Consider the following 125923-nt stretch of genomic DNA (forward strand, 5'->3'; position numbering starts at 1 on the left):
TATTATACTTTAATAAAACTTTATTACACAAAATCTCTGAGTGATCAAGCCTCGTCTCTGGCCCGGGATTGAATTCTTCTCCTCTGGGGGCCAAGAATCCCAGCATCTTTTCGTTCAACAACAACCTTTCTCTACATACGTATGTGTATATTCTTATGTGACTTGCTTTTCTTTGAACAATGCTGTTTATTTGAAATAAAGTCATGTTGAGGAGCCAAATTGTCCTTCATTCATTTTCACAACTGTACACAACATAATAGTTAAATTAAACATCTTTGAATCTCCTTTTCCAGGAAAAGAAAAAAGAAAATTAAAAAATAATTATATAGCCAAATATTTCTTGAATATGATGTCAAAACCATAGGTAACAAATGAAAAACACAAACTGGACTCCATCAAAATTAAACTTTTCCAAGTCAAAGAGTACTATCAACAGAGTGAAAAGCCAAGGCATGCAGTGGGAGAAAATATCTGTAAATCACATATTAAATAAGGGGTTAATATTCAGAACAGATACAGAGTTTCTACAACCCAACAACAATGACAAAAAAAATCACCCCAATTCAAAAAGTGGGCCAAGGACTTGAATAGACATTTTTTCCAAAGAGGATATACAAATGTCAATAAGCACAAAGAAACAGGCTTAACATCACTAATCATTAGGGAAATGCAAATCAAACCCACAAGGAGATATCACTTCACACTCATTAGGATGGCCATGATTAAAAACAAACAAACAAACAAACAAAATAACAAGTGTTGGTCAGGATGTGAAGATATTAGAACCCTTGGGAACAGCTGATGGAAATATAAAATAATTTTTTCAATCACTATGGAAAATAGTTACTCAAAACATTAAATATAGAGTTACAACATGATTCAACAATTCAATTTCTGGGTATACCCCAAAGAACTGAAATCAGGGACTCACAAAGATATTTGAACATGCATATTCACAGCAGCATTATTTCAGCCAAAGATGAAATCAACCTAAGTGTCCATTCACTGATGAGTGGGAAGCTATCACGTGGTAAATATATACAATGGGATATTTTTCAGCCTTAAAAAGTAAGGAGATTCTAGGACCTCTCTGCTGGTCCACTGGTTAAAAATCTGCCTTACAATGCAGGGGACACAGATTCAGTCCCTGGTGGGGGAACTAAGATCCCACATGCCTCAAGTCAACTTAGTCAGCACACTACAACTACTGAGTCCATGTGCTCTAGGGCTGGTGTGCCACCACAAGAGAAACCCACATACCACATACTACAGCTAGAGAAAGCCCGCATGCTGCAACAAAGTTCTGGGGTGGTCAAAATGAAAAAAAAAATTTTTTTTTAATTTTTTTAAAGTAAGACAATTCTGACACATGCTATGACACACAGATGAACCACAAAGATACTATGCTAACTGAAATACGCCCGTCACAAAAGGATAAAAAGCTCCCACACACAAGTGTGCACATGCACACTCCCTAGTGCATCATTCGGGTCCACATCAGGGTTACCCTCGGCTCCCCCTCCCCACCCCGCCCCACCCGGGACCAACAGCCAGCCTCGACACCTGCACTTTGTTCCCACCCTCGGCCCCCTGCCTGCGCCTCAGCAGCAGAGGGGCCCTGTCCCTGCAGATGCTGAAGTGATGGAGCCTCTTGTCTCTGGAGCCAAGGGCATGAACACACCGTTGGTCATCCTTTGGGGACACCTATGCTTCCACCTTCTGGCCTTTCCATTGTAACCATCCGTTTCTCTTAACAGAATGTCCGTGTGATGACACGGGCCCCCATTACCAGCTCTGATCTGTTCTCATTGAGAGTACAGCTTACCCTCAGCACTCTTTATTGGCCCTGGGAAATTTTGCTTCAGTACTTTATTGAAGGAAAGCAATAAATAATCCTCTGATAAAAATAGTTCAGAAGTAGACTGTACATACTTTGTCACATATTCAGGAAGTTCACAAAAGATTAATAGGAAAATAGAATGGTAACAATGAATTGTACAAGTAAATTAAAGGCGGAACCCACATGTAAAGAGACATGCTGTCTCTGTCTACCGAGATACCAGCTGCATAATAAATATCACACCATGACCTGAACGCATCTTTTGCTGGCTTTTTTAATGGCCGCTGAAAAAGTAAAAGTTGCATTTGCTACTTATACAATCCAGTATGGCTATGTCATCACAATCTAAAAATGTATGCTTAGGTCCATTCTTTAAACATGTTTACAAACAGATGTAAAAAGATGATTTACATAAAAATAAGGCCTTTGTCAGAGCTGCACTATACTGTCTGGGAAGTGGCTCGTTCACTGTCCAGCTCCATGGCTCCACAGTGGGTGCAGGGCATTGTGATTGGTCCCCGAAGAGTCTCACCAGAGAGGAGGGATCCAGGTCCACAGAGACTAGGTTATGGGAGAGATTTTCATAGTCATCTTCTAGTCATCCTTTCAGCCCAAATTTCATTAGAAGCTCACATTTAACACTCAGTACTTTTAAATCACCTCACGCTGCAGACAAAAAGCATTTCTTGCTAGAAAAAGTACAGTTTAGGCCAGTCAAAATCCAACAACAATTGGTTGAAATTAAGTTTGCTTATTTCAGAGTGATTGTTGGAGAGCTTGGTTACATTCTGGAAGGATAATGCACACCATGTCATAATGATTTTACAATTGCAGGAAAACCCCTTCTCTCGTGGTTTAACATTTAAAAATTAAACAATAATTACAATAAATGCATCATTTACAAAAGCCTATATTTGTTCATAGGATTTATACAGACAAGCACTACAGTACATTCATTTGAAAGACTAAAAGCAGGTATCAGAACATGAATTGATCTGAAAGGATATTTATAGCCTGAATATACAAGAAAAAGTAAGTAATAATATAAATGAAGTCATAAGTTTACATAAATATAAGAAACATTAAATTCTAAAATATTTTCTCTATGGTATTCATGAATTTTTCACTAATTAAAAACTAAAAATCTTCGGGTCCATGTAACAAGTATTAACAGAGTAAAGATCGCATCGAGTTCAAAATGTAGTGTTTGTCCTATACTGGACACTGTATAATTATCTGGAGAATTAGTGTGGGTAAACTGGAAACAAACACACAGACGAGTTAGTCCTGGGATGGCAGCTGGTGCCTGAGCCCCTGCCCCCTCCAGACACCCCCCACCCCATTCTGGGCTTCAGCTGCTTTGAGAATTCAGAGAAACATGGAGGACCAAGCAGATCAAGGAGAGAACTCTGTGGCTGACTTTATTCTCACATATAGCTAAAAGCTTCTGGTAAAAAAACCTCAAAAGACCAATCCAGCTTTCTAGCTGAGACGTGGACAGGACAGAACAGACAGCATCCTGCCCTCAGAGTGGCTCGAGCAGGGCTGGGCCCCCGGGCCGGACCCACCAGAGGACCACCCAGAGCAGCACCTGCAAGAGAGGGCGGCCCCTCAGTGGCAGCCGAGTCCCAGATGCCGGTGCACCTCCGTGTGAAACGCTTGCCTCTGCACAGAGAGGCCCAGGGCAGGGCAGCCTCGTGAACCCTGATGCTCTGGGCCCTGTTCCCTCCCGAGAACGTGCACGCAGGGCATGGCCGGCAGCACTGCCGCTGTGGGAGGGACACCCATGTGCGTGGACGCGAGGGAGCCTCGGCAGTGCTCTGAGACCACTCCAGGGGCAGCGGGGCCCCAGGGTCATGTTCTTTGCTGCTGGGGCTCTCCCGGGCCGACCTCTGGAGACCTGCTGACCCTCCACTCCCGGGAAGTGGGCTCCATGCCCCTGCGAGACCAGGCCGGCCTGTACTCAGCCCAAAGCTCAGCAGGAGCAAGTCCTGACTGTAGCAGAATCCAGCCTCTGCGTTCCCGCCATGCTGCCCGGTCCCACAAGTGCGGGAAGAAGAGTGCAAACAGAGTGTGGTTAGTCGTGCAACATCACATGGGGCACGAGGACACACACTCACACCCGCAGCAGCACCCACTCGTACTGAGGGTCTGGGGAAACTTCTAGAGGGTGAATGAGCCGGAGAGAGCGAGCCTGGGGGCTGCCACGTGGGGGTCCCTGCCACCCAGGGGGGAGGGCGGTAACACTAGAGCAGCAAGGGCACATTCGATGACAGAAACGCCGGCAAGAGGACAGGTACTCCCGGTGAGCACCTGCCAGTCTCTCCTTAGACCTATGGATTCACAGAGCACCACATTCACAGATTGGACAGAGTATTGTTACTCAATTTTACACTTACCTCATTCCCTCAGCTGTCAGCTTTACGGGAAGAGCTACCAGATGACAAGACCACCATCAAATATGAAGCCTCGAGATCTGGTGCGCTGGGTGGTATGGCGGTAGACGGAGGCGGCTGCCGCCGGGTGCCCTAAAAGCCCTGCGCTGCGCCTCCCTTTCGCTCTGACATGTCTGACATGCCAGTCGGGCCAGCCGGCCGCACCTCACCACGGGGGCGCATGCTGTACTTGAGCCACATGACCCCTCGGCCTGCCGAAGCCGCCAAGCCCCTGAACACCACCAACCCGCGGCCAGCAACCGCTTGGTCGGGCCCGGGGGCCAGAGGGCTTCTGGGACCCCCAGTGGCTGGCCGGGCGTGCGTGTGTGCGGGCCCTGGGCAGTGGGGTGAGGAGCGCGGAGGTCTCGGCGCCCTCCCACCCTGGGTCTCTCCAGGCCCGGCCCCGCTCGGCGGGCCTCCCCCCATCCCATTCGCTGCTCAGGGCCAACGTGGCCCGGGAGGTGTCTGGCTTCGGGGCCCGCGGGCCTCAGAGCCTCCTGCGGGCCTAGGAGCAGCCCAGCCGGGGCCCTGAGCACCCATCCTGCCTGGCCCGTGCCCGGTGCCCAACCCACCGGGAGCGACCGGCGCGGTTGACTGGAGAGCCTCAGCCCTGCCCCTTCTCCCTACCAAGGCCCCCTTGCCCCTACACCGCCCACCAAGCACACGACCTTCCTGAGAGAGCAGATGAGCCAAAGGCAGGCACACGGACAGACACACAGACACTCGCATGCACCCACGCGAAGGGAGACAGCCGCTGGCGCAAGCTCCTCAGCCAGAGCCATAGCACCTGTGAGAGGCCAGGGCCAGAGGAACGAACGGATGGGCGGCTGGCTGTCGGGAGAGACAGAGGCAGAAAGAGATGAAGGTTCTGAGACACACTCGAAGACGGTGAGAGGGAGATACAGACAGACAGACAGAGACACGTGCACACAATCGCACACACACACACACACACACACATACACACACACACAGGGAGGCAGAGACAGAGAGAGGGAGACAGAGCGAGTGACAGAGAGACGGCAAACGGGAGACAGACAGGGGAGAGAGGATGGCATCTGACCCAAGATAGACACACTGGCACAGACTGTGAACCACCTCAGAGGGAGGCCGCACGGAAGAAGCAGCTCCCCCAAGGGAGGGGGCGTCAGCCTTGGGTGGACCCCGGCTGGATGGCTAGACGCGGTGCCCTGGGGCTGGCGGTCACCGTGGGGACCCCAAGACTTCCTCTCAGCCGAGGTCTCAAAGGTCCCCTTCAGCTTGGCTACCTAAGGCGGGAACCAGCCCCCGCCCCTAGGCCAGAGGGTGAGAGTGTGTGTGTGTGTGTGTGTGAGTGTGTCAGTGGGCGAGGGTGGGGTCGGGTCGACTTGGGGCCGGGTGGATACCCAGAGTGGAGGGGGGAGGGTGTGGAGGCCATGGGTTGGGAAGCTTGCATGGTCCTCTTGCTGTCTCTCTCTCCCTCTTTCTCCATCTCCCTTACCTGTGGTTTCCAGCTCTTGACCTGGAGGGTCAAGAGGGGCGATGCATGTTTTGTGTGTGTGTGTGTGTGTGTGTGTGTACCTCCAAACCCAAAGCAATATTCTATGGAGACGTAGTGAAGGGTAAATGCACTCTTACTCATCTGATATATCCTAAAACACTGGACATGTCTGGACTCAGACATTAAGGGCAGCCTTCCTGCCAACTCTGGCAGTCACTGATGGTGCTACAACTGTAATCCTCTAAAGGACCAAAAGTCCGGTACAAGTCCAGACGTCTGCTCTGTACAGTCTCTTCCTATAGTACAGGAACGTATAGAACAGAATGACACATTCTTTTTTAATTGTACAGAGGAATCAGCTGCTATCTGCTGCCTAGTCAACATGGTCAACATGAGGGAGTCAAGCAAGAGTTCCAAATCCCTTGTTGTGGTCCTTGGAAAGACTTCTGTTCTGAGTTGCTCAGTTGTGCCCAACTTTGATGCGACCCATGGCCTGCGGCCAGTCAGGCACCTCTGTCCGTGGCTTTTCCCAGGCAAGAATACTGGTGTGGGTCACCATTTCCTTCTCCAGGGGATCTTTCCGACCCAGGGATCAAACCCGAGTCTCCTGCAGGCAGATTCCTTCCCATCTGAGCCACAATACTGCTAATTCCCTAGTCAAAATACAAAGAAAAGAGCAAGTGTTCTACTAAGTGCAAAGATTATTTAAGAAATGGAAGGTTTCCTTTGTTGGTATATTTGAATCTTTATTTAGTTTTATTTTTACTATTAAGGCTACTTGAACAAGGCAATGGAGAAAACCCAGAATTGAAAAGCAATCGATTTTAAAGAAACATGTGGCAGGTGAAACATTCTTTGTTTTTTAGAATTGGTTAAATACAAAAACTTTATTCAACCAATATGACTATTGTGAAATTTATTTCAAATCTCCATTATGAATCACTGAGGCATCCATCAGGGAAGAAAGGAGTAGAGGTGGAGAAAAAAAGAGCAACCTTTCCCTTGGCCCCATCTCAACCAGCTGCTTAGTTCCTTCATCTCATGGACTACAATGTGGGATTATCTTGTTTGTCTGATTTTTGTTTGGGGACCGTTTCTAGTCAGGAGGCTATAAACAGTGGTGGGGAAGTCCTTCTTTCCATTCCACATCAGACCCAGTGGACAGTCCAGGACCTGCCCCCTGCATTGAGTCTGTAGCAACAGAATCACCAGTGATGCTGCTGAAAAATGCATATTCCTGGCATCCACTCCATTCGCTACTGACTGTTTGAGGTGGTGGTCTGGAACCTATAGCTGGAAACTTTCTTGGTGATTCCAAATCACACAAAAGTCTGAGGACTATGGAAGATCTTCACATTTCTGGAAGAGCCACACACCTACAGAGGGAACCACAAGCGTTGCCTGAAATGGTAAAGGTATAAGTATTGGTCTCCACCTTTGATATGTAAGTAAAATGATCTTTCTTTGAAATGAAATGGATGATACTAAAAGTTCACATTGTTTTAGAGCATTTTAAAAACCCTAAATGATAGAAATTGGATGTATGAGTTCCTTGAAAGTAAGAACCTATGTTTATTGATATGTCTTCATGCCTTAGGTTGTGCCTTGAATATAGTGTGCACATCACCAGAAAAAAGAAAAGAATTGAAATGACAAAGATACAAAGAGATCAAAAGTGCTGAACCAAGGGAAAAGTTGAGGCTTAAAAGAACTTTTCTGTCTTTCACACACTGAATAAATATTGAGCACCTACTATGAGCTCATAGGCATGTAATAAGTTTCTGGAAATAGAATGCTGAAGAAAACACACAGTTCCTGCTTTCACTGAGACTAATCTAATGATAAATAAGAGGCAGATACTTTGAGAAATTATATAGGGGACTCTTCCCTCACCAAAACCTGGGTGTCAGAGAAGGCTTTTCAGAGTCATAATTGAGTTGAGATCCATAGGTTGAACCAACATAAACTAGGGTAAGATGCAGGAAGAATTTCAGGCAGGTAAAATAATATCTTGGAAGGCTATGTGACAAGGGAGACATAGTACATTCAAGAAATGAAAAATGCCCTATGGGATGTAACCAAAAGAGTGAAAAGGGCATTCCAGTGAAAAGAAATCAGAGAAGAAAGTGCGGACCAAGCAATGAAGGGATTTGGTCAGATATTAAGTATGATGGGAAAATACAAGAGCAGTTTTAGCAGGGAGGTGATAGAATTGGATCTGAATTTTTAAAAGGTCATCTTGCTCTACATCACTAATGATTGGAGAAACTCAACTCCAAACTACAACGAGGTACCACTTCACATTAGTCAGAATGGTCTGCATGGCAAAGTCTGTCAATAACAAAGGCTGGAGAGGCTGTGGAGAAAGGGGAACTCTCCTCTACTGTTAGTAGGAATGTGAGTTGGTACAGCCACTATGGAAAAGAGTATGGAGGTTCCTCAAAAAACTAAAACTAGAAAGAAGTACCACTCCCAGGCAAACTGTAACTCAACAAAATACATGCACCATCTGTGCACATTTATCTATGTGTGCGCGCGTTTGCGCGGGAGCACGCGCGACGGCCTGCGAGGCTGGGGGTGGGGCTGGAGCTGGGGCTGGTGCTGGAGCTGGTGCAGACCCCGGGATTGCGGAGGCCTGCCAAGGGAGCCCCAGATGGAGACCCCCAGGTCGTCTGGTTTCCTGAAAGCTCAATGTGGAGGGGCTTGCGGGCAGCGCGGAGGCAACCCAGGTCTGCAGCGGGAGTCGGGGCACCGGCCACCCACCCCGGGAGGGGCTGGGGGTGCGGGGGCCCAAGAGTCGGGTCGCCGCTGCCTTCAAGGGCGCCTGCGGCTCTGAGTGCGGTGGGGTGAGAGCGGTTAGGGGCTGGTGGGGCTTGCGGCGCCAGTAACGCCGCGGAGGGCTGGGGGTGGGGGGGGGTGGGGGTAGGGGGGGTGGGGGTGCCGGGGGCTCAAGGAGAGGGGAGGCAAAAAGCCTACAGCACCCGGTATTCCCAGGCGGCGAGGCCGGGCCTCCCCCCATCCGGTTCTCTGCTCAGGGCCACGCGGCCCTCGAGGTGTCTGGCTTCGGGGCCCGCCGCGGCGCGCTCCCAGCGGCCCGCGGGCCTCAGAGCCTCCTGCGGGCCTAGGCGCAGCCCAGCCGGGGCCCTGAGCGCCAATCCTGCCCGGCACCTGCCCGGTGCCCAAACCCACCGGAAGCCACCTGAGCGGTCGACCAGAGCGCCTCAGCCCCGCCCCTTCGCCCTACCGAGGGCCCCCTTGCCCCCACGCCACCGCCAAGCACACGATCTTCCTGAGACAGCAGATGAGCCACAGGCAGGCACACGGACAGACACACAGACACTCGCATGCACCCACGCGAAGGGAGACAGCTGCCGGCGCAAGCTCCTCAACCAGAGCCATAGCACCTGTGAGAGGCCGGGGCCAGAGGAAAGGACGGGCGGCCGGCTGTCGGGAGAGACAGAGGCAGAAAGAGATGAAGGTTCCGAGACAGACTGGAAGACAGCGAGAGGGAGCTACAGACAGACAGACGCGCGCGGGTGCACGCGCGAAAGCACAGGCACAGGGAGGCAGAGACAGAGAGAGGGAGACACAGAGCGATTGACAGAGTCGGCAAAGAGAGACAGACAGGGGAGAGAAGATGGCATCCGACCTGGGACAGACATACTGGCACAGACCGTGACGCACCTCAGAGGGAGGCCCTGCGGAAGAAGCAGTTTCCCCAAGGGAGGGGGCGTCAGCCTTGGGCCGGCCCCGGCTGGACGCAGTGCCCTGGGGCTGGCAGTCACCCGTGGGGACCCCAAGACTTCCTCGCAGCCGTGATCTCAAAGGTCCCCTTTGGCTTGGCTACCTAAGGCGAGACCCCGCCCCAAGGCCAGAGGGTGAGTGTGTGAGAGTGTGTGTGTCAGTGTGTCGGTGGGCGAGGGTCGGGTCAAGTCGACTTGGGGCCGGGCGGATACCCAGAGCGGAGGGGGGAGGCCGGGGGTTGGGAAGCCTGTGGGTCCTCTTGCTGTCTCTCTCTCCCTCTTTCTCTGTCTCCCTTACCTGTGGTTTCCAGCTCTTGACCAGTCTTGGCGGTGGGGTGTGTGTGTCTGTGTGTGTGTCTGTGTGTGTCTGTGTGTTTGTATCTGTGTGTGTGTGTGTGTGTACTTCCAAACCTAAAGCAACATTTTATGGAGACGTAGTGAAGGGTAAATGCACTCTTACTCATCTGATATATCCTAAAACACTGGACATGTCTGGACTCAGACATTAAGGGCAGCCTTCCTGCCAACTCTGGCAGTCACTGATGGTGCTACAACTGTAATCCTCTAAAGGACCAAAAGTCCGGTACAAGTCCAGACATCTGCTCTGTACAGTCTCTTCCTACAGTACAGGAAAGTACAGAACAGAATGACACATTCTTTTTTAATTGTACAGAGGAATCAGCTGCTATCTGCTGCCTAGTCAACATGGTCAACATGAGGGAGTCAAGCAAGAGTTCCAAATCCCTTGTTGTGGTCCTTGGAAAGACTTCTGTTCTGAGTTGCTCAGTTGTGCCCAACTTTGATGCGACCCATGGCCTGCGGCCAGTCAGGCACCTCTGTCCGTGGCTTTTCTCAGGCAAGAATACTGGTGGGGGTCACCATTTCCTTCTCCAGGGGATCTTCCCGACCCAGGGATCAAACCCGAGTCTCCTGCAGGCAGATTCCTTCCTATCTGAGCCATGATACTGCTAATTGCCTAGTTGAAATACAAAGAAAAGTGCTCGTGTTCTACTAAGTGGAAAGATGATTTAAGAAACAGAAGGTTTCCTTTGTTGGTATATTTGAATCTTTATTTAGTTTTATTTTACTTTTACTATTAAGGCTACTTGAACAAGGCAATGGAGAAAACCCAGAATTGAAAAGCAATGGACTGTTTTAAAGAAACATGTGGCAGGTGAAACTTTCTTCATTTTTTTAGAGTTGGTTAAATGCAAAATCTTTATTCAACAACTATGAATATTGTCAACTTCATTTCAGATCTCCATTATGAATCACTAAGGCATCAAGGAAGAAAGGAGTAGAGATGGAGAAAAAAGAGCAACCTTTCCCCTTGGCTCTATCTCAACCTGTTGCTTAGTTCCTTCATCTCATTGACTACAGTCTGCGATTATCTTGTTTGTCTGATTCTTGTTTGGGGACCGTTTATAGTCACAGGGCTATAAACAGTGGTGGGGAAGCCCTTCTTTCCATTCCACATCAGACCCAGTGGACAGTCCAGGACCTGCCCCCTGCATTAAGTCTGTAGCAACAGAATCACCAGTGATGCTGCTGAAAAATGCATATTCCTGGAATGCACTCCATTAGCTACTGACTGTTTGAGGTGGTGGTCTGGAACCTATAACTGGAAACTTTCTTGATGATTCCAAATCACACAAAAGTCTGAGGACTATGGAAGATCTTCACATTTCTGGAAGAGCCACACACCTACAGAGGGAACCACAAACGTTGCCTGAAATGATAAAGGTATAAGTATTGGACTAAAAGTTTGAAGGTTTCAACCTTTGCTATGTAAGTAAAATGATCTTTCTTTGAAATCAAAGTGGCAAATACCAGAAGTTCACATGGTTTTAGAGCATTTTAAAAACCCTAAATGATAGAAATCTGATGTATGGGTTCCTTGAAAGCAAGAACCTATGTTTATTGATATGTCTTCATGCCTTAGGTTGTGCCTTGAATATAGGGTGCACCTCAACGGAATAAAGAAAAGAATTGAATTGACAAAGATACAAAGAGATCAAAAGTGCTGAGCCAAGGGAAAAGTTGAGACTTAAAAGAACTTTTCTGTCTTTCACACACTGAATAAATATTGAGCACCTACGATGAGCTCGTAGGCATGTAATAGGTTTCTGGAAATAGAATGCTGAGATAAGACGACACACAGTTCCTGCTTTCACTGAGACTAATCTAATGATAAATAAGAGGCAGATACTTTGAGAACATATATAGAGGACTCTTCCCTGACCAAACCTGGGTGTCAGAGAAGGGTTTTCAGAGTCATAATTGAGTTGAGATCCATAGGTTGAACCAACTAGGGTAAGATGCAAGAAGAATTTCAGGCAGGTACAACAGTATCTTGGAAGGCTATGTGACAAGGGAAACTTAGTACATTCAAGAAATGAAAAATGCCCTATGGGATGTAACCAAAAGAGTGCAAAGGGCATTACAGCGAAAAGAAATCAGAGAAGAAAGGGGACCAAGCAATGAAGGGATTTGGTCGTATGTTAAATATGACGGGAAAATACAAGAGCAGTTTTTCGCAGGGAGGTGATAGAATTGGATCTGCATTTTAAACAGGTCCTCTTGCTCAACATCACTAATTATGGGAGAAACCAACTCAAAACTACAAGGAGGTACCACTTCACATTAGTTCAGAATGGTCCTCATTAAAAAGTCTGTAAATAACAAATGCTGGAGAGGATGTGGAGAACAGGGAAGTCTCCTCTACTGTTAGTAGGTATGTGAGTTGGTTACAGCGACTATGGAAAAGAGTATGGAGGTTCCTCAAAAAACTAAAAATAGAACTGCCATATTATTCAGCAGTCCCACTCCCAGGCTTATGTCCACCAAAACTATAATTCAACAAGATACATGCACCATCTGTGCACAAGTATCTGTGTGTGTGTGCGGGCGCGCGCGAGCACGCGCGATCGCCTGTGAGGCTGGGACTGGGGCTGGGGCTGGTGCAGCCCCGGGGATTGCCTGCGGTATGCCAAGGGAGCCCCAGACGGAGACCCGCAGGTCGTCTGGTTTCCTAGAAACAGAATGTGGAGGGGCTCGCGGGCCGCGCTGAGGCAACCCAGGTCTGCAGCGGGAGTCGGGCCCCGGCCACCCATCCTGGGAGGGACTGGGGCTGCGGGCGCCCAAGATTTGGGACGCCAGTGCCTTTGAGTGACGCCGGCTCTGAGCGCGGTGGCGTGCGAGGGGAGCCAGGGGCAGGTGGGGCTTGCAGAGACAGCCATGCCGGGGGTATGGGGGCTAAAGAACAGGGGAGGCCAAAAGCCTACAGCACCCGGTATTCCCAGGAGGTCTCCCATCCAAGTACTAACTAGGCCCGACCCTGCTTAGCTTCCGAGATCAGAGGAGATCGGGCGCGTTCACGGTGGTATGGTCGTAGACGGAGGCGGCTGCCGCCGGGCCCCCTGAAAGCCCTGCGCTGCGCCTCCCTTTCGCTCTGTCCTCCCGGTCAGGCCAGACGGCCGCACCTTCCACGGGGTGCGCGCTGTACTCGAGCCGCACGACCGGCGACCGGACTCCTGCCTGCAGATGCCGCCACGCCCCCAAACACCGCCACCCACCACGGCCAGCAACCGCCTGGCTGGGCCCGGGGGCCCGGAGGGTTTCCGGGACCACTAGCGGCCTGCCGTGCGTGCCTGCGGGTCCTGGGGGTTGGGGTGAAGGGCGCGGAGGTCTCGCCCCCTTCCCACCCTGGATGTCTCCAGGCCCGGCCCCGCTCGGTGGGCCTCCCCCCATCCAGTTCGCTGCTCAGTGCCACGCGGCTCCGGAGGTGTCTGGCTTCGGGGCCCGCCGGGGCCCCCCGCGGCCCGCCCCCCCGCTGCCCTTGGGCCACTGAGCCTCCTGCGGGCCTAGGCGTAGCCCAGGGGTGGCCTGAGCGCCCATCCTGCCGGGCACCTGCACAGTGCCCAAACCCACCGGTAGCCACCAGCGCGGTCGACCTGAGCGCCTCAGCCCCGCCCCTTCGCCCTGTGGACCCCTCCCCTACCCCGGCTCTTCCCTCCGATGTCACTGGCCAAGCACAGATTTAATTCACATGTTTGTTTATGTGATCTCTGTGTTTGGTTCGGGTATCACTTTGTTTAGCTGGTTTTCACTAACTGGAAAGCTTTCAGTTTCCTATAACTGCAACTTGCTTGTTTGCTTAAGGTTTTTCAGAACTCATTCGGCAAAACATTTTGGCTGTGGTCTTTTCTTTTTTTCTCTGTAAATAATGGTTTTAGCTTTTTCAAAAATTGTATTTTAAAAAGTAACTCATTGGTGCGTTTTTATTATAGAAAATTCAAAAAATGTAGAACTATGTTTCCATCAGGCACTCCCAGAATTCTTTTTTTTTCCTGGGAGGAAACCACTGTCAATGATTTGCTGACAGAGAATGGAGAGTTATTATTTAGTGTGCTCAGACTTTCAGTTTTGCAAAATGAGAAAAGTTCTGGAGATAGATTGTCATAATATGTCTTACCCCATCCCCTGGCAGAAGCCATCCTACTTTCTGTCTCTATGAACTTAACATACCTCATATAAATGGAATTGTTGCAGGAAAAGGGACCCCTTCCAGGGCCCAAAACTGGGCTCTTGTCTAATGTTCGGAAATGAATTGTCCAAGGAGACACATGTGATGACAAAGCAAGAGATTTTATTGGGAAAGGGCACCCGGGTGGAGAGCAGTAGGGTAAGGGAACCCAGGAGAACTGCTCTGCTGCGTGGCTCTCGGTCTCGGGTTTTATGGTGATGGGATTAGTTTCCAGGTGGCCTTTGGCCAATCGTTCTAATTCAGTCTTGCCTGGTGGTGCACACATTGCTCAGCCAAGATGGATGCTAGCGAGAGGGATTCTGGAAAGTGGATGGATTCTGGAAAGTGTCTCCTTTAGACCTTTCCCAGACTCTTCCGGTTGGTGGTGGCTTATTAGTTCCGTATTCCTTATCAGGATCTCCTGTTATAAAACAACTCATGCAAATGGTTACTATGGTGCCTGGCCAGGGTGGGCAGTTTCAATCAGTGTGCTTCCCCTAACAACTCCCCCACTTAGAGACTCCATACTCAAGATACTTCTTGGGAATTGGGGCGGAGGTCTCTTTCTTCTGTAACTTCTTCCTGCTGTGCATGGGCATAGGCCTGCCTAGCAGAGCAGAAGTCTCTCTGTACCAGATCTAAGTCAAGGTATTTTTTTGCCTGAAACCAGCATTCACTCTTGTAATAACAGCAATTTAGTTTGAAACTGTTGGCCCCTCTCAGAGATGAAATAGACAGGGGGCAAACAGGAGACCTAACAGGATGGTCATCTCTGGTCCCCGGAAACAGAAGGCAACATTTGGGGTGAGGGTTGCAGGATTTGTGACCCTTTTTGATTCGTTGGTGGTGAGGGAACAGAGCTGTGCTCCAGGAATCTTGTGTTCAGTCTGAGGTTACCATCCTCCACCTGGGTGGGGGCTCCAGTTCTGTAGAAGAACTCAAAGACATTGGTATTCATATTTCTTTGAGTAGGAACCAGGACTCTGTCTGGAGGCTGTACCAAACTTTGTTTCTCCTGTTTCTGTATCCCCTCCCTTCCTTGATTAGCAATTGTTTGAATCCACCCTTTGGAACTCAGGGAAGGTCAAGGAGGCTGAATGAAGCCTATATCCTACAAACAAGAAATGGAGAACACAGAACAGATCTCTACTCCAGAGCCCCACAGAGTTCTGTTCAGTTTTAATTTAGGGAATGAGGCAACTATGATTATGATAATTTCCTGTCAAAATGGAGCATAGGACTGCCTCAGCTTGGAGAATAGACACTGACTTGGAAGTATTCCTGAGTTCCAAGTCCTAGATCTGAGCCTTGTATGATTAAAATCTCAATCCCTTGGTCTGCCATTTTGGTGTAACAGACCCAATTAGAAGTAGTTGGAGGAGTGATAACTGGAATTTAGTAGACAAAATAAATCTCATTTCTTTTTAGAATAGGCCTGAAAAACTAGGCAACTAGCCAAGTAGCCAGTTGCCAGTTTTATAAAAAGTAAGGTTGCAGTTACTAGCTTCCAGAAGACATTGTTTTGAGAATGGTGGCATCCAAGCCTGCCAGGACTCAGAAAACTCAAGTGTTTAGCAATACAAGGTCTATAGTACACCCATAGCATCACCTAGTTATTTCCCAGGATATCTGAACCATAGCTACTCTATTTTGACTTTTAATTGTAAACTTTTCCTTAATAGCCAAAGCAGATTTTGCCGTTAATGACGTCAGTGTTTCTCTAGGTATGAGAAGATGCAAGAATTGGGGCTCATAAAATCTTCTCCTGAAAAGACCTAACTATCTGAAGGCCTGTTCTGCCAGTTTTTCCCAGAGTACAGAGTGCCTCATTCCTGATTTTCACCCTGAACTCCTTTCAGGAGCATTGAAAGTCAGCAGTTGCAGTGGTCATGATTTAATCTTTGTAGGTGTAGATGGCAAGTGTCAGTCTTCAGTTGGCAGAGCCCCTTTTTGCTCATAAACTAGACCATGATTTTGAAGGGGGTATTTCATGACCATTTTATCCCATGGTGCTGAGAATGTCCATTCTCAGGTTTGGCAAAGATTCTGTTGATAGGCCACTCAATGTGCTGTTACTGGACTAGGCCATAAAATAGTATCCAAAATTCTCTGGACCACTTGTCTTACTAGCCTCTTGGTCCAGGAAAATATTCCCTCTTGTTGCTTCTTCCCATATCTAGAGTTACACTGTTACCATTATCGATCTCATATGGGACTATATATTATTCTATTAGAGGCCTCAGACACAAATTTGACAGTGTAAGAAACAGCAGTTTTGTAAAACAGGTGAAATACAAATAACATAGCCAGCAGTATTAGTAAAGTCCCAAGTAAGACTTAAGAACTTCCATTAGATGTAGCACAGTAGATCTCAGGTCATCTGACTTAGTCTGCTCTGTAGAATTTTTATCTTCCAGGGAAATTATATATTGGCACTGTCTATAAGGCACATAGCCCAGTTTTCTAGTGTTACTACACTGATTGTCCTTAGTATGATTTAATTGTTTCCAATACAGAGGAGACTTTAAACCTAAATTACCATAGCCTGGTATTATCTATATAAATCCATCCCATAATTGTGGGAGATTTTTCCTCCTTTGCTGAAACTTTTCTTGTTGCTCTGATTGAGCTTGAGTAATAGAAAAAAAGCTCAAATTTATGGCCAGAGTCAGAGTAGGCATTATTAACTGGCCCGGTGAGGGGATCCCACTAGTAATATCACAGTGACCTGAATATGACTATAATTTTTTTTAAAGTAAATTTTCTCAGGACCAACCAGTTAGAGTCTTGTATTAGAGAAATTTACAAAGGTAATCCAGAACTAGACACAGGTAATCGGCCACAAACCCAACAATTGAATTGATTTCTAAAACTAGCATAGAATCAGGCCATTGCTAGAAAAGCATTTGATTTATATGCAAAGGTCTAAGAAGTCAAGAAAACATAAATGATCAAACGAATCAGGTCCAGCATCTTGGGCAAGCTGTCTACCTCTGATGTCATTGTCTTCTCATCCTGGTGTAGTGTAGGTTTCTCCTGATGATAAAAAAGTCCTTCCATCCAGGTTGGAGACAGTCCCTTAAATTATGTCTTTTTCCAGTCCTGGTTGCAGGTCATGAGGCATCTCATCTTCATCCAAAGATAGATTACTGAGATAAGCTTCAGAAACAAACTTAGGATGTTCCTTAAGAATTCAATTAAATTTTACATTAATATCACATAACAGCAAATAACTATCCAAGAAATGAGTCTTACTACATGCAGACTTCCATTAAAAAACTGGGATTTAACATTTATTGAAACATCTTTTTCTCCCTAAAGTTACCCTCATTTTTATAAAATATAACCAAATTTAGACTAGCTTGTTTACAAAATAGGTCTGTTCTCATTAATTTTGGCCTGATGATTTATATAACCACACTTGATCATATTTTGCTGAAACATTTATAGAACCTCAGACTGAACTTTTAAAATAAAGCAGGGCTGGGAAACTCACACCAAAGGCTTATCACAGATTTTGCCTAACAAATCTAGGTGAATTCTTCCCGTTTTAAGGTCTCAGAAATTTCTTGGGATTTTTGTACTTGTGAGATAACCTTCCTAACTCATTTGATAAACTTACTGGAAACCTAAGAATTTCCAATTTTTGGAGGAGTCAGATAGAGAGAAAATATAATTGTTTTGTTTATAATGGTTAATTTTACCAAAGTATTATCATAATTAGTTTGAGAGGAAGGTTTTCCCTACTCCCTGAAAACCTGATTCAAACCTGTAATTTTTCGGATAGAAACTATAAAAGTTATAAGCATATTCGCTGGTTCATTCAGTCCTTTTGTTAACTTTTGTGAAGTCATCAGGTTTTCCATTAGAATACCAGGACATATCAGAATGTTAAGAACTCCATATAATTTCTAGGATATCTGTATTAGTAATTTTACCGTACATTATAACATGAGCGGATTTATTACTCATTTGATGATCTTTTTCATGTAATTTAACCAACCAAATAAACACAGTTTAATATCTCTCTTTGGGATGTTTCGGGAGCCTTCTGAAGCACCCCCAAAGTTAGCTAGAGGTCAAAGGAACTTCAAAAGAATTCGATTTACAATTTTATCAAAAAGATCAATTAAAGCGTTTAGAACATTTGGTCCGATTTAGTCAATGTTGATGGGTGCATCATTTAGCTTGTTGATGTGTCACAATGGGCGTAAATACCAAGGCTCAAGGACTAGTGAGAGTCAGCTCCGCCATCTTGGACCTAATTGGCTCTAACCAGTTTTCTTATGGCTGTGTCATTCCTAACAAAATCCATTTATCTAACTAATTGTAATCCAATTTTAGAAAATCCTGATCATGCATAACTCTTTTTAGTATTTTTCATACCTTTTTTTTTTTAAAACTGAAAACACACTTCCTACTTTCCTTTAGCAACCAAGAACTAATTTTATATTAGCATTTTATAGATTGGTGAGCATAAATACCAGTGATAATTTCTAAAACCCTTTTTTCCTTAGAACATTTTAGGATGGCACCAAACATTATTCATTTATAGTCCCATATCTCTTTAGTTTCTCTGTAAAAGGAAATTAGTGTTTAGTAGTAAATGTTTCAAAATCTTATTTTATTTGGAAATGACCTAACTATTCAATAGACTTCCAACACTTAGCACACTTAGCACAACCCTTAGAAATTTAAGTTATGCCAATCTGGGGAGACTATTTTAGACAGATATTTCTAAAGAATAATTATTCTTAATAGAGTTTATATAAAAGCTCATATCTCATTTACATTTTTTTAGAAGTTTCTTCACTCGAGGTAATTTCCTTGTTGACAAACTTGTAACAGATATAATATTTAACTTATATTAAACCTACGTACAATGAAAATATTCTACTTAATGTTAATTACTCTAAGACATTTCTATATTAGATAGGTCAATAAACAAACATTAATCTCAGGTATTTAATACTGAATATTTCCCAGTTCACATGAACCTGGAATTTATTGTTTAATTTAGAATTCTTTGATTTGTAAGCACTTACCTTTTTTTAAGCCAGTTAAATAGAGTTCATTTACAAATTAACTTCAAAAATATTACCCAGAAACAAAGACATACCATGATATATTTAGACAGACTGTGCAAGACCTAGCTTCATTTTCAAAGTTTAGTCATGAATTTGATACTACAATATAAAATTTACTAATTTATAAAAAAAAAAAGTTGAGATAAATAAAAAATTTAAAGTCTTTGGACCTTTTACCTTAGTTTCAGGAGTTAGAGATGGTCTATATAAGTGTTCCTGAGAGCCCTGGTCTCAAGGCACAGGGAAAGAAAATCAGATCAGATCAGATCAGATCAGTCGATCAGTCGTGTCCTACTCTTTGCGACCCCATGAATTGCAGCACGCCAGGACTCCCTGTCCATCATCAACTCCCGGAGTTCACTGAGACTCACGTCCAGCGAGTCAGTGATGCCCTCCAGCCATCTCATCCTCTGGCGTCCCCTTCTCCTCCTGCCCCCAATCCCTCCCAGCATCAGAGTCTTTTCCAATGAGTCAACTCTTTGCATGAGGTGGCCAAAGTACTGGAGTTTCAGCTTTAGCATCATTCCTTCCAAAGAAATCCCAGGGCTAATCTCCTTCAGAATGGACTGGTTGGATCTCCTTGCAGTCCAAGGGACTCTCAAGAGTCTTCTCCAACACCACAGTTCAAAAGCATCAATTCTTCGGCGCTCAGCCTTCTTCACAGTCCAACTCTCACATCCATACATGACCACAGGAAAAACCATAGCCTTGACTAGACGAACCTTTGTTGGCAAAGTAATGTCTCTGCTTTTGAATATGCTATCTAGGTTGGTCATAACTTTCCTTCCAAGGAGTAAGCGTCTTTTAATTTCATGGCTGCGGTCACCATCTGTAGTGATTTTGGAGCCCCAAAAAATAAAGTCTGACACTGTTTCCACTGTTTCCCCATCTATTTCCCAAGAAATGGTGGGACCAGATGCCATGATCTTTGTTTTCTGAATGTTGAGCTTTAAGCCAACTTTTTCACTCTCCACATTCACTTTCATCAAGAGGCTTTTGAGTTCCTCTTCACTTTCTGCCATAAGGGTGGTGTCATCTGCATATCTGAGGTTATTGATATTTCTCCCAGCAATCTTGATTCCAGCTTGTGTTTCTTCCAGTCCAGCGTTTCTCATGATGTACTCTGCATATAAGTTAAATAAGCAGGGTGACAGTATACAGCCTTGACGAACTCCTTTTCCTATTTGGAACCAGTCTGTTGTTCCATGTCCACTTTTAACGGTTGCTTCCTGACCTGCATACAAGTTTCTCAAGAGGCAGATCAAGTGTTCTGGTATTCCCATCTCTTTTAGAATTTTCCACAGTTTATTGTGATCCACACAGTCAAAGGCTTTGGCATAGTCAATAAAACAGAAGTAGATGTTTTTCTGGAACTCTCTTGCTTTTTCCATGATCCAGTGGATGTTGGCAATTTGATCTCTGGTTCCTCTGCCTTTTCTAAAACCAGCTTGAACATCTGGAAGTTCACGGTTCACATATTGCTGAAGCCTGGCTTGGAAAATTTTGAGCATTACTTTACTATCGTGTGAGATGAGTGCAATTGTATGGTAGGTTGAGCATTCTTTGGCATTGCCTTTCTTTGGGATTGGAACGAAAACTGACCTTTTCCAGTCCTGTGGCCACTGCTGAGTTTTCCAAATTTGCTGGCATATTGAGTGCAGCACTTTCACAGCATCATCTTTCAGGATTTGGAATAGCTCAACTGGAATTTCATCACCTCCACTAGCTTTGTTCGTAGGGATGCTTTCTAAGGCCCACTTGACTTCACATTCCAGGATGTCTGGCTCTAGGTCAGTGATCACACCATCGTGATTATCTGGGTCGTGAAGATCTTTTTTGTACAGTTCTTCTGTGTATTCTTGCCATCTCTTCTTAATATCTTTTGCTTCTGTTAGGTCCATACCATTTCTCTCCTTTATCGAGCCCATCTTTGCATGAAATGTTCCTTTGGTATCTCTGATTTTCTTGAAAAGATCCCGAGTCTTTCCCATTCTGTTGTTTTCCTCTATTTCTTTGCACTGATAGCTGAAGGTTTTCTTATCTCTTCTTGCTATTCTTTGGAACTCTGCATTCAGATGTTTATATCTTTCCTTTTCTCCTTTGCTTTTTACTTCTCTTCTTTTCACAGCTATTTGTAAGGCCTCCCCAGACAGCCATTTTGCTTTTTTGCATTTCTTTTCTATGGTAATGGTCTTGATCCCTGTCTCCTGTACAATATCACGAACCTCATTCCATAGTTCATCAGGCACTCTATCTATCAGATCTAGGCCCTTAAATCTATTTCTCACTTCCACTGTATAATCATAAGGGATTTGATTTAGGTCATACCTGCATGGTCTAGTGGTTTTCCCTACTTTCTTCAATTTGAGTGTGAATTTGGCAATAAGGAGTTCATGGTCTGAGCCACAGTCAGCTCCTGGTCTTGCTTTTGCTGACTGTATAGAGCTTCTCCATCTTTAGCTGCAAAGAATATAATCAATCTGATTTCAGTGTTGACCATCTGGTGATGTCCACGTATAGTCTTCTCTTGTGTTGTTGGAAGAGGGTGTTTGTTTTGACCAGTGCATTTTCTTGGCAAAACTCTATCAGTCTTTGCCCTGCTTCATTCCGTATTCCAAGGCCAAATTTGCCTGTTACTCCAGGTGTTTCTTGAATTCCTACTTTTGCATTCAAAAGTCCAGCCCCCTATAATGAAAAAGACATCTTTTTTGGGTGTTAGTTCTAAAAGGTCTTGTAGGTCTTCATAGAACCGTTCAACTTCAGCTTCTTCAGTGTTACTGGTTGGGGCATAGACTTGGATTACTGTGATATTGAATGGTTTGCCTTGGAAACGAACAGAGATCATTCTGTCGTTTTTGAGATTGCATCCAAGTACTGCATTTCGGACTCTTTTGTTGACCATGATGGCCACTCCATTTCTTCTGGGGGATTCCTGCCCGCAGTAGTAGATATAATGGTCATCTGAGTTTGGCGGCAGGTGTAAACCAAATGGTGGCCAGACAAAGCAAAATGGCCATCAAAAAACACAACACAGAACACAGAGTTAAAACACACATATAAACCTGGAAGTCCTCATCAGACACTCCCTTAAATACAAGAATACAGTCTCTCAGTAAACCTCCTATAGAGACACAGAACTTCAGATAAAGGAAAATATCTCAGGTCTTCAAAAATTTCAAAGGGAGGAAAGGAAGCCAGGTTGAAAGAAGAGGGAGAGGCGGGAGAGGGGAGCAAAAGGGGTGGCCTTACAGACGTCTCCTGCCACCTGCAGATACCCAGGCATTATGGGACTTTACCCTGGGCCTCCAGAGAAGGGAGGACAGGAACTCGGCCCTACCAGAAATCAGACCAGACCAGAATCAGAATTCGAGTTATCTGCCAAGAAGGGGCAATCAGTCTCCAATCCTCAGCTCAGGCTGAGGGCCCTTCGACCAGATTCCTGGGTCCAGAACCATGGGACTAGAAAAAAGGGGAAGGATAGGAAAGGTTAAGGAGAGGAAAGAGAGAGGGGAGGGGAGAGAGGTCAATAAAGTCTCTTGTTCCTTACTGGTCAGGGCACTCTGGCCAGTTGTCCACATCAGGAGGAGACCAGGGACAAAAGGGTACCAGTTGCGGCCACTGGGTCTGGTCCATTGGCAGGCAAGCTGGCCCCTGAGTATCCCGAGTGGTCAGGATGTCAGTCTCAGTGAAGAAGAGTCCCTGCCAGAGTCGCCATTTGTTGCAGGAAGAGGGACCCCTTCCAGGGCCCGAAACTGGGCTCTTGTCTAATGCTCGGAAATGAATTGTCCAAGGAGACACATGTGCTGACAAAGCAAGAGATTTTATTGGGAAAGGGCACCCGGGTGGAGAGCAGTAGGGTAAGGAAACCCAGGAGAACTGCTCTGCTGCGTGGCTCTCAGTCTTGGGTTTTATGGTGATGGGATTAGTTTTTGGGTGGCCTTTGGCCAATAATTCTAATTCAGAGTCTTTCCTGGTGGTGTACACATTGTTCAGCCAAGATGGATGCTAGTGAGAGTGATTCTGGGAAGTGGACGGACACGTGGTGTCTCCTTTAGACCTTTCCCAGACTCTTCCGGTTGGTGGTGGCTTATTAGTTCCGTATTCCTTATCAGGATCTCCTGTCATAAAACAACTCATGCAAATGGTTACTATGGTGCCTGGCCAGGGTGGGCAGTTTCAATCAGTGTGCTTCCCCTAACAGAATAATAAGCATCAGACCCTAGTCCAGTATCAGGCTCTAGTCCAGCATGAGGCCCTCCCCCACCCTCAGACCCTCCCCCACCCCCAACCCTTCCCCAGAATCAGGCCCCCCACGTCCAGTATGAGGTGTGGCAGCCCTACTTGTCTGATGCTCCTGAGCACACTCAGGAAGCCCCAGAGCAGCAGGACAATAGCTCTGGCAGGAGGGGCATCTTTAGGAATCACCTGCAGGGCAGCAGCAGCTGGGGTTTGTTTCAGGTCAAGGAGAGGCAAAGAAGAGGCACTTGTGCAGGAGGCATTGGAGGCTGTGGGCACGTTCCCCAACTCTGCTTCCTCCCCGTGGGGGCTTTGCTCTCCTGCTCTCTCACGGGCCCCACGGCGGTGTCCTTCCAGATTCACAGTCTCCTTGATATCTCAAGCCCAAGTCCTGAGTCACATCCCAGACCGGCGTGGCAGAGGGCTGGGAACACCCAAGCTCAAGGGCTGAAAGGATCCCAGGGGGCAGCCGGGCCCCAGAGGGTGGCAGGGCAGGGGATGAGGGTGGCCCCCACAGAGGGCCCCGCAGCAGCACTGGAAGGAGAGTAGTGACGCCTTAGCTCACACGGGGATGCTGCCCAGCCTAGCACTCAGAGATGTTACCGCCAGCAGCTCTGGGGATGCAGGAAGCCCGGTGAGTGACACCACGCCACTTGGGCCGTGTGGGTGGGCACTGCTGACCATGGCCTCGGTTTTCATTCCGATTCCAACTGTTCCTGCAAGGGCTGACTGGCTCCTCTTCCGAATGGCACAGATATTTTCTTTATGTGGGTGAACGCATCCCTTGTTTCTGTCGGCACTGTTGTCGCTCATCGTGTGTTTTCCTCTTTACAACCTGTGCTTGCTGCTCTTCCAGTTTAACTTAGGAGCAGCCCTTATTTTCTGCATTTGTAGTTGTCAGCGTTCACTGGGGCTTTCCAGGTGGCACTAGGGGTAAAGATCCTGCCTGCCAATGCAAGAGATAAGGAGAGGTGTAGGTTCGATCCCTGGGTCGAGAAGATGCCCTGGAGAAGGGCCTGGCAACCCACTCCAGTCTTCTTGCCTGGAGAATCCCATGGACAGAGGAGCTAGTGGGCTACAGTCCCTGGGGTCGCAGAGTCAGACACGACTGAAGCAGGTTAGCACACACTCAGGTTTTAGTTCAGTCGCTCAGTTGTGTCCGACTCTTTGCCACTCCGTGGACTGCAGCAATCATCATGCCATAGAACCATCTCATTCCTGTTGCATCCACGAGAGGTGGCTGGGGCTCAGCAAAGTGCCTGGTCCCACTGGATGGATGTGAACCTGCCCTCACCACTCCCTGACCGCGTGACCGTCACTGTGTCCTCCTCTGTAAATCGGGAGGGGGCAGCACCTGCTTGGTAAGGGGCACACACAGCATCTGGTATACAATCAAGGCACCATCCATCTCAGCGTTGTACTTATTAATAACAGGGATAGAATTTAATAACCTGCTCCTTTTTCTGTCTTGTCACTTGACTGTGCTCCAGACCACATCTGCTTTACTTACCCCTGTAAATCCCACACCCAGCACAAACAAGACACTCAGCAAATTTGTGGCTGAAGAGTCAGGAACATATGCTGTCCTCAAGGAGAGGAAGCTGAATGAGATGGGGGCCTGATGATAACCCTGTGTGATGAGGGGACCCCAGGAGGACCTGCGTGGCTGTGGGGTGGGGTGTGAGGCATGGGCAGAACCCCTGATGAGCTCCTCAGGATGGGGAAGGTGGCAGGAAGGAGGGGGTCTGTTCCTTGTGGGGTGTCCACAGATTGTACCTCACCCTTCACTGATGAGCACTTAGGCCGTTTCCAAACACTTGTCACTGTTTTGGAGGAAACAATCTTTGCCCAGCTCTTACTCAATCAATTTCGTAGACTATGTTTCTAGCATTGGAGTACAATCATCTGCTTTATTCACTCCATGATCCATTCATCCACCCATCCAGCCAGCCATCTGTTTATCCATCCATCCACTCTTAATTCATCCATCCATCCACCCATCCATTCATTAACTCATCCGATCATCTCAGACCCAATGAGAAGACAGACGCCTCCTCCGCTCCTGCTCCCAGGAGGACCCCCAGCGTGAGTGACAGGAACCTCGTGGGGATAACGGGGAGAGACACAGAAGGGACATGCCTGCAGGCCCTCCTCCCTCTGAACGGTGAAGCACCCACCTGGTCCTAACGCCTCCTTGCCGGGGTGTTCAGGCCAGCCCCTTTCCTTCTTGTGAAACAAGTGGCTGATGGAGGACTTGATGCCCTTCTTCTTCCAGGCTTTGTGCAGCGAGTCCTGCCTGCTGGTGCTGCTACTGGGGTTGTTCCCGGGGCTGTCCTGAGAGCCTGTCGAGCTTCGGGGAGAGAAAACGACTTTAACTGGCACCCTCGTGCAAACACACACCCCTCCACAAGAGCTACTGATAGAAACGGGCACCAAGCAACACCCACACCTCAACCTCGCAGCTGACAGTGGCGTCTCTTTTACCAACCACACTCCACACAAGCAATGCAGGCTCCCGGCCACAGACAATCGCACCAGGAAGCTGAGATTCTCTGCCTCCAGCTCTCTCCCGAGGAGGGCTTGACTCCAGGCCAGCTGGTGCAGAGGGGGCTCTGACCCTCCCTCAGAGTCGCTGCTAGGCAGGTGACGACGCTACAGGAGAAGGCTAGTTCCCCTGCTCTGGGCAGTTCCCCCCGCCTTCTGCAGGGTGACCGTCCCAGGCTATGGCAGGATAGCAATGCTCACCGTGCAGGGCTGCTGGTCAGGTGACCACACGTGCCCTCCATCGAGGGCTGCCTGGCTCAGGACGGGAGCTCAGGTGGTGGTCTGAATGAGGACAGTGTCAGTCACAGGAGGGGACAGAGTCTCCTGAGAGGAGACCCCTGCGGAAAAGGGAGGGTCAAGAGCGAACCCGAGAGGCACAGGGCCGTCACCATCAGCAATGTACCCCGCCCTGGGCAGACCTCTACCAAGGGCAGGAAGAAAGCTCCCACAGGAGTCAATCTGTAGAGATGGACGTTTTCTAAAATCACTGAGGTCACTGAGCTCTTCTTCCCCAGCACCTGAAGTTCACCACTAAACACAGGCACTGAACCCAGTGGTATTCCTTTAAAATCATCCTTGCAACTCTTTCAAGACAAGAGGCGCAGGGCTCCTGAAACTGACGACACGCACACAGGCCGCTTACTTGCGGGCGTCCCTGATGTCCTCGTGCGTGGCTGTGCACAGCGCCCCCGTGTGCAGGCGGTCCAGCTGAAGGGACCGCGGCGAGGCGGGGGGTGAGGTTTCACATTTGATGGCAGTCTTATCACCTCCTACCTCTTCCCGTAAAGCTGGCAGCTGAGGGAGTGAGGTAAGTGTACAACTGGCTAACAATAGACTGAAAAAGGTAATCACACAGGCTTTACATTATAACCAGAAACTTATTTGAAAATCTATTAGCTATGCTTTCCACCAAGTACAAAAAAACCCCTTGTTCTAGCTTAATGCCATCTTAAAGGACTGTGTTGTTCAAGAGAAGCGGGGCTATGGAGCAGCGAGAGCATCTGACTGAGTGCAGAGACCCTGGATGGGAGCCTCCCTGCAGCCGGGCTCTGCCCTCCCTGGAATCCAGCGACCAGATGGCCCCACTGGGAAGGACAGCAGAGCGACACTGGCATCGTGAACCCTGCATGGCATGAACTGCCCTGATGAAAGGACTGTGCTCATTGCCAGATGCTGCTCAGAAGTACCACAGCTAGAGTAAGAAACCTCTCAGCAAAGCCATCCAGATCTTTCTGTTTGAAGGAGAAAAGGACACAGCTTGTGCCACCACCCAAGATCGTTTGTAGTGATGATGCAGGTTACTGGAACCCATAACAAGAGAAACACAGAAAAGGTACCTAACCCCTCCACGCAAACACCATGTGCCTGGCTGGTATTTCTTGGTAACATACAGACTGGGGGCTACCCACTGAAGTGCTTACACACTGTTCGAGTGTAATTCGCTCACAGTGGTTTCCATAAAGCACCCCCACGTCCTCACTAAGAGATGATCTTGTATCACCCTAGAGGGGTGGGAGGTTCAAAACGGAGGAGATATATGGGTACCTATGGCTGATTCATGTTGAGGTTTGACAAAAAATTCTGTAAAGCAATTATCTTCCAATTAAAAAATAAACTAATTAAAAAAAAAAAAAAAAAGAAGATGATCTCTCCTGGACTCCCATCTGCTGGTCCTGGGTATGAGGGCAGGAATGACAGTGGTGGGAACCATGTGGGGAACAGATTAACCCCTCAGGGTCCAGACAGGTCTCACTGATACATCTGGGTGTGTGGTTAAGCCAGGGGAGGTTTTAGGAGACATGCATGGCATGTATTTTTATAAACAATGAGTGTGTTGTTTTAACCAATTAACCTGTGCCTTTTTAGTGGGATCCTGTAAAGAATACTGATCCCGTGCAGCCCCACAGGAGCTTGGGGACAACACAGTGACTTAGTGCAAAATACAGCTGAACTCGTTTAACAGCAGCTGGATAAACTGGGCACCCTGCCCTGAGCTCTAACAAGAACCCTCACACAACAGAAGGCTACAAAGGCTAGAAATTATCCACACGGAACTGAACAGGGGTCAATCTCAAATTCAAGTTAAAATAAGCATTTATAAAAATCAGAAAACAACAATGAACAGAGCAGAGAAGTGAGACACCTGGGTTGACTATGGACTCAGTGGAGACAAACACCTGCCTCAAAGTCAAGGCCCAAGCCAGCCCCTTCCCCCGGGCCTCCTCCTGAGGAAGGCCTCTGGGTCTGCAGCCTGGCTTCCCTCCCCCAGGATGGGAGCCATCCCAGTGGTGCCCACGTGGCTAGGATGGGCAGTGCCGTGTCCTCACTGAACAGGAGGGCAAAGCAGGCCACAGAGCGGGCGAGCGGCACACCCAGGTCACCAACCCCAGGGGGACGGCGCTGCTCTGCTGTGCTCAGCAGAAGGGCTCCTGGGCACTGAGCTGCCTGGAGTGTGGCCGCCCAAGTCCTGCGGGAAGGCCCAGGATTGCTCGGTCATCAGGCTGGGAGTAGGAGAGGGACAAGGAAGGCCAGTCGTTGGGGCACTGGACTCCAACAACAGGGGCTCATCCAAGTGACCCAAAGGGAGAGGTAGTGAGCTCCCTCCTGATGCTCCCTCCATCAGGGATGCCGTGATGGACACGAGAGCCTCTGGAGGAAAGTGGGCTAAATGGCACCACAGTTAAGTGTCCAGGCTCTGATCAGACCAGTCTACACCGTGCTGCTGGGTGTGAGAGCCTGGGCAGGCTGCCCAGCCTCGCTAAGCCTCAGTGTCTATGTCTGCTGAATGGGGATAGCAGCAGCCTGGACCTCACCTGGGGATGAGATAACAGACTCGGAAAGCACGTGTCTGGTGCACAGAGTCTCCTGCACATTGCTACCCACCATCATTAAATTGGCTTCCCGCAAATCTAACATCTATGGCTCTGATTCAGTCATTTCTTATAAGAAAACACTAAGCGGAAATTCCATGGTGGTCCAGAGGTTAAGACTTGGCATTTTCACTGCCGGGACACTGGTCTGATCCCTGGTTGGGGAACTAAGATCGCATAAGCTGTGCAGCATGGCCAAAAAAATAAGTAAAGAGAATTTTAAAAATAATAAATAATACGATGTCTATTATAAACAAGCATGAGATGGTCAGAAGGCAAACAAGTGGGAGAAAGGCAAACTTACAATTGTCCCAACGAATGACCTATTTCCAACAGAACCATCAGCACATTTTAAGTGGTGGGTGAGTTTCATTACTTCCATTAAAACGTCAATTATTCACCAGGACATAACCACACAGTGTTCATTCACGTTAAACAATAAGGACTCTTTAATACTTCACAGAGAAACAAAGGCCTGCTAAATTACTAAATAGTTTACCTTTCGACGCTGCTTCCTTAAATCACTAGGCTGATAGATGCATGCAAAGAAATGAAGAGAAACATGATTTATTGCGACTTTGAAGCTAAAATTTCAAGAATCCGTATAGGCAAATACAGTAAAGCAAAAATGAGGGCAAACATATAAGTGACATGAAGATTTAGAGAACATGTGACTGGAAACAGAACATTTTTTTTGACCACAGAAGTTAAGTAAGCTATTCAAGATTTACTAGAGAAACACTATAAATTATTACTCAGGAAGATACCATTCTATTACAACATCATGATTTATTAAAGCACAGCATTCTGTACAACAAAGGGCCTTAACAGTTGTCTATTCTCAGCCAAATTTCTCTATAAGTTAGTTTCTCTTAATAAAAAACATGTTATACTTTAAATTAGTAATTTAACTGAGGAGGAAGTTACCATAATACCTATTTTAACATTGAACAAATCTAACCACTTATTGGACATTAATGTAAAATCCTGACGTAGAATTTGATTTAAAACTTCTCAAAATAAATTCATTAAAGCAAGTTCCCTGTGGAAATATGTAAGAATGAAAGCTAGCATAATAGCAGGTGCAGTCTTTACATTTTATTAACCATAGAAGATACTTTTTTAACGAGTCTAATAGAGACATTAACTGTGCAAAAGCTGATGAGATTTACAGTCCTAAATACAAGCACCAACACAGAAAGGATATTGTGTCAGTTCAGTTCAGTCGCTCAGTCATGTCCGACTCTTTGGGACCCCATGAATTGCAGCACGCCAGGCCTCCCTGTCCATCACCAACTCCTGGAGTTCACCCAGACTCACATCCATCGAGTCAGTGATGCCATCCAGCCGTCTCATCCTCTGTCGTCCCCTTCTCCTCCTGCCCCCAATCCCTCCCAGCATCAGAGTCTTTTCCAATGAGTCAACTCTTCACATGAGGTGGCCAAAGTACTGGAGCTTCAGCTTTAGCATCATTCCTTCCAAAGAAATCCCAGGGCTGATCTCCTTCAGAATGGACTGGTTGGATCTCCTTGAAGTCCAAGGACTCTCAAGAGTCTTCTCTAACACCACAGTTCAAAAGCATCAATTCTTCGGCGCTCAGCCTTCTTCACAGTCCAACTCTCACATCCATACATGACCACAGGAAAAACCATAGCCTTGACTAGACGAACCTTTGTTGGCAAAGTAACTGCATAGTGATGCACTAATTCAAACTTACTGCTATGGGGGAAAAACACCATTTAATGAGACATGAAGACAAAGCACAAACCCGACTATGGGGACACACGCTGTGGACCACAGCAGTGCTATGACCAGAGCAAGTGGGGGGACGGGGGAGGGGACATGGATGGGTAAACTACAGCCTCGGGGGCGTGGGGGATCTGGACTGATGAGAACTAAGCAGAGAACAGGATGGAACAGGAAATCAAAACCAATGATGAAAGCAAACACACCACCAAAGAACTACAATAGCAAGAAAAACATACAGAACTGTTCTTTTACAAATACTCGGAAAGAAATCAAGCATCAAACCACAGAGAAATCGTCAAAGAATTTTAAATATCAACTAATTAGCCAATGATGCAAATTATAAAAACAGTCTGTCAAAAGACCACAAAATGGACTACTTACCACTTCACAGGCCGCTAAAATGATTCACAGTTAATTTAATTATAAGCTGACTAACAATGCAGCTAACATGAAATGGGTGGTAACAGAAAAAGATAATACAAGTCCACTTACAAAGCAGAGTGTTGTACACGTGATTTCATGGGATAAATAGGAATGCACTCACAAAACCTAAGCTAAACATGCAAGAAAGCTGGAACATGTGCTTTAGAGCCGCACACACTGTCATCAAAAGCCCTAGGTCATCATCCCAGTTTTAGACCCGGAAAAGTGAGGCAGCCCGATGTCCTCCCTGGGGCCCTGGGGCACCGGGTTTTTAACCTGGTTTCACACACAGAGCTGGCCTGAGCGCGCGGCCAGGTCCATCAGCAAGCAGACCAGTGTAGATTCTTGGTTTTGTTCCCACCGCATACCCTGCACCCTGCAGCCAGGCATCCCCAATGGAAAATGTGCTGCATGGCTTTCCCATGCCATGAGAGCTGCCTATGGTTACTTTCACGAAGCTGTCTGCTCCTTGAGAACAGAAACTTCCCTGCAGCTGCTGTGCCCAGCACAGGCCAGGCCCAACGTTACAGAGGCAGGCTCTAGCTGAGTTCATGATGACGTGCTAAGCCGGTGGTTCAAATATCAAGACTAATTTGTCACTGTGCCATTGTGGAATGATTAAAGACTAGGCAGTTTAAAAAATTTTAGACCTCTGAGCATAGCAAATGTACCTGATTTTTTTCTGGGTAAAAAGAGAAAAAAACAAACAAAAAAGAAAACCAGTGTGCTCGGGGAGAGATGTGGCAGGGAGGAGGCAGAAGCATACCAGAGTCATGATGCCCAGCCGGTCTCCCTCCTGGGCTGGGCTGTGCTGCCTCCTTCGGGGCTTGGAGCTCCCACTGCTGGGTGGGCAGGAGCAGGCACATGAGGAGGCAGGATGCAGGTTGAGGGAGCTCACTGATTTAAAACGACAGAGGTATGTGAGACAGCAAAAGAAACACAGATGTATAGAACAGTCTTTTGGACTCTGTGGGAGAAGGAGAGGGTGGGATGATTTGGGAGACTGGCATTGAAACATGTATAATATCATAAAAGAAACAAATCACCAGTCCAGGTTCGATGTGGGATACAAGATGCCTGGGGCTGGTGCACAGGATGACCCAGAGGGATGGTACGGGGAGAGAGGTGGGAAGGGGGTTCAGGATGGGGAGCACATGTACACCCGTGGCGGATTCTGTTGATGTATGGCAAAACCAATACAATATTGTAAAGGAATTAGCCTCCAATTAAAATAAATAAATTTTAATTAAAACAATTAATAAAATACAATGAAAAACTAAAAAATAAAAATAAAAAAATAAAACGACGGAGGTTGCCTAAGCTCCCCCTGCCCTCCCTGCTCTCAGTCTCCTCGGCCCACTGCTCCGTGTTCTCCTTCTCTTCTTTGATCAACCTAAAATAGAATAAAACCCGTCACCTGCCTCTGTCAGCAGAGGAACGTGTCTGGACAACAAATTTGGGCTGGCATTCTGTGTCACGATTAGCAAATTCCAGAAACAGTTGCTCAATTAACATCTCAGCCAAAAGGTTCTACTTTTCCTCTTTTGAATATTCTCAAACTTAGAATAACTTAGCATTGAGTCTTACAAACTGGCCCTGATCATTCACACTTGATTTCACTTACTTACTCTAACATTCTGAAGGGGCCCTGGTGGCGACTCTCTCTCTGTGAGGAGATACCTGAAGTTGACAACCTTTACCTCCCCTGCTCTCAGGGCAGAGATACACGTCAGTGCCTCAAGTCTTTTACACTGGGAATCAGGAATGCTGTACAATCAAAACAGCAATCCACAAACAAGCTGGAGTTTCTAAACACAAGTCTCCAGACCAGAAGAAGTGCTGAGTTGATCTTTTTTTTTTTTTTTTTTAAGGTTGTATATGTACAAACGCATCACTTGATGAAGTTCTCCACCAGCTTTGTGTGAGTTTCTGGATTCATGTCAATGTGCTGCATTAACCTAGAATTCACGGTTTCTGCTCTTCTCCCCTAATGTGTTGTGGATGATTTTATATAGCAGTTTAAATACATGATTATGCAAATAAAATGATTTTCAAATTAAAATACAAGATTCTTACAGGAAGTAAACTCTCCAGCTTCACTTCTACTTATACATCTTGAAAGTTTTTCACTGTTGATAACAAGTTGATGGACAGAATTTACCATTTACAACAAGTCAACTTGTTGCATAAGGAAAAATCACTTTTACCTGACAACTTGCTGTAAAAATAAAAATATTAATATATAACTGTTCCATACTTCCTGCAGGGACACGGAAAGACCATCTTTCTAAGCTTGTCTGTGCTCAAACACGGCCCACAAAGCTGTCTGTCTCGGCTCAAATGGGCAGGCAGCACCACCTGCGTTTGCTGCTTGTCCCATTCACCCCCTGCCTTTCCCCCGGCCCCCCCAGCTCGGCCGAGAGGAACCGGCACCTTGGCCTGGGCTGATGTGACGAGAACAGTCTGAGCAGCAGCTCTGCCTGGTCCTGTGCAGGGCCACCGGCCTGCGGCCACTCTGAACGTGGACTCGGGACATGGGCATAGCTGTGCGGGTGGGCACCAGGCAGGCCTCAGGGCCCCCAGCCACCCAGACCCAAGGCCCCCTGCTCACCACGAGGCAGGCCTTTGGATTCTATCCCGTTTTGTAAATTGTTATAACTGCCAAGACGGTGTCTAAAGAAAACATCTTAAATATACTGATGAGATGAGAAAACTCAAACACATGTCCTTGGACCACTGTCTTACAACAAGCCCATCTTCACACTGTATTAAGTTAAAAAGGAAAATGCGGATCTGAGTGGGAATTTGCCAATCCCCAAACCCCAGCTTTCACCAGGTGGCTTTTCACCAGAACGTGGGGAGCTCCGAGGGACACAGGAGGGTGCACGGGCTGCAGGGGACACCGCCTTAGCACCTCACCCATCTTGGGGCTCAGAGTTGAGGGGGGACACCCCACAATGCCCCCCCACAGAGTGCTGACACCACACCGTGGACAGAACGCCCCGGCTGACTGAGCTCTATAATCAAAGGCAATCTCAAAACTGAAAATTCTTGAAGCAGACCTGAGGTCAGGTTTCTTACTATGGAACACTCAGACGTCCCTAGGAGAAGACAGCTCCTCAGAGAAACCGAGTTTCTGGGGAGCTGAGTTCGGGATCACCCACCGGATCTCTTCGTTGATGGCGTCCAGCTGCTCCTGCAGCATCACAGTCAGAGTCTTGGCACTGGTCTGCCCGCTGGGCGACAGCTGAGTGGCTGAGCTGAAGAGGGTGACCCTGTCGCCCTCGCCATCAGACACGCCCTCGACACTCTCGAATGCCTGGACCGAGCTGGCCAGCACACTGGCTTGCTGTGCAGCTCCCAGTCCTGCTCCTTCAGGGTCTGCACCTGGGCACGAGAGGACCACGTCTCGTCAGCGACATTCAGGGCAGCTCAAGTCTATCAGGAACTGAACCCAATTTTACATGGAAGCCCTGACTGTGGATAAATGGGCCAGGCTCATGAGACACTGCCATCTCTTAAGCGAGCAGGACTGAAGAAATGGGCAGGGGGAGAATCCAGTTCCTAGATGGCCTCATGACACTCAGGTCTCAGCGTGGACGGCAGGCAATCCTATGAGGTTATTCACAAGGGTGGGCTGATGGAGTCAGAGACAGAAACCGAAAATTACAAAAATACATCCATGCCTCCATCAGCCAGGCTGGAGGAAAATAAGAAAAAAGAACCCTTCAGCTCGGCAGCCGCTGGGTCCCTATCAGTGGTCATCACTGGTACCAGTTCACCGGAGAGTGCCGTCCTCGCAGGCTCCCAGCCCTCCGTTTCCCAGGCTGGTCTGAACACCCACAGACAGGAGCAAGCAGGGGCAGCCAGGGGACGGGAGGGCCAGCCCCCCTGTGGCTCTCCTCTTGGGGCACAGGCCCTCGGGCTGTTCTGGGAGACAGCTCCTCGCACCGCAAGGGTGGCTCTGTCATCACAGACACATGGGAGAGTGCCCGCGGGGCCCCACACCACCCTCCCGCTCTCACACCTCACACCTTTCCCTCTGCAAATCTCTCCACTGCCACACTGTCACCCAGGTCCTGCCTTGTTTCCCAGACATGACCTCAAAGGAACTGAGGGGCAGCCTCGAGGTGCTGGCTTGCTGGCTCCCTGTCCCGTGTGGCCAGTGCCCTTGCCTCCTGTCTTCATCACGACCCCGCCCCAGGGCTGGGCTACCCCCTTCGCTGGCTCCAGGACCACCTGCCATCATTCCTGCTCTGCTCCAGCGAACCAGCTGCCTATGCGTTCACCCCCATCAGCCTGGTCAGCACGTCCTCTCCCTTCTCTTGCCTTCCAATCGCACAAGGGGAACCAGCAGATTCCTCCTCCAGGGCTCCCTGCAGCACCCACTGTGGGTCTCTGAAAGCTCCCTGGGAGCAGCCTCTATGGTCCCCCTCCCTGCCCGGTCTCCAGCTCTCTGCCAGCAGGTGGTGTGCCCCGCCCTGCAGGGCAGCTCCCCGGGGGCTTGAGGAACCCATGTTACCAAGCCCCCTCCCCTCCTTGCCCCCCCCCACGCCCCACCCCCCAGCATGTCTCTCCCTGGGCTCCAGGCCCTGCCCTCCCTGCGGTTATTCCTCAGTCCCTTGCACCCCTTCTCAACCTTGGAATGTAGGGTGCCGACAGCTCTACCCTTGCACCCCATCTCTCTCCACCGGCACCCGCCTGGTGACTTTACTGTGCTCATGCCTTTAAATGCCATCTGTATGCCCACGACCCCAAGTCCACCCTGAGCTGAGTGAGTCCTCTCCCGGATACAGGCCGAAACATTCAGCTGCTCTTCTAACACGTCCCTGGGACACCCCATGGGCTCGTCCACCTCAACAGGGCTGAGGCCCGGCTCTTAGCTCCCCGCCCTGGCAGCTCTCCTCACCACAGGAAACAGGCTCTGGCCTCAAGCTGCTCAGGCCTGAGCCCGGGCTCCTCCCTGATGCGGCCCACTCTCTCCCTTGTCCCTGCTGGTTGACACGACCCTTTTTCTATCTCCGAGTGGCTACTTCTCTTCCTGCCTCCGGGTCTCTGGTTCAAGGTCACCCTCCTGGTGTCACCTCGCTGGCCACCCTGTTCACACACGATCGTCCCCTCCTCCTCGGAAAACTCGGGCACTCTGGTCTCCTTTCCCTGCTCATTACTGTCCGACAGGCTGCGTAGGTTTAGAAAGGGGTCCACAAATTCTTCCATTCTCCTCCCTTCAAGAGGCAGAAGGGGCAACCCCTGCTCAGCCCCTGAGCGAGGCAGGACTTCGCAGCTCACTCTCGCAAACAAAAGTGAAGGTGTGCAGCCTCGAGACCAGGGCGCAAAAGGCCCCGGGCTAAACCCCGTGCTCTCGCTCTCAGGGTGTTCTGAGGAAAGCCAGGCCATGAGGAGGTCCACACGTAGGGACCTGGGCCTGCCCCAGCAGCCAGGTGAGTCTGAAAGCCTGCAATCCAGCCCTGGGGGGCCTTCCCGTGTCTGTGCCCTCAGGAGGCCCTGAACCAGGCCCACCTGCTACAATGCACAGGCACTGTGGACTGTGAGCTGCTCACTGGGAAATCACTAAGCTTTGCAATGATTCGTTACGTAGCAGTGGATAAAGAACACACACGGTTTTTAATTCACTGCTGGAGTCCTACTTCTGACCATGTCTGGCCCAAACTAACTGCTCAAGAATATGGAAGCTCAAAACACACACATGTATGAAAAAATACATGCCATGAATGAGGTGAAAATATAAAGGCACTTAAACTTCCAATGAGAATTCTCACTATAAGCTGATGGATATGTGTATCCATTTACTCGTAGAACGATTTCAAAACTGTGCTAATTAGTACCATGCTGGGCCTCACAGTAGGCCACAAGTTATCCAAATTGGTTATTTTAAGGAAAAAAAGCATGCCTTTAAAGTAAACTCTTAGCCAGAAAAAGGAAAATGGGAAGACGTAAAGCGATCTATCAGAGCTTTGCTCCAAACCCATCTCAGGACTACAGTGTGAGGGGGCAGGTGCCTCACAAGGTGCCCACCAGGGACGGGAAGGGGGCGGTGGGGTCCTTGCCTCAGACGGCTTGTCGTGCAGCGCTACCAGCCGGCCTTTCTGGGGGTGCTGCAGCACTGCCCTGTTGCTGGAGGAGACTGCTGGCCGGTCCACCACAGGGAACCTGAGGTCTGGGGCGCTGCCCAAGTTGGTTCGGCTGAAACACACGGCAAAGAAGAGTGCTGTTAGAAGAAAAGAGAGCTCACTCTGTCAATCGAGCCAGAGCCTGTCCATTTGGAAGATCAGCAATTTCACAGCAAAAGGGCTCCCGGGAGGGTACTGCCCTCCTGGCTCCAACAGCAACAGGCCGCCCACTGTTCCACAGACACTCAGGGCTCATCCCCAGCAGCTGGAAAACTCCTGTATGTGGGGAAGACAGTGCTGATGCGAGGGTGTGGAGCTGACTAGGACAGGATCAGCTGTCTGGGGTTGGGGCGTCCAGGGTCCCCCTGGAGCCCACTCTCAGGTCCCAGGGCCGGGCCTGCACCTGCTCTCTTTGCCCTTGGCACCCCACCTCCCCTTCGGCCCGTGCCTGCTCTGACCTCCCTCTCCCGCGTGAAGTCCATGGATCACAATCACCGGTCTGCCTGGAACACTGTCTGCACTGCTCTCAATGTTTTTAAAGGCGCCTCAGACAACCCGCAGCAGAAAGGCCTCAGACCCACAGCTTGGAGATGAGCACCACTGGTGTCTCCCATTAAAACAAAGGTGAGCGTGTCACCGGACTCTGGGCTGAACATGGCCCAGCACAGATGCTCAGGCCCTGAGCACTAAGGCCTGGGCCTGCAGGTGCCAGGAGCTCACTCAGCAGGGGCCTGCTGAGAGGCAGGGTGGCCCCGCCTTGAATGTGAGCCGCCTGCACTGCAGGACTGCCCGGGCTCTGCTCAGTCTTGTCTCTGGGAAGAGGGTGGCGCCTTCACATGCAGGAGTCCCTAAACCAGGGAGACAGGGCCCTCCTCTGAGGACAGGACATCCCATACATCTGCAGAGTGGCCAGGGCCAACCACCAGCTCAGCCTGCTCAGGGTCACACGCTGCTCTGCTCGACGGTTTTGCAAGGAACACTGTGCTGCACAGGAGATGGAAGTCTGGAATCTCTCGGAGCCACACCTGTCTTCCCTCCCATCTCCCCTCCCTGCTGACAGAACTGCTCCCTTCTCTGCTCCACTTCCACCCAAGGGCCTGGGGCCAGAGCACACTTGGGAACTGGGATGGGGGTACGACACAGTCCCGCTGTGGACTGCAGACCCTCGAGGGTCCTCTGAGCACCAGAGAGGCCTCTGGGTTGGGTCGCCCCCCAACCATCACCTCCCAGTTCCCTCGCGGGGTGCAGCCTCCATCTCTCTCTCCTTCCTCACCTAAAGCTCTTTCCTCCGGGAGAAGGTCTCAAAGACAAGGTGACCAATTCCTCTGGGAGGTCCCACAAAATACACCATGCCTGCCCTGCCTGTGAGCCAGGTTTTCAGTCCCCACTCCCTCCCTCCTGAGCCAGCATAGTTCCCCTCACCAAGCCCACACTGCCCGCAAGCCCCGCTCTGAGGCCCCACCTGTGCTGCTAAGTCACTGCTGTGACCCGTCAAGAGCTGCCTCCTGGAGACACCCCTCCCTCGCACCAGCCACTGTGGGCCACTGTCTTCAGAGCACAGCGGCCCCTCCTGCCCCACGGCTACTTCCTCTTCTCATCTCTCACTCTCACTGACACACAGGGCACTGGTGACCAGGCCCCAGGCTTCTCCATCTGAACCCTCAAATTGTGCCAGGCCTTGGGACCTGGCACCAGGGCCCTCCTCGTTACCCAAAAACCCCTAAGAGCAGGAGGCCGTGTCCACCTCTTCTTCCTCCACTGTCTACGCAGTCCTCCTCACACTCACCTCATCCACCCCGGGAGCAGGGGTTCCCCACCTCTGACAGCACCAGCCCCTCAATCTGGAGGAGCTCTGCCACCAAGTCTGGCCATGTCACCTCCCGTTCTGCAGGGCACGTGCTCTCCTTGAACTCCACCTGCCGTGGTTTCGGACACAGGACCAGTTTCTGGCTCTGCCTTTGTCTCAAATGACATCTCCTTTTCTCTAGAGGAAGGCTGGGTGGGGGCCCTGGACTGTGAGGATCCCCTAAGAACACAAACACAGAAATATGCGTATGGGCTCCAAACTGTCTCCTAAGTCAGGATTCAAGCAGTAGTTGATTTCCTACAGATGAATGAATGTCACCAGTTAAGCACTTAATAACCTTGTGACCACTTTCTGTGAAGAAGCCAAAGAAACATTTAAATACTTAATAAGAATTACTGCTCCTATAACATCGAGTAAGAAAAAATCAGGATGCGCAGTAATCTGCTCTCCTCATTCACAAGCCAGGTGATTCCTCCCACCGCAGTCAATGGCAAGTCATGTATCAGTCTCCATTCACGTAAAAAAGACTACAGGTCATTAACCTTCTGCGACTGTTCAGAAACATCAGTGTCACAGTCTGTCAGGCCCCTCAAATGAATACACCCAAATATCAACTGGTCGGTCCCCCACTTCCAAACCTCTGCCTGTGGTTTTGAGTGTTGTCAATCCTGTGACTACCACTCCGTGGTACCAAGTTTAACCCTAAGGAACGATGCTTGTCTCTTCCCTCTCGCTGGCCACGAAGCTACAGGCTCCTTGAGGTGCGACCATGAGCAACACCAAGTCATACTGTCCACACACCAGACAGGCCCTTGTCACACTCGACAGCGCTGAGGGGAGCTGCCCGGGGGAGCGGCCTACCCATGGTGGAGGGGAGCCCCTCACAGACTCGTCTGGTCCAGTTCGGCTCTCAGGGTTTCAAGGTTTAGAATCAGCTGGTCCTATGAAACAGCAAATGACACAGCCTGCATCACTTGCTTTCCGGATGTAAAATGACTTGCACCAAAATGTGCAGAACAGGTTGCGTTAGTAGGTATCAACTCCCAACATTTTAATTCTGAGAAAATGTTCTCTAAGAGTCCCTAGCATATATAAACACTCAGAACAACATTAATTCTTATAAACCATAATGAAGAGGAAGTTCCATCTCAGGTGTTGAAGAGCTTTCTCTGGAGGAAACATGGCAAGCCATTAACAATGACGAAGTGGGTAGAGAGAAGCTGGACTTGGGGTGGGGGTTTGGGTCAGGGGGACACGACTCACTCTATTGCCCTCACTCCTCTCACTGCTTTAAACTGTCTCCATGGAGCTCACCTGCATTCCTCACATTCATTCCGCTACAGCCCACTTCACTTCCTCATGGGGTAAAACAAGTCAAACGGGCCAAGTTTCTGAGCCACTCAACTCAACCTGGCAGCTCTGTGCTGTTGGCCATGGCAGTCACTCGCCTCGTGCAGCCCCTGAGCATGTGAGACAGGCTGGTGCAAAGCTTGATGTGTAAATCACACAGAAGATTTCAAGACTCAAGGTGAAAGAAGGACGTCAAGTAGCCCGTTGGTTTTCAGGAAATTTTAGATTGTGTGTGTGGCTCGTATTATCTTTCTGACACACAGCACAGTCCACGTGAAAGGCTCATGCTTTGTCTCAGCTTTCGGGTGAACCCAGAAAGGACTACTCAGAATTCTGAACCACACATAATGGCCACACACTCTAAATCCATCTATAATGCAAATACATTCAGTGTTCAAAACCAGAAATGCTATACGTGTTACAGCAGTGGATTAGCCATAAGGAAAATGTAACTCGACTTCTGCTAAGCATCTGCTCAAACTCATGTCCATTGAGTTGGTGATGCCGTCCAACCATCTCATCCTCTGTCATCCACTCTCTTCCTGACTTCAATCTTTCCCAGCATCAGGGTCTTTTCCAATATGAAAATTCACATTAAAAAACTGGAAATAATTACCTCAAGCAATTTTTAAATGTAATAACAAAGTTGGCAAGTCTGTGTTTTATAAAATGAGCATCAATTTCAAGATTTAAAAAGCTGTTTAGGACCTACTGTATTAAAAAAAAAAACATGGAGAGATGACAAAAGAATGATCTATTTGAGATTGGCTCTGTGTTAGAAATTGCTGAGACTAATTGACGGGACAGTTCATGGGTATTTATTATACTACTCCATCCACTTTTGTGCATGTTTGAAATTTTCCATCGTAATACATTTAAAAACAGTTTATTTTCTGTTAAAGCAGAGTCTTTTCCAGCAACACAATTCGAAAGCATCAATTCTTTTGTGCTCAGCCTTCTTTATGGTCCAACTCTCACACCCATACATGCCTACCGGAAAAACCATAGCTTTGACTATATGGACCTTTGTCGGCAAAGTGATGTCTCTACTTTTCAATATGCTGTCTATGTTTGTCATAGCTTTCCAAGGAGCTAGCATTTTTTAATCTCATGGCTGCAGTCACCGTCTGCAGTGATTTTTGAGCCCAAGGAAACAAAACCTGTCACACAGCTTCCACAATAAGGCATTGGCATTCAAAGATTTTTAAAGCAAAACAAAAGTTGACTTTGAATTGGCTTAGTCATAAACAGCATCCCGATCTCAACAGCCTCTGAGCAGCCGTTCTGATAGTAGGGAAGTGCACCCCTGATCGGGAGACATTGAGCTCTCTGCCTAAGCGGGGAGGGCGCCTAACCGCGGCTCTCATGATGGGAGTCAGAACCACTGCCCCCTGGGAGCCCGCCTGTGAGGCTCTGCAGTCCAGGCCCAAAAACACAGGCATGGTGGGGACAGTACTGACACGTGAGGCGGGACCTGGGATCCCCACTCCATTTCCTGGATGGTCTATATTGCCGTGTGGCCAACCTTTCCGGGAAACCTCTCTCAGGACTCGGTGATGCGAGCCTGCACCATCACCCTTTTCTGACGCTCCTTCTGTTGCAGCACAACTATGGTTCTCCTCTTGCCTAGGAGCAGCCATCCTACACACACACCGTGTCTGGGCCAGCAGTTTGGCATGTGGGACTCCAGCGCCATGGCCGAGGCAAGCAGGCTCCACACCTGGGCGCCATGCCTTCAGTTTCATGGGCCCCGGGCTGGCACCCTCAGGTTTGTTTGAGGGGCAGTCGTGAGGTCCACCTGTATCCCAAGCAGCTCCCCGGACTGGCTGGTCAGAGCAACAAGCAGCCTCTTTGAACATCGGGACGCCCTGGCCCCTGCCCACCACCTATGGGCGAACACCTCTGGCCCTGCTCCCGAGGAGGTGGGTGCCCCGATCAGCAGATGGGGCCACACACACACACACTCCGTGGCCGAGATGGGAGCGGCGGAGAAAGGCAGCGCTGGCCCCCGCCCAAGCCGCGTCTCCCGCCCAGACGCCGCCTCCCTGTCAGCACAGGCACCTGCTGCAGCAATTTGTTCTTCTCCTCCAGTTGGGCCTCCATCTGGCGCAGCCCATCCTCGATGCTGCCCTGTCTCTCTACCACCCGTCGGCCAAGAACAGCGTCAGCTCCGCTCGCAACGACCCTGTCCTGACGACACGCGGGCTGTGACCGCAGGGGCGGCAAGCGGGCCATGCTCTGTGCGGACCACAGGCCCCGGGTTCACGGGCAGCAGGCAGTGGCAAGCGCGAGGCACACGTTCTACCTTCCTAAGCTGGGAAGGAAGTTCCAACCATTTAGCCTCCTGAGTGCCAGAGCTTCCGAAAGACAAAAGGTCGGACTACAAGGCCGACCGGGGACGGACAGCAGAGATGCCAGGGGAGAGGAGAAATCAAGCCTGGAGAGGAAGATCATAGGCAGAAGGGCGCCCCCTTGCGGCTGTTAATGACCCTGCTCTGGGAGGGTCTGCAAGCACCCAACATCAGAGGCCGCCCGCGACCTTATGGCCCCTCAGGCGCTCACTGAGCTCCAAGCAACGCTCCCGGCAGCCGCGCCAGCACAGACCAGATCTGACTCTCCATGCCCAGATAGTGCCCACCGGCAGCGCAGGGCAACACCTTTCCCGCCAGAAGGACGGGGTGGCTGGCTGGCTGGCAGTGGGGATGATGCCCCCAGCAGCGCCACATCCCTGGGACGTGGCCTCTCACCCGCGGGCTCCCGGGGATGGCGAGCAGGGAGTGGGGCCCCAGGTCCGCACGTGCCCCGCTGTGACTTCTTCAACAAGTGTATAGATAGACTTAAAACTGTTCATTACAGAGCTATTCTGGCCATCTCTTAAACGAGAATGGGATTTTTCTAGGTCTCTATCCTGCTAGGATTTGAATTGCTGACTGAACTCTGAGCAGCAGTGATTTCGAGCTGAAGCGTCCTGGGGACACACAGAACAAAACTGGGGGGACATTAAGGGAGAGATGACACAGAAGCGGGGGCTGTCTGACACTTAGGGAGCGCTCCCATCTCAGACGGGCAGCACGACCCCCGCGTCTGCGCTCCTGTGTGGACTGAGCAGCACAGGCAGGGGCGTGGTGGGGCAGCAGGGGAACAGGCTCTCCCCGCGCCCGCCCCCCAGGGACCCAGAAGAGCAGCTTGGAGAGCGCGGCAACCCTCTGCACCTGCTCCGCCTCCACCTCGAGCAGCATCTCCGCCCTCCGCAGCCTCTGCTGCAGCTTCTCTACCAGCTCCAGGCGCTCCTGCAACTGGCGGTTCTTATTCTCTATCTACAAAGGGAGAGCAGAGGATCAAACAGGCCGAGAGGTGTAGCCACTGTCGCTTTAAGTAAGCTGAGACAAAACCTGAATGTACGTGTCTACTGGATTCGTTCTGTTTTCGAAGCTGCGTCAGGGTAAATTTTCTCTCAGTGTTCCTGGGCTTGGTCTCAGTGAGCAGAACACCTCCTGCCAGACTATTTGCTTTTCCTAAACATTCCCCAAGGACGTCTTAAAAAAAAAAAAGTTCTATATTAAAGAAGATCAGTTTTCTGTAGAATCTTATTCTTATTGACAAGTTAAGGGAAGAAGGGTTCAGTACAGACCCTTTTTAAAACATCACCAGAATCATCATTTAGAGGGAACCCTACCAACCACAGATGGCCACGGGCATGTAAGCCAAAATATGGCTTTCATCTCCTCTGAAATACAGATCTGATAAGAGTGTGCCTGGTGAAATGCCAGTCAACTAATATTTGTAAATGCATGATTATTCTTTTAACAGATCTTCTTGCTCTGAAAAACTTTCAATGTAGAACATTTAGACAGATTCTTTTTTAAAAAAGAAAAAAAATTAAAGTTATCTATAAGCTTAGGTTCCTGAGAGGTTAGCATTTGTTTCTAAGCAGCTTTCTTACATTTTCTGTGTGCGTATGACTCTATGTACGTACACAAACAATATGATATGCTTTAAAACCCTCAGAAAACAATACCATATGGTACATAGTATTTTCTGATCTGCCTTTTACAGCCATTATTTTGTATATTGTAATGCTCTTAATTAGCATTCCCCATCATACATTTCAATGGCTTTCTAGTATTTTATCTTTGTGGTGGGGACAATGATACACTTTGGCACAGACCAGACTGACCCACTTTGTTTTGGAGAAGCCAGATTTGGTTTTCCTGGTTAAATCCTGATTATCTGAGACCACTCGGGAACAGGAGTGAGTAAGGCTCACCAAACCACAGGAAGTACAAACCCTAATCAGACCGGAGCTCTAACCCTGCCTTTTGTCACAGTGACCCCAGTTCCCAACAGGCAGCCAGCTGCCGTGAAGTTCCCTGCTGCTCTCTGCTCTTTCGGTAAAAACTCTAACAAGCCAACAGATTCACGTTCAAGTAAAACAAGAGTCAGGAGTGGAATTCCACAAAATGGTTAAACCAAGTCCCAAATAATTCAAACCTGTAAGTTGCAGTCACCCCCAATTTTTTAAAAATGTATTTCCTTCCAGTACAGCTGATTTACCATGATGTACATCCACATTTTTTATCGCAATATTTTAGGGTCATAAGAACTTTACACTGGGACTTGATTTCCAACGTGGGAGTCACATGAAAAGATCTTTACATTCCTTCCTCAGTAATTCACTACTATAAACGTCAGACACAGTTCATAAAGGCCATTACCTGCCGATGCCTAGAATCCTTATTTGCAATTTCATTTTCAAGTTTATCATTGACGTCGTCCTAAGTTTCAAATCAAACATAAAGTTAACGTCCTCAAAATAAAAGTCCTTGATGTGGCAGTTTTCTTGGATGTGAGCAAAAATGCGCCTACCTCAAAGGTCACATTTGCCACGATTGGCACCCATCTGTCTTAATGTTCTGTCTAGCCACTCGGTTTACCAAGCTTCTTTTCTACATAATAAACCCAAACAGCAAACAAAAAATATCCTAAACTACCCTGTTATTGCAAGAATTCCAGGAGGGAAGGTATCTGGCATGAAGTCAGGACCTCTGTCTGCTACACCATACAGGCGGGCTTGACCCAGAACAGGGAGGGACCCTCAACATATCCAACGGTGAGCTCTGAGGCTCGTTTCCTTGAGTAAAAGTTGGAAAAGTCTCATGCAATTTCCTCAGAATTAAAGTAAGAATATTAACGAGTGGAAACAGAAGTCAAATTGTACACAACTGGGAGCAGCCTTCTCAAGCCTATTTCTTTGAAAGCAGAGTTACACCACATGGATGAAACGCTCAAACCAGGACCAGAACTTGCTGCTGGTGCAACTCCTGTCAGCCAGTTCAAAATCCATTTCAGGTCCCTCCCTGGTCACTAAGTAACCAATGTGGGCAAAGTCCTAACATTAAAAGTGAAAGGTCTTAAAAACGCTTTTTCTAGAATTCTATACATATTAAACTCTGACACCTAATCTCCTGTTGCCAAAGAGTATTGTGAATAGGTTATACAAACCTGTGCAAATACTTGTTTTGAGTTCTCACACAGAATTATTCACACAAAGCTACTAAACAAGTACACCTGCTGTACCACATGTTGGAGGGGTTCTCTCTGAGACGGTCTCATGGGGGAGGGGGAGCAGGGTGGGTGCTGTCTGTCTGCCCACAGAGGAGAGGTGAGGCTCACAGGTGGAGGCCAGAGCCCCCAGCACTCTTCTGTTTTCACAATGACGGCTAGGGAGTTTCTCATAAATCACGACACCCACAGACATGGTTACACAGTTTGGGCCTGAGGATCTGAGGGTGAGCAAATGCCACTCGACTTGTCTGACCACCGGTATCACTCTGTCACACATACCTTCAAGGAGCGGAACCTCAGAAAACTAGAGAAGATGGCCAGGCAGGCTGCCTCAGCAGAGCCCACACAGCATGCTCCCATCTCTCCGAGAGAACGGGCTCCACAGGTGTCACCAGACTCGCCTGAGTGAATCAGAAGGAAAATTCAGCATCATCAGGAACACATTTGACAGGCAGTTGCAGGGGGGTGGGTGGGGGGATGAACCGGGAGACTCAGGTTGACATATATACAGCACTGATACTACGCATAAAGTCAATGAGTAAGGACCTAGCGTACAGCACAGGGAAGTCTACTCAGTGCTCTGTGGTGAAGTAAATGGGCAGGAAATCTAAAAGAGAAGCAGATACGTAGATAGATAGATAGATAGACAGATGACTGATTCACTTTGCTGTACAGCAGAAATTGACACAGCAGTGTAAAGCAACTATATGCCAATAAATGAATGAATTAATTTTTTAAAAAGGAACACACTGGGCCCCCTAGAACTTGTGGAAATGAGGAGTCCACACCCAGGCTGTAGCACAGCGCCAGGGCTGCCCTCATGTTGGTCCACTGCCAACGGACCACCTGGACCAGGCCTCTTCTACCCCAGAGACCTCGACACAGAGGCGGGGAGGCAGCCAGTCACGGTCTCTCCAGTGCTCTGCTCTTAATCATGCAACCATCCCAAGGCTGAGATCCCCAGGAGAACAAGGGACCCACATTCCACCTCAGGACAACAGACACAGCCACCATCACTCACTTCGCGGACGTCCCGCTTAAGTTTCCTGTTCATGTCCTTGAACTTGAGGACGTCCTTCCTGGCTGTGTCCAGGTCCTCCTCCAGCTCTGTCACGTGGGCAGAGAAGGCTGCCAGGCGCTCCTTCATCTGGCTCTGCTCCCATGACTGCCTCTCTATAATCTCATGGAGCTTGATCACCTTAGCCAGGTCTTCCTCATGGCTTAGAGAGCCATCGGCGGGTCTCTAAGGGGGAAAGGAAGCCTCACACAGCCTGGTTTTGGGAGGGAGGGAACACAGTACTTCCGAGGTCAAAACTGCCTTCTGTGCTCTGGGAGCTCACAGGACCCTCATGGCCGCTCAGACCTACATGGTGCATTGCTGAGAGGTCCCAACAGCCCTGCATAGAATGGATGGTAAGACGAGAACCAGACAGAGAGCAAGACCAAGGACTTGCCTTTCCATTGGCACTTGGCATGTTTTCTTGCTCGTGATGTACATCAAGAACCCTGTCCATTAGTATCTTTTCCTGGTTATTCTCCTCTGTAAGAATCATCTGCTAAAACCAAAAAATTGAATCACAGTAAAGAAGTAAAGACAGCAAAACTCCACCTGGAAAAACTCAACTCTAAACTGAAAACACAACAAGAAAGGAAAATACATGGTGATGCTATCCATCCCGAATACCACCAGGTAATCAGAGTCAGAATTTGTCTTCTTCTGGACAGACAAAGGGGTACTTAAGAGATCCTGCAGCTCTAAGCCACAAGTCTAGTTTCAGTTCAGTTCAGTTCAGTCACTCAGTCGTGTCCGACTCTTTGTGTCCCTATGAATCACAGCACACCAGGCCTCCCTGTCCATCACCAACTCCAGGAGTTCACTGAGACTCACATCCATCGAGTCAGTGATGCCATCCAGCCATCTCATCCTCTGTCATCCCCTTCTCCTCCTGCCCCCAATCCCTCCCAGCATCAGAGTCTTTTCCAATGAGTCAACTCTTCGCATGAGGTGGCCAAAGTACTGGAGTTTCAGCCTTAGCATCATTCCTTCCAAAGAAATCCCAGGGCTGATCTCTTTCAGAATGGACTGGTTGGATCTCCTTGCAGTCCAAGGGACTCTCAAGAGTCTTCTCCAACACCACAGTTCAAAAGCATCAATTCTTCAGCATTCAGCCTTCTTCACAGTCCAACTCTCACATCCATAATGACCACAGGAAAAACCATAGCCTTGACTAGACGGACCTTTGTTGGCAAAGTAATGTCTCTGCTTTTGAATATGCGATCTAGGTTGGTCATAACCTTCCTTCCAAGGAGTAAGCGTCTTTTAATTTCATAGCTGCAGTCACCATCTGCAGTGATTTTGGAGCCCCCAAAAATAAAGTTTGACACTGTTTTCCCATCTATTTCCCATGAAGTGATGGGACCGGATGCCATGATCTTTGTTTCCTGAATGTTGAGCTTTAAGCCAACTTTTTCACTCTCCACTTTCACTTTCACAAGTCTAGTTTACTAGTCATTAAAATAACCTAGGTGGGCAGGTCCTCAATCAGAAAGATAAATAACATCTGATGCCCACCACTACAGCGTTCATTCTTTTTTAAAATGAAAGGATTCAAATGACAAACCCTTCACTGAAATTACATGATGACTGATCAAACTTACCTCTTTATGTGTGGCACCTAATTCTTCTTCTAACCAACTACACCTTTCGAGTGCTACTCGTAATCGCGCTCTCAACTCAAATAAAAGAGACCGAGTCACTGTGTGTTGTATATACCTTAGTACACTTCTTAGTGTATACTCACCCTACTACATGGATACTGTAACAGAATACCTTTAATGTCTCTCATTGATCTCAAGAAAATCTGCTTGTTAACAGCTTTAAATTCTAAGTTTGAGAGAACAAAATGTTATCCGAAATTAATTCCATTACCTAGTTTTTAACTGCAAGTTGATATACAGAATATAACAAATCCTGAGACATTCATGCCAACTAATACTTTTTAACTGGGGGCTTCCCAGGTGACTCAGTGGTAAAGAATCCGCCTGCCAATGCAAGAGGGCAGGTTCGATCCCTGGGTCGGGAAGATACCCTGGAGTAGAAGATGGCCACCCACTCCAGTATTCATGCCTGGGAAGCCCCATGAAGAGAGGAGCGTGGTGGGCTACAGTCCACAGGGTTGCAAAGATTCAGATATGACTGAGCATGTACGTAGGCAACGCTTTTTAACCATATAAAACTCTGACTTCTTACAGAAAAAAATGTATATACAAGAATTCAAGAAGCTCAAAAGTCAACTAGTTACATAAATACGTGCATCATCCACCTAACAAGGCAGCAAGTGTACAAATCCAGGATGGCCAGGTGGCTGGTACCTTCTCGTCCAGGACCTTGTGGTGCTTAAAGAGCAATTTCAGTGCCCTGAGCACCTCCACCTCGCTGGTCAGGCCGGCTGGGGACTGCGCCTGCTGCTTGCCCGCCATCATCCGGAGGGACGGCACATACCGGGAAACCAGGCACTCCAGGTGCTCCAGCAGCAGCTGCAGGGCAGGGCCAAAGGAACACCTTCAACCTCATGCTCGAATTCAGGGCCGATAACTCCTCTCAGCCTCACGCTATAGCCGGAAACATGCTAAGGCATGTCGGAATCCCGCCAGTTAAGTTTAAAGTTAGAGTGGACTTCCCTAGGGGCCCAGTAGCTAAGAGTCCACACTTCTGCAGGGGTCATGGGTTTTAATCTCTGGTCGGGAACTAAGATCCCACACAAAGTGTAGCGTGGACAAAAATCTAAGTTAGGAGAACTCCCCCCTCAAATGTACTAAAACTACATTAGCTCTCATCATAAATTTGAAGGAAGGTATGAGAACCCCGAATTGATCCACCCTGGTCTGCTCAGTGGGAAAATGTGAAAAATGATTTGAAAATCAGACAGAGTTTAAAGACAGCACACAGAGGGAGCGGTGAACCCCGCGGGGCAAATGTCAACATGTGAGAATCCCCCTACTGACCCTGGTGTTGTTTCTTTCTGCTTTCAGCTCTTCTATTTCATCTTCTTTTTTACGAAGTTGCTCCCTACATATCTGTAGAGTTGAAAACTCCTAGAAAAGTTAAATGAGAAACTAAATGCAAACATAAATTAAAAAGAGAGCGAGACTGTGAAGACTGACGCTGTCAAGTCTCTCCAGGCTCCACACAAAGGATTTCCTTGCCCTTCCAGAGAAGAGGGGGTCCACTGACCCCAAGACCACACAGACCACCACAACTCAGACCGGCCTTCAGCCTCCACCTCGACCTGGCAGGCACGTGGCAGGGGAGAACCCGGAATCCAAGCCGGCCTTCTCAAGACCCAGGGACGTCTGATCAGCTTTCCAAAACATAAACCTAACAACAAAGTGGATAAAGAGGTTCTTAAACAACACACAGACCAATGACTTAAGCCACTGGGGAGAGTGAAGAAAAAAGGGAAGGTCTACAAGGCCACCAGGCTTTGGAGTGTTCCTCTGGGAGAAAGGCGGATGGCACCTCAGGGCCATCTGTTAGCCTGACTCTACTGAAGTCACCCAGTCATTCGATCAACTGGTTAAAATGTTAAACTGATGTTATATGTATTTTACCACAATTTGCGTGCATGCGGGGCCGTCCATGTGGTGAACTTGCTCAAACTGAACCACACGGAGTCTTTCATTCTTTTTTCTTTGCAGAAATTAAAAAATCCTGGGCTACGTATCCCCTACTACAAACTGAGTGTTCAGCACCCAGAACAGTGCCCAGCACTTGTAAGATGCATGTAGTAGACATGTGTAGCTATGAGGGTGTATGTCATACACATATGCAGTAGGTACCCATGATTAAAATACTGGACACACTGGTCTGTGCTTTGTAACATGGGAGACATTAATGGGCTTAGCCTTTCTACTTCAAGGACTGACTCTCTAGCTCGAGCCTCATGCCCCAGAGATTCCTCCAGCCCGTATATCCTTTCTTTGGAAAAAGGGAGACGTTAAGGGGCTTAGCCTTTCTGCTTCAAGGACTGACTCGATAGCTCAGTCCCCAGTGACTCCTCCAGCCAGTGTTTCCCTTCTTGTGAGGCCCCCGCCCATCCTCCACGGAGCACCTGCACAACCTCTTAGAAGGTAAACCTGCTGGGGTCGATCCTGCCCACTAAGGCCAAAACGCCCTGGCTGACAGGGCCCACAACCATGCTAACAAAATGAAACACAACCCCAACACTTCGCTGGGTGAGGGCCAATCTGACGGGCCCAGCCCCCGGCTGCTCTCACCTCAGGCCACTCTGCTTCCAGGACTTGGGCTGAGGCCAAGTTCTTCCTAGTCTTGGCCTTTGCCTTGGGGTTGCAGCACTGAAAAAGCGCCCACAGGCAGGCCCTTCTGCGACCCATCCTCGTGGATGGGGGCAGCCCCCCACTTGGGGGCAACCGCTGTTTCATGGTAGGATGCCTCAGCTCCCGAGCTATCACCACCAATCTCACACTACAACCACCACTATTCACACTACAACCACCGCGCTCACACACACCACTCTCACACACCACTCTCACACACACCGCTCTCACACACCACTCTCTCACACCCTGCTCTCACACTATGACCACCAGCACTGCTGTCTCAAGGAGAAATGGCACGAAGGCTCTGCCTCCAGCACGTCTCCCAGGAGCCCAGAACTGGAACCCGCTCAGTCAAAAGGGGCTCCGTGGTAACAGGGGGGCTGGGCTCAGGCCCACCATCAAGGATGCAGAGAGTGGGGAGGGGCTGCCAAAAAGACGACAGGTGAGTGTGGGGTGCAGGAGAAGGCAGGCCGTGCCCACGGCTCAGGCCCCCTGTCAAACATGACCCTGCAAGGTACTGGGTCACAGTCGAACCGACCAGTATAAACTCCTTCAGAAACAACCACCCCTGGGAATAAGCATGTTTTCTAAGTGGGCTTCTGCCCCCTCCACCCCCAAAAACAAGCCTCCAGTGAGGCTACTGAAAGGGCACCCCTGAACTCAAGGGTGTCCCCAGAACCCACCCAGCTAAGGAGGACTCACCACGCTAGCTGCCCCTCACTCTCACCCTGAGCTCGGTCCTCCCTGTCGGACTCCCTCACTCGAGCTCAGCAAGGGCTTGACCAACCTCGCTCCAGGCCCTTAAAATGAACCCACAGTGGATACAGGGGTTTATTCAATCTGCTGCGAACTCGCCCTCTTAACTTCAACCCTGGGCTGCCAGACGACTCTGCTCTGTGGGGGCTGCACGGTGGAGGTTCAGGGGTGTCCCTGCCTCGATCCGCGACAGCCAGCACCTCCCACACCCCGCCTGAGTCTCCCACCCCTCTCTTGGCCCCACTCCCACCCTCGCAGCTCTCCACCCGCCAGGACACATTCCACACTGCTCCTGGCTCAGCCCGGACCTCTGCTGTCACTTGAGGACCTCAGTCCCCAGGGTGCTTGGGGTCCTATATCCACCCATCTCAGCAATTACACACTCTGGGAGAGACAGAGTACAGTTTGGGGTCCCACCCACAGTTCACCCTGAACACGTTCTCTTTTTTTGGCTTTATCTACTGGAGTTCTCTGAGATGTGTTTTTAAAACCTCAACTGTTGCTTTCAAAAAGACTGTAAGGTCACTGTACTCAACTTTACTAATAAAATCTTCATTTTCCACCTTAAAGTGAAACTGGAGTGAAGACTAAAAACAGTCATTTTTTCAAACTGAAAAAGAAAACCCACATGTGACCATGTCACAGAATACAGGTCATGTAACCCCTCCCTCTTCAGCCTTCTCATCCACCACCAGCAGCCCATCATCTCAAGGCCTGCCTTGGGCCAGCAGGGGCAGGAGAAGAGGGCAGACTGGCTCCTCTATCTCCAGGCTGCATGGGCCGCTTGCTCCACCTCCTTCCTAAGTTCACGTGGCACTGAAACAGCCCAGGCAAGCTGGGGATTCTGATCAGAAACACAATCATGAGTACCAAGCAAGGACCCCTGGTTCTTCTTTTCCCCAGTATCAAATAAAGTTGATCAATACAATTACTGTGACTCTTACATGTGGCTTCACATGACAGAAGACCGCCAGGGTGTCTCCACTCCCAGTGACAGACGCAAGCAGCTTGTAGGTCAGCCTACCAAGAGCTAGAAAAGCTAAATACTGTTTAAAAGAGGTCCTTGCTACTGCTGCTAAGTCGCTTCAGTCATGTTCGACTCTGTGTGACCTCATACATGGCAGCCCACCAGGCTCCCCCATCTCTGGGATTCTCCAGGCAAGAACAATGGAGTGGGTTGCCATTTCCTTCTCCAATGCATGAAAGTGAAAAGTGAAAGTGAAGTCACTCAGTCGTGTCCGACTCTTAGTGACCACATGGACTGCAGCCTACCAGGCTCCTCCATCCATGGGATTTTCCAGGCAAGAGTACTGGAGTGGGGTGCCATTGCCTTCTCTGAAAAGAGGTCCTTCAGCTCAGATCAGATATGTCGCTCAGTCGTGTCCGACTCTTTGCGACCCTATGAATCGCAGCACACCAGGCCTCCCTGTCCATCACCAACTCCAGGAGTTCACTGAGACTCACGTCCATCAAGTCAGTGATGCCATCCAGCCATCTCATCCTCTGTCATCCCCTTCTCCTCCTGCCCCCAATCCCTCCCAGCATCAGAGTCTTTTCCAATGAGTCAACTCTTCACATGAGGTGGCCAAAGTACTGGAGTTTCAGCTTTAGCATCATTCCTTCCAAAGAAATCCCAGGGCTAATCTCTTTCAGAATGGACTGGTTGGATCTCCTTGCAGTCCAAGGGACTCTCAAAAGTCTTCTCCAACACCACAGTTCAAAAGCATCAATTCTTCGGTGCTCAGCCTTCTTCACAGTCCAACTCTCACATCCATACATGACCACTGGAAAAACCATAGCCTTGACTAGACGAACCTTTGTTGGCAAAGTAATGTCTCTGCTTTTGAATATGCTATCTAGGTTGGTCATAACCTTCCTTCCAAGGAGTAAGCGTCTTTTAATTTCATGGCTGCAGTCACCATCTGTAGTGATTTTGGAGCCCAGAAAAATAAAGACTGACACTATTTCCACTGTTTCCCCATCTATTTCCCAAGAAGTGGTGGGACCGGATGCCATGATCTTCATTTTCTGAATGTTGAGCTTTAAGCCAACTTTTTCACTCTCCACTTTCACTTTCATCAAGAGGCTTTTGAGATCCTCTTCACTTTCTGCCATAAGGGTGGTGTCATCTGCATATCTGAGGTTATTGATATTTCTCCCAGCAATCTTGATTCCAGCTTGTGTTTCTTCCAGTCCAGCATTTCTCATGATGTAGTCTGCATATAAGTTAAATAAACAGGGTGACAATATACAGCCTTGACGAACTCCTTTTCCTATTTGGAACCAGTCTGTTGTTCCATGTCCAGTTCTAACTGTTGCTTCCTGACCTGCATACAAATTTCTCAAGAGGCAGATCAGGTGGTCTGGTATTCCCATCTCTTTCAGAATTTTCCACAGTTTATTGTGATCCACACAGTCAAAGGCTTTAGCCGCAATCCAAGATTTCAAACAAAAGGGAAGCCCAATGAGGGAGCTGGAAACTGAGAGGGCCGCTCCTTCCCTCGGGGCATCTGAGCAAAGCTGACTCTGCGAAGAAAAGGCAGGGAAAAAGTCAAGCAGAGGGGGCTGTATAACACAGCTCTGGAGGGTTCCTTGGGCTGTGGAGACAAAAAATCGAGCGCAGGCCTGACGAGTCAGTCCGGATGTCAGAAAACATCCCCAACACTCTGCCCAAACCAGCTGAGCACTGAGTATCAGTCACCTCGTGGTGCTCAGGAGACAGACAGTGGGCTTCAGGACCTGCTGAGAATGGGGGGCCCTGGAAGGCACCCCCGGCTTCAGAGCGAGACGCTGGAAAGCTCCCTGGTGTCAGGGAAGAAGGTGGGTGAAGGCTGCTGAGACTGAGCTTACAAGGACCCCCCAGCCTCAAGTCCCTCAGGCCCTGAGTGAACAGACAGCTCTGTTCCCACTGGAGTTCTGCGTCAGAGGAAACTCTGGAGAAGGCAGCATCACTCAGAACCTCTAGGGTTTTCCAAACATAGTGTCCAACATGCAACCAAAAAAGCAAAAGAGGGTGTAACAACAAATAGGACCAAGAGAAAAAGAACTGAACCAGATCCAGAGGTATCAGATGTATATCAGCATATCAGAGGTATGCTACAGGTATCAGATGCAAACGTCACCTGTTCAAAAATATACTTGACAAAAGGAAAAATTTCTGAGAATCAAAACCGACTCTAGAACTTTACAATAACAGTGATTGAATTTAAGAACTCAGTCTGTGGGCTTAACATGAGATTGGATGCAGCTGAAGAGAGAATCAGTGAACTGAAGGATGGATCGGTTAAAACATATATATAAGAGGGGAAAAGTATAGAATATATTGAAGGAGTCTGTTGTTAAACTACGTTGTTAAAAACTATAAATGGGGACCCTCATGGTGGAGAAAAGACAGAAAGGGGAATAAGAAATGCTTCCAGGGGTTGAAACTATAGAGCCTCTTAATGAAAGTGAAAGGGGAGAGTGAAAAAGCTGGCATAAAACTCAACATTCAAAAAATGAAGATCATGGCATCCGGCCCCATCACTTCATGGCAAATAAATGGGAAAACAATGCAAACAGTGACAAGCTTTATTTTCTTGGGCTCTGAAATTACTGCAGATGGTGAAGTTAAAAGATGCTTGCTTCTTGGAAGGAAACCTATGACAAACCTAGAGAGCATATTAAAAAGCAGAGACATTACTTTGCCAACAAAGGTTCATTTAGTCAAAGCTATGGTTTTTCCAGTAGTCATGTATGGATGTGAGAGTTGGCCCATGAAGAAGGCTGAACGCCAAAGAATCAATGCTTCTGAACTGGGGAGCTGGAGAAGACTCTTGAGAGCCCCATGGACTACTAGGAGATCCAATCAGTGAATCCTAATGCAAATCAATCCTGAATATTCATTGGAAAGACTGATGCTGAAGCTCCAATACTTTGGCCACCTGATGCGAAGGACTGACTCATTGGAAAAGAACCTGATGATGGGGAAGACTGAAGGCAGGAGGAGAAGGGGACGACAGAGGACGAGCTGGTTGGATGGCATCACCGACTCAATGGACATGAGCTTGAGCAAGCTCCAGGAGTTGTGATGGACAGGGAAGCCTGGCGTGCTGCAGTCCATGGGGTTGCAACAGGTCAGACACGGAGCGACTGAACTGACTGACAGGGACAGTGCCAAGAGATAGTTCAAGAATCAGACCATTGACTCAAAAATGAAAACCACACATTGGTTTCAGCAGCTCTGCGGGTGCCTAAGGCAAGAAGAAAATGTTCATGTGCTCAGAGGGAAAAAAGTGTGGCTTTTAATGGCACAACAACACTGAGAGCTGACTTTCCAAGAACAAGGAAGTCAGAAGAGAATGGACTGGCATCTGTAAAATGCTGAAAAACAAATAACCACCAACCTGGAATTCTATACCCAACAAAAACACTCTTCAAAAGTGAAAACAAAATAGAGATTTTTAGGACAAATGGAAATGAGACAACTTATCACCCACAGACATTAACTAAAAAAAATATTAAGGCAGTGCTTTGGGAAATAGAAAAGTAGTCTCTGACGGAAATATAAAAAACAAGTAAAGATCAACAATGAGGTAACTCTGAGGGTAAATATTAACTCTACAAAACAATGATGTTAATGCCAAAAATATATCTAACAATTTAAAGTATAACAGTGACAAGGTGGAAACAGTCGTGTCGGGGAGGCAGTAAAAGTACTAAGTTAGACTTGAATGTAAAACACACACTGTGTCTGCAAATGTGCACCCAACAACCTGACAGAGGAGCACAGAATTAGAGAAACACTTCATACTTCTAAAAGAAGGCAAGAGAGAAGAACACAGACTAGTTGGGACAAACAGAAAACACACAGCAACATGGTGTCTACACACTGAAATATCAACATTATAAACAGAGCCAATACTCTCATTAAAAGATAAAGTGTCCAACTGATTACAATGAAAACTATACACTATTCACAGAGGTACATGTTAAGATGGAAGGTATTTTAGACAGGTGAAAGTAAAAGATATCCAGGCCAACAAGGACAGAAAACTGACATGGCAAATACCACTGTCAAATAGTGTCTAAAGAAAGAAGCATTACTAGCAATAAAAAGGAGCATCTCATACTGATACAAGTTCAGTCTAGCAAGAAGATGAGGATTCTAAATTTGAATGTACCTAATAACATAACCTCAAAATATCAATATATAAAAACTGACAGAAATAGAAAAGGAGTAACAGCCAAGTTCATAATCCCAGTGGGAGATGTTAAAGACACATCTCTCGTGGAACTGGGCCCCCTGGTACGCAGTCACCTGCAGCCATGAAGTACCTGAAATGTGGCTGCTCTACATGAGATGCGCTGCAAGCCTGAAACACACACTGGATTTTAAAGACTTAGCATGAAAAAAAGAACATGAAATATTTCATTAGGTTTTATCATGTTGATTACACATTGAAATGATAATATTTTGGGTGTGTTAAAATAAAATATATTACAGGTAATTTCACCTACTTCTGCTTTTACTCAATATGGCCTCCAGAATCTGAATTACATGAGTGACAAACCTGATCTAACTGATACACACGGAACACTGCATTCCCACTGATACGTATTATTTTCAAGAGCCCAAGGAACATATAACAAAAAGTATACTGGGCCATTAGGAAAGCTCAGATTATTTCAAAGGACTGAAATAATGCAGGGTATACTTAAGGACTGCAATGGGCTGACGGTTTATGGGCCCTCAAACTTCACTCCGCATGTGGTGATGATCTTAGGGGGCAGGCACTCTGGGAGGGGTCAGGCCAGGAGGGAATGGGCTCCTGTGCTGCGAGGACAGGGAGAAGCAGCAGGCAGTCTAGGAACCAGGAAACAGGCCTCACCAGACATGGCACCTGCTGGTGATCTTGGGATTCCCCAGCCTCCAGGCCTACCAGAAACAACTTTCTGTTGTTTACCAGCTAGTCTACGGGATTTATAACAGTAGCCCAAAAAGACGAAGACAGGGCTCTTTGATAGTGAAGGACAGGGAAGCCTGGCGTGCTGCAGTTCATGCATCACAAAGAGTCGGACACGACTTATCGAATGACCACCTCCACCACCACCAGCTGATCTGAGTTAAGACTGAAACGGAACTCATGGCTTAGGCTATTTAGTCTGTTTAGCACAGGTCAAAATGACTTGTATATTTTATCTCTCCAAAAGTGCCCCTTGATAGCATTTTACAGCCTGTACATAATAATATGAATACTTAGAAGCCCCTAAATAAATAGAAGGAAATACTTTAAAAGGAAAAAAAAAAAAAAAAAAAAAAAAAAACTAAGTACCTGGAAAATTACTGTTATTTAAATAATACATAAGATGAAACATATTCTAGGAATAAACTTGACTGATTTTAAACTGTAAAATAAACACTATTCTGAAAACTCAAGCTATATTTCACGACCAACTCTTTTCAGGCATTAAATATTACTTTCTCAAGAATTATTTAACACATTTTTTAAAAAGTGTTCTTGCAAAAAATAGTTGGTGTAAAGCATTTTAAAATCCAAGCAGTGAATTCCAGTTTTCAGCAAGGTCATTCATTTTAAATATTTTAAAATATTTTACACAAGCCCACTTTTCTTCAAATCAGGGACTTAAATACATGCAATTTACTTTAAACCCAACTGGGTATCTGGAAACAATGTGATCAACTACCTGAAACATTTTTCAAATGTTTGAAAGTTTCATTAATATGAGGAATGACTACAAAGAAACCACACTGATATTCACGTGAACATATATTCAAATATTACATTCTCCAAGACACCTGAGGAGGCTACCTCAAGGATAACATCATTGCTTAATACATTTTAAAAACCTCTCATTAAGAATTATCATCAAAAGTTGACAAGCATTCTTTTAGGCATGCTCAGTAACAGTAAATCTTCTTCAGTTATGTATGGATATCACTTCAAATAGGAATTCAATAGCTCTAGTGCTCAGTTTACAAGTCTGTATAAATTCCTCTGAAGTAAAATCCTGAATGAAAACTAATATTAAAATTCTAGTGTTTGAGCTTCATTAATATGAGGTACCCAGAGCAGTCATAAAGTAGAATTCATAAAGTAGAACAATGGTTGCCAAAGGCCAAGAGACAGGGAGGAATGGAGAACTGCAGAATTTCAGTTTGGAAAGATGAAATTTCTCTCTCTCTACTTCAAAGACACCATGACAGAAGATTTTTACAGGATGAAATACTGACTCTTTCAAAGAGCAGACAGTCCCTGCTGCTGCTGCTGCTAAGTCGCTTCAGTTGTGTCTGACTCTGTGCGACCCCAGAGACGGCAGCCCACCAGGCTCCCCCGTCCCTGGGATTCTCCAGGCAAGAACACTGGAGTGGGCTGCCATTTCCTTCTCCAATGCATGAAAGTGAAAAGTGAAAGTGAAGTTGCTCAGGCGTGACCGACTCTTAGTGACCCCATGGACTGCAGCCTACCAAGCTCCTCCATCCACAGGACCTTCCAGGCAAGAGCACTGGAGTGGGGTGCCACTGCCTTCTCTGAGACAGTCCCTATTCATTGTAAAAACTGTTTCAAAGAACACAAGGAAAAGACCTCACTTTATGAAGCTATTACATCCTTGACACCAAAAAGGAAGTATTTGATATCAATTTTGTACCTGTATTTTCTTTATAATTTTTGCGACTTTGTTTTTGTTTGTTTTTTTCTTCTCTCTTTCTTTTTCTTTTTTTTAACATTGTATTTTTGAAATTCCAAACTCTACTCTAGATTTTTAACTTTTGCTTTTTGGTATTAGTTATCAATTTTGTACCTATATTTTCTTTATAATTTTCACGACCTTGTTTGTTTTTGTTTGTTCGTTTTTTCTGTCTTTTCCTTCTTCTTTTCTTTAACATCGTATTTTTGAAATTCCAAACTCTACTCTAGATTTTTAATTTTTGCTTTTATGTATTTGTTACCAATTTTGTACCTTTAAGAACCCAATCTTTGGTACCCATTTTTCACTAGGGAGCGAGATTACTGGCTTGACTGCTCTCTCTCCCTTTGGACTCTCCTTTTTCTCCACCAGGACGCCTGTGTCTCCTCCCTAACCCCTCTCTACTCTACCCAACTCTGTGAATTTCTGTGTGTTCCAGAAGGTGGAGAACACTTAGGGAACTGATTACTGGCTGGATCTGTCTCCCTCCTTTTCATTCCCCCCTTTTATCCTTCTGGCCACCTCTGTCTCCTTTCTCCTTCTTCTCTTCTCTGTATAACTCCGTGAACATCTCTGAGCGGTCCAGTTGTGGAGTGCACATAAGGAAGTGATTACTGGCTAGCCCACTCTCTCCACTATTGATTCCACCTCATCTCATTCGGGTCACCTCTAACTCCCTCCTCCCTCTTCTCTTCTCCATGTAACTCTGTGAACCTCTCTGGGTGACCCTCACGGTAGAGAAACTTTTCATCTTTAACATAGATGTTTTATCAGTGGTGCTGTATAGAAGGAGAAGTTTTGAAACTACTGTAAAAATAAGACTGATAACTGGAAGCAGGAGGCTTAAGTCCAAACCCTGACTCCAGGGAACTCCTGACTCCAAGGAACATTAATTGACAGGAGCTCATGAAACGCCTCCATACCTACACTGAAACCAAGCACCACACAAGGGCCAACAAGTTCCAGGGCAAGACATACCAAGCAAATTCTCCAGCAACAAAGGAACACAGCCCTGAGCTTCAAGATACAGGCTGCCCAAAGTCACCCCAAAACCATAGACATCTCATAACTCATTACTGGACACTTCATTGCACTCCAGAGAGAAGAAATACAGCTCCACCCACCAGAACACCAACACAAGCTTCCTTAACCAGGAAACCTTGACAAGCCAAATGAGGTGGATGAAACTGGAGCCTATTATACAGAGTGAAGTAAGCCAGAAAGAAAAACACCAATACAGTATACTAACGCATATATATGGAATTTAGAAAGATGGTAACAATAACCCTGTGTACAAGACAGCAAAAGAGACACTGATGTATAGAACAGTCTTATGGACTCTGTTGGAGAGGGAGAGGGTGGGAAGATTTGGGAGAATGGCATTGAAACATGTATAATATCATGTATGAAACAAGTTGCCAGTCCAGGCTCGATGCACGATACTGGATGCTTGGGGCTGGTGCACTTGGACGACCCAGAGGGATGGTATGGGGAGGGAGGAGGGAGGAGGGTTCAGGATGGGGAACACATGTATACCTGTGGTGGATTCATTTCGATATTTGGCAAAACTAATACAATTTTGTAAAGTTTAAAAATAAAATAAAATTTTTAAAAATATAAAAAAAAAGAAAAGAAAAACTATTAATATCACAGTCTATATTTCTCATGAGTATAGACACAAAAATCTTAAATAAAACATAAGAACTGGAATGTAAGATATGAACTTGGCCTTGCCTGCAGCAACAGGATTTCTACAAAGAATACATAAGAGAATTTACACACAATTAGAGCTAGCAGAAGAGTTCAGCAGGGATGCTCAATATAAGGTCAATATATAAAAATCAGTGGCATTCTTGGAGACCAGCAATAACCAACTGAAAAATGTAACAGAGAAAAGATCTCATTCACAACTCAAACAAACACTGTAAAGTACCTAGGAACAAATTAATGAATACATACATAAAGAAACAAAGATTCTAAAACTCAGTATCACAAAGATAGAAATTTTCCCTGGATTCATTTAAAACCTAAAACAATTTCAACAAAATACAAACTGTTTCTCATGAAGAAATTATTCTAAAATTCAAACAGAAGAGTGCCAGGAACAGTTAAAATAATTTTGAAGAAGCATAAGGTAGAGGAAATGTGGTATTGAAACAAGGTTGTTCAAACAGAGCAGTAAATAAGACAGCCTAAAAATGGAACTTGTATATTACAGCACTGCATTACTATTCAGATGGTCTATTTGATAAATGGTGCAAAAAGCACCATTCATATGAAAAACTAAAATTGTTACTCATAACATAGATAAAAATGAATTTCAAGAGATTAGAGCCGTGAATTTAAAAATCAAATTTAAAAAACTGCTGGAAAAACACGGCAGACCATTTTTATGATTTTTAGAGGTAGGGAGGCATTTCTTAAAACACAAAAGGCAACGAAAACACAAAGTGAAAAGACAAGCTAGAGAGCAGGATACGATATCTGCAATGCAAGTAACTGAGGAAGAATTAAAACAAGAATAACAACAAAAGGCAAATAACCTGACAGAGCAGAAGACAAAGGCAACAAACAGGCAAATCACAGAAGAGAAACCCCAAACAGCCAGTAAACATATGAAAACACCGAGGCACAAGGGAAATAAAAATAAACATCAAGACAGGCTTGAGATATTGTTTCAAAGGTTGACAAAAACTTAAAAGCCTGAGAACACCAAGATGGGGCGAAATGGGGAATTCCAACTCTATACTGCCAGTGTCAATTAAAATAACCACTTGAGTTGAAGATGCCTATATGTTAAAATGCCATAACTACACTTTTGGGTATACACCCCATGAACATTCTTGGTCATGTACAAGGAAGATAGGTATTACAATAGTAAAACACTTGGAACTCTAAGTCCATCAGCAAAATAATGAGTAAATGAATTAAAGTATATTTGTCCATTAAATCTCTCTACTGCAGTTAAAATGAACAAGTTAGTGGTACACATACTGTCATGTATATTCTCAATAACTTAACATGGCATTTGCTAAAGTTTGGTACTGAATGGTTTAAAAAAAAGTTTATGTATGTATGTCTGTGTGTAAATAACAGTTAACAGCAGCAACAAAAAATGAAAAAATGAGTAACAGAACATTCGAGCGCTTATTATACAGAAGGCACTCTTCTAACTGCATGTAGATGCCTAAAAACAGTCCTAGGAGACAGATTCGACTACTATTTCTATCTAACACGATTACTCTTTTATTACTATGAGATTCCATTACTCATTCTACAGATGAGGAATTGAAGTGGAAAGAGGTGAAGTTGATCTAAAGCTATAAAACTAGTAAATAATAAGAGTGAGATATGAAGCCAGGATTCCTGACCCAGACTTTATACATTAATAACTACGTTAGTTATTATACCATTTTCTATTCTTTTTAAGATGTTGGAAATCCAACATTATTTCTGTAAGTTGGAAATAAAAAACACTTATAGAACCTATAACTGTAAAGAAATGAATACACACACAGGTTTTTATATAGCTCAAACTGGTTCTAAAGATGCTAAAAGATTCTTAGGAATGTTTTGAAAATAGTGGCGTCCCAACTACTGTAATTTACTAATTTACATGTTTGAGGTCTGGTATTTTTCAGATCATTATTTCAGAGCCAAACATTATTTTTTTTTATAGTCCTAAGATAATATATATTTGGAATTCTAGAAACCTAACATGGAGAAGCACATGATGTAATTCAATCATCTCTTTCTCTCTCATTAGAGGCAAAATTTGATTACTTAGCTTCAGGACTGAAAACTCATATTAAGAGTTTTTAATAAGCAATACTATCAAGAAATGTAATAAGATTTCAATTATTCATTTTTTCTGGTCTCTCAATTATAGGTTGGTTTTTTTAAAAGCCAGTAGCTAATATTTATAATATTATATTATATATAAATTATAATAATAATTAAAATGTAATTTTGTGTAGAATTATTTATACCACAAAATAAAAAAGGAAATGGCATTTTCAGTCATCAAGTATTTACAAGAATTGACTATGTGCTAATCACGCACTCCTTGTTTCCAGTAAAACTGGAACGTTTCTTAAAAATGTCTTTTCTTCTCAATCTACACATTCCCATTCTCAATGCCATCATCTACTAACCTATAGAACATGCTTTGAAAAAATATGAAAAAGATGTTCTTGCGTTTAAAGAGTTCAGTATTAGGGGAAAGAGACAAGTAAACAGAAGTTATCTATAATGCATAAGTACTGTAATGAAGTGAGCAAGTCACTTAACATTTCTAAGCCTCAAATGGGATGGTTGTTTAAGAACTCTAAATTACAGAGGGAACTTGAATAAACCATCTCCAAGGTCCTCTCTAGATCTAAAATTCTATGATTATTAAATCTCTCTAAATTAAAAGGTAAATCACAAAATATTCAGTATGCAAAAAAGAAAAACTAAGACCAACTAAAAGATGAAACTTTGTACAAATGCATTCTAATTTTTTTCAAAACTGTTAAAACTCCCGTTCTAAGTATCAGTAAAATTTCCACAGACACTGTCTTTTAATCAACATCTTCCCCTCAAACCTGCAGACTTCTAAGTAATCCACAAGCAACTATTTTGTGATAAAAGAAGTAAAGTGCATAAATGCCCATGGCTTGGACTCACAAAAGTGATCTTTTAAAAGGAAGATGTTAACAGAAACCTGTGTATGACATTCTTACTACAATAAATTTGTTCATTAACTTCACTTCAAAATTTTAATGTTCAGGTTTTTCATGAAGAGTTAAAAAAAAAAAAAAAAAAAAAACCAGCTAAGATTAGCTCTTTTCACTGTTAAATATTTTGAAATTTAGAACAAGGTTTCCCTTACCTGATATGGACATGGAATGTGATATTCTCTGCAGTGTTCTTGTATCCACGTTGCTTCCCAGATGCCGCGGTAAGCTTACTCATAAAAGTAGCATCCAATTACAACCATGAGTGGTACGAGAAACAGAGTGCTGAAAACACCAATCCGGATCATAAACTTCACCAGTTAATCCTGGTTCTCCTTTTCTAATGGAATCTCAACTCACACTGTGTTTAGGGATATAATGCTGGCTAAAAGGAGTGAAACCCCAACTACCACATACAGGCAGAGGGTGCAAGAAAAAAATACCTCAAGGCATCAAAATCGTCGAGGCCAACAAATCACACGCCACTGATACTGTCACCTTCAATTTTATTCATCGCTAAAAGGATGATGGTCAGCATTCCAGGGATGCCCCACGCACTGGCATGAAACAGCAAGGATTTCTTCTCAATAGCTTTACTACCCCACTTTGGCACAGCTGCCTAGAACCACGTGATGGTAAGAATCACCCACCAAACGCTGCCAGCCATAGTAAAAAAATAGAGTATCATAAAAAGCATGATACAGGCTTTGTTATGAGATCCTTGGGTCACTGTGGAAGCCTGATACTGTGCAGGGCTGGATGCATTGCAGGCGACTCGGTCCTCAAGCAAAAACCAAATAAAGAAAATTAATGACTCCATCATGTAGCAGTGGCATAAATTATAATGGGTCTTTCAGGATAACAGAATCTTACCACATCAATCAAAAAAGTTAAAAAAGTAAACAACGTGGCAGAGAGGCAAATGATTGAAATCAATCCTATGAAATACTGAGCAAATGAAAGCTCTTCTCTCCTAAAGTACATATTTGGACAAGGAGGTGAACAATCACGCACTTGCAAAAAGTAACAGCCAAGATCAGGATCAATTTTCAACTCTCAGGGACACCAAAAGCCATAGTCCCTCTGCACTACCACTGAGGCTCCTTCAGTAGGATCGCCAGCTAAATTCAGGTCCACCAGCCGAGGATACGGCTCACCACAATCTGGAAACCTAAAAACACAAGACAAGAATCATTTACTTATTGGGAACCTAATGATTTGGATTTCTACATTTAGCAGTTGTGGCTTATTTATGCTTATGTCCTTGGAGAACATTATGATATGTCGAAGAAATAATGCAAATATCCTGCTTGTGGGTCATGCAATGAGATACTGCACAGTTAGCAAAAAAACGAAAAATGTATACTTAATTTTGTTTTGGCTTCAAAAATATTACTCTTTATTAAAACAGGCACAGCCATTAATAAATAGTGTAATTAATACTATTTATTTAGGACACAGAGTTTACAGTAAGATTTCAAACTATAAATAAGTATATATAAAATAAACATACATAAATAAAAAGCTCCAGTAGAATAGTAGCTAAAAGTTTTTTTTTTAACGTTTAATTACAAGATAGTCCTCAATTTACCCTAGACTCAAATAGAACTTCCTTAAAAATAAGAGGTAAAAATCTTCCCACAAGATGGCAGAGGAGTCGGTGGACATGGGGTACATCTCTCTCCAAGGATACATCAGGAATACACCTTCAGAGATAGAAGTGCATGCAGAACATCAGCTAACGGCAGACAAGAGTATCTGACCAGTGGAAAAGAATATATAGAACCACGCAAAACTCAGTAGGACGAAGGAACTATGGGAAAAACAGAAGTGTTAGAAGGACTGGACCTGCCCTCGGCGGGTGGGGGAACTGAGGCAGGGGTCCAATCCCCACATGGGGCAATTGTCTGAGTCAGAGGAGAATCATTTAAGGCTGAGAGTGAAACAGCTGATCTGTGGCAGCCTAAATGGAAAGAGAATTGGACAGTCCTTGCCGCAGCCATACATACCCCAGACAGGGACACAGGTCCCCTGAAAGGCGCACAGCTGGGAGCTGGAGTTTAGGGATTGTGGGGCAATCCCAGAGTGAGGGCTGCTGTTGACTGCGGAGAGGTGGATTGTGGGGATGTGAGGGAGAAGAGACGGATTGAGGGGACATGAGGGAGGAAAGCCAGGCAGCCACAGAAGCAAGGCGATACTGCTGAGTCACGGGTAGGGGATGGAGCCATCACCATAGCCTCTCTCTCCCCACATGCCACAAGAGAGGCTGGCCCATCAAACACCTGACACACGCACTACAGAGTAGGACCCCACCGAGGGTGCCACTTTAAGTGCCTGAGGTGCCAACCTATACAGTAGGATCCCAGCCAGGAGGGCCCCTCTATGTGCCTGACACACCAAACAACATAAAAGGACCCCAAGCAAGGCAGCCCTCTAAGTGCCTGAACAGGCGGAGCTACAGATAGGCCTTTTGATCGCCAGCTACAAGAGGCTCAAAAAAAGACTCTGATGGGGACATAACTCCTGCAGTGGAGGCAGTCCGTGTCCTTGCACACTTGGCACTGCCAGGGTCCCTGCAAGCCAAGCAGCTGTGCCACCTTCATGCTCAACTCTCCCTGGGGCAGAGCTGCCATAGGCAAAAAAAGTCTTACGTCTACACCCACAGGGTCACTTCAGTCATGTGCAGCTCTTTGCTGCCCTGTAAACTGTGGGCTGCCAGGCATCTGTCAGGGAGGAGGGGGTTCTCCAGGCAAGAATACTGGAGCGTACTGGCCAATACTGGTTGTCATACCCTTCTAGAGCACTGTATTTCCTGCTGCCCTAGCAGCCAACTCCCCTGAGTACCTGATGCTGCCAGAACCCCTGCGCCCCAAGCAGCTGCACCACCTCCACACCTGGCCCTCACAGGGGCAAACCCAAGCCCTCCAGGGCAGCCTCAGGAGCAAACCCCAGTGGAGGACCCACATGTACAGGTGGAAATGAAACCACAATTAAAACCCAGGGGCAGTGTGGCTAAGGAAGAAGACCTAAAACCTTACCACCAGCTGCACAAGCTGCAGATTAAATCCACACGATCAACTAGGAAGACTCTGTCTCTATGGAATATATAAAAGGTCACTGAGAGCACCCACAAAAGAACACTCACTAGTTCTGACAGCTGTGGACACTGGAGGCAAGAACACACAGGAGTAGGACCAGATTAGAATCTGAGCTGCCCCCAAAGCAGGTCCAGAGACCAGCAGTGTTGGAGGGCATCCGAGGGCAGTAAAGTGGACTATGACTCCCAGCGAGGGCAAGGATGCTGACAGCAATGACTCAAGAAAAACATTTATTATTCTTATTTTTTTGACTTGTTCTGTAGATTCTTTTGGACTTTTTTTTTCTTTTTTCTTTTTTTCCCCCCTCTGTTGTAGCTGTCAATTTTACTGGCACTATGAAATCCAATTAAGCTTTTGAGCTTTATTTTTTCTAGTCACATTTTTTACTGTTATAAATCTCTGCCTCTACACTGGGCTTCTGCAGTTCTGTGGAGTTTTCCTCTTTTTTTTCTTTTCTCTTTTTTAACATTTTTAAACCTATTTTTATTTTTTCTATATTTATCCTTTTGTTTGCTTTTCCTATGGTTCTTTTCCCCTTGCAGTTAATCTTTAACATATAAAAATCTTTTTTATCTACTCTTATCTAACTTTGCATATCTATTCTTTCTTTTGTTTCTTTCTCTCCTTTCCTCTCAACATGGTTATTAGTTTTAGTTTCAGTGCTTTATTCCCCAGTTGGCACTTGGCTTTAGTTTTGTTTTCCAGTTTGTGCTTTGGCTAGTTTTGTTCTGGTAGATATAATTTTTGGTTTCTTTTGTTCACTGGGTCAATCTATTGTACTTTATTTTTGTTGGACTTTTTTGATTTTGCCTATGGGTGTATATGGAGAAGGCAATGGCACCCCACTCCAGTACTCTTGCCTGGAAAATCCCATGGGCGGAGGAGCCTGGTGGGCTACAATCCATGGGGTTGCGAAGAGTCGGACACGACTGAGCGACTTCACTTTCACTTTTCACTTTCATGCATTGGAGAAGGAAGTGGCAACCCACTCCAGTGTTCTTGCATGGAGAATCCCAGGGATGGGGGAGCCTGGTGGGCTCCTGTCTATGGGGTCACACAGAGTCGGACACGACTGAAGTGACTTAGCAGCATGGGTGTATATGTATATGTGTATATTCAGTCACACTTTTTAATGTTGTTATAAACCTCTGCCTCTACATTGGGCTTTTGCAGTTCTGTGGAGTTTTCCTTCTTTCTTTCTTCTTCCATTTTTTTTTTCTTTTCTCCTCTTTATAATTTTAATTTTTTTTAAACCTATTGTATTTTTTGTATATTTATCCCTTTCTTTGCCTTTCCTACTGTTTTTTTTCCCCTTGCAATTAATCTTTAATGTGTATAAATCTTCATCTATCTCTATTTAAATTTGCATATCCATTCTTTCTTTTCTTTCCTTCCTTTCCTCTCAACATATTTGTTAGTTTTGTTTTCATTGCTCTATTCCCCACTTGGCACATTGCTTAATTTTGTTTTCCAGTTTGTGCTTTAGTTTTGTTCTTAACTGGTAAATATAATTTTTTATTTCCTTTGTTTGCTGGATCAATCTACTGTACTTTATTTTTGTTGGACTGTTTTGACTTTGCTCATGGGTGTATATGTATATGTGTATATTCCATTATTTTAACTATTATTTGCCTGACTTTGTAACTGCCATTTGTCTGGGGTTCATCTTTGGTTTCTCATTTTTGGATATTTGTTTTAGTCTCACTTAATGCCATAACAAACCACTTGTGGAATCTTTGTTTCTGACCAGAGATCAAGTCCCAAACCTTTGGAGTAGAGGCACTGACTCCAAGACCCTAGACTACCAGAGAACTAACAGTAGGGAGTATCCAATAGTGAGAACTCACACAAAGGAAACCACTTGAACACAAGACTCAGCATCACCCAACCACCAGTAGCACCCTGTGCAGGACGCCTCATCTAAACAACAAACAAAACAAAAATACAAACTCAATCATCAGCAGATAGGATTACCACCTCACTCAGCCTTACCCATGAAAGGAAAAACAAACAAACAAAAACTCAGCACAAATCTCACTCTACACAAAGCTTACACAACCACTGGACCAGCCTTAGGAGGGCAGAAACCAAAAGAAAGAATTCAACCTTCTTCAAGGAAAGAATTCAACTTTGCTTGAAGCCTGGGAAGCGGAGACTTCAAACACAACAAGTTAAGAAAAAATTATGAAAAGGCAGAGAAATACTACACACATGAAGGAACAAACTGGAAACACAGAATTCCAAATAAATGAAGAGGAAATAGACAAACTACCTGAAAAACAATTCAGAATAAGGATAGTAAAAGATGATCAAAAACCTTGAAAACAAAATGGAGAAAATGCAAGAATCAATTAACAAAGACCTAGAAGAATTAAAAGAATGAAAAGAACTGAGCATAGTCTCAGAGACCCCTGGGACAACAGCAAATGCACCAACATTCAAATTATAGGGGCCCCAGAAGAATCAGAGAAAAAGAAACGGTATGAGAAAAATTTTGAGAGATTATAGTTGAAAACTTCCCCAACGTGGAAAAGTAAATAGTCAATCAAATCCAAGAGGCTCACAGAGTCCCATACAGGATAAACACAAGGAGAAACACGCCAAGACACACACTAATCAAAGTAACAAAGACTAAACACAAAGAAAGAATATTCAAAGCAGCAAGGGAGAAGCAGCAAGTAACATACAAGGGAAACCCCGTACACTCAACAGCTATCTTTCAGCAGAAACTCTGCAGGCCAGAAGGGAATGGCAGGATATATTTAAAGTACTGAAAGGAAAAATCTACAACCAAGATTACTGTACCTGGCAAGGATCTCATTCAAAATTGATGGAGAAATAAAAAGCTTTTCAGACAAGCAAAAGTTAAGAGAATTCAGTACCACCAAACCAGCTTTACAACAAATGTTAAAAGGACTTATACAGTCAAGAAATATAACAGAAGAGAAAAGATGTAAAAAATCAACCCCAAACAATTAAGAAAATGGCAATAGGAACATATATAGCTATAATTACTTTAAATGTAAATGGATTAAATGCTCCAACCAAAAGAAACAGACTGGCTGAATGGATACAAAAGCAAGACTCATATATATGCTGTCTACAAGAAACCCACTTTAGACCTAAAGACACATACAGACTGAAAGTGAGAGGATGGAAAAATATATTGCATGCAAATGGGAAGTAAAAGAAAGCTGGAGTAGCAATCCTCATATCAGACAAAGTAGACCTTAAAATAAAGAAAAGTACAAGAGATAAGGAAGGACACTACATAATGATCAAGGGATCAGTCCAAAAGGAAGACATAACAATTATAAATATCTATGCACCCAACATAGGAGCACCTCGATACATAAGACAAACACTAACAGACATAAAAGGAGAAATTGACAGGAACACAATAATAGTAAGAGACTTTAACACCCCACTCACACCAATGGACAGATCATCAAAACAGAAAATTAATAAGGAAACACAAGTCTTAAATGACACATTAGATGAGATGGATCTCATTGATATCTTCAGGACATTCCATCCAAATGCAGAAGAATACACCTTCTTCCCAAGGGCACATGGAACATTCTCCAGGCTAGACCACATCTTAGGTCACAAATCAAACCTCAGTAAATTTAAGAAAACTGAAATCGTATCAAGCATCTTCTCCGACCACAACGCTATGAGACTAGATATCAATTACAAGAAAAAAAAACTGTAAGAAACACAAACACATGGAGATTAAACATGTTTCTAAATCACCAACAGGTTACTGAAGAAGATAAAAGGGAAACAAAAAAATTCCTAGAAACGAATGACAATGAAAACATGACAACTCAAAACCTATGGGATGCAGCAAAAACAGCTCTAAGAGGGAAGTTTATGACAATACAATCCTACCTCAAGAAACAAGAAAAACATGGAATAGACAACCTAACTTTACACCTAAAACAACTGAAGAAAAAAGAAAAGCCCCGAAATTAGTAGAAAGAAAGAAATCACAAAGATACAAGCAGAAATAAATGAAAAAGAAATGAAAGAAACAATAATAAAGATTAATAAAACTAAAAGCTGGCTCTTTGAGAAGATAAAATTGACAAACCTTTAGCCAGATTCATCAAGAAAGAGAGAGAGAAGAATCAAATCAACAAAATTAGAAATGAAAAGGAGAGGTTACCTCAGACAATGCAGAAATACAAAGGATTACGAGACTATTATGAACAACTATGGCAATAAAATGGATAACCTGGAAGAAATTGACAGATTCTTAGAAAATTTCTATCTTCCAAGACTGAACCAGGAAGAAATAGAAATTATGAACAACCCAACTGCAAGTACTGAAATTGAAGCTATAATCAAAAATCTCCCCCCCCCCCCCCAAAAAAAAAAGCCCAGGACCAGATGGCTTCAAAGGAGAATTCTATCAAACATTTAGAGAACATCTAATACCTATCCTTCTAAAACTCTTTCAAAAATTGCAGAGGAAGGAACACTTCCAAACTCATACTACAAGGCCACCATCAACCTAATACTAAAACCAGACAAAGACAACATAAAAAAAAAAACTCCAGGCCAATATCACTGATGAACAGAGATGCAAAGATCCTCAACAAAACTTTAGCTAACACAATTCAGCAACACATCAAAAAGCTCATACACCATGATCAAGTTGGGTTTATACCAGGAATGCAAGGATTCTTCAATATATGCAAATCAATCAATGTGATACACCATATTAACACATTGAAAAAAAGATCATATCATCTCAATGGATGCAGAGAAAGACTTTGACAAAATTTAGCACCCATTTATGATTAAAACTCTTCAAAAAATGGGCACAGAAGGAACCTTCCTCAACATAGTAAACAGCATATATGATAAGTCTACAGCAAACATTATTCTCAATGGTGAAAAACGGAAAGCATTCCCCCTAAGATCAGGAACAAGAAAAGGGTGTCCACTTTCACCACTATTATTCAACATAGTTCTGGAAGTCCTAGCTACAGTAATCAGAGAAGAAAAAGAAATAAAAGGAATTCAGACCAGAAAAGAAAAAGTAAACTCTCACTGTTTGCAGATGACATGATACTGTACATACCTAAAGACAGTATCAGAAAATGACTAGAGCTAATCAGTGAATTTAGCAAAGTTGCAGGACACAAAATCAATACACAGAAATCACTTGCATTTCCATATACTAACAATGAAAAATCATAAAGAGAAATTAAAGAATCAATCCCATTCACCATTGAAACAAAAAAAAATTAAATATCTAGGAATAAACTTACCTAAGGAGACAAAAGAACTGTACACAGAAAAGTAAAAGACACTGATGAAAGAAATCAAAGATGACACAAACAGATGGAGAGATATTCCATGTTTCTGGGTAGGAAGAATCAATATTGTGAAAATGACTATACTACCAAACGCAATCTACAGATTCACCGCAATCCCTATCAAATTACCAATGGCATTTTTCACAGAACTAGAATAAAAAATTTCACAATTCATATGGAAACACAAAAGATCCCAAATAGCCAAAGCAGTCTTGAGAAAGAATGGAGTTGGAGGAATCAACCTTCCTGACTTCAGATTATACTACAAAGCTACAGTCATCAAGATAGTATGGTACTGGCACAAAAATAGAAATATAGACCAATGGAACAAGATAGAAAGCCCAGAAATAAACCCATGCACCTATGGCTACCTTGTTTTTGACAAAGGAGGCAAGAATTTACAATGGGGCAAAGACAGGCTCTTCAATAAATGGTGCTGGGAAAACTGGACAGCTACATGTAAAACAATGAAATTAGAACACTTCCTAACACCTACACAAAGATAAACTCAAAATGGATTAAAGACCTAAATGTAAGACCAGAAACTATAAAACTCTTAAGAGGAAAACAGAGGCAGAACACTCGATGACATAAATCAAAGCAAGATCCTCTATGACCCACCTCCTAGAGTAATGGAAATAAAAACAAAAGTAAACAAGTGGGACCTGATTAAACTTGAAAGCTTTTGCACAGCAAAGGAAACGATAAGTAAGGTGAAAAGACAGCCCTCAGAATGGGAGAAAATAATAGCAAATGAAACAACTGACAAAGGATTAATTTCCAAAATATACAAGCAGCTCATACAACTCAATGCCAGAAAAACAAACAACCCAACCAAAAAGTAGGAAAAAGACCTAAAGAGACATTTCTCCAAAGAAGACATACAGATGGCTAACAAACACATGAAAAGATGTTCAACACTGCTCATTATTCAGTTCAGTTCAGTTCAGTCGCTCAGTCGTGTCCGACTCTTTGCGACCCCATGAATCACAGCACACCAGGCCTCCCTGTCCATCACCTGGAGTTCACTCAGACTCAAGTCCATCGAGTCAGTGATGCCATCCAGCCATCTCATCCTCTGCCATCCCCTTCTCCTCCTAGAGAAATGCAAATCAAAACTACAATGAGGTATCACCTCACATTGGTCAGAATGGCCATCATCAAAAAATCTACAATCAATAAATGCTAGAGAGGGTGTGGAGGAAAGGGAATGCTCTTGCACTGTTGATGGGAATGTAAATTGATACAGCCACTATGGAAGATGGTATGGAGATTCCTTTAAAAACTAGGAATAAAACCACTATATGACCCAGCAATCCCACTCCTAGGCATATACCCTGAGGAAACCAAAGTTGAAAAAGACCCATGTATCCCATTGTTCATTGCAGCACTATTTACAATATGTAGAATATGGAAGCAACCTAGATGTCCATTGACAGATGAATGGATAAAGAAATTGTGGTACATATACACAATGAAATATTACTCAGCCATCAAAAGAAAGGAATTTGAGTCAGTTCTGATGAGGTGGATGAACCTAGAACCTATTATTATACATAGTGAAGTGAGTCAGAAAGAGAAAGCTAAATATTATATTCTAATGCATATATATGTAATCTAGAAAAATAGTACTGAAGATTTATTTATAGGGCAACAATGGAGAAACAGACATAGAGAAGAAACTTATGGACACAGGGAGAGGGTAGGAGAGGATAAGACATTCTTCACCACCTCAAATGCTATTTTATTATGCCTGTGTTAGAGCCCAAGAAATCTGAATTTTGACAGTTTTCCAGACTTGAGAAAGCATCATATGCACAGTACAGAAAAAACAGGGACGTGCTGCAGACATTCTCACATGATGAGAAGTACTGTTCTCATGAACTTCCTGCATTTTCAGTTTTCTTGGCAGCATCAGTTTCTAAGCCTTCAGACTCCCATCAACTAGATATTCAGTAGTTACATGGATCAAATAGTTTCCAAGAAACTGTCACTGATATTAAATTTGCCAAATACATGTATAAGCTTATACTGAAGCTGATTAATACAAACCATTTTCTTCACAAGGCTTGTATTATAAAGCCAAATGACAGAAAAACTGCACAGAGGCATTTATTAGAACTCTGCAGTAAGGCAGGGCTTTAAGAGAAAAACACCTAAAAAACACTATCCTTGAGTCCAAAAGAAGGCACAAACTTATAAACACAATACAAGATACAGCAGCATGACGTATGAAGCAATCAAAATTATGAAAGACTTCATGCCAGTCCCTCAACACAGGATTTTTGAATCAGTATTTGCCAGTACTGGCAGTATGACAATCAGTATTCTAACAAAAAATGTGAGCAAATGCACAGAGGTTCGAACAGGGTGTGTTTAGTACTGCTGGGGCACGAAGAGTGCATGAACTGTAAGCACAAGAGGTAAGCACTTTCAGAAATATGTGTGTGCATGTGTTTGCATAAACACTGATATAAACATATCAATGGATATATCTGTACATCCAACTGCCAATTCACCATATATACACGCCTTACTTTTTAATCCTTCCAAAACCAAACTCGATTTCCACTCCTTAGTGTCTCCATTTTCACAAATGGTAATCCCATTCTTCTAGTTGCTCAGGCCGAAACCCTTGGGATCCTCCTTGAAACTGCTTCTGTCATATCCACCTCACAACCTACCAGCACTTCTTGTCATTCAACTTCACAACGTATCTAGAATCTGACCTTCACAGTGTCCACCCAGTTTGAGCTATTAGTACCTCATCCTTGGATTTCTGGAGTGGCTTCCAGTTCATCTCCATTTGTACACAAGAACCAGAGTGATCCTTTAAAGACATGCTACCCCTGTGCTCATGATCATGTCTCTTCTGCTCAAAATCTCACTCACTCAGAATCAAATCCAAATTCCATAAAGGAGCTCTAAACACACCCCCAACCCCAGTGCTTTCTGATCATATTTCCTTCCCTTCTCCCTTACTCACATGGCTCTAGCCTCTGTGGTGTCCCTGTGGTTCTGTGAATATAACCAGCACGCTTCCCCTTCAGAGCCTCTGCACTTGCTGCTCTGCTTCTTCTGCCTGGACTGATCTTCCATAGATATCTGTATCATTTGTTCTCTCATTTCATTCATTTCCCTGTCACAGTGTCTCCTCATTAAAAAGGACTTCCCTAATGTCTCCATACTATATCACCATCACCTAACTATTCTTTCTTATTGACATTCATTGCCATATGATGTCTATTTATCGCTAAGTCGCTTCAGTCATGTCCGACTCTGTGCGACCCCAGAGGTGACAGCCCACCAGGCTCCCCCGTCCCTGGGATTCTCCAGGTAAGAACACTGGGGTGGGTTGCCATTTCCTTCTCCAATGCATGAAAGTGAAAAGTGAAAGTGAAGTCACTCAGTCGTGTCCGACTCTTAGCGACCCCATGGACTGCAGCCTACCAGGCTCCTCCGTCCATGGGATTTTTCAGGCAAGAGTACTGGAGTGGGGTGCCATTGCCTTCTCCATCTATTTATCTCCTACCACCTAACTCTATTCTTTCTTATTGGCATTCATGGCTATCTGACATTATCTACTTATTTATATCCTACCATTACAACCATCATTAGAACTGTAGCTCCATAAGAACAGACCATGTTTTGTTCACTACTCATATTCACTATCTGGAATAGTGTCTAGCACATGCTGCTGCTGCTGCTGCTGCTAAGTTGCTTCAGTCATGTCCGACTCTGTGTTGACCCCATAGACGGCAGCCCACTAGGGTTACCCCGTCACTGGGATTCTCCAGGCAAGAACACTGGAGTGAGTTGCCATTTCCTTCTCCAATGCATGAAAGTGAAAGTGAAGTCGCTCAGTCGTGTCTGACTCTTAGCGACCCCATGGACTGCAGCCTACCAGGCTCCTCCATCCATGAGATTTTCCAAGCAAGAGTACTGGAGTGGGTTGCCATTGCCTTCTCCGGTCAAGCACATAGAAGATATCCAATTATTATTTGCTGAATGGATGACTGTTGACTAAATATATTCATAGAGCCCTTACCCAACTTAACGGCTTCCCTGGTGGCTTAACTGGTAAAGAACCTGCCTGCTAATGCAGGAGACGCAAGAGATGTGGGTTCGATCCTGGGGTTGGAAAGATCCCCTGGAGAAGGAAATGGCAACCCACTCCAATATTCTTGCCTAGAAAATTCAATGCATGGACAGAGGAGCCTGGTGGGCTATAGATAAAGTCCATGGGGTCTCAAAGAGTTGTACATGACTAAGCGCTCACCCCACATACAAGTTAATTAGAAAGATGACTAGAAGGAGTATGGAAGACATTTGAGCTGTACAAAATTGAGAGCAGAGATATGTGATGAGCCATAACAAAAACCAGATAAGGCAGTGAGAATGAGACAGCTATGAAATGAGTTAAATAAAAGCAATAGAATCTACAGCTGACTGGATGTGGGAGCTTAGGTCAATGAAGGAGGAATATGCCTTATAGGAATTTTTAAAAAAATGAGCAAGGAGTAAAATCAATTTTAGACATGTTGAACCTGAGGTACTTGAGACAAATTCAGGTTAGGATATCCAATGGCTGCTTGTTAGGCAGATTTGGAACTTACCAGGATGCCAAGGCTATAGATTTGGATTTAGGAGTCATCAGCATGTGAGTAACAGTTAAAATCAGTGAGATGAAATTATCCAGGGGAAGCATGTAGAATCAAAAAGAACAGAAACAGATTGCTAGGAAGCACCAGGAAGAAGAAGGTGCAAGAAAGGAAATTAAGAAGGACTGGGCTGAGATGTAGCAGACCACAATAGTTTGCACAAAATGCCAAAGTGATTTTCATTAAAGGAGGACAGACTGAGGTTGAGGGGAGTAAGGGTCTAATATGAAATAAAGGTGAAATGAAATATAGGTTTGAAGTGAGTGACATAGATTTGGCATAAGTGCTGAGGAGAATGAATAGAAACTTTCCTGTTGACCACACTGGAAATTGACTAAAGACAACGAGCAAATAGAGCGGCTATGGTTTAAAATGTCTATCAATAGGAGAACGGATAAGCAAAATAGAGTAATCTATACAATGGAAGACAAGAAAAAGGAAAGAACTATTAATGAACACAAAAACATTAATGAGTCTTGAAAATAGAGCAAAGAAGAGCAATCTTAACTCAGGCAAAATAAGAGTTATACAACGTATGACTTCATTTGTATGAAGTTCTAGAATACACCAAGTAATTATCTAGGAAGGATGCTAAACAGTAGTTGCTTCCAGAGGATGGTATAGACATGGGCTGACTAGCAAGGTGCATGAGAGCATGAGGTAATGGTAATGATCCAGTTCTACACCCTTCTAAGGATGTGACTCTCTAAGCTGCAGGTTTTTTATCAAAACTCAGGTGCTATCTTTAGATTTGTGCATTTCCCTGTAAAGTTTTAAACAGGAAAAAAAAAAAAAACACTATAGACAAATGTTTAGGGAAGGACCTGATAAAATATTTGTGAGGACAATAACTGTTGTCTCTAATTTATTTTGAAATACACTCAAAGAATAATGTATATTAGTGGATCAATAGAGGGATGGACAGATGTGATAAAGTAAATATAATAAAACAATGATAGAATCTGGACTGTAGTAAAAAAAAAAAAAAGGAGTTGCTATGGTTTAAATAATTAAATATGCAGCATAATTAATTTGTAAGAAATTAGTTGAATTGGTCCAGCTAGAGATCTGAACAAGCACAGTAGACAGAATAAGCTGAAATTGTTAGCAAAAGTACTATTTTATGTGACAGACAACAAAGCTTAACCTAAGAAAAGAAATGAGATCAGGAAGGGAGCTATTAGGAAAGGTGAGAGCAAACCCCACAACTTTAGGGTATCCATAAAACTGGAGAACAGGTGCAGTATGAACAAGGATATGAGAGATGTGGAAGAATGAAAGGTTATTGTGAAAGATCAGTTTGTCAGAACTTAAGTAAGAATTCAGAGGTAGGCAATTCCAGGCAAAATAGTGAGGACATAAAACAGATTTAATACTATCAAAACAGAGACCATAATGACATTTCTATAACTGTACATAATCTATTAAAATAAAAAGACCATTAAACAGTAGGAGTTAGACACAAAACATAAAATAGGATTCCTGCCGAGGTAATTCATAACTGTTGTTATAAATACCAATAAATTTAGATTTCTAAAAGAGGAACTATAAATATTATAAGGTTTTGGGGAGACAGTGGATGAATGGTTTGATGGGTCTAGACAAGAGAGTATGTCAATTAGGTGGAAAATAGACTAGACAAATAAAGCAAATTATCAGTGAACTGACTATAAGTAACTAATACATGTTTTAAGATTCTCCATCTATCAAATGACAGTAACAACGTAGGCTTTTTACCTATCTCCAAGGGCTATTGATGGTTGACTCATTGGAAAAGACTCAGATGCTGGGAGGGATTGGGGGCAGGAGGAGAAGGGGACAACAGAGGATGAAATGGCTGGATGGCATCACCGACTTGATGGACGTGAGTTTGAGTGAACTCCGGGAGCTGGTGATGGACAAGGAGGCCTGGCATGCTGCGATTCATAGGGTCTCAAAGAGTCGGACACGACTGAGCGACTGAACTGAACTGAAGGGTTACTGACAGATGATTAATAAAATTAATTTTAAACATGAAGGAAAAAAAAAAGTGTTCTGTGCAGCACTGCCCATAATAGCAAACCCTTGAAAATAAGTTAAATGACCATCAGTAGAAGATGGCTAAATAACTACAGATAGTAATATTAACACAATTGGCCATTACACAGCAATTAAGAGGAAAGAACCAGACTAACAAATATAAACAATAAATATAGCTATAAACACAGATACATAAACATTATATACTTATATATATATGAAACGTAAAAAAGTATATAATGTTGCTTATAGATTTGTTTGTAATGTATAGTAAGAGTATAAAAACAAACATAAGAAGAATTAACAACAAATTCAATATAATGATTATCTCATCTCTGGGGAGAAAAGAAGGAAATGAAATCAAGATGGATACTAATGAAGGAATCTTCAACTCTACCTGTACTGTTTTATTTCTTTAAAAAAGAAATCTGGGGCATTCCCTGGTGGTCCGATGGTTAGGACTTGGTATTCTCACTGTCTGGGCCCCAGGTTCCATCCTTAATTGGGGGAACTAAGATCCTGCAAGCCATGGGGGATCTTGGGTGTGGCCAAGAAAAAAAAAAATCTGAAGCAAACACTGCAAAATATTATCGGACAAAGCTAGATAGTAAGAGTTTTATACGTATTCATCTATGCTTTATCCTTGAAACATTTAAGAAAACAAAAAAGGCACAACATTATAGTATAAAAAATGCAGTATTACTACCATACACGTTATTACTAACAATTATGTTCTCTTATACAAATCTATAGGACTGTCAGGTAAATATCCTAAAACCTTTAGGAAATACTTACAATCTATATATTGGAAGTGATCTGAAAAGTATCTGACATTTTCTGGGGCTGGGTATGTTATACATGACAATAAAACAGAACCAAGGGACTTTCCTGGCAGTCCAGTGGTTGATTCCGTGCTTCCAGTGCAGAGGCCATGGGTTCTATCTCTGATCAGGGAACTAAGATCCCACATGTTGCATGGTCAAAAAAACAAAATTGAAAAAAAAAAAAAGAAAGAAAAATAGAAATGACAGAACTACTATAGTCATTAACACTGAAATCATAAGATATTCAAGTCCCATTAAATCATTAAAATATTTAATAATGAGGCAACAAATGATTATGTTCTCTATATCTTCTAATCTTTTATAAATGGCATTATTTTTATAACCGGGGGGGGGAATACAAGGGAAAGATATCAACAATCAATATCTTGATTATGTTTTTCTTAATTATTTTAAAAATTTCTTCATAGAAATGTTTTTCTTTTTCCATCTTTTTCATTTCATTCCAAATTCCTAAGGAAATGAACAGCTCTGAGGCATGAAACTTCTGTTCAAAATTAAAAGTAATATATACACTTTGAAAAGTTCTTAAAAACTGATGAACTAGAAGACAAATAATTTTAAATATGCTGCAAAAGAAGCAATTGTCCATGAAAAATCTATGATTTTCGCACCTACTGCATCCCATATCTTCAGGCCAAGGAACACCAAACAGCTCTATGAGCTTCGAACACTCACTGTGAGCCCCTGACAAAGCCTACGGCAGGGAAGTGTGACACGACTGTATTCCTCACAGATAGGAGCACAGAGTGCACAGGGAGATGGCTGGAAACCCCGAGAGCAGTCCAAATTCACCACAGGGCGGAATGGCCAGGAAAAAGTTCAAATCAGATCATTAGATGGAGAGTTGTATACAAGTCAAAGTTTTCTTCATATATAATATGGTAATATTCTTGTTTTTTTCTGTTTTAGAAGATTTCTGAAGGCAATTAAAATTTTCTGAAGGTAAATTTTTTTTTTTTTTCCAACAAAACCCTCTTCACCCTACCCCTAGAGATTCTGATTTGGTTAAGTATGAGGTGTATTGCAGAACCTATACAGATATTTTCATTATTACAGGTGATATTAATGAAAAGGCCTGGCTGAGAACAACAAATAACAATACAGTCCATTTTACATAGAAAAATCCACAGAAGATAAACGCGTCAAATGCTCAGAAACCTGATTACTGCTTGGTAATGGGATTACAAGAGATCTCAATTTTGTTTTTCTTATGTACTTCAATTTCTGTATTTTTGTTAACTAACATGTATCAATAGGAGAGGAGGATGAAAAATGAAAGGGTAGGAGAGGAAGAGGAGTTGTTATACACAGTAGTACATATTTTGAGGTGGGAGGTAAAGGAAGAGGTATCACTTTGGTCTCATATTTTCCTGTTCTTTTTACATTAAAAGAAAAATTTAAAAACATACACTAGAGTTCTTTGAATTCTGAAATCACATGATGTAAACAAAGCTAACACTGTAAGCTGATATTAAGGAAACAGAAAAAGTAGTGGCCCCAAACATAAAACCATACTAAAGTTATCATCATAACCATAGGAATAGATCAATTATCCCAAGAAATGTACATCTGGGCTTATGACTACCAAATATTTTTTTCACATGTTTATGTAACCAGTTTCAGAGTCATTGCTGATTTTTAACTAATAACATATTCTCACCACAAGGCCTTTCCGCTAAGACTCAAATTTATTTCTACATTGATATAAAACATTTTCCAGAAGACTTCTATACACAATGCAGTCACAAAACCAAGAGTCACTTAGAGAAACTGGTGTTAAAGAAGTTAACTGTATAAGAGATGTGATAACTGATACATAACTATATGTGACAACCACTTTACCAATTATCACTATCACTATATATAATATATATAAAATAACACTACATGTAATATTATATATATACCCTATATATAATAAATATAATATATACTATATATAATAACATATAAGAAACTATATGCAACCAGCACTTCCAAGCATGAAGAAATAATTTTAAATTAATAACTTTAAATCAATGTTTCCATCAAGAACAACTTCAAAATACAGGAAAAGTTTTAAAGTATCTATTGAAGGCTACTAGAGAACTACTGAAGGAAAAGAACTAGACAGACCAGGAATCAGAGAGCAGGGAAGCATGCAGAGGTGGCCTGATAAGTGCGGCCACTTCTCCAAGGAGGTATCTGTTGAACATGGGTGTAAGGCAAGAGACTGAGAAGCAAGTTTTGCCCAGGCTGATGCTAGAGAACCAAGAAACCAGCAGGGCTCTGGTAGTCGTGCAAGACCATATATAATTGAATCACCTTGCTGTACCCGCTGAAACTAATACAACACTGTTAATAGATGATGCTCCAATGTAAAATAAAAATTATACGAAAAAAAAAAAGACTACAGACAAAATTCAAAACAAAAGTGACAGATGGCTGAACAGGGAAGTTCCTCGGTTTGGGCCCTTCAAGATATTTGAAAATTCTGGAGATGCACAGGCCAGGAGGTTAAAAAGCTAAGCACAAAGACTCTGAAAAGCAGAGTGGAGATTTTGGCAGTGTTATCAGTATGAGGAAACATAAATTAGAGGCTCAAGTCCAGCTAGGGGAAATGAGCATAACTCTCTCCCAGCTGGAAGCCCCTCCCCTGAGCGACCACACTTGAGCAGTGGGGGCAAATGACAGGGAGGCAGAGACCGATCAAAACTGAAACCCAGCCTCAACTCAGCTCAGTCCCAAGACTGTACATGAGAAATAAGTTGGAGAAAATAAGAGATGAAGGATTCCAGAAAATTGGAATCTATCATAAGAAGGGCCAAATGGAAATTCTGTAAGGAAAAGACATAAATGATGACATTAAGAGCTCATTAGATATACCAGAAGAAAGAACTGGCAAAATGGAAAACAAGGCAATAGAAAATATCCAAACCAGAAGCACACAGACCAAAACCTACTGAAAAATACAGAAAAAAGCATAGTAGATGTGTAAAACACGTGAAAATGTTTAGGATATACATAATTGGAACCCCAAAAGAGGGAAGAAAGAATGAACAGAGGCAATATATAAGAAGATGATGGTCAAGAATTTGTCAAAACTAATTAAAGACAACCCATGTTCAAAAAGTTATGCAAATCCTCAGAAGAATATATACAAAAAATACACCTAAGCATATCACATTTAAACTGTGGGGAAAAAAAGAAAAATATCGTAAAAGCAACCAGTGCGGGGAGGGAAGATAACTTACCTTCAACAGAACAACTACTGCTGGACTTTGGAATGCTAGAAAACAACAGAATGACTGATTTAAAGAGCTAAGAGAAAACTGCTCACCATAATACTATGGTCAGCAGAAATACCCTTTAATAAGTGAAGGCAAAGTAAACACATTTTCAGATAGGCAAAAACAGAAAAATTACTGGCCCAAACCTACACTAAAAGATAAAAGTAAGATGAAAATTCAAAAGGAATTAAAAGCCACAAAAGAGGTGAATATGTGGGAAAATAGAAATGAATATTCTCTTTAAAAACAAAAAATACATGATATTTTACATGTTTCAATGCCATTACTGGATGCTTGGGGCTGGTGCACTGGGACGACCCAGAGGGATGGAATGGGGAGGGAGGAGGGAGGAGGGTTCAGGATGGGGAACACATGTATACCTGTGCCGGATTCATTTTGATATTTGGCAAAACTAATACAATTATGTAAAGTTTAAAAAATAAAATTAAATTAAAAAAAATAATGCCTTAAAAACATATAAAATACAAAATAATTAAGTGTAATAAAATGATAAAGACAGGGGTCAGAGGAACAGTAATGGGAGAGTGATAAAAGTTATTATTTTTATTAGAATACTGTAAGTCAAGAGTACCTATCATAATTTCTGGGGTAAGCAATAAAAGAATGCACAACTAACTAGGTAATCAGAGAGAGAAATACAATAATACAAAAGAAATCAAGACAGGAGAGAGAAAAAGAAAAACAGTTTGGAAAAACTGAAATCGAATAATAAGATGGCAGATATTAACACAAGTGCATCACCAATTGCATTATATATAAATGAACTATCGACTACATAAGAGAGTAAGATTGTTGGACTAGGTACAAAAAAAAATTTGCTCATAGGAATGTAAAATGAGGCAACCACTATGGAGAACAGTCTGGTGACTATTCAAGCAGTTAAACATAAAACTGCCACATGATCCAGCAATTCCACTCCTAGGAATATAGGCCAAATAATTTTAAATCATGTCTAAGCAAAAATAATCCTGCTTATTTAACTTATATGCAGAGTACATCATGCAAAATGCCAGACTGGACAAAACACAAGCTGGAATCAAGATTGCCGGGAGAAATATCAATAACCTCAGATGCTCAGATGACACGACCCTTATGGCAGAAAGCAAAGAAGAACCAAAGAGCCTCTGGATGAAAGTGAAAGAGGAGAGTGAAAAAGCTGGCTTAAAACTCAACATTCAGAAAACTAAGATCACGGCATCCAGTCCCATCACTTCATGGCAAATAGACAGGAAAACAATGGAAACAATGACAGACTATTTTGAGGAGCTCCAAAATCACTGCAGATGCTGACTGCAGCCATGAAATTAAAAGACACTTGCTCCTTGAAAGAAAAGTTATGACCATCCTAGATTGCATATTAAAAAGCAGAGACATTAGTTTGCCAACAAAGGTCCATCTAATCAAAGCTGTGGTTTTTCCAGTAGTCATGTATGGATGTGAGAGTTGAACTATAAAGAAAGCTGAGTGTTGAAGAATTGATGCTTTTGAACTGTGATGTTGAAGAAGACTCTTGAGAGTCCCTTGGACAGCAAGGAGATCAAACCACTCTCTCATAAAGGAAATCAGTCCTGAATATTCATTGGAAGGACTCATGCTGAAGCTGAAACTCCAATACTTTCGCCACCTGATGGGAAGAACTGACTCATTGGGAAAGACCTTGATGCTGGGAAAGACTGAGGCGGGAGGAGAAGGGGACCACAGAGGATGAGATGGTTGGATGGCATCACCAACTAAATGGACAGGAGTTTGAGCAAGCTCTGGGAGTTGGTGATGGACAGGGAGGCCTGGCATGCTACAATCCATGGGGTCAGAGAGTCGGACACGGCTGAGCGACTGACCTGAACTGAAGCAAAAATGTGCATATGAATGTTCATAACAGAGTAGTGTTATTCATAATAACCATAAAGAGCAAAATAAAGCAAAAGCAAGCAAAGGAAAGGAAATAATAAAGAAGAGAAGTCAATGACACTGAAATCAGAAAATCAAATTTTTTTAAAAATCACTCAACCCAAGAGCTGGTTCTTTGAAAACTTCAGTACAATTGATAAAGTTCTAGTATGAATGATTTAAAAAGTCAGAGAAACACAACTTAACCAATATCAAAAATGAAAAAGAGGGTATCACTAGAGACTGTACCAACATTAAAAATATAATAAGAAGGACTTCCCTAGTGGCCCAGTAGTTAAGAATCCGCCTGCCAATGGACACAGGTTCAATCCTTGGTCCAGGAAATTCCCTCATGCTTCAGAGTGACATGCCCGTGTGCCACAACTACTGAAGCCCACACACTCTAAAGCCCAGGCTCTGCAACGAGAGAAGGCACCACAATGAAAAGCCTAAAACAAAGAGTAGCCCCCACACTCTGAAATTAGGGAAAGACTGCACGCAGCAATGAAAACCCAGCACAGCCAACACTAACTTTCACTTTCCAAAAAAATGTTAAAAATACCTAAGTAATAGTACAAACAACTTTATGCATATAAACCAGACAATTTAGATGAAATAGACCAATTCCTCCGAAGTCAGACTACCACAACTCACCCAAGATGAAACTGATAATCTGAACAGTCCTATAACTATTCAACAAATTGAATTTGTAGTTTAAAATCTCCTGAAAAAAAGACATTCAGGCCTGATGCTTTCATTGGTAAAATCTAACAATTTTAAAAGAATACCAATTCTACACAATCTCTTCCAGAAAACAGCAGAGAACTAATCCGAACAAATTCTATGAAGTCCGGATTACTTAATATTCAGTTCAGTTTAGTTGTTCAGTCGTGTCCAATTTTTTGAGAGCCTGTGGATTGCAGCAAGCCAGGTATCCCTGTCCATCAGCAACTCCCAGAGTTTACTCAAACTCATGTCCATTGAGTTGCTGATGCCATCCAACTATCTCATCCTCTGTCGTACCCTTCTCCTCCTGCCTTTAATCTTTCTCAGTATCAGAGTCTTTTCAAATGAATCAGTTCTTCCCATCAGGTGGCCAAAGTATTGTGGTTTCAGCTTCAACATCAGTCCTTCCAGTGAATATTCAGGACTGATTTCCTTTAGGATGGACTGGTTGGATCTCCTTGCAGTCCAAGGGACTCTCAAGAGTCTTCTCCAACACCACAGTTCAAAAGCATCAATTCTTCAGCACTCAGCTTTCTTTATAGTTCAACTCTCGCATCCATACATGACTACTGGAAAAACCACAGCTTTGATGTGACGGACCTTTGTTGGCAAGTAATGCTCTGCTTTTTAATATGCTGTCTAGGTTGGTCATAACTTTTCTTCAAAGGAGTAACTGTCTTTTAATTTCATGGCTACAGTCACCATCTGCAGTGATTTTGGAGCCCCCCAAAATAAAGCATGTCACTGTTTCCACTGTTTCCCCATCTATTTGCCATGAAGTGATAAGACCAGATGCCATGATCTTATTTTATTTTCTGAATGTTGAAATGATCTGAATAAGAAAATGATCTTATTTTCTGAATGTTGAGCCTCAAGCCAACTCTTTCAGTCTCCTTTTTCACTTTCATCAGGAGGCTCTTTAGTTCTTCTTCACTTTCTGCCGTAAGGATGGTGTCATCTGCATATCTGAGGTTATTAATATTTCTCCCAGCAACCTTGATTCCAGCTTGTGCTTCCTCCAGCCCAGCATTTCTCATGATGTACTCTGCATATAAGTTAAATAAGCAGGGTGACAATATACAACCTTGACGAACTCCTTTTCCTATTTGGAACCAGTCTGTTGTACCATGTCCAGTTCTAACTGTTGCTTCCTGACCTGCATACAAATTTCTCAAGAGGCAGGTCAGGTGATCTGGTATTCCCATCTCTTTAAGGATTTTCCAGAGTTTGTTGTGATTCACACAGTCAAAGGCTTTGGCATAGTCAATAAAGCAGAAATAGATGTTTTTCTGGAACTCTCTTGCTTTTTCAATGATCCAACGGATGCTGGTAATTTGATCTCTGGTTCTTCTGCCTTTTCTAAAACCAGCTTGAACATCAGGAAGTTCATGGTTCACATACTGCTGAAGCCTGGCTTGGAGAATTTTGAGCATTAGTTTACTAGCCTGTGAGATGAGTGCTGATGAAAACTGACCTTTTACAGTTCTGTGGCCACTGCTGAGTTTTCCAAATTTGCTGACATATTGAGTGCAGCACTTTCACAGCATCATCTTTTAGGATTTGAAATAGCTCAAATGGGATTCCATCACCTCCACTAGCTTTGTTCGTAGTGATGCTTCCTAAGGCCCACTTGACTTTGCATTCCAGGATGTCTGGCTCTATGTGAGTGACCATACCATCGTGATTATCTGATCTTTTTTGTATAGTTCTTCTGTATATTCTCGCCACCACTTCTTAATGTCTTCTGCTGCTGTTAGGTCCATACCATTTCTATCCTTTATGGAGTCAAACAATCTTGCTATTCCAAAGAATAGCAAGGAGAGATAAGAAACCCTTCCTCAGTGATCAGTGCAAAGAAATAGAGGAAAACAATAGAATGGGACACACTAGAGATCTCTTCAAGAAAATGAGAGATACCAAGGGAACATTTCATGCAAAGATGGGATCAATAAAGGGCAGAAATGGTATGGACCTAACAGAAGCAGAAGATATTAAGAAGAGGTGGCAAGAATACACAGAATAACTCTTTAATATTAAAGCAAAACAAAAGTGTGTTAGTCGCTCAGTCATACCTGACTCTGCGATCTCGTGGACTATAGCCTGACAGTCTCCTCTGTCCATGGAAAGCTCCAGGCAAGAATACTGGAGTGGGGTGCCATTCCCTTCTCCAGGGGATCTTCCTGACCCAGGGATTGAACCTGTGTCTCCTGCATTGCAGGCAGATTCTTTACTGTCTGAGTCACCAAGAAAGCCCAACAAAGATAATACAAAAAATGAAAACTATAGATTAATACCACCCCCTTAAAAAATGCAAAAATCCTTCATAAAATAGTAGGAAATCAAGTCCAAAAAAATATTAAAAGTATTACACAACACCACAACTTAGTAGGATATTCCAACATCAATGTAATCCACCAAATCAACAGGCTAACAAAGAGAAAAGTCACACGATCATACCAAATGATGCAGAAATAGCATTCATGATTTTAAAAGTTTTCAGCAAACTATAGAAAGTAACTTCTTCAACTTGATAAAGTATATTTACAAAAACCCTACAGTAAACATCATACTTTGTGGTGAAACACTGGATTTCTATCTTCAATGTTGGAAACAAGGGAAGAATGCCTAGTCCCACCACTCATATTCAGCAGGGTACTAGCAGTCTCATCAGCACAAAACAAGAAAAGGAAATAAAAAGTATAGCGATTGGAAAAAGAAAACTGTCCCTATTTGCATGTGACATTACTGTCTACATAGAACATCCCAAGGAATCTCAAAAAAACATTTTTAAATTAGTAACAACAACAAAAAACTAATAAAATAGTCCTAGAATGAGTAGTTCAACAAGTTTGCAGAATATAAGAAAAACATACCTAAAAATTTAATTTCTGCATACAATTGTGTTTTTATATATAATGAACATGTAGAAACAAAGTTAAAACAATACATTTATAATCACATTTATTTTTTAACAAAGAAACACCTGGGTATATACTTAACATATATGTCTTGTGTGCCAAAAACTATAAAATGCTGATGTAATCAAGGAAGATATAAATAAATGAACAGATATATGTTTTATTAGTTTGCTAGGGCTGTTATAACAAAGTCCCTCAAAGTGAGTGGCTTAACCAACAGAAATTGATTGTGTCACATTTCTGGAAGCTAAAAGTCTGAGATCAAGGTGCTAGCAGAACCATACTCCCTCTAAAGGTGATAGGGAAAGATATGTTCCAGGTATCTTTCTTAGTTTCTAGTAGTTCCTTGCCTTGTGGCAGCACAAACCTAACCTTCACACAGCATTCTCTCCATGCTTCTACACGTATCTTCCCTCTATGTGTACCTGTGTCCAAAATTACATTTTACAAGGACACCTGTCATATTGGAACAGGAGTCCTTCACTGCTTCAGTATAAATCTGTCTTAACTAATAACATTTAGAATGACCCTATTTTCAAATAAGGTCACATTCTGAGGTACTGGAGGTTAGGGCTTATTAGGGGGACTCAAGGGACTCCCCTGATGGCTCAGACAGTAAAGGATCTGCCCACAATGCGGGAGACCCAGGTGCAATCCCTGGATCGGGAAGATTCCCCTGGACAAGGGAATGGTTACCCACTCCAGTATTCTTCCCTGGAGAGAAATCCATGGACAGAGGAGCCTGACGGGCTACAGTCCATGGGGTCACAGAGAGTCAGATATGACCAAGCGGCTAACACTTTCACTTTTCAGGGGGACTCAAGTCAATCCATAACAACACTGTTTATGGATTAGAGATTCAACATCTGACCTCTACATTTAATAACATTTCTGTCAAAATGCAGTAACACTTTTACTAGTTAAAGACAAGCTTATTCTAGATTTTATATGAAAAGAAAAGTAGAATAAATGAAACAATTTTGAAAAAAAAGTGGGAAAAATCTTACTATCCAATTTTAAGATTTACTGTTTCAGTTCAGTTCAGTTCACTTCAGTCAGTCGTGTCCGACTCTTTGCGACCCCACAAATTGCAGCACGCCAGGCCTCCCTGTCCATCACCAACTCCCAGAGTTCACTCAAATTCACATCCATCGAGTCGGTGATGCCATCCAGCCATCTCATCCTCTGTTGTCCCCTTCTCCTCCTGTCCCCAATCCCTCCCAGCATCAGAGTCTTTTCCAATGAGTCAACTCTTCGCATGAGGTGGCCAAAGTATTGGAGTTACAGCTTTAGCATCAGTCCTTCCAAAGAACACCCAGGACTGATCTCCTTTAGAATGGACTGGTTGCATCTCCTTGCAGTCCAAGGGACTCTCAAGAGTCTTCTCCAACACCACAGTTCAAAAGCATCAATTCTTTGGCGCTCCAAAAATCAAGACACTGTGGTATTGGTGGTGAAATAGGCACAAAGATCAACAAGACAGAATAGAGAACCCAAATATAAATCTATACAAGGACAGATAACTGATTTTTGAGGAAGAAGCAAAAGCAGTTCAATGGTGGAAGGATAGATAGCCTTCAACAAATAGCACTGAGGCTAGTGGATATTCACAGGCAAAAAAATGAAACTTACTTTATATAAATTAACTCAAAATTGATCATAGATTTAAATGTGAGACATAAAGCTATAAAACTTCAGAGAATTTGCAGACCCACTGAAGAGTTCTTATAAACGACACCAAAAACGCAGTCCCTAAAAGGAAAAAAACTTGGTAAACTGGACTTTGTTAAAATTTAATACTTCTATCCTCCTATACTTTGTTAAAAGGATGAAAAAGCAAGCTATAGACTAAACTATTTACAAACTACATTTCCAACAAAGGATTTGTATCTAGAATATATAAAGAACTCTCAAAGCTCAAAAGTAAAAAACAATTCAACTGAAAATGAAAAATAGACATGAACAGACATTTTATCAAAAGAAGATATATGAATGGCACATGAAAAGATGTTCAATATTATTAGTCATAAGGGAAATGCAAATTGAAATCATGTAAGATATCACAACATCTGAGAAAAGCTGAATAAAAAAGTTAAAATACCAAATGGTGGTAAGAATGCTGAGAACACACGTCTCTCATACACTGCTGGTAGAATGTAAAATGGTAGAACTTCTATGGAAAATAGTTGAGTAGTTTCTTAAAAATTCAAATACATGCTTATCCTGTAACCCAGCAATCACACTCCTGGGCATTTATTTACACGAAAGGAAAATTTATGTCTGCACAAAAACATGTACATGAATGTTCAGAGCAGCTTTATTTGTAATAGCAAAAAGCTGGAAACAACTCAGTATCCTTCAGTGGATGATTAAACAAACTGCAGAACATCTCTGTAATGGAATACTACTCAGCAATTAAAAACAGTCACTACTGGTACATGAAGCAACTTGGATGGGTCTCAAGGGTATTATGCTAAACGAAAAAAGTCAATCTCAAAATATTATATACTGTATGAATCTATTTATATAACATTCTTGACAAAATTATAGGGACAGAGAACAAATTAGTGGTTGCCTGGGAATAGGAAAGGGTGGTAGGGAGAAAGGAAGCACAAGAAAGATGTGGTGATAAAAACAGTTCTGTATCGTTTTGGTGTTTTGTTTTCTTTTTGCCACGCTGCGGGCTTTGTGGGATCTCAGTTCCCCAACCTGGGATCTGAACTCGTGCCCCCTGCAGTGGAAGCACAGAATCCTAACCACTGGACTGCAAGGGAATTTCCACAGTATCTTAAACAAAATGATGGCTACATGAACTTATACATGTGATAAAAATGCAAAGACAATAAAAATACATGTACATGTGCATATACAGACACAAAAATGAGTACATGTAAAAATGGGTGAAATATGATAAAGGGCTAAAGAGTATACCTATGATAACTTTCCTTTTTTTTTTTTTAGATCACCTGTGCCTTTAAAAAATTTTATTTATTTATTTGGCTGTGCTGGGTCTTCACTGCTGAGTGCAGGCTTTCTCTAGCTGCAGTGAGTGGGGGCTACTCTCTAGTTGCGGTGTGCAGGCTTCTCATTGCAGCGGCTTCTCGTTGCAGAACACAGACTATAGGGCATAGAGGCTTCAGTAGTTGTGGTACATGGGCTTAGCTGTCCCGAGGCACGTGGGATCTTCCTGGATCAGGGATCAAACTGGTGTCCCCTATACTGGCAGGAGGATTCTTAACCACTTGACCACTGCTGCTGCTAAGTCACTTCAGCCGTGTCTGACTCTGTGCGACCCCATAGACAGCAGCCCACCATGCTCCGCCGTCCCTGGGGTTCTCCAGGCAAGAACACTGGAGTGGGTTGCCATTTCCTTCTCCAATGCATGAAAGTGAAAAGTGAAAGTGAAGTCACTCGGTCGTGTCTGACTCTTAGTTACGCCATGGCCTGCAGCCCACCAGGCTCCTCCATCCATGGAATTTTCCAGGCAAGAGTACTGGAGTGGGGTGCCACTGCCTTCTCCCCGTGAGTCTATAACTATTTTAAAGTTTAGGGATTCCCTGGTGGCCCAGTGGTTAAGAATCCACCTTGTAATGCAAGGGACACCAGTTCAATCCCTGGTCTGGGAAGATCCCACATGTCACAGGGCAACTGAGCCAGTGGGCCACAACTAGTGAGCCCGAGCTCTGGAGCCTGCAAGTTGCAACTATTAAGCCCACACTCCACGACTACTGAAGCCTATGCACTTTCGAGCCTGTGCCCTGAAACAAGAGAAGCCACTGCAATGGAGAAGCTCTTAAACCACAACTAGAGAAAGACTGTGCACAGCAACGAAGACCCAGTGCCACCAAAAAAAAAAAAAAAAAAAAATTCAAAGCTTAAAAATGCACTATATTCACATGCTGATGTATGTACAGACATCATACATACAAGCATATGTATGCCTTAAGTAAGTCTCAAACTTGCTTAGTCCTCAACTATACAATACCAACTAATCTGATATTGATATGTTACCACATTAGTAAAACCTGCATTTGTGAGCCCCATCATGAATTATAAAACTGACTTGAATCACCATTTTGTGCTGCTTGCACTGAGTATAAGGCTTTAAGTGTACGCTTCTGTCACTCACTAGCTGTAAGTCTCTTGTGCTGTGGCTCAGCTAGCACTGATGGACACTCACTACAGGCTGGGCAGCGCTGTAAGTGCTTCACACACCTAACTTAATCTTCTCAACAATCCCATAAGGCAGGTACTATCAGTCATACCATTTTATAATAAATGTGAGGAAGAGAAGACACAGAAAGTTAAGTAGCTCGCCAAAGATCACATAGCTACAAAGACAGTCCCAAGTGTTAAACCTTGGCATTCTTATCCAGAGCCCTTGAGCTTATTAACCAGTTTGTTCTCTGTAACCTCTCTAAATTTCAGCTTTTCCTCTATAAAATGGTGTTAATATATATAGATGTATTAAGGAGATCAAACCAGTCCAGTCAATCTTAAAGGGAATCAACCCTGAATATTCACTGCAAGGACTAATGCTGAAGCTGAAGCTCCAATACTTTGGCCACCTGATGTGAAGGGCCGACTCACTAGAAAAGACCCTGATACTGGGAAAGACAGGGCAGGGGGAGAAAGAGATGACAGAGGATGAGATGACTGGATGGCATCACAGACACAATGGAGATGAGTTTGAGAAGGACAGGGAAGCCTGGCATGCTGCAGTCCATGGGGTTGCAAAGAGTCGGGACACAACTTAGCGACTGAACAACAACAACATATACAAATACGAATATATAAAATAGGATACAGCTCCTAGTAAATGACAGCTTAAAAACTGAGATTAGGAAAGAGTTACAAATTAATAAAGCTGCAGAAGTCCTATTTGATGGGCACCAGGAACCCTGCTCAATTCCCTGTGCTCAACTACCAAGTGAAAAAGTCAATTGTCAACTGGAATGGTGTTTTTAAAAAGCAAAATAAAACATGCATTAAAATCTAAATCACAATTCTGGGTGAAATAAACCAGACATAAAAAAGTAGATGTTACATGTACATTCAAATAAAACTCTAGAAAATGAACACACTAATCCACAGTGACAGAAAGCAGATCAGTGTTGCTTCCGCAGGGAGTCAACTCAGAAGGGTGGACTACAATGGGTACAGGGAAGCTTTTGTAGTGTAGTAGTGTTAGTCGCCTGGAGAATCCCAGGGACGGGGAAGCCTGGTGGGCTGCCGTCTATGGGGTCGCACAGAGTCGGACACGACGGAAGCGACCTAGCAGCAGCAGCAGTGTTAGTTGCTCAGTTGTGTTGGACTCTTTGCAACCCCACGGACTGTGGCCCACCACGCTCCTCTGTCCATGGGATTCTCCACGCAACAATACTGGAGTGGATTGCAATTCCCTTCTCCAGAGGATCTTCCCAATCCAGGGATCGAACCTGGGTCTCCTGCATTGCAGGCAGATTCTTCAGTGTCTGAGCCACAGGGAAGATCCCTAGGAAGCTTTTGAGGTGATGGAAATGTATGATATCTTGATAGTGATGATGGTTTCACAGATACATACTTCTGTCAAAACTCAAGCTGAACACTGTTAAATGGGTACAGTTAACTGTATACAAATCATACCTCAATAGAATTATTTGTAAAAACAAAAAGCATTAATATTTTTCAAATAAGCAAACTGCCCTGATTATAACTTTTAACAATTTTTAACTTCATCAAAGTAAAAATTAAATGTTAGCCAGCATACTGCCAAGTTGAGAATATATATAAGGAACACAGACTATCAAAGCTCTATAAAGGAGGAAAAAAGAATCTTCAGCTGATAAAATTTTTAAAAGATTCTTACTGAGTACTCCCCTAAGCAGCAATACTTTTATTCACTAAATTAAGACCAGGGTATATGAAGTTTACAAACTAAAAAATAACTTTCTAAAATTAAATTTCTGGTTTCTTCAACAAAGGTGCAAGACAGGGAACCTTCTATTTTTTGTTCAAATTCAAATCAACCAAGCCTTTGTGCTCCTATTCTCTTTCTTCTTTGAAATTTCCATTCCTGTTACCATAGGAACCTGCTAGCTGACAAGCCTTCAAGCATAGCAACAGCCCAAGCTTAGCAAGGAGTGTGAAAGGGGAACAGAGTCAAAGGCCAAAATTTGACTCATGAGAATCAGAATTCCAATCTTTGTCACTCTACAAAGGGTCTGAGAACCATAGAAACTGTATCCTACTGGGTTTGGGAATATTATGACTAAATTTACTAAATGTGAAACCAAATATGGAACGGCCTTGAAAATTCAAAAATGGTATTCATTCTATTTTAGATCCAAATTAAGAGTAAGAAATTATTTTAAACAACTTTTTAGAATAATTTTAAGTGATGTAAAATAAGACCTTTGAAAACTTTTTTGTAAGAATAAAATTCTAAAGAGAAAAGGTCTAAAACTTTAAGAATTACTATATATATATATATATATAAAATTCTACATTTGTAAAATACCTTTAGTCCCATAGATTTGCTTTTCTTTTACAAATTTATTTTGTTAATGTCTTATGACAGCATATTAAATACTTTCCAATAGTAGTTCAATATTATTATCAATATTTCCAATATTAGTTTGCAGAAATATGACTTTATCACAGGAGTATATTTATCTTAAGTCAAAGGGGAGTTCGTGGAGCAGCCCATAAAATCTGACTTTTCTTCAGGAAGTACTTTTAACATTTCAAGTATCACGAATGGTTGTGAATTATAGTCTGACTCAAAAGATAAAAGATAAAACTTTACAAACCAAATTCAGCATTTTAAGGCATTCTTTTAAAGTGATCTAAAATGCAAGAAAATCAATTAAAATTTTAAAAGCTTATTTTTTCTTAAAGTCAGAAATAACTAAATGCAATTAATTCTCCTCTACTTGTGTATTTTCCACATTTTTCGATTTAGAAGTTTCCTAATTCCTGGCTGGTTTCCCTATCACACGATAGGCTCTTCAATCCACTTCACCAGGCTGTTGTTTGCTTAGGGAAAACCACCGTAATAATACTAACCTAAATAGAAGATAATAAGTCAGTCTGCTGGATAATGGATGTATCCTAAAAATATAAGCCATGAGTTTAAAGAATAAATACAATCAAAGAATTTTCATTTCCTTAAATGCCTATCCACAAAATGTTAATCACTGGTACAAAGGGGTATTAAATTATAGTATCCTCTTAAAAACAAAGCAACACAAAACCCTGTCTTTCAAAGTCAATTCAAACATCATCTGCAACTGATCCTTTCCACACATGATCCTTTTCTCTTTGAATCCTCTCAGCACTATATGCCTATTTATGGCATTTACCAAGTTCTTCCTTAAGTTTCAGTCATTCAGATAAAAACATATTTAATAAAAGTTACTAAGTCTTAGACACTGCAACTGGGAGCTAGACAAAAAAGGACAGCTGGGATTTTTAAAAATAAAGTTTCTGTACTAATTTTACTATTTTAAAAATACAATGTGTTTCTTACAAAAAAATTAGAAAACACAAACATTAAATGAAAAACACAGAAAACACAACAAATTGTGTAATTCAAGAACAATCACTGTTGGTCTTGACAAAAATCTTTCCAGATCACTTACTCTACATGAACGTGAATACACTTCTTTTCTTCAATAAAAACAGGATGATACTATATGTATTATTTTATTATCTCTTCCTATTTTTTTCCTATTAATTAATGTATCAGATTTGGCTTCCCTGGTGGCTCAGTAGTAAAGAATCCACCTGCCAAGCAGGAGATGCTGGTTCAATCCCTGGGTCAGGGAGATTCCCTGGAGGAGGAAATGGCAAACCCACTCCAGTATTCTTGCCTGGGAAATCCCACGGACAGAGAAGCCTGGAGGGATCCATCAAGTACAACCATTAGAATTTGACAGGCAAAGATGGAGATGAGATTATTTAGGCAGAAAGAGAATGAGAGGTCTAGAGATAAGAAAGCAGGTTTGTTTTAGTCCTTTACTTTACTACTTACAAGTGTAAACACATACTGTCGAAAGCTTCAAGTCACTTTGACCTTTCCCCGCTCCAAAAAAAAAAAAAAAAAGGGCCAAGTAAAACACTGGGGTTCACAAGAAAATGATATCTCTTGTACTCCTGTCAGGACTACCATTACTAACCCCAACAAACCCACAGCTACTTACAATTCCAGGAGATCCCGTGCTTGGGTACAGCTCTACAACCACAACCACGACTACCACCACCTCTTCTGGAATTCACAGTTTATGAAGTTCATTAACTCACTCAAACATTTATTTAGCAGTTATTATGTGTTAGGTACTATGTTACCGGTTGGCCCTACAGAGATGAATAAGGACCTCAATATCAAGTTCTGCTTTCAAAAGCAAATGTCCTGCAGTAGGACCTGAACTAAAAAATGAGGGCAAGTTCGTACCCAATACAATGGCTATTATTCCAAAACAAAAACCCAGAAAACAACTAGTGTTGGTGAGGATACAGAGATACTGGAACCCTTGTGCATCGCTAGCAAAAATGTAAAATGGAGCAGCTGCTACACAAAACAGTTCGGAGGGTCCTCAAAAAATTAAACAGAATTATCATGCTATCCTAAAATTTCACTTCTGAGAATAACCAAAAAAATATTTAAAGCAAAGACTGGAACAAATATGTATACATCTGTATTCACAGCAGCTATACTCATAATAGACAAAAAGTGGAAGGAACTCAAGTGTCTGATGAATGAATGATTAAACGTTGGGCATAAATATACAATGAAATATTATTCAGTCTTAAAAAGGAAGGAAATTCTGACACTTGTTATGACATGGATGAATCTTGAAGACACTGTGCAAAGTTAAATAAGCCAATCACAAAAGGACAAATATTTTGTGATTTCACTTAAATGAGGTACTGGAGTAGTCAAATTCAGAGAGAAAGAAAAAAAGTAGAATGCTGCTGCTGCTGCTGCTACTGCTAAGTCCCTTCAGTCGTGTCCGACTCTGTGCGACCCCATAGACGGCAGCCCACCAGGCTTCCCCGTCCCTGGGATTCTCCAGGCAAGAACACTGGAGTGGGTTGCCATTTCCTTCTCCAATGCATGAAAGTGAAAAGTGAAAGTGAAGTTGCTCAGTCGTGTCCGACTCTAGTGACCCCATGGACTGCAGCCTACCAGGCTCCTCTGTCCATGGGATTTTCCAGGCAAAAGTACTGGAGTGGGGTGCCATTGCCTTCTCCGAAAAAAGTAGAATGGTGGTTGCCAAAGGTTGAGGGGAGGGGAGAACAGGGAATTATTGTTTAATAGGTATAGTGTTTCAGTTTCAGAAGCTGAAAAAGTAAAGGATAGTGGTAATGACATACCAAGGTGACTGTACTTAATGGCACTGAACTGCACGCTTAAAAATGACTGGAATGGGGGAATTCCTTGGTGGTCTCATGGTTAGGACTCTGAACTTTCACTGCTGGGGACTGAGTTAAATCCCTGGTTGAGGAATTAAGATTCCACAAACTGTATGGCATGCCAAAAAACAAACAAGAAAAGATTCAAATGGTAAATTTTATGTTATATATATTTTGCGTACATGCATGCTAAGTCACTTCAGTCATGTCCAACTCTTTGCAACACTATGGATTGTAGCCTGTCACACCCCTCTGTCCATTGGATTCTCCAGGCAAGAATACTGGATTGGGAAGCCATGCCCTCCTCCAGGGGATCTCTCCAACCCTAGGCTCGAACCCACATCTCCTGCATTGGCAGGCAGTTTCTTTACCACTAGTGCAACATGTATATTTTGCCACAATTAAAAAAAAAAATTCTGAGGAATATTATCTATAAATACTACTATGAAATAGCCAGGATATACTGTTAAGTAAAAAAACAAGGTAGAGAAAACAAACAGTATGCCACTATATCAAAAGAGCGTGAAAGAATATACAGCTATACACAGATATGATATAGACATTTTCTACAATTACTATAAATTTTAATGGAAGGATAAACAAAAAGCTTTAAAAAAACAACTACCCCCAAGGGAAGGAAAGAATAAGGTTAGGATTCAGCTGGTAAAGAATCCACCTGCAGACTCTGGTTCAATTCCTGGGTCAGGAAGATCCCTTGGAGAAAGGATAGGCTATCCACTCCAGTATTCATGGCCTTCCCTGGCGGCTCAGACAGTAACTAATTTGCCTGGAATTCGGGAGACCTGAGTTCGATCCCTGGGTTGGGAAGATCCCCTGAAGGAGGGCATGACTACCCACTCCAGTATTCTTGCCTGGAGAATCCCCATGGACACAGGAGCCTAACAGGCTACAGTCCATTGGGTCTCCAAGAGTCAGACATAAATGAGTGACTAAGAACAAGCACAGTCCAGGACTAGACTCCTCTTAATGTATCTTGTCATATATATCAAGTTTTTTAAACATGATTATAAAATAAATTTAAACAAAAAAAATTTTTAAGTCATTCCTCAAAATCAAAATTAAAAACAAACCTAAACTGTGTATTGAGTTAAACCAAACAGAGGAGTGTTTAACTCTAAAACACAGTAATCTGACTGTACATCCTTGGTGACATACATCCTAAGGATATAAGAAATACAAAGAAACTTTACAGTGCTTTCAGTAATGATATTGATATTATCCTGAAATTATGTAATGTCTGTATATCATAAGGTTTTGGTATGAGAAGAAACAAAAATTCTAAAATATTAAATATGAACTCTCCAATATTATTTAATTACAAGTTATCAGTACAAACTCATGCTGAACTTTCTTTTTTAAAAAAGTATTTCCTAGCTCCATTTTTGAAGAGACCTATAATTGCCAAGAAAATGCACTGGTCATAACAAACACCCTCTTCCAACAACACAAGAGAAGACTCTATACATGGACATCACCAGACGGTCAACACCGAAATCAGATTGATTATATTCTTTGCAGCCAAAGATGGAGAAGCTCTATACAGTCAGCAAAAACAAGACCAGGAGCTGACTGTGGCTCAGACCATGAACTCCTTATTGCCAAATTCAGACTGAAATTGAAGAAAGTAGGGAAAACCACTAGACCATCAGGTATGACCCCTTATGATTGGAAGTGGAAGTGAGAAATAGATTTAAGGGCCTAGATCTGATAGATAGAGTGCCTGATGAACTATGGAATGAGGTTCGTGACACTGTACAGGAGACAGGGATCAAGACCATCCCCATGGAAAAGAAATGCAAAAAAGCAAAATGGCTGTCTGGGGAGGCCTTACAAATAGTTGTGAAAAGAAGAGAAGCGAAAAGCAAAGGAGAAAAGGAAAAATATAAACATCTGAATGCAGAGTTCCAAAGAATAACAAGAAGAGATAAGAAAACCTTCTTCAGCGATCAATGCAAAGAAATAGAGGAAAACAACAGAATGGGAAGGACTCGGGATCTCTTCAAGAAAATCAGAGATACCAAAGGAACATTTTATGCAAAGATGGGCTCGATAAAGGAGAGAAATGGTATGGACCTAACAGAAGCAAAAGATATTAAGAAGAGATGGCAAGAATACACAGAAGACCTGTACAAAAAAGATCTTCACGACCCAGATAATCACGATGGTGTGATCACTGACCTACAGACAGACATCCTGGAATGTGAAATCAAGTGGGCCTTAGAAAGCATCACTATGAACAAAGCTAGTGGAGGTGATGGAATTACAGTTGAGCTATTCCAAATCCTGAAAGATGATGCTGTGAAAGTGCTGCACTCAATATGCCAGCAAATTTGGAAAACTCAGCAGTGGCCACAGGACTGGAAAAAGTCAGTTTTCATTCCAATCCCAAAGAAAGGCAATGCCAAAGAATGCTCAAACTATCGCACAAATGCACTCATCTCACACGCTAGTAAAGTAATGCTCAAAATTCTCCAAGCCAGGCTTCAGCAATATGTGAACGGTGAACTTCCTGATGTTCAAGATGGTTTTAGAAAAGGCAGAGGAACCAGAGATCAAATTGCCAACATCTGCTGGATCATGGAAAAAGCAAGAGAGTTCCAGAAAAGCATCTATTTCTGCTTTATTGAGTATGCCAAAGCCTTTGACTGTGTGGATCACAATAAACTGAGGAAAATTCTGGAAGAGATGGGAATACCAGACCACCTGATCTGCCTCTTGAGAAATCTGTATGCAAGTCAGGAAGCAACAGAACTGGACATGGAACAACAGACTGGTTCCAAATAGGAAAAGGAGTTCGTCAAGGCTGTATATTGTCACCCTGCTTATTTAACTTATATGCAGAGTACATCATGAGAAACGCTGGACTGGAAGAAACACAAGCTGGAATCAAGATTGCCAGGAGAAATATCAATAACCTCAGATATGCAGATACACCACCCTTATGGCAGAAAGTGAAGAGGAACTAAAAAGCCTCGTGATGAAAGTGAAAGTGGAGAGTGAAAAAGTTGGCTTAAAGCTCAACATTCAGAAAACGAAGATCATGGCATTTAGTCCCATCACTTCAGGGTAAATAGATGGGGAAACAGTGGAAACAGTGTCAGACTTTATTTTTCTGGGCTCCAAAATCACTACAGATGGTGACCACAGCCATGAAATTAAAAGACGCTTACTCCTTGGAAGGAAAGTTATGACCAACCTAAAGATAGCATATTCAAAAGCAGAGACATTACTTTGCCAACAAAGGTCCGTCTAGTCAAGGCTATGGTTTTTCCTGTAGTCATGTATGGATGTGAGAGTTGGACTGTGAAGAAGGTTGAGCGCCGAAGAATTGATGCTTTTGAACTGTGGTGTTGGAGAAGACTCTTGAGAGTACCTTGGACTGCAAGGAGATCCAACCAGTCCATTCTGAAGGAGATCAGCCCTGGGATTTCTTTGGAAGGAATGATGCTAAAGCTGCAACTTCAGTACTTTGGCCACCTCATGCGAAGAGTTGACTCATTGGAAAAGACTCTGATGCTGGGAGGGATTGGGGGCAAGAGGAGAAGGGGACGCCAGAGGATGAGATGGCTGGATGGCATCACTGACTCGATGGATGTGAGTCTGAGTGAACTCCAGGAGTTGGTGATGGACAGAGTCCTGGCGTGCTGCAATTCATGGGGTCGCAAAGAGTTGGACACGACTGAGCAACTGATCTAATCTGATCTGATCTGATAAATTAGTAACCTACTATCAATAAGCATAGCACCCAGATAGCAGTCTGTAAAAATCCGTGAAAATTCTTTCCAACTAAAAGGAACCAGCGCTCCCAAAAGAAAGTGATAATTCAAGTGCTGAGGCAGAATTTTACGAAATGAGGTTGGATCATACCAGAAAGCAAGGAAGCTATCAGAAACCACTAGGGTAGTATTGAAAACACTTAGGAGCTATCTTGAAGAGGTGCTCACCACCAAAAACAGAACAGACTGAGCCACAACAAAGTAATAACTGCAATGGACTGAAACACATAAAGTATGGTAGAAATCCATGAGTTCATGATGATACTTGAAAGGAGAACAATGGTATTTGAAAGGAGAAAGATCTCATTAGTCACTTTTGAAAGATTCTTGTGAATCAATTTATTATCCTAAAAACTAACAAAGGAGAACAGTTGCATATTTATGGTCTTTTTTATATAAAATGAACATAAGAGTAACTCAACAGTCCAATAATCAAAAGGAGGAAGTTTCTGTTTATAAAGTATTCTAGCTGAGAAATGAAGAATTACAGAATATCACCATTTTCAGTTCAGTTCAGTTCAGTCGCTCAGTCGTGTCCAACTCTTTGCAACCCCATGAACCGCAGCACGCCAGGACTCCCTGTCTGTCACCAACTCCCAGAGTTCACTCAGACTCACGTCCATCGAATCAGTGATGCCACCCAGCCATCTCATCCTCTGTCGTTCCCTTCTCCTCCTGCCCTCAATCCCTCCCAGCATCAGAGTCTTCTCCATTGAGTCAACTCTTTGCATGAGGTGGCCAAAGTACTGAAGTTGCAGCTTGAGCATCATTCCTTCCAAAGAAATCCCAGGGCTGATCTCCTTCAGAATGGACTGGTTGGATCTCCTTGCAGTCCAGGGGACTCTCAAGAGTCTTCTCCAACACCACAGTTCAAAGGCATCAATTCTTCGGCGCTCAGCCTTCTTCACAGTCCAACTCTCACATCCATACATGACCACAGGAAAAACCATAGCCTTGACTAGACGGACCTTTGTTGGCAAAGTAATGTCTCTGCTTTTGAATATGCTATCTAGGTTGGTCATAACTTTCCTTCCAAGGAGTAAGCGTCTTTTAATTTCATGGCTGCAGTCACCATCTGTAGTGATTTTGGAGCCCAGAAAAATAAAGTCTGACACTGTTTCCACTGTTTCCCCATCTTTTCCCCCTGTTTCCCCTGCCTGTTTCCCCTGCCCTCAATCTTCCCCAGCATAAGGGTCTTTTCCAATGAGTCAGCTCTTCACATTAGATGGCCAAAGTATTGGAGTTTCAACTTCAACATCAGTCCATCCAAAGAACACCCAGGACTGATCTCCATTAGGATGGATTGGTTGGATCTCCAAGAGAGTCCAAGGGACTCTCAAGAACCTTCTCCAACACCACAGTTCAAAGGCATCAATTCTTCAGCGCTCAGCCTTCTTTACAGCCCAACTCTCACATCTATACATGACCACTGCAAAAACCATAGCCTTGACTAGACAGACCTTTGTTGGCAAAGTAATGTTTCTGCTTTTGAGTATGCTGTCTAGGTTGGTCATAACTTTCCGTCCAAGGAGTAAGCATCTTTTAATTTCATGGCTGCAATCACCATCTGCAGTGATTCTGGAACCCAAAAAAGTAAAGTCTGACACTGTTTCCACTGTGTCCCCATAAATCTGCCATGAAGTGATGGGACCAGATGCCATGATCTTTGTTTTCTACATGTTGAGCTTTAAGCCAACATTTTCACTCTCCTCTTTACTTTCATCAAGAGGCTCTTTAGTTCTTCTTCACTTTCTGCCATAAGGGTGGTGTCATCTGCATATCTGAGGTTATTGATATTTCTCCCAGCAATCTTGATTCTAGCTTGTGCTTCCTCCAGCCCAGCGTTTCTCATGATGCACTCTGCATAGAAGTTAAATAAGCAGGGTGACAATATACAGCCTTGAGGTACTCCTTTTCCTATTTGGAACCAGTCTGTTGTTCCATGTCCAGTTCTTCCTGACCTGCATACAGGTTTCTCAAGAGTCAGGTCAGGTGCTCTGGTATTCCCATCCCTTTCAGAATTTTTCACAGTTTATTGTGATCCACACAGTCAAAGGCTTTGGCATAGTCAATAAAGCAGAAATAGATGTTTTTCTGGAACTCTCTTGCCTTTTCCATGATTGAGTGGATGTTGGCAATTTGATCTCTGGTTCTTCTGCCTTGTCTAAAACCAGCTTAAACATCTGGAAGTTCTCGGTCCACGTATTACAGAAGCCTGGCTTGGAGAATTTTAAGCATTACTCTGTTGCCAACAATTTAACATCTATTTCTGCTTTATTGACTATGCCAAAGCCTTTGACTGTGTCGACCACAATAAACTGTGGAAAATTCTGAAAGAGATGGGAATACCAGACCACCTGACCTGCCTCTTGAGAAACCTATATGCAAGTCAGAAAGCAACAGTTAGAACTGGACATGGAACAACAGACTGGTTCCAAATAGGAAAAGGAGTATGTCAAGGCTGTATATTGTCACCCTGCTTATTTAACTTATATGCAGAGTACATCATGAGAAACTCTGGGCTGGGGGAAGCACAAGCTGCAATCAAGATTGCCGGGAGAAATATCAATAACCTCAGATATGTAGATGACACCACCCTTATGGCAGAAAAGTGAAGAATTAAAGAGCCTCTTGATGAATGTGAAAGAGGAGAGTGAAAATGTTGGCTTAAAGCTCAACATGTAGAAAACTAAGATCATGGCATCTGGTCCCATCACTTCATAGCAGATAGATGGGGGCACAGTGGAAATAGTGGCTGACTTTATTTTTCAGGGCTCCAAAATCACTGCAGATGGTGATTGCAGCCATGAAATTAAAAGACGCTTACTCCTTGGAAGGAAAGTTATGACCAACCTAGACAGCATATTCAAAAGCAGAGATATTACTTTGTTAACAAAGGTCCGTCTAGTCAAGGCTATGGTTTTTCCAGTGGTCCTGTATGGATGTGAGAGTTGGACTGTGAAGAAGACTGAGCGCCGAAGAATTGATGCCTTTGAACTGTGGTGTTGGAGAAGACTCTTGAGAGTCCCTTGGACTGCAAGATCATCCAACCAGTCCATCCTAAAGATCAGTCCTGGGTGTTCAATGGAGGGACTGATGCTAAAGCTGAAACTCCAATACTTTGGCCACCTCACGTGAAGAGTTGACTCACTGGAAAAGACTCTGATGCTGGGAGGGATTGGGGGCAGGAGGAGAAGGCGACAACAGAGGATGAAATGGCTGGATGGCATTGACTTGATGGACATGGATTTGGATAGACTCCAGGAGCTGGTGATGGACAGGGAGTCCTGACGTGCTGTGATTCACGGGGTCACAAAGACTCGGACACGACTGAGGGACTGAACTGAACTGAACTGAACTGGAGTGTGAGATGAGTGCAATTGTGCAGTAGTTTGAGCGTTCTTTGCCATTGCCTTTCTTTGGGATTGGAATGAAAACTGACCTTTTCGGATCCTGTGGCCACTGCTGAGTGTTCCATATTTGCTAGCATATTGAGTGCCACACTTTCAGCATCATCTTTTAGGATTTTAAATAGCTCAACTGGAATTCTATCACCTCTACTAGCTTTGTTCATAGTGATGCTTCCTAAGGCCCACTTGACTTCACATTCCAGGATGCCTGGCTCTGGTGAGTGATCACACCATCATGATTATCTGGGTTGTGAAGATCTTTTTAGTACTGTTCTTCTGTGTATTCCTGCCACCTCTTCTTAATATCCTCTGCTTCTGTTAGGTCCCTACCATTTCTGTCCTTTATTGAGCCCATCTTTGCATGAAATGTTCCCTTGGTATCTCTAATTTTCTTGAAGAGATCTCTAGTCTTTCCCATGCTATTTTTTTCCTCTATTTCTTTGCACTGATCGCTGAGGAAGGCTTTCTTATTTCTCCTTGCTATTGTTTGGAACTCCGCTCAAATGGGTATATCTTTCCTTTTCTCCTTTGCTTTTCGCTTCCTGTCTTTTCACAGCTATTTGTAAGCCCTCCTCAGACAGCCACTTTGCTTTTTTGCATTTCTTTTTCTTGGGGATGGTCTTGATTCCTGTCTCCTGTACAACGTCAATTGTACATTGGAGACAATTGTACTGTATCGTATACTTGGCAATTTAGACAGTTCAAAATGGTGTGCAAAACTCAGGAATGAGCAATCTTGTTTCTATCAAAAGCCACAATAGTCGGGGAAAAGACAGACATCAAGTTAAGAAGTTAAGAAAAATTTAATGCGTGTGTTTGTGTATAAACACACATTTTGTAAAGTAAGAGAAATAAACATACTAACATACTAACAAGGATCTTTTCTCCAATTTAATAAATGGATATTCACCCCATTTATTTGAACATGTTCCAATTTCAATCAAAGTCTTGAGGAGGAATTCTCTATACACAATGAAAGAACACCCAACTTGTTGATTGTGAACAATAATAAGCAAATTTGAAATAACCCAAATTCTGCAATTTCTCTCCTGGCATCCTTAGCTCAATATCATATATTATTTCATTCGAAGCACTCATTTTGATTTTACCAAACATCAGTCCAGGAATGAACCCGAGGCAGGCTTGAACCCTGGGTCTGCTGAAAGATATGTTACCTAGGAAATGTCTTTCAACTCATCCAGTCCCACAAAGAACACTCAAGAATGTGCTGGGGTTACCTGCTCCAATTATTTGCTCCCACTAAAAGCTGGCAAGCTGATCCAAAGTTCCTGGATCAGAGACAGGAGGGTGTCATCAGCAGACATGTCCTCATAAGGATCTAAGAATCCTTACTTCTATTTGCAAGTGTGCTGTGTTGATTGCTGAATTTCCATATCCTTTGCTATTACAGAAACTTTACACTCTCAGAGTGTCAGGAGACTGTCAGTGGCATCACTGGCCTGATATGACGACCAAGCCAACTATCCCCGACATCACTTCATATCACCAGAGCTTTCTCTTACTCATCTAGGTTCTCTCCCTAGAATGAGTGAAATTCAAAAAGATACAGTCTCACTGCCAACAAAATGTCTAGCCTATATGGGCATGTTTGAAGAGAGAACAGAGACAGCTCACCGTGCCACCATTATGAAAGCCCCAGGAACCCACAATGAGAGATGCAAATTCATATGAAACAAATACATCGTCTTTCTAGTACTTTCTCTCTAGGGTCACTTAGAAATGAAATTTAGAATAGAATTAACACTTGCGGATCATCTATTCTGCATCATGCATTGTGCTAGCTACTTAAATCTCTCATTTAATCCTAATAGCCATTCAAAGTATTTTTGTTACTAGTGCATTTTCACAAATGATTTTCACAAAGATGTTGAAGTGAAGTGAAGTGACTCAGTTGTGTCCAACTCTTTGCAACCCCATGGACTGTAGCCTACCGGGCTCCTCTGTCCATGGGATTTTCCAGGCAAGAGGACTGGAGTGGGTTGCCATTTCCTTCTCCAGATCACAGAGATGTTAGGTGACTTAATTTCAAAGTCTGAAAGCTACTACATGAAAGAGGCAAAAGTTAAACCCAAATCAGTATATAAATCTTTATGACTTATTTCTTACAACTCTATTTGCTTTCCAAAGGAGTTATACTGACTTAAAATGATACCAGAACCAAAGATATTCCTCCTTCATTTTTTTGGTGAGAGAACTGGGTAGTTTTAATACCCAACAGGGACTACCATGCCAGGAACCAAATTCCTATATTAAATCAATACCCGTTTTCATATACCCAATCTAACAGTCTATACAAATCTCTCCTTACCAGTTAGATTTTGTGTAGTCAGTGGAAGAGCAGAAATATTTTATTCAACCTCTACAATATTTTCAAGTATTTGGACTATACGAGTTGCCCTCTATGTTTCAAAATCTATGAATACATGTGGCGGATTCATTTTGATATTTGGCAAATCTAATACAGTTATGTTAAGTTTAAAAATAAAATAAAATTTAAAAAAAAAATAAATAAAATAAAAATTAAAAAAAAAAAGAAAGAAAAAGGAAAAAAAAAAATCTATGAATAATAATCTTTCTACAAAATTTCCCAGATTTATGTTAGTTTACTTGGAAGTACTAAACCTTTGAATTTTACTATAAACAAGTAGTTTATAGTAAAACAAGTAGTATTCAATTTGCTGAAAGTACTGTAACAAAGAATTAAGGACTAAAATTTTTAAAAAAAACTTTAAATTCTATGTACTATGTAGCTACATTAATATTAGAATATGAGAAAATGGTAAAAGCTATCATTTTAAGAGAACTTACTCCAAAAGTACTGTGCGAAGTACTTTATAAACACTTCATTTTGTATCTTCCAAAGTGTTAACTCTATTTTACAAGCAAAGTGACAATGGTAAGAAAGCTCAAGTAACTTGCCCAAAGTAATACAGATAGAAAGTGGTAGCTGCTGCTGAAGTTTATACAACTCCAAAGCTTTCACCTCTTATTGTCACAGTTTACTGCCCCCTAATTCCTATCTGGTAAACCTATCTTTGTCCACAATTCTAAAACCATTATTGAAACACATACAAAATTATTTAAACCTATTATTAACTATATCCATTAATTTGTCATAGCTTCTAAAGTAAAATAATTAAAAAGTGCCTGAAGAATTATCGTTAGAAAAATTCAAGTAAGGTAACAGATTTTCAAGAAGTCCTGAGAGGTCAAGAACAGATAATTCACACAACAAAACCTCTATCACTGCTTGGGAGTTACTTGATGTAAAGATAGTAAGACCAGGATACTATCTTAAGTATTTAAGACAATGTAAATACTGTAAACCCACCAGACAGTTCTTTGGCTTAACCAAAGAACCCATTTTCAAAATCATGTTACCTTCAACATTTACTAAGTGAATTATGAATATTATTATTATAGTTTGCTCTTTAAAGTCTTATATCAAATAACAGAAAGGATGTAACCATAACTTGGACAATTTAAACTTCTGAAAGGCTATTACTTCCCCAGTTCCAATGTTTCAAAGTTCTTCATAAAAGAATAATATCTGAAAACTAAGATGAGTAACATTTCCCAAACATGAAATCTTCCATCTATCAGAGTCTAAACCTAAATATGTAACTTTTTAATGTACAAGATGCAGTTAAAAATAACATATTAGTTGTTCATGTTGTTTATCAAACACATTCATTAGACTGATTAAAAGGGCAATACAAGAATAATTTTCTACGACATGCCAAATAATAGATGAAGTCTTACCTCCATTGCTAAAACTGCCATCTGTTGGTCATAATGATTCAGAAGACTGGGCATGAAGGCAGTGTTATAAGGCAAATCCTGGCACATCCTCAAGGTAATAGGCTCAAAGAAAACAAACTGTGCCCACCTATATGCCCCACAAACATAGTCAAGGGCCACAGATAGAAGACGATCCAACTCATAGCCACGCTTTCTTGATTGAATGGGATTCAGATGATCAGGCCTATTCAATATGTATTTTAGATCTTTGTACACCTGCAGGTCTCAGCTTGAAAGTACTTCTTCTATCTTACTGTTAAGTTCTTCAAACAGAATTACTCTTTGCACCATCAGAGGTTTGTTAGCTTGGTCTCACAAAAGGCATTTGTTTTTGGTTTCATAATATGGGAAAATGACATCATCTTGCCTCTTCTTTTCATTTTATTACATCGGGCACCATTTGGCTAATGTGTCAAGTTGATCAACCACATTCCCAAACAACAGATTCCATGTTAGGAGAAGAGCTCTTTCTTCCTTTAACTGAAATATCTGAAAAATATTTTAAAAAAAAAATGGGAGAAATCAGCAATTTCGTCTTAAAATATTACAGGCTTGATACTAAAACTTTGATTAGCTTAGTAAAGTTGCAGGATACAAAATCAGTATACAAAAATCAGTTGCATTTCTACACACTAACAATTAGCTACTAGAAAGAGAAATTTTAAAATACTGACTTTGGGACTTTCTGGTGGTCCAGTGATTAAACCTGCACACATCCACTGCTGAGCTCCAGTGCACTCCCTGGTAGAGAACTAAAATTCCAAGTGCCGGGCGTGTGGCTAACAACAACAATCAAAAACTTTGACGAGAGATACAATACTGCCTTACAAATAAAATATATGGGTATTTCATAAAAAAATACTATAGTTTTTCTACCTTATCATTCTCGCTATAGATATACCAAAGAATCCATAAGTAGCATTTAAAGGTACTATTTCCTCCCTCAGTTGTTTATATAACATATAGTTTAATTTCTCATCTATAATGGTAGTTTTTCATTTGTCACAAGACATAATTGATCCATTTTGAAAAACTTGCATGCTGTTGTCCTAAATTTTATTTAAATATCTGCCACGCTTAATAACAAGTTATTTAAATTTTATTATATATGTTTTAATCATTAAATGATTCAGCAGATGGTATCTGTGACAGGTGTAAAATATAAAGAAATCAAAAGATATGGATTCAAGCCTCTTCCCAACTATGTGAATCACTTAACTTCTCTGAGCTCAGAATTTTCCTTTCTAAAAATTGCACCTCCCTATCAAAAATGGTATATGAGTGAATTATAAAATAATGTACTCTATAAAAGGTAAAGCAACATCAAACTTTAGGTAGTTTTATTACTGAATTACAACAGACACAAAGACTTACTTCTATCAACCAATACTGAACTGGCAAACAGAAGATTCTAAAAGTAGTATCAGGACATTTTCCCAACAATGCTTCATCTTTTTAGATAGTACAAAAATTTAGCACACAGATAGAGAAAACGTTTGACCAACAAATGCTTCATTACACACAGTCAGGCTGCAGAGAAGAGTCAACCCTAGAAAGTTACAGCATGAAATATGAATGATTTCCAGTTAAGAGTTTCTACCAAGTTTCAGAGTTGGATTTGACACTGCCTTTCCTGAGAGCTTCCCTGGTGGCTCAGACGGTAAAGAATCCGCCTGCAATGCTAGAGACGTGGGTTCGATCCCTGGGTTGGGAAGATTCCCTGGAGAAGGAAATGGCAACCCACTCCAGTATTCTTGCCTGGAGAATTCCATGGACAGAGGAGCCTGGCAGGCTACAGTCCATGGGGTCGCAGAGAGTTTGATGCAACTTTCACATTCACTTTTTTTCTAGGGACAAAAATATGCATCTCTTCTGGGGCTGGAAGGGTAAGTAGAGTGGAAGGCAGCATTGATAGGAAAAAAGCATATTCTAAAACTATCATACTTCCATTTGGTTTTGTTGATGTTAAGTCTGCTTTTACTTTATTTTTGTTTCACAGATGTCAAATATTTCTGTTTGAAGTACACAACCTCAGCTGGGAAAATATGAGAAAGTCAGGTTCAGAAATTCTCAGAGACCCAGGTTAACAGGACAACTCATATAGATACTAGGGCCCACGACAGCTTAGACCTTGAGATCCTGAACCAGCTTGGCTAAAGCAGAGAAAGAAACTGTCCTTTGCGCACTACCAATGACAGGGACCTCTGCATCCCAAGCTTTCATTACTGGGCAGAAAAAACTATTTGGAGAAAGTAAAGCCATGGCTGAATCTTCCCAATTTCTCCCCCAAGTATATGGTCTTGAGTAGAAGAAGGGAAAAGGAAAGTCTACAACCTTAGGAATTAAAAACACCAAAGTTACAAGCAACCTCTGCCCCAAACGTCTAATCTCTCTAATACTGAAATCTCTAAATCAGAAATACTTGTTAAAGCTTCTTGGCCTGCCATATTTTTTCATCCTTCAACCTGGGCCCAGAAATGTGATGTCTGGCTATGGAAAAGTGATATTAAACACAGTCATGTATAGTTAAGCTTAATTATCATGCAGCACAGTAACAATTACGTATATCATTATTAAATGCATCGAGCCCTGAAAGCTTTATTTGACTACAGTATCAAACACCCATATAAGTTCCATTTTTGTAGTTTGCTGCTTATGCAGCATGTTCATCTGCATGCAACCTAAAAAAAATTAAAGGGAACATTGCTCTCTACTGAATATGTATATAACAATGAGAATTTCAAAATTTTCATTAAGACTATTTTTCAAGCAGTATGGGTTCCAAATTTACGGTTCAAAGAAGATGACCACACAAAACTTGAGGAAAAAACAAAGTAATATTGAGTTTTTTAAACTAGATGAGAAACCCCCTTATACTTCTGTCTGTTTTACCTGTTTTTCTCTGTTATTCCTTTTGCCTCATTTACAAACAATGCTTCTCAAAGACTTACAAAAGTGTTTTCCTTTATGTACTTTAACATTCAAATTTCCATATATCAAAACATTTTTGTAAAATTATTGTTAGACTGGGGTAGGATAAAACCTTAATACATTAAGACTGTAGTTTATGATTATTAAGATAAATAAGAAAAAACAGTATAATGCCATGAGACAAGAAGAAAAAAGGAACAGTAAAAATATTAAGGAATTCATATTTCTTCCAAATCAGAGGTTCCCTAATTTTAATGTGCAGCAGATTCATAGAAACCCCATAGGTCTAAGAAATCCGAACCTCTGGAAAATGAATGATATACATGCATTCTAACGATTATCTCGGTACTGTTACAAGTGATCTATAAGTCATATTTTGAGAAATGCTATCCTAAAATAGAATAACTTAAAACAGTACAGGATATTTGCACATAATTATGTGCTTAGCAAAAGTAATATATAAAATGAATTTTTTAAAAAGCAAATAAAGAATACTACCTTAATAGAAAAATGGAAAAAGAACATAAATTTACAAAAGAAATACAAATGGCCAACAAACATATGAAAAGATATTCAACTTTACTAATAAAAACACACAAACATGATATTTAACATTTTTGCCAATCAGATGAGCAAAGAATAACAGAACACAGTATAGGAGAGGGTGCAGAAAAAAGAATATATTCAACATTCCAACACTTGGAAATACTTTTTTTTTTTTTTTTGGCTGTCCCACACGGCTTGCAGAATCTTAGTTCCCCAAACAAGGACTGAACCCGGGCCGGGGGGCAGTGAAGTGTCTAACCACTAGACCGCCAGGAAATTCTCCATTTTCAAATACTGCTGGAGGAAAAGCAAACTAGTTGGTATTTCAAAAAAATAGCTATGGATATCAAAAGCCCTTAAAATGTATACAATTTGATTCAGCAGACCTATTCTACAATGTATTCTAAGAAAGTAAACACAATTATACATGATGCATAACTGAAATGTTAGTACAAAAACCCAGAGACAATCTGAAAGTCTACCAATGAGGAATTGGTTAAACTAAGGTACAACAAACACATAACACACTCACTAAAAATGATGAGCAGGATCTGTATATACTGACTTGAAAAGACAGTAACAATACAATAAGTGCAAAATAAAATTTTAAATGGTTTACAAAACAGCATATAGTCTCCCACTTTTGTCAAAAATATACATACATGGAACAGAATAAAACTACCTGAATTGTCTAAAAATACAGTATTATAGGGACTTCCCTGGCAGTCCAGTGATTAGGACTCCACACTTCTATGTCAGGGAGCTCGAGTTTGATTGCTGGTGAGGGAATTAAGGTCCCACAAGCTGCACAGCGTGGTCAAAAAACAAAAACAAAACAAAAAAGTAGTAAAGTATTATAAATGCTGAAATGTTACTTTAAAATCTGTTGCATGTTATTTGTGTGTGGGAAAATTAAGTCTGCTAAATCTATAAATGTGTGCTGACAATACTACTACTTGAATCAATGATTTACTGGCTGTTGATTAAATAACAAGCCAAGGGACAAAAAAATAGCAAGAAAAGCAAAAAAAAATGATGATAAACTTAGAATGGGTCAAAAATTGATTTTCAATACTGAAAAAAAAAAACAGATCACCTCTTAGCTGAACCAAATATTATGCACGGTTAAAAAAAAAAACTTTTGATATATATTCTGAATTGCTTTTCAATAACATAATGAAATAAATGCTTCTAATCAGGATCACATGAGTATGGACAGCAACACTCCTTTTTCCTAAGAGAATCATCCTTGAAGAAGCTGCAAGTTTCAGACAGTGGGCACAAAAGATTGAGGAAACCAATACTGACAAAATACAGCAACTGATCACATGAAGGTTAAAAGATTTTTTCATTCTTTTTGATATTATATCTTTTACTATAGGAATCTGCAGAATCTCAGCTGAGTAAAGGGAATTGCTGGATTAACTGGAGGGAACAGTCTCAGGCGCCAAGGACCAGTAAAAAATGAGGGATCTGGCAAGTTTTTCATGCCCTAACCCTGAGAAAAGAGACATTCACTTCTTTACAGAGCAAGATATATGGAAAACTAATTTCCGATTAAGTGACCTGATGATTATTTCATCAGAAAACAAAAAGGACTAGATACATTTAACCCTACACTTTAATTTTTATCAATGTGTAACATCAGGAATCTGATATTCCCCAATTTACCAGTTCTCTTTTGATGATAAAAAGTTCAGTTCAGTCGCTCAGTTGCGTCCGACTCTTTGCAACCCCATAAACCACAGCACACCAGGCCTCCCTGTCCATCACCAACTCCCAGAGTTTACCCAAACTCATATCCATTGAGTCGGTGATGCCATCCAGCCATCTCATCCTCTGGCGTCCCCTTCTACTCCTGCCATCAATCCCTCCCAGCATCAGGGTCTTTTCCAATGAGTCAACTCTTCGCATGAGGTAGCCGAAGTATTGGAGTTTCAGCTTCAGCATCAGTCCTTCCACTGAACACCCAGGACTGATCTCCTTTAGGATGGACTGGTTGGATCTCCTTGCAGTCCAAGGGACTCTCAAGAACCTTCTCCAACACCACACTTCAAAAGCATCAATTCAAAAAAAAAAAAGCATCAATTCTTCGGCGCTCAGCCTTCTTCACAGTCCAACTCTCACATCCATACATGACCACTGGAAAAACCATAGCCTTGACTAGACGGACCTTTGTTGGCAAAGTAATATCTCTGCTTTTTAATATGCTGTCTAGGTTCGTCATAACTTTCTTTCCAAGGAGTAAGCATCTTTTAATTTTATGGCTGCAATCACCATCTGCAGTGATTTTGGAGCCCCCAAAAATAAAAGTCTGACACCGTTTCCACTGTTTCCCCATCTATTTCCCATGAAGTGATGGGACCAGATGCCATGATCTCAGTTTTATGCATGTTGAGCTTTAAGCCAACCTTTTCACTCTCCTCTTTCACTTTTATCAAGAGGCTTTTTAGCTCCTCTTCACTTTCTGCCATAAGGGTGGTGTCATCTGCATATCTGAGGTTACTGATATTTCTCCTGGCAATCTTGATTCCAGCTTGTGCTTCTTCCAGCCCAGCGATTCTCATGATGTACTCTGCATAGAAGTTAAATAAGCAGGGTGACAATATACAGCCCTGACATACTCCTTTTCCTATTTGGAACCAGTCTGTTGTTGCATGTCCAGTTCTGTTTAATTTTTATCAATGTGTAACATCAGGAATCTGATATTCCCCAATTTACCAGTCCTCTTTTGATGATAAAAAGTAAAAGCCCCTAAAATAAGTTGAGTATTTGTCCTGAAAAACAGCAATAAAGGGGATGCAATCTTGGAAGACTGTCTTCAGAGGCTGGCTACAAAGCCGGACCCAAAGAACTCAGGTGGGAAAAGCAGGAAATGGCAACTGTGAAGAGGAAAGAAAGCAGGCAGAATCCCAGAAGAGACGATGACAAAAGTGGGCCCTGGGGGCTTGTGAGCATGGCCCTGCAACAAAAGACGTTAGCAATTCTATTCCAATTCACTTTCTGTACAGAAAGAGATTTCTTTCATCCGTCTCAGCTTAAATTTACTTATCTGGACACACTATACATGTACGTAACATTTTGCATTTCCAATTCAGAAATTAAAGGTTGCCTCAAACACACTGGCTACAATGGGAACAGGAGGATATCCTTTTGTCTTCTTTCAGAGTTTTCCAAGACTGCATTATAAGGATTAGCAATCACTACCTCTGAAGCTTCTTCTTTCAAGTAAATTATCATCTTGTTAGAGAGCAAAGTACACACTGAGAGCATATCACTGCTCAAAGTGCTAAATTCCTTTTCCTAAAACTCATGTGGGTTTTGGCCTTTTGTTTTCCATATCTTATTAAAAAAATAAATTCATTCTCAGGATACTGTTTTCTGGTTGCTAAAGTGTATATAGCTCCATATTTAATTCATCGCAGAAGGCAATGGCAACCCACTCCAGTACTCTTGCCTGGAAAATCCCATGGGCGGAGGAGCCTGGTAGGCTGCAGTCCATGGGGTTGCAGTTGGACATGACTGAGTGACTTCACTTTCACTTTTCACTTTCATGCATTGGGGAAGGAAATAGCAATCCACTCCAGTCTTCTTGCCTGGAGAATCGCAGGGACGGGGAGCCTGGTGGGCTGCCGTCTATGGCGTCGCACAGAGTCGGACACGACTAAAGTGACTTAGCAGTAGCATATTTAATTCATAGGGCCTAGATTCTTACTAATCTCAAGGTATCAGTTTGTTACTTCATTTAATTTTTAAAGTCCATCTAGTCATCTACTGATTACAAAAGATAATCTAATCTTCCAGTGTGCTGAGTGATAAGGCTTAAAAAAATACAGGAAAAGCAAAGTTCAAAATTAAAATGAATAGTAGGCATCAAAATGCAGTCCATCTTACAAATTATATATTACTTTTAATACTAGAGAAAGCAGAAGCAAAAGATCTTTTAAAACTAAAAACAAAACTGAAAAGTTAAAAGATGGCCAGAGACTGGACTTAAAAAAAAAAAAAAAATCAGGTTTAAATTCCAGCCTGGTTTCCCTTTTCCATTAAAATCTGTTCAGAAAATGCTCTAATATCAAGCTCCTGATTTTTTTCCCCCTTTAGCATGGTTGCATGTTTTGACTATAAAATAGTTTAATGAGATAAACTTTGGGGACCAGGATTTTTTTTTAGGCCTACTAGCCTAGTTGTTCGGAGAAGGCAATGGCACCCCACTCCAGTACTCTTGCCTGGAAATCGCATGAATGGAGGAGCCTGGTAGGCTGCAGTCCATGGGGTTGCACAGAGTAGGACACGACTGAAGTGACTTAGCAGCAGCCTAGTTGTTTTTTCTTAAACTGCATTCACAGCGCATTCCTTGGATCCTCCAAAACTGTCGCTAGTTCCCAGAATAACAAATTGTAACTCAAAGATAGATTCATCATTTCTGATCCAACAGTCAGTTAAAACTAATTTCTAGTCAAAGAGGAGTTGTTATTCTTCAAACATTCATTCCTAACCTTCTGGAAATGCCACTATTAAAAAACCTTCACTTCCTTCCTCAAGACGCTGTGACCCTTCTTCTCCCAAATCTATACTGAACAATTCCTCTCATACATATTTCTAAGTCTTGCTTTTCATTTGCACTACTGCTCTTTTTGTGGGCAGCTGCAGCTTTAAACGTCTCTAATTCTAGAGATTTAGGGGTTAAAAGACACTTAAGGCCAACACTGCTCTTCCCTGTGAAAGAAGGTAAAGATGCAGTAAGAACTGTTTCCTATCACAGGTCTCCTGAAGAAAATAAAGTCAACAGTAGTCTAACATCAACAAACTAACATGCTCAGAATAAGTTATCAGTATGAAATCTCATAGTTTTACTAACATATACGAAATTTAATTTGGGGTGAGACATTTTTTTGCCTGTCAAGTGGGCAACAGAGGACTTACAGTGAGTTTAAAACCCCCTCTCTTTGCCCAATGATGACGCGCTCACAACACTGTGCTACACAAAAAAAGAATGTGCACTTTACTATTTAGCTTCCCCTCAAGCCTCCCTACTTCAAATATCTCAATCATGGCTGGGATCTCTCTAGAAAAATCCACCTAAATGTTCAAAGCACAAAATAAAGCTCAGAGGAATACAGTACCTAAGATGAAAAAAGGGATGAAAGAACCTATAGTCCTTTCCTCCTCTATTAATAGGGCACTGGTAGATTTAGGAGAGATGTAGAGGCAGGGAATATTAGTGGATGAGGAAAAAAAAAAAAAAAACAAAGGAGGAGGCTTTACTAATTGTTGAGGTCCCTTAATGGACTCCTGGTGATCCGGAGTCTATGATAAGAAAGTAAAGGAGAGAAAGAGGCTGATATTCCTTGGTTTACGCAGAAAGCCAATAAAGCCCCTGGCACGGGGCTCGCTCTGTTCACGGAGGTCTCTGGCACCCTCTCGATGGGGTGAAGGTGCACAGCACCTTCTCCAGAGGGTCTTAGAAGCCCGGGCAGAAAAGTGAATTCAGAGGGCCTCTGCACTCCAAAGAAACAGCCTGATAGAGAGAAAGACAGACAGGGGGACCAGAGCTCTGATGGAGCAAAAGTGTTTTAAGTAACATGGTGTGGGCATATATACTGTCTTACAAGGTAGTTATTCTCAGCAAAGATAAAAATTAAAATTCCAGACTTACAAAACGCAGGCGATCCATATTAAAGAGAGAGAGAGTTGTAAACAATCACTTTTACCATATGGTTCACAAGAAGGAAGAGGGTACTTATCGCCATAGAGAAAAACTAATGAAATGCCTGGGTTCCTCATCCCCCGGAGAGGATTGCCTCTCCTCTCAATTCTTGAGTATTCAGGAATTAATAAGGAACACAGAATTCCTGACAGATCCAAAACAGCACACAGGAAGCCTCCTGTTAAATGCTTCCTGACAACCAATTACCTTATTTTCCTAACAGTTTCAAAGCATTTGGGGGGAGGGGGGTAGAGGAGGAATCTGTTATTTTACTAAATAAAAGGTAACACTGTAAGAAGAACTGCATCTCAATTATCTTTTATTTTCAGCTCTATCCTTGCAAGCCTGGCCACTTAAGCCTTTACATCACTTTCCTATCTTATTACCTCTATGTTGTGATTTGGTACTTCAAACAAACTTTTTTTTTTTTTTCCTTCTTCTTATGGAGGAAAAAGATGGTATTGATTTGCTTAAAAGTACGGATGGGGAAAAAAAAGTACGGATGGAAAGCATTGTCTTGAGGAGTAAATGGTTCTTAGTAACAGAACTACGGATTTATCTATCCCTTTGACTGTCAGCACACCACTAAAGGCTAAAAGAAGGCTCAAGAGGGAGGTAACATTCCCCTTGTCAAGTCTTTGTTTCCTTGCTCCTGCGGTATTGGCTTTACCAAGTAACCCAATTCCCATACATGAACATTACAGGTCTCTCCAAACTACTTCTATAAAATAAGATCTTGTTTGACCAGCCTTATAGAGCACTCATTTATTTCTACAGCTGCTGGATTGCTCTGCTGCTCTGTCTGCCTACATTCAGAAGGGAACCAAAATTCAAAATTTCATTTATTCTGGGCCAAAAACCAGACCTTTTGTCCTTCCTAGATATTTTGCAACTTCGAGTTGACTCCTCTGCCTAAATTAGTGGCATATGCTTTTGTTCTTTTAAGAAAGAAAGAAAAAACACCCCTTTTTCTCTTATTGAGGAAGGCACCTAATTCTGAAAAAGGCCTCTAAGAAGACGTTAAAATGTCTTGAAATGTTTAACAGCACCTTATTTCAGAGGCTATGGATGAACCTCCCCGCGGTACCCCAGGGCAAACACACGGAGCCTCTAAGCGGGCAGAGGGGTAAGCCTCGAGGAGGAATATGCAGACTTTGCAAAACTGACGGGAGGGAGGAGAGGGGACAACTTTCAGGACTAGAAACAGGAAGCAGTCCAGATGCTGCGACGCCGCCCGGGACCCGGGATGCCCTGACGCCCCCCGCGCCCCCCCCCCACCCAACCCTCGGTGCATCGTCCTCCCGGCCAGCGGCCGCGTGCTCCACCCACAGCTCCCAGCGGCCCCGGAGCGCCACACGCCCCCGCGGCGCCGACCGAGCCCCAGGGCTGGGCCGGGGGCGGCGCGGAGGGAGCGCGCGCCACACTCGAACAGGTTGCTCAGCGCGGGCTCGGGACCGAGAAGGTTAATCCAGTCCCCGGGCATCGGTCCGCCTCAGCGCCCAGCCCCAAACTCGGGCTCCCCCGCCGGCCCGCCGCCCACCCCGAGAAAGCCCCGAGACACCCCTCCACAGCGCGGCGCCGAGAATAACGATCCCTGAGGAGAAGGTGCCGCGGCTGCTGGTGGCTCTTCGCCACCGGGTTAGACTGAGGAGCGGGCAGCCTCGGCGGCACCTTCTCAGTCCCCACTCCCGAGTCCTTTTCCCGCTGAGCCGGACGGGAAGGGGCCTGCACGACCCGGAGCTCACCTCACACCTCGGGGCCGGGCTCCCGGGGTGCTGCGGCGCCGGCCGGGGCGGCCGCAGGTCCCTCAGGTAAACGGAGCCAGCGAGGACCGCCGGCGTCCGCCTCGGACCGACAGCTAGCTTTCGCGATCGCCGGAGCGCCTTGCCCGGACGAGGAGGGGCGGGGAGCATGCGCACGCATCTACGGCGCAGACGCATGCGCACGCTCGGCCGAGCGCTCCTATTTTGAGCCCAGCTTCTGAATACCCGTCTGCAGGTTACGTTGTTCTTTACCTCGCGCCGAGGCTGATGATGCCTGGCCCTGTCCTGCTACGGCGGAGTCGTACCAAGCTCTGGAAGCTTTTCTTAAATGCCCTCGGTCCCCTTTGCAAAGCTCTCCCTCCCTTCCCTGCTGAGACAGTGCAGCGACTCTCATCACTCAAGCCTGGAACGCTATTATTGCGAGACCACCAAAACCTGTTTCGAGAACCAGCGTGCCCCCTGGGGACCCAGGGATTGGAATTGGTTAAGAGGCGGGTGCTGAGAGTGGTACTGGGTGCAGATGGAGGTACTCAGCTTTCATATTGCAGAGCTCCAGGCTGAAGCAGCAGAGCAGATACCCTCTTTACCAACACCCACTTTAGTGAGAAGGTGGGGCTTGAGGTTATTGGTGGCATTCCCCATCTTCTGTTCTTTGGGAAATGTTTCTTCTCTCTTTTCCTTCATAAGTGATTTTATTTTTTTCTACATAAGCTATTTCAGAACTTAAAGATTCCTTAGAAATCATCTAAACCTAACCTCTCATTATTCAGACGCGGAAAAGAACGGTCCATAAAGATTAAAAAGACTTAGCCAAAACCAAGCAGCGTTTTAAGGGCTGAGTCTGGATTCACTCATTCCAAGCCAAAGCTGTTACCTTTGCCTCTATCATTTTACCTACCTTCCTTTCTCTTCCTTTCCCTCCCTTTTCAACCTAAACTTCACAGGCATCATTTTGTTCTGTGGTAGCACACAGGACTTAAATACTTTGATCTCGTAGCTAGTATGACTGTACTTAACGTTATTCAACTGTACATTTGGTTAAAATGGTCTATTTTAATATAATCTTCTGTCTGAATCTTTGCCACCCCATGTTAGGAGACTGACCAAAAAGAGCTATATAATCTGTGGTTTGTCCAAACCCTTGGGACACATCTCTGTGGCATTTTTAATTATAGGCAACTATTTTATACAAAGAAAAGTGGAAGAGTTAGTCCCTCAGTCGTGTCCGACTCTTTGCGATCCAATGGACTGTAGCCCACCAGGCTCCTCTGTCCATGGACTTCTCCAGGCAAGAATACTGGAGTGGATTGCCATTCCCTTCTCCAGAGGATCTTCCTGACCCAGGGATGGAACCCAGGTCTCCTGCACTGCAGCCAGATTCTTTACTGTTTGAGCCACCAGTGAAACAATCTTTTTTAAAGGTGCTCCCTAAATGATAATAAATACTGAGCTTAGACAGTCATAAATATAGTTTAATGGCAGAAGATGAGCTATGGGAATTGCATCATAAAAGGGATCTGAAATGAAATTTTCAATTTCATTAATAAATACTAATGCAGTAATACTTTTTTTTTTTTTTAAAGTAACGTTGATCCTTAGGCTGATTCTTATCAAGTCATTGTGTCTTGTGGAGCCAACACTGCCTCTACTGAGGGTGAGTGAAGCAGTTAAGAGCATTTATGAAAATCAGTGTGGACCTGCTTCTGGTACTTCTAGATCCCTTGTACCTTCAGATCCTCTAGAGATGTGCTGCTCTCACATTTTTATGCAATTTACACATGGTCTTGTGAAAACTGTCAGGCATAGAACATATATCATGGCTCCTAGTGGGAGGTGGGAATGATGTAGAAATTATCATTGAATGTATCAACATGATCACATTTCAGAAATAGACCACTGAGCAAAAGAAGTGAACTACAAAGTATGTAAATTATGATGGCTCTTTAAAACAGTCACACTGTTTACAAGGCCAAGCATGTATATATAATAAGCATAAAAAGTGGACAAGTAGGCAGCACACTAAATTTTATGACAGTGGATGCCTCTAGGCAGGCAGGGTGGGAAATGAGATCTCAGCAGCATGTAAAAGAGGCTTCAACTGTTAATCACACACGAAGCAAAATGTTAACATTTTAAAAAACCTCTGCAGGGAGAAAAGGGTGTTTCTTAGGCAAGTCTGTAAACTTTTCTTTATGGTTGAAATGTTTCCTGTAAAAATAATGTTGAGGGGCTTCCCTGGTGGTCCAGTAACTAAGATTCCACCCTCCCAATGCAGAGGACCTAGGTTTAATCCCTGGTCTGGGAACCAGTGAAAGACAGGAAAGCCTGGAGTGCTGCAGTTGATGGGGTTTCAGAGCCAAACACGACTTAGCGACTGAAGAACAACTGGGAACTAGATCCCACAAACTGCAACTAAAGATCCAAGATCTTGTGTGCTGCAACTAAGATCCAGTACAGCCAAATAAATATTTTTAAAAGGAATTTTAAAAAATTTTAAATGACAGTAATGTTAAATTTTCAAGGACATTGAGCCAATGTGCTCACCGTGAACACAATGTGAATGGTGTTGTTCATTGGGGGATCAGCAGCCACACTGATGAAGGGCTGAACAAGGAGAGGTCCAGAGGATGCTAGTTGAGGGGATCAATGAAAGGGACCTTATTTTCAGGGATAAAAATATTCAGATCTAACAGGGATAAAGTGTCGGGCTCTCTTTAATCCCATCTTTCTTTCATTCAATGTTATAACCACCAATAGAAAGTCTTTAGGGCTTCCCTAGTAGCTCAGGAACTTCACCGAGACCCAACTCTCTCCCAGGGAGTTGTTAAAATTGGTCTCTTTCTGGATGAACCCATTTTGAAACCACCCATGTTAACTGGTAATACATGGTAATTTAGTATTGCATCTACTTACCTCCCCCAGGCCTCCACCCCTGCAAAAGTCTTTGTTTATTCATTTTACGTACAACCTGATCATAAAATATACAACCATACTTAAAGCCACTGGGCTGGAACTCAGACAACATAAGTTCTCATTTCAATTTGGCCACTTACTGATCCTTTGTCAACTCTAAAGAAAGCAACAACCTCTATGAGCTTTTCATTTTCTTTTTTAATGGGAGATATATGAATGCTGCCTATTTCAAAACAATGAAACAATATAAATATAGGGTTTACATTTATTTACCTTGGAAGAGAGTACATTTTTATTTATTTTAGGAAACATGAGATAATGAGAAAAGTCATCTTTTTTTAATTTGGTTAGCTGCTGCCCATAAGAACTGTTTTACACTTCCCAGATGTCCCTTCTGAAATGTTTTTCTCCAGCATTAGTTCATAGTTCTATCCCAGTAGTTATTTCTACATTGCATTTTCAAATCCTCCTCATTAGATTTCTTTTTTTATTCTTGTATTCTCACTCTGCCTCTCATTACATGGTAGATGCTTCATAAATTTCATTAATTAAATTAGACCAGATCGTAAAATTCCCCAAATTTGGAGTTATCCTTACTCTGGCATGCCATCTGCTGGTTCCCTGGTGTATCTGTTAGTCGGCCTGAATTCCTTAATCCAATAAATAACAATTCATGTTGAAGCATTGCTGACTGTGTGTTGGGCAATTTTCCCACGTTCTTCCACTTCCTGTGTGCAGGTGCTATTCTTTCAATGAACCTCTCCAGAATTGTTTTTCCTGCAACCTTCTTTTACCTGTTGGCCACTCTAAAAACCCGGAGAAACGGAGTTTACGTTTCAGAACCCTGGAGTGACCAGAAAGATATAACTGGGCATGCTCAGTAGGTTGGCCTGATTTGGAACATACTTACGGCTTGAATGGGGGCATTTAATGCTGTTTGTTTCAGGATTGGCTGCATATTCGTCCTAGCATTATATTGAGAGATGGCAGCCTTTCCCACCCTCTGGGCGCTCCCATTTTTCCATTTTGTCCGTGTGCCCAATTTTGGAGCCAGCCCTCTAGGATCTCCCGACCAATCAAGAGACCACACATTGTTGCCTATGAGACCCCGGATGCCAACGAGAAGATTTATAGGTAGTGATTGGCCTACTGGAAGGGGTGCGGGCTAGACGGAGTCACAGAAACAGGAGCTATGGCAACACCAGCTCTAGAGCCTTGAGGAGAAAGACTTGAAGAGAAAGACTTAAAGAGGTGACAGCAGTGATCACTGCATGAAGACTCTTGAGAGCTCTTCTCTCAGGTCCTCCTGGGCTTCTCACGAGCCTTGGCAGTGACCCCGGGAATTACATTTTGCTCTATATTAGCAGTTAAACTACCAGGTGCATCATATATATGAAATTAACAACCAACAAATAATTACTTCTATGCTTATCAAAGCACTAGGTCTTTGCATTGTCTTATAGTTTCTCTTTGTTTCCACCTAGTTGAATATAAGATGAATTCATATTTAAATCTAAGGCAATGGCACCCCACTCCAGTACTCTTGCCTGGAAAATCCCATGGATGGAGGAGCCTGGAAGGCTGCAGTCCATGGGGTCGCTGAGGGTCGGACACGACTGAGCAACTTCCCTTTCACTTTTCACTTTCATGCATTGGAGAAGGAAATGGCAACCCACTCCAGTGTTCTTGCCTGGAGAATCCCAGGGATGGGGGAGCCTGGTGGGTGAAATGACTTAGCAGTACCCTAGTTCCTGATCATTTCCTGGTAATCTCTATTTCCTTCTCTGATGATACTGCAGCGTACAATGGGTGAGCTGTGTGTTAGTGGAGAAACTCAACCGTGTTCTGCTCTGTAAACGCCAAATAAAAACCCGATTATCCTGAGCCTAACCCCAATGTTCGGTTCCTAATGTTGAGTTGTACCTTCTTTGCCACTAGCTTTAATCCTTAAACCACCTCACCTCCACTATTGTATTCATTCATTCCGCTGATTTAGACAAGTTTTTATTGAGCACCTACTGTGTACTACTGAGTTTAGGATTCAGGTGAGCACATTCAGAAAACCACATTAGCAAAGAAGCACCAGTTTTGTACCACATTCTCTGATCTGAAGTTCAGTGTGTCTGTACAGATAGTGCATGAAGGGAGAGGAAGGAGGATGAACCAAAAAGGTAAATTCATGGTGTACCTAGATCAGCATGCTAAGGATTCTGTAGCCATTATCGAGTCTCTGAAGGTTTTTGAGCTGAAAAATGACTGCTGCTGCTGCTGCTAAGTCACTTCAGTCGTGTCCGACTCTGTGCGATCCCATAGACGGCAGCCCACCAGGCTCCCCCGTCCCTGGAATTCTCCAGGCAAGAACACTGGAGTGGGTTGCCATTTCCTTCTCCAATGCATGAAAGTGAAAAGTGAAAGTGAAGTCACAGACCTTTAAAAAAAATACTTCCCTGAATAGAGTAGTGGTTAGCCAAAGTTGGGAAGTAGGGAAGTGTGGAGATATTGATCAAAGGGTACAAACCTTCAGTTATAAAATGAATAAGTTCTAGAGACCTTATGTACAGCAGAGTGACTAT

General features: G+C 43.2%; 2 long non-coding RNA genes, 1 other non-coding gene and 1 pseudogene across 3 annotated transcripts; all 4 read right to left on the minus strand.

The window, feature by feature from the left end:
* Window positions 1-12775: 12775 nt before the first annotated feature.
* On the minus strand, window positions 12776-12894 carry LOC129645159 (5S ribosomal RNA). Its single transcript, XR_008711247.1, has one exon. It is a non-coding gene; the product is annotated as a 5S ribosomal RNA (ribosomal RNA).
* Window positions 12895-22421: 9527 nt separating this feature from the next.
* On the minus strand, window positions 22422-25687 carry LOC129643284 (uncharacterized). The gene is made up of 3 exons (XR_008710218.1): window positions 25524-25687; window positions 23536-24292; window positions 22422-23228 (listed from the first exon to the last, which is right to left on the minus strand). It is a non-coding gene; the product is annotated as an uncharacterized LOC129643284 (long non-coding RNA).
* Window positions 25688-29190: 3503 nt separating this feature from the next.
* On the minus strand, window positions 29191-34315 carry LOC129643283 (uncharacterized). The gene is made up of 3 exons (XR_008710217.1): window positions 34097-34315; window positions 31699-32325; window positions 29191-30479 (listed from the first exon to the last, which is right to left on the minus strand). It is a non-coding gene; the product is annotated as an uncharacterized LOC129643283 (long non-coding RNA).
* A 2684-nt stretch (window positions 34316-36999) lies between these two features.
* LOC129643282 (frizzled-3-like) lies at window positions 37000-120631 on the minus strand (annotated as a pseudogene).
* Window positions 120632-125923: the final 5292 nt, after the last annotated feature.

Source organism: Bubalus kerabau, chromosome 2 (genome assembly GCF_029407905.1).
Source record: "Bubalus kerabau isolate K-KA32 ecotype Philippines breed swamp buffalo chromosome 2, PCC_UOA_SB_1v2, whole genome shotgun sequence".
NCBI classification, from domain to species: domain Eukaryota; kingdom Metazoa; phylum Chordata; class Mammalia; order Artiodactyla; family Bovidae; genus Bubalus; species Bubalus kerabau.